Below are 120,139 nucleotides of genomic sequence, written 5' to 3'. Positions count from 1 at the left end.
TGCTGAGTCAGCCCGGGCGGGCTGGGACCCGGAGACTCTCGACTGGCGGAGAAGGTGAGGGAAGGTTCGTGGCAGCGGGGGAGGGAGGTCCCTCGCAACGGGATAAAAAGCCGGTGGAAGCGGAGCTGAGTAGATCCCAACTGGACTGGCTAGAGAGAAACAGAAGGACAGAACTGCCGAGCGACCCTCCACGGCTAAGCAGCACTAACTTCCGCAGCCTTGTGCATCGGACTTTGTATCCAACTTCTCCAAGGAGCTCGAGAAGCCATAGCCATGTCCACTCCAAGAGAAGTGGTAATTGGCATCGATCTGGGCACCACCTACTCGTGCGTGGGTGTGTTCCAGCAAGGCCGGGTGGAGATCCTTGCCAACGACCAGGGCAACCGCACCACTCCCAGCTACGTCGCCTTTACAGACACCGAGCGGCTGGTAGGCGACCCTGCCAAGAGTCAGGCAGCCTTGAACCCGCACAACACGGTGTTCGATGCCAAGCGGCTGATAGGGCGCAAGTTCTCTGACGCTACTGTACAGTCGGACATGAAGCACTGGCCCTTCCAGGTAGTGAATGAGGGCAATAAGCCCAAAGTACGGGTGTCCTACCGCGGGGAAGACAAGTCATTCTACCCCGAGGAGATCTCGTCCATGGTGCTGAGCAAGATGAAGGAGACAGCTGAGACTTACCTGGGACAGCCTGTGAGGCACGCTGTGATCACGGTGCCTGCCTATTTCAATGACTCTCAGCGCCAGGCCACCAAGGACGCAGGTGCCATCGCAGGGCTCAATGTACTCAGGATTATCAACGAGCCCACTGCTGCAGCCATCGCATACGGGCTGGACCGGCGGGGAGCCGGAGAGCGCAATGTGCTCATTTTTGACTTGGGTGGAGGCACCTTCGACGTTTCTGTCCTCACTATCGACGCAGGTGTCTTTGAAGTGAGGGCCACTGCTGGAGACACTCACCTGGGTGGAGAGGACTTCGATAACCGTCTGGTAACCCACTTCGTGGAGGAGTTCCGGCGAAAGCATGGGAAGGATGTGAGCGGGAACAAGCGGTCCCTTCGCCGATTACGCACTGCCTGTGAGCGAGCCAAGCGCACCTTGTCCTCCAGTACCCAAGCCACCCTGGAGATTGACTCCCTGTTCGAGGGTGTGGACTTCTACACATCCATAACTCGTGCCCGCTTTGAGGAATTGTGCTCAGATCTCTTCCGCAGCACCCTGGAGCCGGTGGAGAAGGCCTTGCGGGATGCCAAGCTAGACAAGGCCCAAATCCATGATGTCATCCTGGTGGGTGGTTCCACCCGCATCCCTAAGGTTCAGAAGCTGCTGCAGGATTTCTTCAATGGCAAGGAGCTGAACAAGAGCATCAACCCTGATGAGGCTGTGGCCTATGGGGCTGCTGTGCAGGCAGCAGTGTTGATGGGGGACACGTGTGAGAAAGTGCAGGATCTCCTGCTGCTCGATGTGGCTCCCCTGTCCCTGGGACTGGAGACAGCAGGTGGTGTGATGACTACATTAATACAAAGGAATGCCACTATCCCCACCAAGCAGACCCAGACCTTCACCACCTACTCCGATCACCAGCCTGGAGTCCTCATCCAGGTGTATGAGGGTGAGAGGGCCATGACCAGGGACAACAACCTGTTGGGGCGTTTTGAACTCAGTGGCATCCCTCCTGCACCACGTGGAGTCCCCCAGATTGAAGTGACCTTTGACATTGATGCCAATGGCATCCTAAGTGTGACAGCCACTGACAGGAGCACAGGAAAGGCTAACAAGATCACCATCACCAATGACAAGGGCCGGCTGAGTAAGGAGGAGGTAGATAGGATGATTCGCGAGGCAGAACAGTACAAAGCTGAGGATGATGCTCAGAGGTGCAGAGTGACTGCCAAAAACTCCTTGGAGGCCTATGTTTTCCATGTAAAGGGCACCTTGCAAGAAGAAAGTCTTAGTGACAAGATTCTTGAAGAGGACAAGCACAAAGTTCAAGACAAGTGTCAGGAAGTCCTTGCCTGGTTGGAGCACAACCAGTTGGCAGAGAAGGAGGAATATGAGCATCAGAAGAGGGAACTGGAGCAACTTTGTCACCCCATCTTTTCTAGGCTCTATGGAGGGCCTGGTATCCCTGGGGGCAGTAGTTGTGGGGCTCAAGCTCGACAGGGGAGGCCCAATACCGGCCCCATCATTGAGGAGGTAGATTGAATGACCCTCATGATAAGTCAGCTGTTACTGTAAGGCCAGGGTTTATGGGCCCTCTAAGCTATCTTCTATGATCCTGCCTTGAAACTTCAGTGGGTGAGGGAGTGTCTTCCCCCACAAATGGGGAACTTTCTTCTCAATATGTTTTATAACTGAGGTATTTGTCATTTGACTTTTTAAACTCTGTTTTCTCATTTCAAACAGGCAGAAGTCGTCATTACTAACATTTGTGTGACTCATTAACATTGTTTTCACCTACAGTTTATGTAGTTTATTATCTGCATGTATGGATTTTGTTATGGGAAAAATAGTTGTAGATCTAAATAAACTTTTAAAATTCCTTGGTTTTCTTTCCTACCAATTTTCTACATGATGGAGCTTGGGTTCTGAAGCAGGAGATGTTAGGGCAGGTGCTGAAGGCCAGATGCAAGGAGAATTCACAAGGTTGAGTATGAAACTTCTCTATAAGGGAAAATAGAATAAGGGGAAGAGTGTGAGGCAGAAACATTAAAACAATACTGAAGTTTAAGTGCTGACAGAGAACTGTGTTGTTTAGGAAAAGTAAAGGAGACAGAGTTGAAAAGGCAGAGACTGGATAGAAACTTAAGTACTGGCAAGGTTCTCATATGTGACCCTAAGAATTAAATATAAATTCTATTGGTATAACAGTGGTCCCCTTTATGTTTTGAATATGGCCCTTGCTGCTCTGCCACTGTGACTTGTTTTTAAAATGAACATTTTTCTTTCTCTTCCTCTCTCTCTGTTCCTCCCTAATCTCAGGGGAAACAGGATTACCTTTCTTCCCCATCCTAGGCAGAGTTCTTGAGCATAGACCCACCAAAGAAACAAGTAATTCTGACTTTGGGGATGGCATCAGAAGATTACAGAAATGACTATCTCCCAAATTAACAAGTGTATTAGAATTCCGGACAGAAAACATGTGGAATGTAGCCTTTGAGTCACCTCTTTAAAAGCCCCCTGTTCATGCTGATGGGCAGAATCACAGCCTTTGGGACAGGAGTCCTCTGTGTTTCTCCTTTGCTAGCAAAGCAATACATCTTTTTCCTTTTTCTCAAAATCATATCCGAGTTATTGGCTTGGCATCTAGGATAAGGCCAAGCTTTCAGTAACATTGGGAGCTTAGTTTAGTTTGTCAGTCTATGTAGTAATAGCACTGACAAATAGTTCACATGCTTATTAGACAATTCTAATCATGTCACTTTACCCTTTTTTTTTTTTTTTTTTTTGAAACCCCAAGTCTTGGACTCTGGAGTATATTGTGGAAGGCTGACATAGCATGTGACCAGCATTTGCCTCCCCTTTTGATAGGTGTGGCACTGTCTGTCACCCTGTGATCTGATTGCTTAGGTAACCAAAGATAGTAGCCCCCATCTTTAGGGTTGAGAAAATGCAAATGTGTCTTGTGCATGGGTGTGCCTTTCTACATCCCTATGGGTTGAGCTACACTAACCTGTTCCTTTGTGATATTACCCCTTGCCCTGTTTGGGATACAATGTTCCATGGACATGCCCTTTGTGTGTCCCCTTCCCTTACTCTGCCTTTGGGTGTGGCCTTCCTAGATGTCAGTCAACCTGCTGGCAGCAGACATTATGAAGCTAGACACAGTCCCCTGAAACCTGGCCTCTTGCCTCATTTGAATGGCTTTTCCTCAATAAATGGTGAGCATGAGCAGGCTCACTCTCTTTCTGAGGACCTTTAAGGTCAGAAGAGCCATCACAGCACCCCCAAAGATAAAAGTATTTCTGTCTCTTGTATGGTTATTTTGTGTGGCCCAGTTCCCCTGGAGTGACCCCTGAGTGTTCATTGAATGCAACATGGCAGTATATGTTAGAATAGGTCTGGGGAATGATTGATCTTAGCTATGTGAAAGAAATAAGTATGCTTATTAGACAATTCTAATCAAGTCACTTTACCCATTTTTTTTTTTTTTAAACAAAACCTCAAGTCTTGGACTCTGGAGTATATTGTCGGAGGCCGACAATTAGACAGTTCTAATCACATCACTATCTGGTTTCTACTGATATTAGTGTATTCAAAAGCTCGGTTCTTGTCTCCCATGTCAATCCAATAACGAGGACACAGTTTTGAGTAAAAGGAAAAAGAAGGTTTATTGCTTTGATTGCAAAAGAGAAACACAGGGGACTCCTGTCCCAAAGGCTGTGATTCTGCCCATCAGCATGAACAGGGGGCTTTTAAAGAGGTGACTCAAAGGCTACATTCCACATGTTCTCTGTCTGGAGTTGTAATTCCCTTGTTACTTTGGGTGACAGTCATTTATGAAATCTTCTGTTACCATCCCCAGAGTCTGGATTGCTTCATTCCTATGGTGAGTGTGTACTCAAGGGACAGATAACTCTGCTTAGGATGGGGAAGAAAGGTAATTCTATTTCCCCTGAGATTAGGGAGGAACAGGAAGAGAGGAAGAGAAAGAAACATGTCCATTTAAAAAAATAAGTCACATTGGCAGAGCAGCAAGGACTATTTTCAAAGCATAAAGTGGACTACTGTTACACAATGTGGCATTTAACATCATGTCTCCTAAAGTCCCTATAATCTGTGAGTTTCTCAGTCATCTATTGTTTTTCATGACCTTCCTTAATACTTTTGAAGACTACTAGTTAGGTATTTTGTAGCTTGCCCCTTAATTTGGGTTTGTTTGATATTTTTTCAGATCTGACTGAGGCTTTGGGGGAAGAATATACTACTGAAGTAAAGTGTCCAATCATCACATTGAGACTGCATAGTATCACTGTCACTAGTCACTGGCAATGGTAACCTTGAACACTTGGTTAATGGTAACCTTGAATAGCTTTGTTTAAAAACTGCCTTTTAAAATTTTTGTAAACATGTCTCTTATGCATGCATTATGAGGTTCCTAAAACACACACAGTGCTTAATTTAACTTTGTACCCTCTTTTCAAAGTACAGAGTCTGACACATTGTAAATACTTAAATGACACTAAGTCAAAGATGACCTAGTGAGAAGCAAGGGAAAGGGTATTTCACCTTGAAGATCAACCTGTGGGGGCTGGGGATGTGGCTCAAGTGGTAGCGTGCTCGCCTGGCATGCGTGCACCCGGGATCGATCCTCAGCACCACATACAAACAAAGATGTTGTGTCCGCCGAAAACTAAATAAATAAATATTTTTTTTTAAAAAAGAAACTCTCTTTAAAAAAAAAAAAAAGATCAACCTGTGCAAAGTCATGTAGATTATACCAGTTCTGAAATTTTAATATACATTTGAATCAGCTGAGGGAATCTTACAAAATACAAATTAAGTAGACCTTTTTTTTTTTTTTTCCAAATTAAGTATGTCTGAGGTGAGACCTGAAATCTGCCTTTTTGAAGAGTTCTAGGCTATTTCAATTCTACATCCATTTTACTAGGAAGCAAACTAAGGCTCAGCAGTGTCAAATGCTTTCCCCAAGGTCACAGTCTATTAAAATAACAGTTATGCTTGGCAAACTTCCATTAATCAAGCTAAAGATCCTTATATCTTGGCCCTTATGAACTTCTTACATTCTGCTTCTTTTTCTTAACAGTTCTTTTCTCTTCCTAAAAGGACAGAACTTTTTTTTTTCCATACAGTTTCTCCCAAATCAGAAAGTGGTTTATTTTTGAAATTGTAGAAAAAGGATTTCTTGAAGCAACTAATTCCATGACTTTATTTTTCCTATTACTTCTCCATTTGATCTAGTGATCTCTTTTCCTGGTATGAAATAGGTAACCTATTGAATTAAATTGGTGGGTGTGGGCAAAGTGGAGAAACATAAGAATCTCATGTTCACCAAAGTTTGACACCATTGCCCTAACATTAATAGACTTGAGGTAATTACAATTAATAATTAATTTGCTATAGCAAATGATGGGCTTTTCTTTGTTTAGTCACTTGTTCAGTCAAAAGAGACTGATATAGCTGCCTTCCTCAGGGTGCTTGACATATAGAAAGATCTCAATACATTGTTGTTGGTTGGAGGAAGGGATAAACAGGCACAGGAAAATTGGTGTCTTAAAGTTAAAAAAAAAAAAAAAAGAATATTCTTCCTCATTAGGCAGGTTTAGATCTTAATTGCAACTGCAAATTTAACAGTCTTCTGCATATAATACAGAAAACTAGATTCACCTCTACATTTGCAACAAAGCACAAATAATCTTCATATAGGTAAACATGTAGGATTTTTTTTTTTTTAAGTATATATCAACACTATTTTCTCCAGAAAATAACTGTTAATAATTTGGTAGAGAAAGAAAGTTGCAGAGCCAAAATGCTTTCTTGTCAGAAGTGGGATTCGAACCCACGCCTCCAGGGGAGACTGCGACCTGAACGCAGCGCCTTAGACCGCTCGGCCATCCTGACACACTGCCAAAGTGTTCCTTTATTTCCCTTTAAGTCGATCATTATGGAGCATTATGCAACATCATATTAATGTTTATTTATTGTTTCAAATAAAAATTTGATTCTCCCTGCACCCCTTTCTTTTGCAAAGCAGCAAAAATAAAACTGTTACTAACAGCTCTTTCCGACTTCCTCACCGCCTTAAACCTCGAAGTTCCATTTTCCCTGGCGCTCCTGTCCTCTAGAGAAGCAGAGTCAGGCCAGTCGTGAATCTAGTATCTGTTTCCCCAGCACCCTTCGCCCCAAATGTCTGTTGCCAAATCCGACAGCAGGTGGATCCAGTACCGAGTCTCAGGGAACTGCGAACATCCGGCTGTAAGGCTAACAGGGCTGAGATGAGGCGGGGAAAATAACTGTCGTGGAGCTAAGCCCTGGCTTTCTCATTCAACCTTGGGGTCCGAGGCTCCGGCACTGGGTGGCTTCTGTATTCCCGCCTCAGAGTCAGGGCGCAATTTAAGACCTTTGACAAATTTTAAACCTCTATTTCTCTTATAAACATAATTCCAAAAGCACTTCCGCGAGGCGTTGGTGGTATAGTGGTGAGCATAGCTGCCTTCCAAGCAGTTGACCCGGGTTCGATTCCCGGCCAACGCAAAGTAACTTACTTTTTTGTTTTGGATGCTTGTTGCATTTTATACCTGCTTGACACTAGAAACTGCAGTTCTTGTCTCACTGTCTCTAGTTTTGATACTTCCCAGTACTCAGGAATCTTTGTGATCTTCTGGATTCTGGGATCTCATTCTTGAATCTCACACTCGGAAAGGAATTCCTCTGCAAAGTTCAGACGATAGCCAAAAACACATGAGCAGTGTGAAATTGGCGGGTTCATTTAAGACATCGAATTTTCAAATTTACTTTTAATTTATAAATTAATTGAAAGAATACATTAATAAATGAAGTTCCTAAATAAGTAGAACTTCTTAAACGGATACTCACCACAGCTATTTAAAGTTTAAGTATTTGGCGGGAAACAGGTATATGCCTCTTATTTTTCAATTGTAAATTTTATGGAATGTAAATACCTATAGATTCCCTATGAATGATATATGGTTTTGCCTCTTTTTCTGCACTACATGCATCAGGACGGTGAAAAACTATGCCAGCCACCGGCAACTTTTCGAAGGTTCAGTAATAGTTTAGGACTTTCATAAATAGTGATTTTGAAAGTACAAAAGCAGTAGTCCTCCTCGTTAGTATAGTGGTGAGTATCCCCGCCTGTCACGCGGGAGACCGGGGTTCGATTCCCCGACGGGGAGACTTCAATATGCTTTTTTCATCCCCTGTGTAAGTATCATTCTTAAAATAACTTTAAAATTTAGGTTTCAAAATTATGTTCTCTAGCCAATTCTTGTATTAATCCTAGAAGCGAGTTTCCATACCTGTCATTGGATGAGCCTGTCACTCATTTTTACTGTCTTCCATTCCCAGAACTTTCTGCTGCCCACAGGAAGATCCTCCTGGGGTTCAGGCTGTGCCTTAAGTCTTGGCCTCTGGACTCCCACCTTTCCTCTTGCTATCCCCTGCACCAATAGGAGGAGCTCCTGCGTACGTAGCTCTTGAGCAGTAGCCAGCTCCCCAGTTCTCATATCCGCACTTTTTCCTGTGCCCTACTGCATGAAGGTCTGTAGACTTGTAAAACAACCAAGAAACAAACTACACGTTATAGGGAATAACAAAGATTTCGTGCCCAAATCAAGCAAAGAAAGGAGCAAATCAAGCACGGAAAGACAATAGGGAGACCTGGGTTTTTGTTTTGTTGGTTGCTGCTGTTTTTAATCACTAAGGAAGAGCTTGCATTTGGCAAATAAATCATTTAACTTCTGTGAAATTCTGATTTTTCACCTGTTAAAAGGAGGAGCATTTCAAACTCTACTTTGAGTGCGAGTCTTCCATATCCTTTGTGAAGTACATAGACAATTAGGCCCCAGGGAGGGAACTTCCCTTACAGTTCCCCTACCAGCCGGCCCTCTTGGCCGCCCTCGCGTCCGCCCTAAATTAACCCAGGCACCAAAACTCCTCCTACGACCTAGCCTGGCCAGCTTCAAAAAGCCCGCCAAAAGTTAAGTAACTCCTCCCACGACCTGGCTCTCCAGACCGTCGAGGTGGCCCACCGCCCTTCCCCTGTGCCCCGAAGGTGAAGATGTTCCCCTCTGGTGCTGAATAAAGCATTGCTGGTCCACGAGGTCTCCCTCCATTTTCTTTTTCTTTTTGTATTCTCTTTCATGTGCTTTCACTTTGTAGCTCTTAAGTCCTTTGAAGTAGAACCCTGCAGGAAGAGTGTGATTTTTTAATTGACATATTTTGAATCTCAACTCTCCCACTTAACTAGCCCTTTGACTTCAAGCCAATTGTTCAAACTTTCTGAGCCTGTTTCATCGTTGAATGTATATATTAAAAAGGTATTTATTCTGATAAAGAATAATTAAGAATAATTCTATATTTTATTCCAAATGGTTGTTTTGAGGATGAAAGATAATATGTGTAAAAACATATGGTATATAGTATAGGCTCATTTTTTTAAAAAAAGGTTTCCTGAATAGGTAATACATAGTACTGATACTGCAGGTTATTGGGGGTGGATTCTGCTTCCCCACATGTTGAAGTTTGAACATTAGGGAAGCATATGGAGGCAAGCATATAAAGCAGGGTTTATTTTAAAAGGGGTAACATAGGCTTCTTCCGGGAGGGAGAAGGGGGCCATAGCTGGTGTCCTGGTATCCCAAGAAGCGAGTTGTTCTGCCTTTTTTACTTGTCCTAGGCTTCCTTTGTTCTCCTGCCCTCTTCCCCTTTCTCCTTCCTGAGTACTTGACTGGGCCCTGGACTAGGCCCAGGAATGCTTGGTGGGACAGCCTAAATAAAGGTGGGAAATTGGTGGGCTGAAGGGGGAAGGGCAGGATGGTGCTGCCCAGGTCACATTAATTAACAACTTTATAGCTCCCTGTAGGGAGGGGCAACTCCTGGACCGGTTACCTTAGCAACAGGTTGGAGCAGGGGCAGGTTCTTGATAAGGGAGCAGGAAGGGCTCTGAAGGAATTAACATTTCAGTCCCTCAGGGGACAGTCTCTCCAACTCGCAGAGACTCCCTCAAATTGTCCTGACTTGATCTACCTATCTATACTGCCTGCCTGCCTAATTCTGGCTTCAGTACTTGCAGAAAATATGGGGAATTGGGCGGAGGAGGTAATTCAGTGGTAGAGTGCTTGCCTGACACCATTGAGTCTCTGGGTTCAGCACTCAGCACTGGAAAGAAAAAGAAAAATCACACAGGTATAAAAGAAATGAATTACTAACAAATGAAAGGCACCCACCTCCCAGGGGCACAGCGGCATACACCCATATACAGCTCTGGAGGCTGAGGCAGAAGGATTTCAAAATCAAAGCAAGCTTGAGCAACTTCTCTCAAGTCCTGACTCCAAATAAAAGGGGCTGGGAATGTGGCTCAGTGGTTAGGCACCCTTTGGGTTCAATCCTCTGTACAAAAAAAAAAAAAAAAGATATATATATCTCCATCTATATATCTATCATCAGAAAAACCCCTCTTTATGCTTTGTTTTCATATCTCTTTGATATTTGGGGTCAGGGGTGGTGTGTTTTAAATGCAAAGTTGGAATCATACTATGCATATTGTTTATTTTTTAATAGACTTTATTCTTTCAGAGCAGTTTTAGGTTCATAGTGAACTTTTAAGAATACAGAGATTTCCCAAACACTCCTTATCCTTAATATACATGGTCTCCACCATTATTAATATTCCCCACCAGAGTAGTCATTTGTTACAGTTGATAAATCTACATTGACAGATCATAATTATCCAAAGACCATTGTTTATATTAGGATTCACTTGGTGTCCTATATTTTAGGGATTTGGACAAATGAATAATGGCATGTTTTTGTAACCTGCTTGACTTTTTACATAGAAATGTTGTAACTATTTATTCATTAACTGTTAGTCTAAAACAATCTTTTAATCACTTTATTGTGTTATACTATTGTTATGCCAGATTCGTTGGACCCCCATAGACCTCCAGGAGCCAAATCCTATGCAATCACACAAGAGTCTTTATTGCAAGCTCATGCCTGGCGACGCAGCGGTCCCAGAGAGTGAGTCCCCGTGCTTTGTTCAATGAGATTTTATAGGTTTGGGGAGTACTCTGCGTCACAACATCACACAGCATATCATTCCATACCGCTAGAAAATCAAACAACAACTCTTAACATTGATTAGCACATTCAATGGCGGGAACAAGTTGGGTAGGGGTGATTGGTTAGTACAAGAGGGGGATTCATTTGAACTGATTGGATTAGGCCACAAGTGGTGTACATGGTTTCCCAACATGTTATCAACCACCAAAAACTAGTTGAGGGTCATCTGGCATCCCAGGTATTTTCCCTGTCTCATGCTGATTGGTGGTTGCTAAGGGTTTGCTATGGGTCCTTACCTAGCCTAACTGAGTCAGGGACACCTGCCACTGCAGACCTCTGTTATTTACAGGCAAACAACTCTGCAGGGTGGGTATGTGTTTAGGAGTGCTCTGTGGGTCTTTCCAAGGACAAGGGTCACACCCCCTTCCTTAGGACTGGCCTTGAGGTAGAAGCTGCTGTTATTTATTTATTTTTTAAAATGGAGGCACATCAATTTCTCACTATATGGATACATCACAATTTCCTTAACAAATCTCTTATTTTTGAACATTGATATTTCCAGGTTTTTGGGGGGGATGTTTTTTTTTTTTTCCTCCTCTCGTGGTGCAGCTTCTGAAATCTCTGCTCAGTATTCTTTCAGTCTTCTAGAAATAACTTTCACCTCGACCTTCCTAGAACCTCTGCTCAATGAGTGTCCATTTCAAGTGTGAAACAAGGATTTGACGGAGATTTATTGGCAAATTTGATTTTCTTCCATGTGACTCACTCCTTCCTGGATTTATGCTTTCAACTTCCAGACAATCTAGCAGCTGCTAACTGTATCCTGATGCTCAAGACCAAGACTGTTGTTTTCTGTTTACATCTGAGTCTGGCTGACAGATGAGTACCCACAAGAAGAGGGTCATATTTGTGGTTCCTTCTTCCAAACCTTGAATCCTTTTTATTTTTTGTCTATTTTGGTTGCTCTCCAGTGCCCACAAATAGATTTTTGACAAAATCTTTAGTCCAGAGTTTATAGTTTGTTATATGTGTAGTGATTAGTTTCACTCAAGCTAATCTAACATTACAGAAACTGGAAATGCTTTTTAATTTTATTCACACTCTTTTGGAAATTGGGGAGTTTCTAATTTTTATGTAGTCAAATATTTTTCCTGGTAATTTTTTATACATAGAATAGGTGTTTGTTTTGTTTGTTTGTTTACTTGGTTACTTGGTGCCAGGAGTTGAATCCATGGCCTTGTTTATAAGCACAAGCTCTACATTTGAGCTAGGCCCTCAGCCCACAAATCAATTTTTTAATTTCATGTGTTTTTTTTTGGGGGGGGGGTTGTTTGTTTGTTTTGCTTCTTTGGCAGTATCTTTCTTTTTGAAATTATTTTGAGATATGACATGTGATAAATCTGTAGTGGCACCCACTTCTCCACAGAAAATCTTAACTAAGCTTCTCCAGAAATCCTCACCATAATTGATTTTAAGACTACCAGCAAGAGAGTCTCTACAAAAGAATTCAATGTATGCCGCAGCCCGGCTGCCTGGGCAAAATAACCAGGGGGTGGGGTGGGGGTGGGGTGGGGGGCGTGGAACAACTTGTGCACATTGATACAGCAGGAGTGGGAGCCATTTATTCTAGGACCAGACTGATATTAATACATTCCACACAGCTTATCTTAATTACCATAAACTAGATACATCAGTCAACCAATAAGGAATCTCCACACTTAAAGGCTTGCTGGCCGTTACTTCACAAACCACTCCCTCTGGCACTTTGCCAGGTGCCATCCAGACTTGTTTACAGACTCTAACATTTCTCTGGCAAAATGCCAGGTGCCATCCTGACTTGTTTACAGACTCTAACAAATGTAGGTAAAATTCCTGTTTTCCTGTTGCTCTATTACTTGGCCACTGGCCTGAAAGAAATCAGCACTCCAGGTGCTGAACGCCCCTTTACTGCTTTTTTACAAACATTTATCCAGTATAGTGGTTTGTAGAAGTGTGTTTGCAAACACAAAATGTGATTTAAAAAATTACAGATCCTTTAACAAGGCCTCTGGCCTTGAACTGGGGCTTCACAGAGATGTCTACATTTCCAAGATAAGGGCAGTTACCAATTGGGCTCCTTAGTAACAACTGTCAAGGGGAGGAAGAAAGGGGAGAAATGTTGACCTTGAAGAGTTAACTTGCCTCAAACAGTGAAAGAAATTACTGCTTTAATGTGAACTTCTGCAGACTGTGAACTTCTGAGCCCCTCCCCTTACATGCTGGGTATAAAGTTCTGAAACTCCTTGAATTCTGGGTTCAGGGAATTGATTACAGTGAAAGCTGTACTCTCTGTACCTGGCTGCAGCCAAATAAAACTGTTTCCTGCTATCTTCAGTGCCCTGTCTCATCTGTCCCCTAAAATACCCCTACAGCTGTAGTTTTGGTTTTGACTTAGTTCTCACCAGTAAGATGTACTTGAGTTTGATTTTGATTTGGAACTGAGTTAGGAGAGAGGCAGCGATCCATTTTTTTTGGAGGGGGGGAGGGGAAAGGATCAAATTTCTCCAATTACTTCTCAATAAATTGACAATCATTAAGTGATTTGTAGTCTCAATAAGTAGGATGTTGTAACACGATGCTGGATCTGTTATCTTCTGTTGAACTAAACAGCAACTGAATTCACAAATTTTCAAATCTTCGTTTTTGTTGTGGTTGTTGTAGTTGTTTGCTTTTGTTCTTAGTCTTTAAAATACTGTTTGAAGGTTTTTACACATCTGCTATCTCTAATACATGAAAAACATTTATTGGAATGACATTAATAATTACTTTGAATCCAACCATTCAGGCTGAAAGAGGCAACAGTGTGGGGGTGAAGTGCCAAGGCTCTGTGGTACTTCATATGTTTGAAACTTGGCTCTCTTTGTCTGAGTTCCCTCATATCTGCAAAAGAAAATAATGACAATAATTGCAATTCTCAAAGGGTTACAATATGTTTAGAATGGTGTTTGGTTATGAGAAAGCAGTAATTATCCTTCCTGTTATTAAAATAAAAGCTGTAAATGCCTGTGGTGGTAGGGTATTTGGGATTTAAATAATCTTGCCCCATAGAATGGAGGTGAATTTCAACCCAGATGGGAAGAAGTGGCATCTGCATCTCAGCAATCCATTAGCTCTCTCAGCCCATGTTTCCTTCAGCCTCACAGCTTCCATCTTTTTCACAGGAAGAACATCTGGTTTGTGCCTTCCCTGTGATCTGTTACTATCTGTTGGCTCTTCCTGATAATTCCAGGACTTTTAATATCAAGGTCTCTTGGAGGCTGCCCTTCCCACAGTAGCCACAAACAAGAATGACTACAAGGTAGTACCTACCCATAGTGAATAGTTACAGCCTTAAAGGATCAAATTGACCAGATTGGCAATCATTAATGGAGCAGAGTTCAGGTTGCTCTATCCTGGCACATCGTTTTCCACTCATTTTTTTTTTTTAATTTTAATGTCTTCTAAACAGAACAACTTGATTTTAAAACTCCCCTTTCTCTTTTAATTGGCAAGTTTTGTTTGCTTATTATAGTTACTGATATGTTTATGTCACCATCCCATTTTGCACTTTCTTTTGGCCTCAAGTTTTCTTTTATCTTTTAAAATAAAATGCTGCTTCTTTTTTTTCTCTTGCCTTGGTTTGGATTGCTGTTGTGTGCATGTAAAGTGAAACATAGGAAATAAAACTAGAGAGTAATGCTTCTTATGTCTACTGTCAGTCTAACAAAGGAGGTGAAGTTCCGCATAGTTCCCAATTTGGATTTCACGGATGTGCAAAATTTTCCCCCAAATGTTGGTTACCAGGAGAGGGTTCCCAACTTTTTGTTTTGTCAAGTTAGTACACTAACAAAAACAATCATATCTTCAACAACTCTCCTCTATCCTAATTATAATTTTATAAAAGAAAGGACTTAAAAAAAATTATAGTGTAAAAAATAATCTCGATTTAATGGTCATTTGGCAAATATGTTTATATGTACAATACTTACATATGTATATATTTTGTGAAAAATATATTTATATATGTATTCATCTATAATTTTTGCACATGCACACTATGTGTGTATTTTAATTTCATTGAAATCTTTGAAAACTGAGCCTAAACTGAAACCCATTGATAAGATGATGGCAATGCAGAAAGAGAGGTTATGTGGAGGCTCCTGAGGCCTGGGACTTCGGTAATAAAGAAAATTCTTTATTAGATCAGACCTGATGAAGACCCTAAGTTCATGGTGATAGACTGAGGAGTCTCCACTCTTAGAGGTCTGGATCTCAATATGTCAGTGGGAGAGTACTGAAGTTGCAGGTATTTATAAATTCCGTGTTCTATCTGGGTGCTTAATATACTAGTAAAAATCTTTTTAAGTATATGGGTTGAAGATTAATATTGTTATTCGAAACACCTTTACTATATTTTTTCAGACATACGATGGACACAATCATGATACAATATTTTAAGTTTCACAATCGTAAGTCATTACTTACGCATATATATGCCACGTAAATTGTCTACATCAGAAAAGAAAAAAAAAAAAAAAAAAAAAAGCTTAAAGCTTATTAACATATCTTTCTGAGCAAATTTAACTGAACTCCCAAACCACGGAGAGCATTCTTTGGGATTTCCTAAAGACTTTCTCGCTCGTCTGTCCTCCTTGGCTTCCTCTTCCTCAGCCTCTTGCTCGTAGAAGCTGAGTCCTGTTCCAGATCTAACCAGGTGCTAGCCCGGGAAAAGACGCGCCACTTTGGCGCCTTGGTGTGCTTGCAACCGAGGTGCCTCCAGATTCCTAGGTCTGCCTTAACCATAAATTTTTAGGACATAAAGAACACTAGGAATTTATTCTTCAATGAATTAACTTGGCAGCTCGCTCTCCCAGCGCCTGTCTCTGTGGCGCAATCGGTTAGCGCGTTCGGCTGTTAACCGAAAGGTTGGTGGTTCGAGCCCACCCAGGGACGAAAAGGTGTATTTTGTGAACCGTGAGGGCCTGTGCATGTTGAAACTCCACCACGTGTAACCGCTAGCAGCCCGGAAATGGTTGTTATCATAGTCTTCATCCTTAGCTGTTTCACCCCCTGCGTTTGGTAACTTTGAAAAAGCAATTATTGTTTTCCTTTTAACCACTGAAACTGCACCACGAAATTAAGGTTTTTACAAGAATTTACTAACCAAAGGAAGCAAGCACAGGACTAATAATCTAAAAACGAATTCATTATCTTTTCCACCAAACCTGTTCTTGCCTTGCCTTTGTATTTCCTGCGTCATCAAAAGGGCACCAAGCCCTGAACCTGGATCCGCAATCACGCTGAGTCCTACTGGTTGCCAATTCCTGGAGAGTTCGCTTCCTAAATATTGTTCAACCAGACTTGTTCAGCCTAACAGTCAGTAGGACAGCTTCCTCTTGGATTATTGCAATACCTACCCTAGCCCCCTAGCGAGTTTCCTGCCTTTTATTCTCTCCTGTCCATCTTGCAGGTAAATGCCAGGGAATCTTGCTAAACTACAAATCTGATCTGCTTCAATTACCTCAATGGCTTGCTGGTGTTAGACCAGGACGCAAGAAAAGACCACTGACTCCAATTAAAATCAAATTAAAGCAAGCTTATTATTTCGACCGGCCGGGCTGCCTTTCCCTCCCAAAACAGCGGGAACAAGACAGCAGCGAGGCTTCTTTGTGGCCCAGTTTTATAGCCCAAAAAGTTACACAAAGGGGGGGTTACAGACAACAACACTCTGAGGAGCATAACACAAGTTTACATTTTGCTGGCCCCGGCATCAGAATTTATGGAGATCTTAGAGACTCAGAGAGGGTCATTGTCCGGCCAGGGAAGGCCAGAATTTATGAGGCGTCACTAAGGTTTAGGAAAGGGTTGTTATCTGGTCAGGGGAAACCGGACCTGGGTGAGTTCAGGGCACAGGCAGGCATTCCAAGTAGGTTTACAACATCAACTAATGGCCAGGCCATACAGACATCCTGATATTTTTACAGAAAACAGAAATGAATCCTTCATAACTTGTGACAAGCTGGCTTCTAATCTAATGAGATAACTAGGCTAGGTATATCACTGGGTCCGATACAACCTCCATACTTTGGCAGGCAGTGCCCTTCACAGTGTGCCCAGAACTCTCCCCTTTTCATCACTGGGTGGACTCCAACAGAATCAAACTGTTTTCTTGAACCCATAGACTTCTGCCTGACAAGTCCTTCTTATCCTTCACCACCCAAGGGGATTCTTTGTTCTCTTCCTATTTGCCTATTTTTCTCTTCATAATCAAAATTCCTCCAGAGAATGACCCTGAGGTGTCTAATATCTTCACTACACTCAACCATTGCATGTTGTAGGAACTAAATAAATATGAGTGAAAATACAAGGTTACCAAATGTACTTGTCTCATGTCTAAATCTTATCCAATATTCATACACTCATTTTGAATGACCTTGGTATATAAACTATACAATTATACTTGGTATAAACCACACAATTAGGCTGAACCTCTGCCCAGGCCTCTAACCTCCTTAGTAGCTGTGGCTTTTCCTATCAGCCCCAATGTGCTGAAATGACCTCTAACTCCCATTCATCTTCCTATCACATGTAGCTTATAAAAAATCCCATTTTACTCAATTGTCCAGCAAGATTTAAAAAATAAGCTAATAATTCATAAAAGTTGTGGTAAAATGGTTGCTGAGTAGAATGTGGTTTTGCATAAATCCAAACTAAACCCCCCACAGATTTTTGACAAAAGAAGGGGAAAAACAGATCCGATCATTTGTATTTTATTACCATGGTTTTTTTTTTTTTTTCCATCTTTGAGAGTCGAATGCAAGATCTTGTAAAATGTTTTATTGAAAGCAAAAGTGTTTTGTTAAAAACATCGAGAACAGAAAGAGATAGTTAAAGCTTTCTTCCATAAGCAATGTTTTCCTTCCCTGCCCCCACCCCATTGGAACTGTTATGCTGAGAGATTTCAAAGTTTCACAATTTAACTCAGTCAGTAGAATTCAGGACATTTAGAGTTGGTTATCCAACATTTGTTCAATGAATAATGGGAACAAAGTTATATCTGAATTAGATATTGAAACAGAAAAGCTGTATTTAAAGTCCCTGCTCCTCCTTGTCTCTAATTCGTACTACGTTGGTCAACAAGTGTCTTCACTCCTTGACCATTCCTTCCTGTGAACTTGTGGTTGACTCTTTGTTGCGTGCTTTTCTCAGCTCAGAGAGTGAACTGTCTCTGTTTCACTTAGCATAACACAAGTCTGTCTGATCTAAGCTTTCTTTTTCAACCTCTGCTCTTTACCCCACCCCAAGTCTTCAGCCCCCTTCCTAGGCTTATTGCCTACTCATGCATTAAAAGGGTTCATTATCATATATTCACAAACCATTCCAATTTTGATAGATACTCCTCTGGAAAACTCAATTAGATGTCATGGCTATAATTTCCTGTTGACTCCAACATGCCTCCTGCTTTCGGCAATTTTACCTCTGGGTCCAGATGTGGATACCTCCCCCGGTCTATTCTGGACTTCCCTGCTCTTTCTCAGCCATCCCCTTCATTAGGTCTGTTGAATTGCCTAGGTCCCCAGGAGTTCCCACCCTCTATCTGGAAGGAGTTTGGGGTTCCTCTGAAGGCAACCAGACCACTATCATTCTGGCCCTTCCTCAACTGTTAATAGTTTATCTAATTATTCATTTATTCAGGAACAATTTTTATATGTTTAAAGGTTCATCATGCAGAGTATGTGAGGGAATGGTTAAGCCAGAGAAAGTATATAGCTCCTACACTCAGTTCCTGAGAGAATTCCCCAGCTTCTCACTAGGACATTGCTTTTGGCCTTTCCTTTTCACTAGAGACCTGGAGGAAACAGAGAGTTGGGAGAAGTGCCCTCGGCCCAGGCTCTGAGTTCTATTTTTTTCTGCTGCTCAAAGAAATGCCTGATGGGGATGATGAGGTTGCTGATCCACAGAGAGGTTCATAGAAGCTGTGCCAGTGCCCTTATTACCCCATGGGTCATTTGTCCTGAGGGTCCCGGCTCCATCTAACTTTGTGTTTGGACCAGTCTCCCCCTGAACTTTGAAGGTTTCTTCGCACAGAAAAATATAGCCCTGTGTCCACTGCAAATAAGAGTCCCATCATCAGGCAGAAAGCAATTTGATGCCAAGGTAGAAAAACTGAGGAGGTGGATGGAAATGCTGAACCTAGGAGAAGTAGAGAAATGAGAAAAATGACAGTTATTAGGGCAGAAATTTGGAATAAATAGTGAGGCCACCAGTAGACAGTGTTCCTGACACCTGCCAGGAGACAGGCTCTAGGGAATGAATGAGAGGAGAACCTAAGGGAAGCCTTCGCTCCCTTCCACTGACTCCCAATCTTACTGCTATGCCACTGGGCTCAGCTTGTTCAACACTTTTAGCTGTAGCTTCAGCTTGTTTGTGGGAATGTGACAGGGAGTGTCCAGCAACTTAGGTTGTCAATAGAAGTTGTGTGATAATTATGAAATTGTTGCTGTTGGCACAAATTTGTGGATTTTTGTTTCAATTTTTGAACTTAATTTTGATATAATTTAAAACAGAACAAATCTACCAGAATAATATAAAGAACTCTCATGTATCCTTCACCCAGATTCACTGATTATTTACATTTTTCCCCATTGCTTTACCATTTGCTTTCTTCCTAACCATTTGAGGGTAATATAGGCCCTCCACATCTGTGGGTTCTGCATCTGAGGATCTGACCAACTGAAGATCAAAAATATATTTTTAAAAAAATTGTGATTGTACTAAACAGACTTTTTTCATTATCATTATTCCCTAAGCAATACAGTATAACAGCTATTTGTGTAATATTTACATTAAGTATCTAATACAATCTAAACAAGATTTAAAGTAATAGGAAGACATGCACAGGTTACGTGCAAATAACTACACCATTTTATCTAAGGCCTTGAGTGTCTTCAGATTTTGGCATGCAGGTGGGGGGACTAGAATCAATTCCCCCCACAGATCCCAAGTGATAGCTGTATTTACTTCCTTTTTACTTATTTATTGCAGTACTGATACTGGTGGTTTATGTCTGTAATTCCAGCAACTTGAGAAGCTGAGGCAGGAGGATTATAAATTTAAGGCTAACTTCAGCAACTTAGTGAGACCCTGTCTCAAAATAATAATAATAATTAATAATAATTAATAATAATAATAATAATAATAGACCAGGCATGCCTGTAATCCCAGTGGCTAAAGAGGCTGGGGCAGGAGAATCTCGAGTTCCAAGCCAGCCTCAGCAAAAGCTAGGTGCTAGAGACAGTGAGACCCTGTCTCTAAATACAATCCAAAAAGGGTTAGGGATGTGTCTCAGTGGCTGAGTGCCTCTGAATTCAATCTCTAGTACCAAAAAAAAAAAAAAAAAAAGTGCTGGGGAAGTAATTCAGTGATACAGCTCTTGGGTTCAGTACCCAATACCCCACCACCCTGCCCCCCCCAACCCCCAACAGAAATCTAGCACATTGAAAGATGCCTAATAAATGACAGTTTGCTTTTGTTACAGAGAAGAAATTGAGGTTCAAAGAGACTACATGGTTTGCCTACAGTCACACAGTCAATTAACCACAGAACCCAGATTCAGAGTCCTTTCTATAATTGAGGGGCTCCTGCCAGTCTAACTCTTGATTAATAAAAAAGGCTTGCATGGGAAAGGAGGGCTTTTAAGGATGGGCCAGCATGACAGGGTCACATGATATTGCAGGCATGTTGGGGTAAGGAGAGGTCTATTTATAGGTAAGGAAATGTGGCTCCCGCTCCTGCTTTCACACTGCAGAGTGAATGGCACCTCTTGGCTACCCCTTAGCAACAGGCTAGAACAGAACTGCAAACCTACCCAGCAACCAGGTGTCTATTGGTCACTAGGAAGAACTCCATATAAATAAGTCTGTGGAGGAATTAGGTATCGTTTCCCAACTAATTTTCTTTTTAATTTTTACATTTTAAAAAATTTATTATTAAAAGGATTGGGGATTGAACTCAAGGGCATTCTGTTATTGAACTGAACTGCCAGCCTTTTTTATTTTTTATTTATTTTGAGACAGGGTTTTGCTAAGTTGCTGATGTCTTCACTAAGTTGGTGAGGCTGGCCTTGAATTTACAATCCTTCTGCCTCAACCTCCTGAGTCACTTGGATTACCTGGCCTAACATATTTTCCAGTGTGAAATACCAACTCCAAACAGCTCTGGGTGCTCTAGGGCTGAATAGCTCTCACCTCCAATGATGATGTTCACAGACTCTGAAGATTCGTTGTGACTCCCAATAAGCCCCCTGCAGAAGTAGGAGCCACTGTCCTTGTATGTGGCCTTTGGAATGTACAACTCGGAATTGCGATGAAAATACTTCTTGCCTCTGCCATCTTGTAAATACGTGACCTTATGCACAGGCGTATTCTTCCAGCTGTGGCATCTCAGCCGGAGAGGCTCCCCGGGCTGGAGCACCCGCTTAGGGGTCTGGAGCAACAACCAGCCTGAAGACACAGAGAGACCTTAGGTCAGAAGGCCCAAGCTGTCTATGCAGACAGAGCTCTTTAGAATATGACACTCACTACCCAGATCCTGGGACATAATGAAAAGTCAGACCAGGAGCCATCATACATAACACCCTTTGGGAAAAACCTGACTGGGCCTTTTTATCTAAAAAATGGAGAAGAGGGACATACACATGATCAAACATTAAGTTAGAGCAAAAGGACTAAGAATGAGGCGAGAAGTAGATTCTGCAGGATTCTTAAGTATTAGACCTGGATTAGTTTTGTAAGATAATAAGAAATCACAGTAAATTCTAGACTGAAGGTAAAAACTACATTAGAAAATAATAATTTGTCCCATTAGAAAAAAAAATGGCAGACTTCAAGAAGGAATAGGCAGTTATAGGAGTTTTTTTTGTTGTTTTTTTTTTCTCATTACAACTGGAGGTTGAACCCAGGGACTTGGGTATGTTGGGCAAATATTCTGCTAATGAGCTACATCCTCTCTCTTTTCTGTTTTTTTATTTTGAAGTAGGCTCTCACTAAGTTACCCAGGCTAGCCTTGAACTTGCAATCCTCTTGCCTCAACCTCCTGGTATTACAGGTGTGGGCCACTACACCCAGATCACAGGTCCAATTTCATGAAACTGTTGCAGACCCACTCTTGTTATATTCCCCTTCCCCTCCAGGCCTGTTTCACCCATATATGTTGTGGGGCAGCCATGGAAATAGAGCCAGGCTTTCATGGTAGTACTACAGATATTTGAAGGATACCAGGAAAGACACCCGTCTCCAAAATGTGCACATTGGTACTCTCAGCAACTCAGGAGACTGAGACAGAAGAAGGATTGCAAGTTTGAGACCAGCCTGGGCAACTTAGGGTCACCCTGTCTCAAAATAAAGAAAAAGGGCTGGTGATGTAGCTCACTGGTAGAGCATCCCTGTGTTCAATCTAAAACTAAAAACAAAAACAAAAATGTTCTTGCCTGCTCCTGTTGTTGAGATGCTGCTAACACACAAATACTTTCATTCCAGGATTAATATACAGGCTGAAAACATATCTACCTTTATTATCAGGGGTATCACACTGCCAAATTTACCCTGAAGTGTGAATTCCAGTACAGCATTGATGGGAAAAGAGAGAAGATGGTAGGTAATCTTGGATAGTTTGGGAGGCTTAGGGTATTACAGACCTGAGAATGAGAAGAATATTGAGATTCCAAAAACAATTTTTTGATTTTTAAAATAAATATTATTGAGACTCAGTGTCATGCCCTGACTTTCAGATGATACATTCACATTGTATGCATTTTGTGTGAATGATGATTCTCTGGTTTGTGCAATGAAGCAGTCCTGTATTCCCTATATGACAGGCCTTGATATTTTGTTTAAGGCCTACATACAACTGGAACTACAATTCTGATATCATTCAGTGGGATGACACATCATTTCATAATATATATTTTTAAAATCTCATCTTGATTTTAATCTTCAAGAACATCATCTTCTAGTTCTTCCCAAGTATTTCAGGGCCCATTACTGGTGAGTTCCCTTTTCCCCCCTTACCAGCTTACCAGTGTGGACTTCTAGATGCACAGCGTCACTTTGCATGGAGAGGTTGGTCTGGCACCTGTACTCTCCACTGTCTTTATCTTTGGCTTCTGCAATGTAGTAGCTAGAGGCCTGGCTTGGGATGAGGTTTCCATTATGGAACCACTGTGTGGAAGTGTCTTCAGGGTGTTGGGCCCCCTGACACTTCAGAGTCACACTGTCTTTCTGGAGCACCCAGTCCCATGGAGGATCTAGGAGCACCACAGCCTTTGGGAGATCTTCTGAGAAGTCAAGAGAATATGGAATGAGAACAGTTGGTGAGCGCATCCCACACTGGCATTCCCAGAGAGGTTCAAAGCCAGAGTGAGCCCATTGCAAACCCATAGTAGGTAACTTAGGCTGAATGTATGACTCAACCTTAAAAGCATCTATTTTTGTTTTGCTTTTGGTTTTCAGTGCTGGAGATTGAACTCAGGTTTGCTTTACCAGTGAGCTACATCTTCAGCTCTATTTATTTTTCATTTGGAGGCAGGATCTTGCTAAATTGCCCAGGCTGACCTTGAACTTGCTATTCTCTGCCTCAGCCTCAGGAGTAGATGAGATTACAGGCAGGCAGCACCACACCCAGCTAGTAGTCTTAGAGCATTTTGACCAGGAGGAGCTTGGCCCCATTTTTGGCCTGCTCTGTACCTTGAAGAAAATGGCCCAGAGAGGCACTGGGCCAAGCCCAGTGGTATTGGGGAAGCTGTTCCTATCTACCCCGTATCAACAGTTTCCCACGCAATGGTCATTTCCTAACATCCTGTGACTGTTGTAACCATATGTACCTTACTTGATTAATTCAGGATCATAGCAAACTCACGGACTGGGCATGTAGCTCAGTGGTAGTGCACTTGCTTAGCAAGTGTGAAACCCTGGGTCAATCCCCAGCACTGTGGGGGGGAAAAACATTCCCCAAAAAACGAACAAAAGAAACCAAAAACCAAACTCACCAGCTTGCATGCCAGCTGAAACTACAAGGGGAAAAAAAAAGTATGAATTAGACCCTGAGCAAGAACAGAGACCATGGTGACTACAGTATAAAGTGATCTAAACCTGCCTCCACCCACCCCAACCCTGGGAGCACTGCGTTCCCAAGAATGGAGATATTTATAGTGGATGCCTTTTGGTTTGCCCACTGGTCTTCAGTGTCTGGGCCTCCTACTTCCACTGAACACCCAAATCCCTATTTTTGACACTGTTCCCTTACTCCTTGTTCCCTGTTCAAAGTCACAAATTAAGGGTGAAGATTGAATTTCCCTGAATCAAGCTTTCCCTGAAACAACTTAATCCTAAAATTTCTTGAAGGAGTCAAAATTAAAAGTTGTAGAAGGGATGGATGCTGGTATGTCAGACTGGAAGAGACAGACCTTAGGAATCATCTAGTTCATGCTCTTCAATTTGCACATAGGGAAACAGAGACTTAGAGGGGTGAAGAAACTGACCGCAAAGTCTCCCTTTACCTTCGAGTGATACACAAATCAGAAACAGCATTCTGTGCTGAGCCCCCCAGACAATTTGTCCTAGGAGCTAAATTCAAGGCTATAGATGTGGTGAGGGGTCCTATCCTTTGGTGGGGGTTCCACCCCAGGGCATCTTGAGCTTTTCCCTCAGTCAGGGGGCCCTGACTTACCTAGAAGTAGCAGAGCCGTTGGTGGCAACAGCTGTTCCATGTTGCTGCTGCGCTTAGCGTGAAGGAGTCACCACAGATATCCGGAGCCCTTTAAAGGACGTAGACAACTGGAAGAGAGGAAGTAAAACCGCCTTTCCCCCATCCCCCAGACCATCACTAAACAGGTTCCTTTTCCGGGAATATCATATGGTTCTCAGATCTAAATTCCAACAAGTGAACCCCATGATAGAGCAGGGATGAGAGCAAAAGAGCTGAAGGAAAAGCCAAGGTGTGTTTGTCCCCTTTGTTCAGGGCAGGTCACCACCAAGCACTTGAGGGACACACAGAGGATCTATCAGAGTATATCTTCAGCAATCTCAGGATGCTTCCTCCTATCTCTTGGGGTTGGGTCCACACAGTGTCAAGAATGGTGTGCATAACCCTGAGGATGACCCTCGAGGAGCCCTGGTTCTATGTCAGAATTTCTCCCTCTTTGGCCTGGCCAAGACCCATCTCCACCCAGCTCAGGACCCGTACGCATACAGAAAGTAGTAATTTTGTGTGTGTGTGTGTGTGTGTGTGTGTTTTAATATTTATTTATTTTTTTAGTTTTCGGCGGACACAACATCTTTGTTGGTATGTGGTGCTGAGGATCGAACGTGGGCCGCACGCATGCCAGGCGAGCGCGCTACCGCTTGAGCCACATGCCACATCCCCAGCCCAGAAAGTAGTAATTTAAGTTCTAGCTGTGTGTGGTGGAGTATGCCTGCAGTCTCAGCAAGTGGGGAGGCTGAGACAAGAGGATAGCAAATTCCAGGTCAGCCTGCTCAACTTCGCCTCACCTTTTCTCAAAATAAAAAATAAAAACGACTGGGGATTTAGCTGGGTGGTAGAGTGCTGCTGGGTTCAATTCCCAGTACCCCTCACACAAAGGCACACAAAAAATGCCTTCAGATCTATGAAAATCTCTTGAGGTGAAGGGTGTGTATCCTCACCCTTCCTGATGATTTTCTTCTTTGATATTTTATTTTTTTTCTGACTCTCTGTGGCCTTCAAATAGAGGAAGGAATTGTTAGCCGCAGAGGAGATGTCAGATAAGAAGGAGAGAGCAGGAGAGAAAGTAACAGGGTGGGGAGACTTCAGCAGGTTTCATGCAGTACTTGTTGAGCACTCACCAAATTTGGGGTTTTATAAGAGTTAATTTCTTTCTTTCTTTCCTTGGTGATTGAACCCAGAGGGCTCTCTACCACTGAGCTACATCCAAGCCCTTTTAATTTTTTTTTTTTTTTTGAGACAAGATCTCACTAAGTTGAACAGGCTGTCCTCGAACTTGTGATCCTCCTGCCTCAGCCTCCCAGTTGTAGGTATGCACCATTGTGCCCAGCTACAAGGGTTAATTTATTTATTTTTTGAGAGAGAGAGAGAATTTTTTTAATATTTATTTTTTAGTTATCGGTGGACACAACATCGTTGTTTGTATGTGGTGCTGAGGATCGAACCCGGGCCGCACGCACACCAGACGAGCGTGCTACCTCTTGAGCCACATCCCCAGCCCTACAAGGGTTAATTTAATAGTGCAGAATAAAGTACACAATTTTCAGAGAGGGAGAGATGGTCTTGGCTTTTTTTTAAAAATCATACTAGGGATTGATCTACCACTTAACTACATCCCTAGCACATTTTATTTTTTTAGCTTTAAGACAAAGTCTCATTAAATTGTGGAGGCTGGTCTCAAACTTTTGATCCAGTGCATAGCTTCAATCTCCAGTGGAGTCAATAGTCATGAGATGTCTACTCCATTTGTAAACTCCTGAGGCAGGTGGCCTTAACCCTCTCTGCCTAACACATTTCTATGTCCTTGTTATGGTGGGCCTAACAAACTGACAGACAGCTACAGGACAGGTGTGGTCCTGTAGCTGAATCCTGAATAAATGGCACTTGTTAACTTGTGAGGGAAGGAGATGTTTAGGTCCTAGACATCCCAGCAAAGGAATGGGCTGATCTGCCTCCTGTTTCAATCCAATAAATTCCTTTCCTTACTGAGTATATTCAGATTCTGATACGGTTTGCTCAAAACCAAGGGTCTTGAGTCATACAATAAGAAGAGAGAAGCAGAAGATGGCAGCTAGAGGGAATCAAGGAAAGAGGAAGATTTTGTTTTACTTTAAGTAAAAGACCTGAGTTTGTTTATAGGCCTTTGGAAGAAGCCAGTAGAGGGGAGAGATCAGATGTCTGACAAAGAGGGAATACTTGACAATGCAAATGTGGATCTTGAAGAGATTAGAACAAAACATGGGCAGGGAGTTATTTTTCTACTGGATATGGAACACCTCACCCTCGAAGCTGAAGGCAGGAAGTGAGGTGGTGCATAAGCAAGTCTATTTTCAGAGGATGAATGAGAAAGTTAAAGTCATTTGTATATATTGGTCCTGATTTTCTTGATTAAGGAAGAGTCAGTCACCTCCCAAGAAAGATGGGTAAACATTGTGGTAGGTGGCTTGAGGATACCAGACAATTTTAAAATTGGCCCTTATGGTAAATGAGGGAAGGAGTTGTCTATATGTAAAAGGATCACCAAAGTTTCCAAACACTCAAGAAAGGATTACCACCCAGTGTCCAGGTGATATGGGTGATTATGGATTTGTAGGTGCATCCAAGCAGTTAAAAACCCACTCAGAGGCAAGGGTGGAGGAGAGTTCTCTTCTCTTGATGGAAAGAGTGTCGAAGAATTTTTAGCCATCTTTTATTTTTTAATTTTATTCTCATTTTTGGTCCTGGGGATTGAATCAAGAGATGCTCTATTGAAGTGGCACTCCCTTTCTCCACAGAAAAGTCGTAACTGAGAAATCTTCACCACGGCTGATTTTAGAACTGTCAGCAAAAGAGACTATGCAAAAGAGTTCAATGTAAATAAACTTCCTATTTTCATGTCGCCCTATTTTACTTGGCCACTGGCCGAGAAGATACCAGTACTCCAGGTTTTTCACAAACATAGCCAGTATAGCTGTTTGTAGAAATGTGCAAACAAGGCCTCTGGCCTTGAGCTGGGGCTTCACAGAGATGGTCTACATTTTTAAGATAAGTTACAATTGAGCTCCATGGTAACAGCTGGCAGGGGGAGGAAAGAAAGGGGAGAAGAAGTTCTCCCCTTCTCAGGTGTTGTCCTTGAAGAGTTAACTTGCCCAAAACAGTAAAAGAAAAAACTGCTTTTATGTGAACTTCTGCAGACTGTGAACTTCTGAGTCCCTCCCCTTACATGCTGGGTATAAAACTCTGAAACTCCCTGAACTTGGGGTTCAGGGGATTGATTGATTACAGCAAAGGCTGTACCCTCTGAACCTGGTTGCAGCCAAATAAAACTGTTTTCTGCTATCTTCGGTGCCCTGCCTCGTTTGTCCCTACAACACTATTTCTGAGCTACATCCTCAGCCCTTTTGGGTGGCGAGGAGTGGGAACTGGGATTGAACTCAGGGGCACTCAGCCACTGAGCCACATCCCCAGTCCTATTTTGTATTTTATTTAGAGACAGGGTCTCACTGAGTTGCTTAGCAACTCGATTTCGCTGAGCCGGGCTTTGAATTCACAATTCCTGCCTCAGCCTCCCAAACAGCTGGGATTATAGGCATGTGCGACTGCACCATACAGCAAATATTTTTTTTCATACTGCTACAGTTAGCTACTTTAATAAATTTAAAGACTTTCTGATCCTTTGGTGTTGTGCTAATTAATATGAAATCCTTACAAGTAGAAAAGTCCTGTAGGCATGTTTAGGAGACTGAAAAATAAAAGAAAGGAAAGAACTTTATGCTATCTCAAGAACAGCTACAGGAAGAAAGGAGGTAGTTGATATTAACTAGAAAGAAGAAAGTTAGCTGGACATTACCCATTCAGTACCTTCCAGATCCAGAAATTTGCTTAAGATGTTAACAGCAAGGAAACAGTGTATTTCGTGACACTCTTAGTTCAGAGATACAGAGCAATGCTGATGATAGGGGACAGATGGAAGTGAGTGGTGGGAACATAAGATTAAGGGAATAACTCTATAAAATTGGTCCACTGTATTGATCACTGCAATACTTTTTTTTTTTTTTTCAAGAAGCAACTTACTGACAGCTGGGAAACAAGAAATTTTTGAACCTGAACCCATAATAACTTCTGAGTTTTTCCAAATTAACAATTGCTATGAAAAAAATCAGTTGATTCAACATGTAGAATATGATAGAGTAGCTACCCAATATCCATTTATCTTCTTCCTTTCTAATACAACCTGAGTTTTATTCAGGAGTCTAATTTATACCCATTTGAAGAAGTAGCCACATAGGATGTAGCATTGACCTGCATTTTATTGATTTAATGGGGGAAAGAGAAATACTGACTTCAATAGGTTCAAGCATGTAGAAGGGAATGCCATCACTGTAGTTTGGATATGAGCCTCCCCACCCACTAAAAAAAGCTCCTGTGTTAATGAAGGGATATTCAGAAGTAAAGTGATTAGATTTTGAGAGCTGCAACCTAATCAGTCCATTCTCACAGAGAATGGTAGAGCACGGCTGGAGGAGGTGGGTTAGGGTTCAGTTGATCTTCCCTGGCCCCTTCCACCAGGATGTTCTGTGTCATCTTGGGCCCAGAACAATAGACTCAGCCAGCCATGAACTAAATCTCTCTTTTTTGGGGTGTTGTTGGGGATTGAACTCAGGGCCTTATACTTACAATGCAATCACTCTACCAAGTGAGCTATACCCCCAGCCTACCATGAACTAAATCTCTAGATCCACAAGCCTTCCTTAAGTTGTTCCTGTCAGGTATTTTGGTCACAGCAATGCAAATCTGACTAACAATTCCAATTCCAAGGCATAATTGAAGAAAGAGTATGTCTCTTTCATTGGACATAAACAAGTGCTTATTTTTTTCAAGTTCTGCCGGCAGCTGTTGTTAAGAGTTTGAGGGCAGCCAAAACACCAAGGAGAAAGAAGTGGAGAGATGGAAGGTCACATTTGGTGACATCCCTGAGTTTCTGAAGCAACCAGACCCTGTCTTAAAGTTAGTAAAAAGGTCTGGGGATGGGCGAGGGAAGAGGAACCCTTCAATTTGAAGTATATTTCCTAATTGTTTAAGCAGTTCTAAGTCAAGGTTTGTTATCTTCAGCCAAAGGCATCCCAATAAATATATAGGTATTTCCTGGATGCCTAGTAAAAAGTTGAGAAATTCTCCATCTGGAAGGAATTAATGATTAACGGGGGAAGAACCTTGACATTTAATGAAGAAGAGAGAATAATACTGACCCAGAGGCAAGAAACTCTAGACCTGGCTATTAGGCCCAGGGTCAGACATGGAATCTAACCAGATCTCAGTCTCTGCATTCAGGAAATGAATGTACACTTGCTCAGACCCAACTCTGGGTAAACAATTTTATGTCTCTCTCTCTTTTTTGGGGGGGGGGATTGGTTTATTTTGCTAAGTTCAGGGGCATTCTACCACGTTTGCAGCAGCACCTCTCCACCCCCTCCCCCACCAAATTTCAATTCTTTTTTGAGACAGGGTCTCACTAAGTTGCCTAGGCTGGACTTTATGATCCTCCTGCCTCAGCCTCTAGAGTTGCTGGGATTACAGCATGCACTAGGCACAATGGACTCAATTTTATGAATTTTTGAATGTCAACTAGAGGGGTAAATGACCCTTCTACTTTTTTGGTGTTGTTAAACATTACTTATCAAAAAAATTAACAATTAATTGACAATATTTTCCCCCCAGAGAGTAAAAAATGAATGTAATTGCCTTGTTTTTTGTTTGTTTGTTTGTTTTTTAAATGTCCACTCTCACCCCTTGGAGTCACATAGGCATTTTTTTTTTTTTTTGAAGATGATAAAAGGATCATATTTATTTTCTGAGATCCAATTGATTTTCACTTTTAAATATCCTTTACCCTCTGAATGGCTTATAGATCAGTAAAATAGTCTGTCATTTCCTCCAGCAAGCCTCCTTTTTACTAATGCTCTGATTCAGCTTTACAGTTGAACTGTATAATTACATAGTGGTATATGCACAAAATGTTGTTGGAACATTTAGGTAAATTTTTTTTTTTTTATTGTTGGTCGTTCAAAACATTACATAGTTCCTCATACATCATATTTCACAGTTTGATTCAAATGAGTTATGAACTCCCAATTTTATCCCGTATACAGATTGCTGTATCACATCAGTTACCCTTCCATTGATTGACATATTGCCTTTCTAGTGTCTGATGTATTCTGCTGTCTGTATTATTCTCTACTATCCCCCCTCCCCTCCCCTCCCCTCCCCTTTTCTCTCTCTACCCCTTCTACTGTAAATCACTTCTTCCATTTGAATTATCTTGTCTTACCCCTCCTTTCCTCTTATATGTCATTTTGTATAACCCTGAGGATCGCCTTCCATTTCCATGCGATTCCCCTTCTCGCTTCCTTTCCCTCCCACCTCTCAACCCTGTTAATGAAAATCTTCGTCTCAAGCTCTTCGTCCCTACCCTGTCCTTGTTTCCTCCCCTTATATCAGAGGAGTCATTTGGTATTTGTTTTTTAAAGATTGACTAGCTTCACTTAGCATAATCTGCTCTAATGCCATCCATTTCCCTCCAAATTCTATGATTTTGTCATTTTTAAATGCAGAGTAATACTCCATTGTGTATAAATGCCACATTTTTTTAATCCATTCATCTATTGAAGGGCATCTAGGCTGATTCCACAATCTTGCTATCGTAAATTGTGCTGCTATGAACATCGATGTAGCAGTGTCCCTGTAGCATGCTCTTGTTAGGGCTTTAGGGAATAGACCGAGAAGGGGAATAGCTGGGTCAAATGGTGGTTCCATTCCCAGCTTTCCAAGAAATCTCCATACTGCTTTCCAAATTGGCTGCACCAATTTGCAGTCCCACCAGCAATGAACAAGAGTGCCCTTTTCCCCACATCCTCTCCAGCACTTATTGTTGTTTGACTTCCTAATGGCTGCCAATCTTACTGGAGTGAGATGGTATCTTAGGGTAGTTTTGATTTGCATTTCTCTGACTGCTAGCGATGGTGAGCATTTTTTCATGTACTTATTGATTGATTGTATGTCCTCTTCTGAGAAGTGTCTGTTCAGGTCCTTTGCCCATTTATTGATTGGGTTACTTGTTGTCTTATTGTCTAATTTTTTGAGTTCTTTATATATTCTGGTTATTAGGGCTCTATCTGAAGTGTGTGGAGTAAAGATTTGTTCCCAGGATGTAGGCTCCCTGTTTATCTCTCTTATTGTTTCTTTTGCTGAGAAAAAACTTTTTAGTTTGAGTAAGTCCCATTTGTTGATTCTAGTTGTTAACTCTTGCGCTATGGGTGTCCTATTGAGGAATTTGGAGCCTGCTCCCACAGTATGTAGATCATAACCAACTTTTTCTTCTATCAGATGCCGTGTCTCTGATTTAATATCAAGCTCCTTGATCCATTTTGAGTTAACTTTTGTGCAAGGCGAGAGATAGGGATTCAGATTCATTTTGATGCAAATGGATTTCCAGTTTTCCCAGCACCATTTGTTGAAGATGCTATCCTTCCTCCATTGCATGCTTTTAGCCCCTTTATCAAATATAAGATAGTTGTAGTTTTGTGGATTGGTTACTGTGTCCTCTATTCTGTACCACATAGGCATTTTTTAAACCTTATTTTATTTATGATGTGGTGCTGAGAATTGAACACAGTGCCTCACACATGCTGGGTGAGCGCTCTACCACTGAGCCCCAGCCCCAGCCCTGTAATATAGCCTTTTTTTTTTTTTTTTAAAGAGAGAGTGAGAGAGAGAGAGAGTATTTTAATATTGATTTTTTAGTCTTTGGCGGACACAACATCTTTGTATGTGGTGCTGAGGATCGAACCCGGGCCGCACGCATGCCAGGCGAGCGCACTACCGCTTGAGCCACATCCCCAGCACTGTAACAGCCTTTTAAGGAAGTATTCTACTTGTCCATTTAATTAAAAAAAAATATTATTTAAAAAAATTTTTTTAAATTTGTTTTAATTAGTTATACATGACAGTATAATGCATTTATGCACTTGGATATATCATACATAGATGGGATATAATTTCTCATTTTCTAAGTGTACATGTTGTAGAATCACATTGGTCATGTAGTCACATATACATATACAGTAATAATGTCTGCTTTGTTCTACTATCCTTCCTATTGCACATCCTCTCCCCTCTCCTCCCTTCACTCTCCTCCACCTAATCTAAGGAAACTTTATTCTTCTCAAGTGTCCCCCCCACCCATTGTGAATTAGCATCTACAAATTAGAGAAAACATTAGGTCTTTGGTTTTTTTGGATTGGTTTATTTTGCTAAGTTCAGAAGTCCATTACAATGGATATCAAAATAGCTGGTTGCAGTGACACGTGCCTTAATCCCAGTGACTGGGGAGGCTGTCGCAGCAGAATCACTAGTTAGAGATCAGCCTGGACAATTTAGTGAGACCCTGTCTCAAAGTTAGTAAAAAGGTCTGGGGATGTAGCTCAGAGTCTAGAGAGCCACTGGGTTCAATCTCCAGAACTGAGAAGTGGGGGGAAAAATCATTTAATAATAAAAAAAAATTCACTTTACATGGGGAGTATAGTGAGAAAAAGAAATAGGAAAGGAAACTAGCTGTATAAAAGGAAGGGGAAGCCAGAGTTGGAGAGAGATGTGAAGACTTTAAGTGGGGTAGAAGAAAACCAATGGTGGCAAACTAAGACAAACACTGGATCAGGGAGGGAAAATAATTATTAAGAAAGTCATGTAGGGGTTGGGCTTGTGGCTCAGTGGTAGAACGATAACCTCGCATGTGTTTGGTTCTCAGCACCACATATAAATAAATGAATAAAGTAAAGGTCCATCAACAACTAAAAAAAAAAAAAAAAGAAAGAAAAAGAAAGAAAAGAAAAGTCATGTAGGTTCATAAACTTTGAGGTGGCTTTTTTTTTTTTTTTTGGTACCACAGATTAAACCTTGGGGTGCTTAACCACTGAACCACATCTCCAGTTCTTCTCTATATTTTATTTTGAGACAGAGTCTTGCCAAGTTGCTCAGGGCCTCACTGAATCATAAAAAAAAAGATGGAAACTGCACATAGAAGAAGGCACATACAGAGATATCTGGAAATAGACACGCCCAGAGACACACAAAACCAGTTATTGGAACCAGGAGAGAACAACTCCAAAACACAGGATGAGATAGACAGAAACAGGGCTGGGGATGTGGCTCAAGCGGTGGTGGGCTCGCCTGGCATGTGTGCGGCCCAGGTTCGATCCTCAGCACCACATACCAACAAAGATGTTGTGTCCGCCGAAAACTAAAAAATAAATATTAAAACTCTCTCTCTCTCCCTCACTCTCTCTTTAAAAAAAAAAAAAAAAAAGAGAGAGATAGACAGAAACAAAGGAAGAAAACTAAGAGGAATTGAAATCAATTTTGTGGTGTGCGCTTAAGCCACAGCTTGTTCACTTTGGAAGTGGTTATTCATAGAATACAGCCTATGGATATGTAAGAACTTTCCAGACGGGAATGCTATGCTAGAGTGACTTATAAAAACCCTACCTTATAGTATCCTATATCAGAATGCAATTAGACTCTTCTCGATTACAAAATAATTTTTAAAATTTTATTTTTTAACTGATACATAAAAACAAAAAAATTATATATGTTTGTGGGGGATCACGTGGTATTTCCTTACCCGTGTACATTCCATAGTGTTTAAATGAAATCAAACATATGTATCCTTTATTTCTTTAAAACTGCAAATTTTTAAAGATTCAAAAGAAGTGTGTCAGTGATGTGTTGTGGGAAGACACTGGTCTAAGAGGAAGAAAATCAGGTTTTGGTTTCACTCTGACTGGGGTTTGTCGTCAAACCACATCTCTTCTCTAAATCTGTTTCCTCATCTGTGAAGTGAGGTAATTAGGAGACATTCTATCTAGTTCTTTCCATCTTAAAGATTCTACAGTTCTGAATGTTTGCCTCCAATAGTAACTTCTAGACATTGCTAGTAGTCTTCTGTTTTCTTAAAAATCCTAATGAAGCTCATTAGGCCACTTTTGAGAGCCAAAAGGATTTTTTTTTTTTTTTTAGCAGAGCTAAAATTAAATTTTAGTTTTAGAATTAAATTAAGATTTAATCTTAATTTTCAAGGTTTAAAAATTAGTTATTAAAACTGAACCATTGGAAACATCAGTGGGATCATGAACAGGGCTTAGAACCATTCTGAGAGACTCAATCCTTGTCCCTTTCATCAGGATTTTGTTCTTGTTCTTGTCAACAGTTTTTCACTTGAAAATAAACACACAATCTATAATATATTCTTGCTTTAAATAAGCAAAACACTCCAAAGTAAATACAGTGAAAATGGCATTAATGACTTTTTTCTCCAATTCCACTCCTTTCCTCAGGGACTTCTGACAAGATTGTGGTACAGCATTCCAGAACTTTCCCTATACAATCATATTCATAAACACACATCTACCTATACCTATTTACATTTTGTTCACTTTTGATGTTATTGTTTATGCATTACTAGTTGTTATTATTATTATTATTATTATTAGGTACTGGGGGTTGGGCTCAGGGGCACTTTGCCACTGAGCTATATCCCCAGCCTTTTTCAATTTTTATTTTGAGACAGGACATTGTTAAGTTGCTGAGGCTGGCCTTGAACTTGCAATCCTCCTGCCTCAGCCGCCTGAGTTGCTGGGGTTACAAGTGTGTGCACCACACACCCAACTGATACATATTATTCTGCAACTTACTTTTTTACAACAATTCCACATACACATAGAGATACATTTTTTTTCAATTGGAGAAAGAATGTCAAAAAAAAATATTTTTGAGGAGGTGTGGGAAAGACATAGTAGCATCCTTTGACTTTTATTCTTAAATTACTTAGATCATTTTTAGCAACAGAATAGGGGCTTTCTCCTATTCAGACATTGTCTACTGCATGGCCAATTCTTGTGATTTTGTTCAGGTATATGGTGGCCACAAGCACTAGGGAAGGCTGGACCTTTTCCCAGACTCAGGAAGTGACTTGGTTACTTTAAGACAACAGTTCTCAAAGTTGAGCCACATCAGGGTCATTAGAGGGCTTGTTGAAATCCAGGCTAGCCAGGTGCAGTGGTGCACACCTATAATCCCACGGGCTGGGGCAGCTGAGGCAAGTTCAAAGTCATCCTCAACAATTTATCGATGCCTTAAGCAATTAGCAAGACTGTCTCAAAATAAAAAAATTAAAAGGTCTAGAGATGTGGCCCAGTGCTTAAGCACCTCTGGCTTCAATCCCTGGTACCAAATAAATCAATAAAATAAAATCCAGGTTGGTGGGTCCCTCCTTCTGAAGTTTCTGATTTGGGTGGAGCCTGAGAATTTGTATGTCTAACTAATTTCCAGCTAGTATGAATACTATTTCTTGGAAAGGATCCTGAGAAGTTCCACGGAGAGAGGGAAAACTCAGCTCAAGATCAGCAGGGTCCTTGATATATGTGAAAGAAAAGAATTTCAGCATGTGGCAGTAGAGGCATAGACAGGGATGTGTTTAGGAAAGCAAGGAATACACATTCAAGATAGAATGCAGGCTAGCTAGAGAGTGAGAGGTGTGTTTTGGGGTCCCTGACTCCTCTTTCAAGGAAACTTGGTGAAGGGTGGGTATGAGAAGGAATGTAAGGGTGATATCAGTCTGGTGAGCATAAGATGGTTTTATGGTGATCTGGTTATTCTCAAGATCTGGAGCTAGGAATGTGGGGATACAGAAAATAGAAGATAGAATGAGTTATTGGAATGCAGGAAATGCCCAAGAAACTTTTGAATGCAAAATAAGCAACTCCTGTGCAACTTGGCCCACGTTCTTAGCACAAGTCCTTGGCCCATAACCTTGACTATATCCTTATGTGCAAAAAGTAGAATGACACAAGGACAATGTGCAAGGGCAAGAAAAACTGGTGTGCAATTGTGTAACTGATCTAACTTCTCTAGCCCACTCCCTAGACTTTCTTTCCTTTTTTTTTCCCCAGATAAAAAAAAAAAAAAAAGAGGAAGGAAGGTATTGAGAGATAACCAGCAATCTTTCCTACCACCACCCTTTTCTTTTTCAAACAGAAGCAATCACTCTTGGCAAAAGTACTAACTTGGATTTGGAGACAAAACTCATCAACAGGCTTTTCTGACTTTGCCAGAAACCTTATCCACATGAAGATGAAATCAAAGATTGTACAAATCACCAGACAGAGGAAAAGCCAAGCTTGACAACATGTGTCAGAATGTTCACCCCTAAAATTACATGAATTTTCACCTAGAGATGGTGTTGGTAGGAATAAGTTGAACAATGCCAGGCAAGACTATCAAAATTCCATGTTCAAGTTTCAGTTTGACTAACTACATGAAACATTCACAACACAATATAGAAAAACTTCAGAAAGTTTTCAGGGTTTGTTTTATTTGTTTGTTTATTTGTTGTGTCAACTCCTTATACTTGCTTGGAACGCACTCGACCACTGAGTCACATCTCCAGCCCCAAGTTAGAAAAACTTCAAAGGAAGGGGTCTTCCTCTAAATTCCCCCAAACCCTGGACCTGAAAGCATTTTAATAAAATTAAACAACTTTTTCTGGATTTTCATTGCAGATTTCTTTGGTGCTGACTCTGCATGCAAGCCTTGTTTTCCAGAAGAAATCCAATTACAATTTCATCATCATGCATCTTGGGTGCAGCTAGCTTAGACCATGGTGATCAGATCAGGAATCAAGGTAGGCTTCTCCTGGGATGGAGCTGACGGCCTCCGTAGAAGAGAGAGTAATAGGGAGAAGTTGCAGCTCTCACCAGGGTCAAGATGTGGTTGTAGATTTTGAGAGCCATGAGGAAAATGCAGAGGATCAGCAAATGATGAAAAGTGTTGGGATGTCAGTCCAGGTCCTGGTCAGGCTCTCAGCATGAGGGCATCATTGTCAGCTGGCTGAGCCAGCCCCTAGACTTTCTATAAATAGTAACACCCTAGACAGCCCACATTTTCTCTTGAATGTGGATCTGCTTTCCTAAATAAATCTGTGTCTCTGGTGCATGTTGAGATTCTGAGTCAAGGTTCCCCTCTCTGGGAACTCCTTCATTAACACATTCTCTTGCTAGTCATTTACTTAGGACTGGGCATGTGATAGGGCTCTAAACAGTGAATCCTCAGGCATACTCTGTTGGGGGTGGGGGTGAAAGTTTTGGAACACAAGAAGTAATTAATTCTCCGTCAGTCTTTGGACATGGTGATATTTTGTTTTGTTTTGGGAATTGAACCCAGGAGTTCACTGAGCCACATCCCAAGGGTCTTGCTAAGTTGCTGAGGGCCACCATGCTAAATTGCTGAGGCTGACCTCCAAACTGTGATATCCCTACACCCAGCTTGGACATGGTGAGGTTTAAGATGTGATGCTGGGAGGGGCTGGGGATGTGGCTCAAGTGGTAGCACGCTCTCGCTCGCCTGGCATGCATGCGGCCTGGGTTCGATCCTCAGCACCATATACAAACAAAGATGTTGTGTCTGCTGAAAACTAAGAAATAAACATCAAAACACACACACACACACACACACACTCTCTCTCTCTCTCTCTCTCTCTCTCTCTCTCTTTAAAAAAAAAAAAAAAGAAATCTTAAAAAAAAAAAAAGATGTGATGCTGGGAGCAGCTGCAGTCATCTTGTTTCCATGAGAGAAGTAACTGACATATTGAGCATAGTAAAGCAAAGCAACGGAAGAATCTGTATCACGGGGCTGTCAGTACCTCACCAGAGTAGTTTCCTGCTCAGAAGGTGACAAGCCACCTGAGAAAATGAAGAATCTGTATCACGGGGCTGTCAGTACCTCACCAGAGTAGTTTCCTGCTCAGAAGGTGACAAGCCACCTGAGAAAATGAAAGTCTAAAATAATAGTAAAGAAATAAAAGCCAGAGCCAGAAATGAGATTTAAAAAAAATATTTATTTTTTAGTTGTAGTTTGATACAATATCTTTAAATCAATTTATTTATTTTTATGTGGTGCTAAGGATCGAACCCAGGGCCTCACCCCTGCTAAGGTTGCTCTACCACTGAGCCACAACCCCAGCCCGTCAATTATTTATTTTTATGTGGTGCTGAGGATCAAACCCAGGGCCTTGCACGTGCTGTGCAAGAGCTCTCCCGCTAAGCCACAACCCCAGCCCCAGAAATGAGATTTAAAAGGGAAATGGAGTACCTGATAGGTCCTCCAATCCACATAGGAGCTGAAATCAAATGAATTAGAAAATGGCTCTGGTCCTTTATTTAAGAGAGAGTACATCAAAAGCAGGGATTAGGTTTCAGCAGGTGGAGTTTTGCTTCCTGGTGTCTTGCCCAAACAGGTTGATTGCAATCTTGGCAAGTCACACCCACCTCTGAGAGGCTGTGTGGCTATATGTCTCCAGTAGGTCACCCCATCTCTGGTGCTGTGCAGAACCTGTGGCAGAGTTGGGTAGGATCTCATATGCACTGAGTGATCTCAAACCAGCAGGAGTGCCACTGTGAGTCCCCAGATACCAGACTTTCCTACCCAGTGGCTTCAGTGCCAATTTGGTTCATGCTCAGTTCACGGATGGCTTCCAGCAAACCTGGAAACAAACAATTGATGACATTGATGTAGATGAACTAACCATAGGACTGTGCTGTCTTTAAGAAATTTGATATGTGAGGGTAAAATAGTTCTTATTATTTATGCCATTGAGTGGAATTTTTCTGGTACTTGCTGCACAAAACCACCTAATTGACACATGCACCTCTCTTGCAGTGCTCAAAGAGACTCCCAGTTAAAGTAGTAACAGAGCAATTTTTCGTAGGTAAGATGTTGGACATTTTAGGTTGTTTCTGATTTTCATTACTGTTCAATAGTATAGCAAAGAGCAAAAGTATTTTTTATGTTTTGAAATATTTCCAAAAGCTATTTTCCCTGAAGTGAAATTACAATATCATGGACATTTCTAAGCCTTAGATAACATTTCCAACTTATTTTTTATATATGTTTGTTTTAGTTGTAGGTGTATGAATAACCTTTATTTTATTTTTATGTGGTGCCAAAAACCAAACCCAGAGACTCATGTGTGCTAGGTGAGCGCTTTACCACTGAGCCACGATCCCAGCCCAAATTTCCAACTTATTTTAAACAATTGCTTTCTTTCTCACTCTCACTCATACTTTCAGGCTTATTCTAAAAGGTTAAGGAATAAATTCTGATTCATATAAATACTGAAAAATCAAGTTTTTTTCTTTCTCAAACATCTTGACATCACTTGTTTAAAAATTTTTTTCTTGTATTTATCAGTTTTGCAGAAGAAGGAATTGTCTTACACAGGATTTGTAATTAAGAATAAATCATTTGTTTTTAAAAAAGACAGTTTGCAAAAAATGTTTTTGGTCTTTTATGATTCCCATTAAAAGGCTATCTGACAAGGCCCTGTGGTGCACACCTGTAATCCCAGTGATTTGGGAGGACCGAGACAGGAGGATTGCAAGTTTTAGATCAGCCTCAGCAAATTAGCAAGTACCTAAGCAAGTTAGCAAGACCTTATCTCAAAATAAAGAATGAAAAGCACTGAGGATGTGGCTCAGTGGTAAATCATTGCTGGGTTCAATCCCCAGTAACAGCCTGCTCCCATCCCCCAAAAAAAGATTATGTAGTGAATTAAAAAAAATAAAATAAACTATTGTTTTAATTTTGTGAAATCCAGAAGAAAATAATGCTAAAAAAGCAACTTTTAGAGAGCATTTCAAAATGAATTTGAGGGACTGTTGAAAGACCAGAACTATGCACATATTGGGCTGATGCCTGGGAAAGTGAACTCTCGAACTGGGCAAAAGAACATGACACAGGAAGACAACCTTTAACTGGGACAAGGCTTGCAAAGCTATTAATATTCTTTATTGGGGTGTGGTGGCACATGCCTGTAATCCCAGTGGCTCAAGAGGCTAAAGAAGGAAGATTGTATATTGGAGGCCAACACTCAGCATTTTTTTTTTAAAGAGAGAGTGAAAGAGAAAGAATTTTTTTTTTTAATATTTACTTTTTAGTTTTTCAGCGGACACAACATCTTTGTTGGTATGTGGTGCTGAGTATCGAACTCAGACCGCACGCATGCCAGGGGAGTGGGCTACCACTTGAGCCACATCCCCAGCCCATAAGAAAGGAATCATTTTTTTTTTTTTTTTTTATGGTGCTGGGGGTTAGAACCTAGGGCCTTGTGCATGTGAAGCAAGCACTCTACCAACTGAGCTATATCCCCAGCCCCAGCAATTTTTTAAAAATATTTTTTAAGGCGTAGATGGACATAATATCTTTATTTATTTATTTGTATGTGGTGCTGAGGATCAAACCCAGTGCCTCACGAGTGCAAGGCAAGTGCTCTACCACTGAGCCACACCCCACACTCAGCAATTTTGTAAGACCCTGTCTTACAAAAGGGCTGGGAATGTAGCTCAGTGTTAAAACTCGCCTGATATCAATCCACAGTACCAAAAAAAAAAAAAAAAAGAAAGAAAGAAAAATATTTCATTGGAAGTTATGAAACATAGAACTCCTGAACTTCCTCATGCTGAAAATAAAAACTTCCTCCTGCTAAGGATAGATGTCAAGGGTCAAGGAAATCAAAACTGACATATTCTCTGGCACAACCTAGCTAAATTTACATATGTAAATTGATGCTCAGGCCCCTTCTCCTTCCTTTTACGAACCTGTTTTTGTTTCTATAAATTATAACCATTTCTGTAGAATCATCAGCAGAGAAACTAGCCACTTCTGCCCAGTTTGATCAAACTACATAAAATTAATTTTCTCTTTTTATATCATTTGCCTATTTAATTTTTTTAAAAAATTATTTACTTACTTGATCTAATTATACAGTCAGCAGAATGTATTTCAATTCATAGTGCACAAATGGAGCACAATTTTTTCATGTCTCTGGTTGTACACAAAGTAGTCACACCTTTTGTGTCTTTATACATGTACCTAGGGTGATGATGTCTGTCTCATTCCACCATCTTTCCTACCCCCATTCTCCTCCCTTCCGCTCCCTCGCCTTTGCCCATTCCTCACATTCCCACCCTCGCCTACCCCTTGCTATGGATCAGAATCCACTTGTCAGAGAAAACACTCAGCCTTTGGTTTGGGGGATTGGTTCATCCATTTATCTGCAAATGCCATGATTTTATCTTTTTGAATGCTGAGTAATATTGTATTGTGTGTGTGTGTATTTGTGTGTGTGTGTGTTTGTGTGTGTGTGTGTATCACAGTTTCTTTATCCATTCATCTACTGAAGGGCATCTAGGTTGGTCCCACAGGTTAGCTATTGTGAATTGTGCTGCTGTAAACATTGATGTGGTTGTGTCACTGTAGTATGTTGTTTTTAAGTCCTTTGGGTATAGACCAAGGACAGCGGGGGCAAATGATGTTTCCATTCCAAGTTTTCTAAGGACTCTCCATACTGCTTTTCAGATTAGTTGCACCAATTTGCAGTCCCACCAGCAATGTATGAGTGTGCCTTTTCCCCCACATTCTTGCCAACAATTATTGTTTGTATTCTTGATAGCTGCCATTCTGACTGATGTGAGATAAAATCTTAGAGTAGTTTTGATTTGTATTTCTCTGATTACTAGAGATGTTGAACATTTTTTCATATATTTGTTATTCAATTGTATAGCTTCTGAGAAGTATCTGTTCAGTTCCTTGGCCCATTTATTGATTTTTTTTTTGTGTGTGTGTGTGTGTTAAGTTTTTGGGATTCTCCATATATTCTGTAGATTAGTGCTCTATCTGATGTGCATATGGTAAAAAAATTGTTCCCATTCTGTAGGCTCTCATTTGCCTATTTCTTATGCTGAAGGGTGGTAGAATTTGTCCAGGCAGCGTCCCTGGCTTGGCTGTGGGCAACAGTTGAAAATAAGCAAATGTCACAAATAACCAACAAACTTTACATCTAGCGAGCCCTAGCACTCAGTCATGTGTGGCCTAGTATGTAAAGTTTAGTGTTAGGATAGTTTCTCTGCACTAATCACCTTTCTTTTCATGAATGTGACTTCTGGAATTCCTTTGTTCTCAGCTTCTCCTTCTTTCTGTTTTCCTTTCTTCTTGTTGTTGTGTTATGGATTGACCCCAGGACCTTGCACAAGTACTCTACTACTGAGCTTGATGCTCAGGCCCCTCTCCTTTTTTTTTTTTTTACCAAAAATAATAATAAACAATAAAAAGGACTGGTGGTGTAGCTCAGTAGTAGCGTACCCCTGGGTTCAATCCTCAGTACTCAAATAAAATAAGTAAATAAGCCAGTTTAAAAAAAATATATATATATATATACACACACGCTTATAAGCACATATAAGTATATACATTTATACATATATATAAATAAGTATATTTGTATTTTCTTTCTAAGTTCTGTGAGCTGCTACAAAAAAGAGAGGGTGGTAGAACCATCTATTTATAGCTGGTCACACAGACACAGTAGAACGGGATTTCCACTGGGAGTAGGGGGAGTTGTTAGGGGCTGAGTCCCTATCTGATCTGATGCTATATCTCCTGTGTTATATCTCCTGTGTCAGAGTTGAACTGAGGACACGGCTGGTGTCTGTTATCAAATCAATCATGCTTGCTTGTTGGTGGAGAGAAATCCCCACATCTTTTGGGGGTCACAGAAGTCTATGTTGATTGTGGCATGAGAGCAGAGGAAAAAGATTGTTTTTGTTTTGTTCCTACAGAATACTACATTCAGAAATCTGTGACAATCTATTTAATTACATTCTTTTTCTTAATCATTGGTAACTTGATAGATGAGAATAGTTTCTCATTTAAGTTTGTATTTTCTTGATAACTAGTGTGTGTGATCATATCTCGTGCGTGTCTTTAACAGCACTTAGCAGTATCTTGCTCACTTAGGGGTGTGTGTGTGTGTGTGTGTGTGTGTGTGTTTTGTACTATAATTGTAATTGAATGCAGGGATCTTTACCACTGAGCTACATCTCCAGCCCTTTTTATTTTCTATTTTGAGACAGGTTCCCACTAAGTTGCTGAGACTGGCCTGGAACTTAAGATCCTTTTGCCTCAACTCCTGAATCTTTGGGATTTGCTTGTATTCTGAGAAGTGGTGTCTGCCTAAAATCTTGCCTCCTGGAAGGGGCTTATTGATGCCTCTACGTCCCTGCCTCTTGACCTCTACATTTTGACTTTCCTTAGAGCCCAAAAAAAGAGCTATCAAAGAATACAGAAACATGAAGTGCTTATTCCATTTTTTTTCATGTTATTGACTTCCCCCCTATGTGTCCTCCTCCTCCTCCTCCTTCTTTAATATTTCTAATTGTAGACGGACACAGTACCTTTATTTTGTTTAGTTAGTTTTAAACAGTGCTGGGGATCAAACCCAGGGCCTCACACATGTTAGGCAAGTACTCTACCACTAAGCTACCACTCCAGCCCTGTCTCTCCTTTTTGATGAACACATTTGAGGCAGAAGCACCTTAAAGATAAACATGGTTAAACGTTTTTGAGTGTTTCAACTTTAGGAAGCAAAACAGGCATCTAGAGTAGATAATGTCTACACTGAGACCAAAAAGACTCCTCCAGCATTGAGTGTGTTGCCTCCTGAGTATAAAGAGATTGCAGCAAGATAAAGCTGGGGTGGAACAGTGGATCATTGCACCAATGCCTTGTAGGCCATCAGGAGTTTAGACTTTATCCTGAGTGCTTGGAGAGCCACTAGATTATTTTAAGCAGGAGTGACAAAATCTAATTTGTGCTTTAAGATACTCTGGTTGCAGCCTGCAAATGGGTTGAAGGAGGGAGACTGGAGCAGAAAGACTTTTGCATCAGTCCTGATGGTGGGTGAAGGTGGCCTGATAGTACATTACAGTGGTGGGGATGAGATATTCAACAAGGAGAACTGGCAAAATTGGCTGTGGGTTATGAAAGAGAAGGAGTGCTGAGAGCCATAGCCCAGTCAGAATGACTCATGGCATTTTTGCCAGAACAGAGTGGTTGAGAGGTGACACCAGCAAGCCATTGAGATGATAATGGTTATGTTAAGCTGTGTATTCAATTGTAATATTAGACCCCTGCTGTCCGCCTCAGCCAGCTACTTTGGAGTTCTTGTGGAGATTCCCGGAGAGTTCCCATTGGTTGGGGAAGTGCCAAAGGAGGGATTTCTGGTGGGTGGTTCCTGGAGGAGCCACATGGCGTTCGGGAGAGTTACCGGGAGCGTGTGTGGAGTGTGCTGGTGGAGTTCAGAAATAAAGTTTGTTCCTGCTTCAGTGGCTCGTGATTTGTGCCCATCCAGACTGCGGCAAAGGAGGAAACCAACTGGACTCCAGATTTCTGGTTTATGGTCATTCCTTGAAGTGGGGAAGATGATGGAAAGAAGTTTGAATTGGGATGGAGATGTGGAGAGATGGTGAGTTCAGATTTGGATATCCTGAGCCCAAGGTGCCTGTGTGACACACCAGTGGCATGTTCAGAACTAGCTGGATATCTAGAAGAAGATATCTGGGCTAGAATGAGAGAAACAGGGCGTGGCAGGAATGAGAGAAACAGGGCTAGGGATGTAACTCAGTGGTTCAGTCCCCCAAAGACACACACACACAAAAAAAAAAAAGAAAGAAAGAAAAAAAAGAAAAATGAAACAAAATGTCAATCAGAGCAGACCAAGTCACTTAAAGCTGGGACATCTCCAGGTTCTCCTTGCTCCTGAACCTAATTCTCACTTCCCTAGATCCTTAGCCGGCTTCCTGTGTTAAATCAATGGGACCTTTCTTTAGTTTCCTTGAAACAAAGTTCCCACTTTGTTTCAGCAGAGGGCAGTAGATTGCAAAAAACAGCCTCCGTTTCTAAGCCCAGAAAAAACAAGTCTATCTCCAACATCATGCCCATGTTAAAGTACCCCAAACATAGCATTATCATGGTCTGTATGCTCATGAACGGGAGGGACAGGGTAGACCTCAAAGAGTGGTGAGACCTCAGAGAGTAGCAAGACTTCTTTCCTCTTGCAAATGACTGTTTAGCTATGCATGACTTATATAGACCTTGAAGAGGGAGTTTGATCTTGAAGATAAATATGAGTTGTCAAGATAGCTTTGATTATAGAAAACAGCATAGTGGAAACATGGCAACAGTAAAAAGTTTGGTATAATATTGGGGTGGGGGCAGTAGTAATAAATATGCTGCTATAGGCTCTGTGTCATCCTGAAAGAATGTCAACTTTAAGAGTTGAACATCTTTCTGAAGGCAATGAGAAGTCACTGAAGAAGCTACGCAAGCAGTCTACTACTGAGCCACATCCCCAGCCCAGTTCTAAACTTATTAAATGTCTTTGTGTGGGTTTATTTGGCCTATCCATTTTTTGTTTTGTTTTGTTACTGGGGATTGAACTCAGGTGCTTTACCATTGAGCTACATCCCCAACCCTTTTCATTGTTTTGAGACAGGGTCTCACTATGTTGCTGAGGTTGGCCTTGTGGCTCAGCAGTAGAGCGCATGCCTAGCATATACAAGGCCCTGGTTTCGATCCTCAGCACCACATAAAAATAAATAAATAAAATAAAGGTATTATGCCCAACTACAACTAAAAAAATAAATATTTTTAAAAATATCAAATTATGCCACTACCTCATCTTCTTCCTGCTTCCACGCACTCCCTGAGAGAGTCCTCTACATTTAGAAAATGATTGCTAGAGCAAGAGGTATATTGAGGACAGAAAGCTGAACCAACACCAATATTTGATGAATGTTGAAGATACAGGAATGTTCATAGAGTCCCCAAGGGACAGTAAGAGGGCAACTCTGACAAGTCTTCATGAAATAGAGGATGAATGACCTCAGAGTATTTTGCTCCTGCAAACTGCAATGATTGATCCTAAAAGACTACACACTGCTCCTGGGCTCCAGGGATTAGAGCTGGGCATGAGTGCATACACCCATAATCCCAGTGATTTGAGAGGTTGAAGCAGGAGGATGTCAAGCCTGAGGCCAGCCTTAGCAATTCAGTGAAGCCCTAGGCAATTTAGTAAGACCATCTATAATAAAAAGTAAAAAGGGCCAGGGACGTAGCTCAGTAGTAGAGTACCTCTGGGAAAGAAAGAAAGAAAGAAAGGAAGGAAGGAAGGAAGGAAGGAAGGAAGGAAGGAAGGAAGGAAGGAAGGAAGGAAGGAAGGAAGAAAGAGAGACAGAAATTGCTTGAAGAAGTGAGGGATTCTGAGTTCTTAGGCAATGACTCAAAGGGGCATTTTCTGTGATAAGATCCAGTGCCACATCTAGGACAATTCAGGGAAAAGGAATTTTTGAGATTCAGAAGGAAGAGAGACCTCCTTTTCCAAGGAAGAGATAAGAAAGGAAGATGGCCTAAAGTTTTGATCTTTAAAGGAAAACTAGAAAACAAATTCCAGGTTCCCAACTCTTGGAAACAGAGTATTGCTGTGTGGCATGCTTTAGACACTGGGCTCTACCAGTCTTCTTTTGCTCATCTCCATTCTTTAGGAAAAAAAACATTTTTTTTCCTTATTAAATTCATCAACCAATTGAGTTGACCAAAATAAAAATTTGGGTATATTGGCTATATATATATATATATATATATATATATATATATATATATATATATATTGAAGATTAAACCCAGGAGTGCTTAACCACTGAACCACATCCCCAGCCCTTCTTATTTTTTATTTTGAGACAGAGTCTCCATAAATTGCTTAGGGCCTTGCTAAGTTGCTGAGGCTGGCTGTGAGAACATGATCCTCCTGTGGCAGACTCCTGAGGCCCTGGGATTACAGACGTTCACCACTAGGCTGGGCTATTTTGGCATTTCTGCTAATATAGCCTCTAGTTAGGCCTTTGGTGACTGACTAGCGTGGTGGTTGGCTAACTTTCTATCTCTCTAATTAATATTTTAAAAATAAAGATCTATTGGTATTTTAAGGAATTTTCCTTTACCTTTCGTGTGTCTGTGTGTCTGTATGGTGTTTAGTCTATCTGTGGTCTTCTGAGGTTTTGGATTTGTGGTTTGGTAACTTTCATTATTTTTGAAAAAAAAAAAAAGTTTTACCCCAGTACTAGGGATTGAACCCAGGGGCACTCTACTACTGAGCTACATCCTCAGCACTTTGAATATTTTATTTTATTTTATTTTATTTTATTTTTAAAAGATATTTTTAAAAGAGAGAGTGAGAGAGGAGAGAGAGAGAGAGAGAGAGAGAGAGAGAGAGAGAGAGAGAGAGAGAGAAATTTTTAATATTTATTTTCTAGTTCTCGGCGGACACAACATCTTTGTTGATATGTGGTGCTGAGGATCCAACCTGGACCGCACTCATGCCAGGCAAGCGCGCTACCACTTGAGCCACATCCCCAGCCCTGAATATTTTATTTTGATACAGAGTCTTGCTAAATTGCCCAGGCTGGCCTTATCCTACATGATAAGGGAGGTAGGCACTTCTATATGAGGCTGTCCTTCTAGGTCAGTTTGTAATCTCCTTATTCTAAGTTTTCAACTGTGGACTAACACTGGCATTTCCTTTCCTTGAGGCTGTGTTATTTGTCATGCAAACATGACTTCAATTTTATAGTCCTAACCAATTATGGTACAAGCCTTTCTCTCTTAGCCACAGTGTTCTTTGCTGATTTCTTACATTTATATTTGATAAATATAAACCTTCCTTGCAGTTAACATGCAGATGTGCCTGAAATCAAAACCCGTCTGATTATATACTTTGGATGGACAGTCATTAATGATTTCTTCTAACAGTTACACTTTTCCTCAATTTTGTTTATTTTATTTATTTTTAGAGTGCAGAGATTGAACCCAGGGTCTTGAACAAATGCTTTACCACTGAGCTACATACCCGGCTCTTCTTCAATTTTTAATTCTAGTCAAATTCAAAGCTCCTATCTGCTCTGCTAATTTAGGTGAAGCACAAGATAACCTGGGGTTATTTAATATCTGTCTCTTACATGTGTCCTGTTTTTCTTATTGTAATGAGAATCCCTCAAGAGATAGACTCTTGTCTGTTCTAATTTTTGCATCTCCTCCCACCCTCACCTCATCTCTTTTATCTAGCATAGAATCAACATTGGTTAGAGTATCAGATGTGAATTAAGTAGCTCAGTTTCTAGTCAATCTTTATGAGTTCTTTCTCCCTTGCTTAGATTATGTTACTTAAGGCGGAGGGGGAGGGGACAGTCAGCATCTCATTGGGGGGGTTCTTCTTCCTGCCGAGGAGGGTATAAGTCTAAAATAATTAGTGAAGAATAAAACACAAAGGGTCAGAAATATATTTACAAAAGTGGAGCCCCTGATACATCCAGTCTGCACAATAGCTGGAGCTAGACAAAGGAAAGATGGTTCTGGTGGTTTATTTAAGGGGGTACATCAAAGGCAGGGATGAGGTTTTAAGGGCAGAATCTTGCTTCATGATGTCTTGCAGTCAGCAGGTTGATTGACATCTTGGCAGGTCACACCCATCTCAGGTATTGTGTGGGCCACAACAGAGCAAGATAGAAATTCACACTGTCCCTGGGCAATTGACTAGAGAAAATGTCTACAGGTCATTCCCAGATACCAGATGTTTCTATCTACTAAGCTTCAATGCATGGTGACCCACACACAACCCATGGACAGCTCTTGACAGGTACTGTTGCCACCTTTAGTATTGCTACAGTTTGGACCTGAAGTGTCCCCCAGAGGTCTTTGTATTAAAGTTTTGGTCCTCACCTTCATGCTACTAGAAGGTGGTGGAAAACTCTAAAAGGTGGGGCTTATTGGGAGGTTTTAGGTAATTGGGAGTGTGTCCTCAAAGGGGATTGTGTGGCTCAGTCTTTTCCTCTTTCTGCTTCCAACCATGAGGTGAATAGACTTCCTCCACCACTTGCTCCCATTGTGATATACTGCCTTGCCACAGGCCCAGAAGCAATGGGGCTAACCACACATGGACTGAAACCTCCAAAACTGAGTCAAAAATAAATCTTTACTCTTTGTAGGTTTATTACCTCAGGTATTTTGTCACAGTAATGGTAAGCTGACCAACACATGCATTAGTTTCCTTCAGTGCTTCCAGAGGACATAACTTCATTTCTGCAGCTTTGCCAAGGCCCAAGTTTACTCCAGCATGCCCTCCTGCTCTTTACCTTTCTTCTCCTGGGGCCTCTACTGTGACTGGGGGCCACAGGAAAGAATGGATGCTGAGCAGGGACTCCCACCATAGCCTTGTGCAAGATAACTTTTCCCAGTGTTTAAATTGATAAACTAAGGCCACAAAAAGGGACTTTTCCATAAGATTACTCAGTGGTAGACATATTTTCATATTTGCTACTTCACTCAGGTGTTGTGTGGGTCACAACAGAGCAAGATATGGTCTTGCTACGGTCAGAGAAGGTGTCTGATACCCTTCATTTACTCTCTAGTCCCTTTAAAGCTTTGTCCTTCCCTAGCAATCATCCAATCAATGCAGAAAAAGAAATGGATGAGAACTTAAATGAATGAGTGGGAATATAGTGTTGGAAAAATTTGTACTCAACTGAACTTAGACCCACCACACTCTCTTCTGCCTCTGAATTCTTGCTCTCTAAGAGTTCTTCTGCTCTGGATACCTGATTAATGGGTCTCTCTGGCTCCCAGCCCTTCTGCTTTCTCTCCAGGAGATGGTAGGCTTCTTCCTTTTGGCTCAGCATCTGTTTATGGTGGCACTTATGGCAAGCTATCTCTTTGACTCCATCCTTACATGTGTTGCCCAGAAAGCCACTTTCTCAGGTGTGACCCAAGATCTCAACTGTCTCTCTAATAGGTTGTGAAATACTGAGCACTGATCATCATGGAAGAGAGAGTCTGAAGACAAGCATGGTGTTGCATACCTTATAATTCCAGTGACTCAGGAGGCTGAAGCAGGAAGATCACAAGTTTGAGGGCAGCGCAGGGATGGCAAGATTCTGTCTTAAAATAAAATAAAAAGGGCTGGGGATGTAGCTCAGTGATAGAACACCCCTGGGTTCAAGGCTCAGTGCTGGGAAAAACAAAAAATAAAAATAATAACAACAAAATAGTCTGGAACTGCATTTGGGTAAAATTGGAAACGAGGCATTGCTTTATCTTCATTAGCTCCTTGAAAATCTAGGAACATGTGATTAGAATAAAGAGTCTGTCTTTCTTTTTTACTTCTGAGGATACAACACAAGGCCTTGTACATTTTAGGTAAGCACTTTACCACTGAATTGTACTGCCAGCCTAGGAAGAATTCTTAAATATGTGCAGTTATCAGTGAAAGAATAGATGAAAAGACCACCAGACCAGAATACAGAGCCCAGAAGTCGACCTACATAAGTATTGTCAACTCATCTTTGACAAATAAGGAAATGCAATATAATGTAAAAAGCCTTTTTTTAATAAATGGTGCTGGAACACCACATAGGATTGAGAGAACACAGGTCAGTGCCTAGGAAGGCTTGTTGTTTCTGGTGGTGAGAAAAGAACTTCAAATACCGCAACAATGTGGACTGAGAGAAGGGAAATTGGCCTCTTCCCTTGTTTACAATCTTTATGAGGAGATCAACCTAAAGGAATATACTCATAAAACATCTGAAGAGATGACACTGAGAAGCATGCCTATAATCTCAGTGACTCTAGAGGCTGAGTCAGGAGGTTTGAAAGTTCAAGAGCAGCCTGGGCAATGTACAGAGATCCTGTCTCAAAATTTAGAAAGGGGAGGCTGGGGTTGTAGCTCAGTGGTAGAACATTTGCCTATCATGTGTAAGGCACTGGGTTAGATCCTCAGCACCGCGTAGAAATAAATAAAATAAAGGTATCTTGTCCATCTACTACTAAAAAAAAAAAAATTAGAAAGTGGAGGATAGGCATGCTGGGGATGTACCTCAGTGGTAGAGTGCCCTTGGGTTCAATCTCCAGTTTAAAAAAAAAAATCTGAAGAAGTCCATCTGAACATTTGGCACACACCCTAAACTGCATATATTCATCCTGCCTGTAGGAGTACTGTGGTCTTCCATATTGTTGCCATGCTCAACAAGGAGTATGTGAGTAATAAAATGTTAAAGTCTTTTCCATTGAGTCCTTTCTTTGAGATAGGTATATAGTATGCTGGGGCTGTTGCAACATACTATATTCCTGTCTCATTTATACACTGGGGTTAGACATATACAAAAAAAAAAAAAGAATCTAGACACATATGTCATGTCCTTCACAAAAATTACTCCAAATGGGTCATAGGCAAGATGTGAAATATGTTTATAAAACATTTAGAAGGTAACATAGGAGAATCAGCATGACAATTACATAAAACACCAGGGATACAATTTGGGAAAGAAATAATTGATAAGCTGGGTTTTATTTTATTTTGGTACTGGCGATGTAACCCAGGTGCACTTTACCACTGAGCTACATCCCAGACCTTTTTATTTTTTGAGACAGGGTCTTATTAAGTTGCTCTGGGTCTTGTAAAGTTGCTGAGGTTGGCCTTGTGATCTTCCTATTTCAGCCTCCCAAGTTTCTGGGATTACAGGCATACACCACCATGCCTGTAATTCAGACAGCTTGGAGGCTGAGGCAAGTTCAAAGCCAGCCTCAGTAATTTAGTCCCTAAGCAATTTAGCAAGACTCTGTCTCAAAATAAAAAATAAAAATGGCTGGGCATGTGACTCATTGGTCAAGCATTGCTGGGTTCAAACCCCTGTACCAAAACAAACAAACAAACAAAACCCCTTCAGCTCTAAAAAAAGAAGAAGAACAGACATTGTCAAGAGAATGAGAAGAGGTCTGGGGCTGTAGCTCAGTGGTAGAGGTGCTTGCCTCACAAGTGTGAGGCCTTGGGTTCAATCCTCAGCATCACATAAAAATAAATAAATAAAGATGAAGATATTAAGAGAGAGAGAGAGAGAAAAAAGAAAAACTACATTTGGGGAGAAAATATTTGCAAAAGACACATCTGGTAAAAAGCATCCAGTTTACCTCCCTCACTTACTGAGTTCCAGAGAAACAATGCTATGCTCAAGGTCATACAGTGCTCAAGGTCATACAGTGGCATACAGCTGGGTCATATTGAGTGTCATATCTCCCTTTCTAACTGAGGTCCTTAGAGATAAATGTCCCTTTGTTGTCTAAACCCCTCACTATGTCAAGGGTCTTGGCTTCCCTACATTATTGCCTCTATCCCTCTTGTCACTGGAGGGGGACCTTCAGGTTCTTGACATCCATCACAGAAAGAATTACATAATGAGTCAGTAAGCAAGGCACAGGTAAAGACTTATTTAAGAACAGCCCACTCAGAGGGAGTGTATGGGCACCCCTCATTTCTCAGATATGAGAAGACAAGTGACATGCTCAGGTTTAAGCTCTCTGACTATATATATATATGATTTTGGGAGGTGAGAGGGATCAAGTCTCATGGCCACCATCCTATACTTAGAGGTCAGAGTATTCCTCTTTGGTCAAACAGCCTAGCCATTAATCACTTGTGGGCACATTGTGTAAGTTCCTCAGGTGGGTGATATTTTCATGAATAACATGTCTATTCTTTCATAAGCATACATTAAACTTTCCGGTCAAAAAAAAGCAAGTGCCACATAACGTGTCATGGTTTGGGAGGTCTCTTTGCATGGGCCCGTTTTAGTTCATCTATCTGACTCTCATCAAACCTCCTCACCAAGCTATTTCTCTGAAGTAATTGTGAACAAATCTACATTCTAAAGTTAATGATCCACATAGCCTCGAGTATTTGCATTTCTAAAATGCAATCCTTTAACACAAAGACCTGAGTTCCCCAAAGATGTTTCCAGTCTAGACTGGTGATGCTGCTGCTTGGATCTAGCTGACATCCCTCAAACCACAGCCTCCTTAGCTCAATCATTTCTCTTTTCTGCCTCCCACGCCAGGCTTCCTCCTCCAGAGTCAGCAGCCTGGAGCCTGGGGTCCTTCAGTTCACAGGGAAGTGGCTGTACCAGGAAGCTCTAGAAAACACTGATAAAGCAATCACAGGGATCCACTGAAAGGTTGGCCAGGACAGTAAGAGGAAGAGAAACAAAACCTAACCAGAATGTAGAGAAGAGAGTGCCTTGAAGATCAAGGGGCTGGAATCTGAGTGTCTAAGTTGGAAACAAAATTTGAGTTTATAGCATTTATCTGCTTTTCCCAAAGTGGGTCTATTAACACCAGTCCCTAGTGGAGGCAGTGAACTACACTTTTCTAGTCTTTAATGATAATAACGATAAAGATGAAGTTTATATGCCAGGTTCTGAGTGAAATTATTCTCTCATTTTCTTATTTAATCTTCACCACATTATAAAGTAAGGACTGAGGTAATGTCCATTTTATAGATGAGGCAACATTGCTTAGAAAGGATGAATAATATAACTGGGATCACACAGCTGAGAAGGAATGAGGATTTTGATCTGGGTCTATCTCATCTTTCATGACTTTTGAGTCTCTCACACCTATTCCATTGCCAAAAACACACATTTTATATCAAGCTCTCCTTTTTTGAAGAACTCTTTTCTGATTGGCATATTTCAGTTTTAAATAGCATGCCTTATATTTGTAAGCATTTTCTTTTAGAAATATCTATCTATCTATCTATCTATCTATCTATCTATCTATCTATCTATCTATATTGTGCTTTCCCAGTTGTGATGAAAAAGAGACTCCTATTTCAGTTTCAGCATGTCTGAAAATGCCCCTCCCAGCTCTGTGATGACCTCCTTTAATAAGCTGTCTAAAAGAGGTCTAGTTTTTTAATCTCAGTGAAATGGTGAGTAGTGACATCTAGGGCCTGAGACAATTCGGGAAATTAACATGTACAGCGTGCAGAGCTTTCTGACCATTTTCACATCGTGGCACTCAGAGAAAATCACACGTGTAATGATGTAAACAAATGAGGTTGCTCACACAGGGCACCTGGCCCACCCAGCTATTCCCAAGCCTGGGGGCCACTCAATGGTTCAGTGCACTTGTGACTCATATAAGGCATGTAGGTAGTAGTTTCATTATAGAAAACATGAAGTCTTCAAAGGATGTGATTCTACTTTATGAACAACCAGAGATTTGAAAAATGTGTTCTAGATGTGTAATATGAATTATAATGCATTCTGTTGTCATATATAACAAATTAAAATTAAAAAAAAAAAGAAAACATGAAGTCTTTAACATTGGACAGACCTGGTTTTATATTCTGATTCTACCACTTACTAATCATCTAGCCATGGACAAATCATTTGAACTTCTCCGAAGCTAAGTTTCTTTAGGTGTAAATGACAATGGTAATATTTATCTTCTGGGATGATTGTAAAAATTAGAGATAATATAAGCTTAATGTCTCCTCAAAAATAAGTGTACATATGCTTCATATAAGTATTGTATTTGTTTCTTAGGGTGTGTTAACTATATCAAGTTGTTAGCTATATGTAACTTCCATTTCTAATTTGTGTGTGTGTGTGTGTGTGTGTGTGTGTGGTAATAGGGAACCCAGGGTCTCACACTTGCTAGGCAAGTGTTCTACCAATGAGCTATGTCTCCATCCCTTTAATGATATTTGTCAAGTATTGATATCAGCCCACTGACCTCTCTCTCTTCACTGGTAAAAATATTATTTTTACCTAAAAATTGGTTAAGGATTGTTTAGTACCAGAGCTGAAAAAGCTCCAGCAGATTTAGTTATCCCAAAGAAAGAACTTAGAGGACTCAGTGGAGAAGTTTGGACATTTTTTTTTTTTTACTTGTGAACTCCTCAGTGGTAGCAGACGTGACAATATGGAGGGCCACACCTCACCTACAAGAAGAGGGAATGTATACAGAATAGGTTGTGTGTCTACCGCACAGACAGATTTCTTCAGATATTTTATGAGTACATTCCTTTAGAACAAAGGACACTCTGCTTTGATCCCCACCTAAAGACTGGAGACAAGGGAAGTGACCAGTTTCCATTCTCCTTTTGCATATTACCACATTCTTGGAAGTCCTTCTTATCTTACCATCAGGAACAACAGGGCTTCCTAGGCACTGACTGGTGTTTATCCCAACAAGAGCTGAAGGGGGTTAGTGAATAAGATGGTGCCAGTCGTAAAAGCATGTGGCAGAGAGGGTGGGGCTGCTGAAAGTTTCTGAAGACCACAGAGCGTGAGAAGGTTTTACAATGTCACTTCCTTGAGTATTACAGCTGGCTTCCTGAAAGAGCATTTGGGAGAGAGGCCGTAGGAGAGGACCCCCAAGACAGATCCCACAATTATCTCATGTTCTGAGGATGTTAAGGGTAAACAAATGAGGATGATGACAGAAAACAAGAAAAAATAAGTTATATTCATTAGACACCCATGATATAACAAGCACATTCATATTCTTTCTTCCTCCCCCTCTCTCTCTTCTCTCTCTCTCTCTGTACTGGTACTGGAGATCAAACCCAGAGCCTTACACATGCTAGGAAAGTACTCTACCATTGAGCTGCATCCCAGCTGACTCATATTCTTTTATTTTCTAAAAATCTTGAGTTCACTGATTCTCAACCAGGGGTAATTCCTCCCACACACAAACCCCCAGGAAACATTTGCCAACATCTTGAGTCATTTTTCTTTCTTAACAAGTGGGGGAAACCAGTGGCGTCTAATGAGTAGAGACCAGAGATGCTGCTGAACATCCTACATATACAGGGCAGGTCATCACAACAAGAATTATTTGGTGCAAAGTGTCATTAACACTGAGGTTAAAAAACTCTGCTTGAATTGATAAGTATGATGATCTTCATTTTTTTTTTTTTTTTAACAGATCCAGGACCTGAAGCTCTGAGGAGCTATCTGGCATTCTAACTTGGACTTACCATCAGCATGCTACAGTGGTGAGAACAGTGATGAGAGAAATGACCAGGATAAAGAACCAGGGCCCAACTTGGTGTTCAGTAGATATTTATTGGGATGTTCATTAAATTAATAAATGAACAAATACAGGAGGAAAATAATGAGGATGAGTGTGATCATCCTACCCCTACTCTCTTTCCACAATCCAAAAGTGACTCAGGAATTCTAACAGAGAAATATCAAATGATGGTTGGTGATCTCAAGACCCTATGGTCAGTTTGGGGAAGAGTCCAGATTTTAGTATCTGGTGCCTCTTCCATTTGGAGATCTTTTCTGAGGAGGTTGGGGACTGAGGTTAAGAAGTTCTAAGCTGAGTTAGGGAGGCCATTTCCCTCTTTCTCTCAAAGGCCCCGGCCAGCTATTGCCCCAGAAAAAGGAAGTTGCTTCCCATTTTCTAAAATTTCTGTGACTTGAACTGATCCAAACTCCTTCTGGGAAAGCCTGAATCTTCTGGGAGGGAACAGTTGAAAAGAAAGAGGGTGGAAGGGGAGGAGCCTAGGACTAAATAGACCGTTTCTTTTCACTTCCTCTTTTGAACTTCAGAATTGGTTTGTCCTCTGTTGGAATTTGCCAAACCTGGAGAGAAGCCTGTGTTGTTGGAACCAACTTATTCTAGGGGGTGATGGGAGTCCCCTTGTTCCTACCTCTTCTTGCCACTGGGAGTGACTGGGCTGACTCCAAGCCCTCACAGACTCGGGGCCCTATGCTACTGTGGACAGCTGTGCTATTTCTGGGTGAGTCCGGGCTCACAGAAGGGAGACAAGAACAGGAATACCTGGGTTGGGACTGAGCTTGGATAGGGGGTGACAGTGACACGGGAAGCGTGTTGGGAAAATCAGGTGCATGGAGGCAAGTAGATCAAACTCTAACAACCCTTAGAAAATCAAAGTTGGCAAGGCTCTTTTTTTTTTTTTTTTTTTTCTGGTTGGTCTTTTTTTTTTTTTTTTTTTCTTAACTATCTTTTAGTCAATTTCACTGGGTCCCTGGGCTCCCAATGCTCTGCCATCCTCAACATCAGAATCTGCCCAAGGAAATACAGTGACCTATACCTACCTGAGTGGAAAATGGATGGCCATAGTATTTCCCTTTAAATTTGTGTTTTACATGGGACTAAATCTTAAGCTAATGCTACCTTAGATGGGTGTGAAGGAAGCTCTAAGAGGCATTTTGTGGGGTGACAATGGCCACTCTCCTCACCTCTAAATGTGGCAAAAGCCCATTTTCTTAACACAAAAGGAGACCCCCTGGGCAGAAGCATAGGTGGATCTGGGTTATCCAGGGAACCGAGGCTCAGAGAATCCACAAAACTGGGCAATTCTGGAATCAGCAATTGTGGAATCAGAAACGACGCATGCCTCCTTTCACTGCATAGACCATGGTGCTGCATAGACCATGGTGTGGGTCCTAGCTCTGATCAGTGAGAAAGCCAGTGTGCTAAGCCAGGTGAGAAGACCATTTTCTGATCATGTTCTCAGGTGTGGACCAGGGGACAGGAAGTGATGGTGCTAAGTGGTTGTAAGAGCCTAGGGGAAGCCCTAGGGACCCCTAATGGCAGAACTGTTTCCTCTAGCCCAATTCCTAGGGCTTCAACCCTAAACATATAAGGGCAGCTCCTCCAAGTTACTGCTAGGACTGATAATGAAATCCAGTCAGCTCTAGGAGAGCTCAGCTCTCAATGCTGGAGGATATAGGGCTGCAGGAGGCAGAGGTAAAGAGAAAGAATTTCCCCTTGAGTGGATTACAGTAGAATAGATGTAAGGTGAGCTCTGAATCCCCTCATTTATTATGTGGGAAGGCTGACCTAGAGAGGTGATGTGCCTCTGTTTTGTGCTAATAGTGCCAGTAACCTGGGCAGGACTCTTGGGAAAGATTTTTCTTCCATTTGCCTTTTGTTAAATCACTGAGTATCTACGCTTATCTTTTCCATTCTTTTCTGGTAATCCATGTTTAGGTCATCATCTCATCATTACTTGATGACATTTTTTTTTTTTTTTTTGTGGTGCTGGGGATTGAACCCAGGGCCTTGTGCATGTGAGGCAAGCACTCTGCCAACTGAGCTACATCTCCAGCACCACTTGATGACAATTTTATATCAACTTTTGTTGTGTCTTGATTGCTCCTGACTCCCCTCTCGTCCTTTCATGTTTCATGATGAAGTCACAGCATCTTCAAGTACAGCTATGGCCGACTCACTGCACTCATACATGCCTTCAGTGATGGTCCATTGCCTACTGGAAAAGCTCCGATTCTACCCTTCTTAACCATGTTCCTCATTGTGCCTCCAATAGATTCTCCTCTACAGCCAGGCAATGTGTGAATGTACTTCATTTATAACACCTTTGCTTCTGCTAATTCTCAGACTGCCTTGTTTAAACCTCATGTTAATTCTACGTGGCACGCACTATTCTAGGACTTGGGGACTTATCAGTGAACATGATAAGACAGTTTTGCTGACCTAAAGTATAAGATCTTTCTCTTTCCTTTCCTATTTCTCTTGTTTACTTTTATATATACACATAGACAATTTATATAATTATATAATTTATATAATTTCAAACTCTGTTAATTGGACATCTCTGAATGAGAACTCAGAAACAAAATATATTAAAAGTCCAACTTGCCATCTTCCTCTTATAAATATTTGTATCCTTCTAATATTTATATGTGCATGAGCACAACCACCTTTTCCCTGGTCATCTACTTATGCCATCCACTTATATCATCTTATTAGGTGCTAACTTCTCTGTTCTTTCTCTGAGATCTGTACCCTCTTCTTTACTTCCTACTGTCAAACCAACTGAACAAATAAATATATGGAAAATACATGTGCATTTGATTGAGACAGAAAAGGGCAAGGGATTTGAGGGGATTTGCAATGAGATTATTATAATGATGAATCATCAAATATAAGCTAGATGGGGGAGATACAGGCAAGTGTGGGCTTAGGAATAGAGTGGTAGAGTAAATGCTTTGGGATCTTTGATGAGGTCAAGATGATTATGGGAGCTGTACTTGAGCAGATGAAGTGGAAGGAGAGGAGGTCGTGATTGAAGCATGGGATATACGGTTTTGTGATTTTTGAAATCAGTATGGCTTCTGGTGATGATGGTTTCTGGGTATAACGTGGGCAAGTGTGCTAAGTTGTATAATCATTCACTGGGGATGAGTAGGTCATGGAATAATGAAGCCGGATATTGGACAGGTCACCCATGTGTATTTGGGATCACAATAATTGTCTTTTTCTTAACTAATCTCTTTCTACTTCCCCTGTTCCAATTCATCTGACACAGCACTTTGGGCTCCAATTTGAACATTCTGAGTGACTTTCCACTGTTCGCTGAACTAAAGAGCAAACATAAAAGTTAATTTATATTTATTTTAAACTTATTGTATGTCAAGTCTTATCTGGATTATCCTCTTATTTAATCCTTATAATAACCCTACGAAGTAGGTGCCACTGTCATTATCTCCTTTACAAGCAAGGAAACTGAAAGTCATTTTGTTCAAGGTCACTTGGCAGTGGCAAAGTCAACATTTAAACTCTTTCTGTGCTTTTACCCATTGCCACATCTTTTGGCATTAGGAGCCTCCAAAGTATGTTCCTACCTAGATTTTTAGCTTTTTTCCTCATTATCAGAAGTGCTTTGGCAGAGATAAGAAATGAAGTAGAAATTAGCTTGGAATGTTCTAGAAATTTTGCCAATTACCTTCCAGTCCTTCCCATAGAATAATGTCTCCTCTCTCTACATGTCAAAATCCTATCAATCCTTGAATGTACATGATGATTATGAGCGCCTCTGTGGGATTCTCCTTCTTACCTACTCCAAATTCTGCCAAGTCTTAGGATCTTTTTCTCCTCTGAACCTCCATAGTATTTTATCTACACTCCTCCAATGTCATGAAACAATATCTTTTACATTAAATTATACATATGCTTATCTCCACCATTAGACTGTTGGTTTCAGTGGGGGACAGGGACTTCAGATCTTTCAGGTGAACTTTAGGTGAACTCAGGATGAATTGTGGGACAGGAGGAATTCAATGCAGTTTTGTTGATTAGCTTTGGATTGCAAAGGAATAGCACAGTGGGTCTAAGTGTACATATTAGAGATGTAGTAACATCAGGACCAGCACCTGGTTCTCCAAACTCCCAGGCCAACTCTCCACAGTGCCCATTTCTGGTTCCTTGCTTCTGCTTCACTTACATTCCATGTGTTTGTCCCTGAAAGTACACACATATTTTGAAAGCCTCTTGACTTTCTCTCAGTCCAAATACAAGAGGAAACCCCCCTGAAACAGATGGACACATAAACATGCCCTACACAGGCATAGGCATTGGGCTCTAATTCATCTAAAGACCCTGCTTTGCTGCTTCACTCAATGATGGTGCCCACAAATCCACTTCCATTCAGTTTTCCTGGCCCTTTGTGGCCCCTACTTTGCCTCCAATTGGGAAGTTCTTTCCCTAACCCAGTGTCATTCCACATGCCTGCACATGAAAACACAGATCTGGTGTCCTTTTGCACACTCTTCCTCCTTTCAGATTTGCCTATTGGCAAGAATCTGAAAGGTTTAATTATCAAGCAGCAGAAATGCAAAATAAAAATAGTAGGACAGAATGCAATTGTTAAAAATGACAACATAGACTTAGCATGGTGGTGCATGTCTATAATTTCAGCTTCAGGGGAGGTTGAGGCAGGAGGATCACAAGTTTTAGGCCAGCCTGGGCAACTTAATGAGACTCTGCCTCAAAATAAAATAAAAAGGACTGGGAGTGCAGTTCAATAGCACCAGTGGTAAAGCACTTGCCTACTTGCCTACCATCTACCATGTTCAATCTCTAGTACTACCAAAAAAAAAAAAAAAGAAGAAGAAGAAGAAATCACTATGAAGACAGATTTTATAAATTTAGTGGATTTTATATTGCTCAGTGAAAAATTAGGTAAGAGAATACTTTTTAAATAATTTATTTTCTCATTTGCTATTTATGTATGTCTGTACATAAACATGTGTATGTTTTCATGGGGAAAATTCCACAGGGTATATTGCCAAGGTAATAATATTTTTATCATGCCTATTTTCCATTTTTCTACAATGATCATGGACAATATGTAATCTCTATACACTCCTTGCAAAAGAACAGATAGACTGGCAAAATCATTTACACAGAAGCATAAATCAGATGTAAAGTCCAACAGGGAACTTTCCAGAGGCATTTTTACTTTGTTTTATTTTTAAAATTTATTTATTTATATTTTGCACGATTGAGGATTGAACACAGTGAAGGCTGCACTACTGAGCTACACTCCCACTCCTTTTTCTTCTTTATTTTAAGAAAGGATCTTGCTAAGTTGATGAGGGTGGCTTCCAACTTGTGATCTTCCTGCCTGGGATTACTGTTGTATTTTTATTTTAATCAGCCAAGTGTTAAGCCAAACAATGATGTAAAAATAAATAAATAAATAAGACAGTGATTTGTATCTCCTTCCCTCCTTCCTTCCTTCCTTCCTTCCTTCCTTCCTTCCTTCCTTCCTTCCTTCCTTCCTTCTTTCCTTCCTTCCTTCTTTTCTTTCTGTTATTGGGGAGGGAGCTCTCAGTACTTTTGAAAATGCATCTAGGGATGTGTGGGCTGAGGGTTGGACTAAGGGTGAAAGAACTCTGGGCAGGCTGTTCATTGTGGGGCTTCAGGTCCTGGTTGATCTTTGCTTTCTTTCTTACAGCTCCTGTTGCTGGGATACCTGGTAAGTACTCTACCTACATTCTCTCCCTGCCCCAATGTTCTATCTGGAGGCACTCTGAATAGACCAACAACCAACTTCCGTACCAGGTCAGATCCAGGAAAGGGTCATCGCTCCCAGAGATGCCCTGTCCCTGCTTCTTCTCTCCAAGGAGGAAGGGGGTGGGTGCTTCAACCCTTCTGGTTCTATTACTGTGAGATGTTACAGACACATTGTCACAGAAGATATAAATTTTATCCTCTCTCAACTAAAAAACAAAAGAAAACAAAAAAATCAAGAATTTCTTAAAAGTTGATCTTGAAGAAGTAGAGCAGAATTGTAGTTACTTCCCAGAACCTGGGAAGGATAAGGGAGGGGGTAGAATGGAGAGAGGATATTTAATGGGTACTGAGATACAGTTAGAAAGTATGGTTAGATAGGAGAAATAATCTCTAGGGTTTCATAATACAGAAAGGAAACTATGGTTAGCGATGATTAGTTGTGTATTTCAAAATAGCTAGTTGAAAGGATTTTGAATGTTTCCAACACAAAGAAATGATGAATGTTTGAAGTGATGGATATGTCAATTACTCTGATCTGATCATTATCCATTGTATATATGTATTAAAGTATCACATGTACTCCATAAATATGTGTAGTTATTATGCATTATATCAAAATATAACTTTTCTTTTGAAAACCTCATTAGAAAACAAGTTTCCTCTCTCTCCAAATAAAATTCAAGGACATACAGAATAATATGATATGCATAGATTGTCCCATGTTGTTAAATTCTTTACTTTGAGTAGATCTGAGGGCTTCAAGGCCTGTTCTCTTGACAGAGAGAGCTTTGTTGGAGTGACCTCTGCCAGGTAATTCTTCATCTGTACATTCAGCCACCTCCCACCCTCAGGCCTGACCCTCTAGCTTTTCTTCCTCTCTTTATTCTTCTGAGATCACAGAAACTCCTGTGTGCTTGAGTATGGGACCTGGCCATTCTGACCTCCTATTTAAGGATAAGGAATGACATCAGATTGCAACAGAAACCTGATCTCTAACTCTTATGTCTGACATCTCCACTTGCCAGATGTCCCCTCTTGTCTAGACGAAGCTTTGGAAAAAATTTATCACTAGCGTCCAAATGTGCCTCAGTTTATAGGAGAGCAAAGTGAATATCCAGAGAGATAAAGATAGATAGTTAGACAGAGAGACAGAACAATTCTTGGCATGTTATTTATTTTTAGGGTATTTACCTTGCCTGCTTCTCTCCTTTTCCATGCCCCCCCTTTTTGTTTTTTGGTATAGGGATTATACTCGGGGGTGCTCTACCTCTAAGCTACATCCCCAACCCTTTTAATATTTTACTTTATTTTGAGACAAGGTCTTGCTAAGTTGCCCAGGCTGGCCTCAAGTTTATGATCCTCCTGCTTTAGCTTCCTAAGTAGGTGGGATTACAGACATGTTCCACCACAACTGGCTTCCCTTTTTCCTCTTGCCCTCTCCTTCTGAAAATCAGTTGAGTGCCCTGAGAGTTCCCTGGGCCCCTGGTGGTGGGTTGTATGAGTAATAAGAATTGCCTTCAGTTGCCAAAGCCTCCTGGGCCTGATTCTACTCTTGGTGCCCCCAATAGGAATAAAGATACTTCTTTGGGATTCAAAGTCTGCTTAGGCTTTTGGGGTTCCCTTTGCTCAAACTGTCTCCTCTCTCTGCCCCTCCATAGATCTCCCGAAGGCTGTGGTGAAACTTGAGCCCCCATGGATCCAGGTGCTGCAGGAAGACAATGTGACACTGAAATGTCAAGGGACCCGCAATCCTGAGAACCACTCTACTCAGTGGTTCCACAATGGGAGCCCCATCCCAGGCCAGACTCAGCCCAGCTACAACTTTAAGGCCAAGAACAATAACAATGGGGAGTACCGGTGTCAAATGGACCAGACAAGCCTCAGCGACCCCGTGCATCTGGATGTATTCTCTGGTCAGTAGAGGAAGTTCAGGGAGGGGCCTTGGAGAGATTGAATCTGCTTACACTGCAGAGGTTTGTGGAAAAGGGAGGTGGTCTGTTTACTGGGAAACATCGACATGAGGTGCTTGTTTGCCCAGTCATTTCCCTTTTCACCCACCTTTTTACTTCGTATGTCGGGTGGAGGTCCAAATTCCTAAGAAATTTCTCAGCGTATATGAATGATTAATTTTTGCAATAGTCCTGATTGAGCAAGAGGGTGCCAAAAGCCACAGACACACAGCTGAGTGTGAGAGAAGCAGAAGGAAGTCCCTTCATCACAAAAACCCTTCCATTTTTTATGGTAGAGCAAAAATAAATTAGAAAGCAAGCAAGCAACAACAACAACAACAACAATAACACAGACTATGACTGAATCCTGACCCTGGAAACTACTAGCCATATAAATCTGATGAATTCATCTAATGCTTAAGTTTCAGTTTCCTCATCTGAACAATGCGTATACTAATGCCTCACCTGTCATATTCTGGAGAGAATTATCATTTCCCTGATCTCAGTACCTGGGAAATGATATGCTGGGTGCCCTGCGTCTCCTTCCATCTGTGTATTTCCAGGACCTAAGATAGGGCAGGGCTTAATAAATGTTTGCTGAACAGATCAATGACAAAATCGTAGGCTCTCTATAAAGAGCCACTCTTTGATCACTCTGTGATCACAACATCTATTGCTAGCCAGGCATGGTGGCACTTGCCTGTAATCCTAGCAACTCTGGAGGCTGAGGCAAGAGGTTCACAAGTTTGAGGCCAGCCTGGGAAACTTAGTAAGACTCTGTCTCAAAATAAAATATAAAAAGGGCTGGGTGTAGCACTCCTGGGTTTAATCTCCAGTACCACAAAAGCAAACAAACAATGACTATTGTTACTGTTACTCTTCTTCATTAGGCACCTCCCATTACCTTATTCCCAAATATCCTCAAAAAATGTACAGCAAGGTCACAATTCACCTGTGACACTGCTGCCTTCAGAGATTCTATTGAACTGAGGCTGTACATTTATTAATATTTATCAAGTAAACTGACATTCGTTGGAGGTTTAAGAATTTCTGCTATTTCTGAAACATGGATCTGCTGCATTGTCCTCAAATGTCGTTTTCTCAGTCAGACTGAGTTCCTCCCTTCCTCCCCTAGGGAAGGGACTATATATCCAAGTCTCTTGTGTCCTTGACAGGAGAGCACTGCAGCTGCCTTCTCCCAGGAAAGAACAGAGAAGATGAGTGTGTTCGGAATACTGGCTGTGTTCGAGAAACTGTTAGATGCATAGTGTTATAATGCCTGTTTGCACAGATGAGAAACGGAGGCCCAGAAGAGTTAAAAATTTCCCAAGAATCCAGAGCTCATAAATGAATGAATCCAAAATTAGAGATTAAACTGCCTGATTCCAAACTTAAGCCCTTCCCTCTGCACATCATATTCCACCAGTAGTGATGGTCTGAGTCTCAGAGTTGAGCCATGACATCCTGGGTCCTGTTGTCCTTTTGTGTTTTTCAGACTGGCTGCTGCTCCAGACCTCTCAACTGGTGTTCCAGGAGGGGGACACCATTGTTTTGAGGTGCCACAGCTGGAAGAACAACCCTCTGAACAAGATCACATTCTACCAGAATGGAAATTCCAAGCAGTTTTCCCATTTCAATGTCAACTTCTCCATCCCGTCAGCAAACCGAAGTCACAGTGGTGATTACTACTGCAGAGGAAGTGTAGGGAGGACGTCCTACTCATCAAAATCTGTGACCATCACTGTCCAAAGTATGGGAACTCTGTTAAAAATGTAGGGAAGGGTTGCACAGGGGTTAGGTTAAAGTCATATAGACCACATGGAGACCTGAGAAATGCTATGGTAGCAAAGTTGGGTGCTGAGACAAAGGAGAGAGTTGTAGAGGCCTTGTTGAAACCGGTGGGAAGGAGTAGGAGCCAGAGCTAAGAGCCCCCAGTTCCTGGGTGATAAGTGACAAGGCTGTCGTCCCACTTTGAAACATAGGTACCATACTGAGAATAGTAGTGAAATAGAGCTCTCTCTCAGTGGTACAGAGGTTCCTTAAACTCCTGGAAATTGCTAAGAGCTGAAGTTCACCTCGATTTTTCTCATGTCCCATGTTTTGACCATTTCCTCTTGAAGGCCTGGCATGTTCTGGACAGTAGGAGGCTTCATGCCCACCATCCCCCACTGCCCCTGAGCACTGTCCCTCTCCTCTTAGATACTCACTAATATACCTTTATTAGTTTAGTGGAGAAACTTGAATAAAAACTCTGGGCGGATGAGGTTGTGGGGTGAAGTACTACACCTGTGGATGACTTAGTCAAAGAGGAGCTTCAGGTGACGGGCACTGGACCATCCTGCTGGAGGAGGGTGAGAGGGTGGTAGTGAGAACAGGGAGCAAGTTCTCAGATCTGTTTTTCCTAGGGCTCAAGTCGACCCACCCTTTACTGGAAATGATCATTGTGCCTGTGGTTATCGGGATTGTTGTAGTAGCCATTGTGGCTATTGTAGTAGTCACAATCTACCTCAAGCGAAAGCGGACTTCAGGTTTGTGGTTTTCCTTGACTTTTGTTATTAGTTCCTGCCTAGAAGAGGCCCTAACCCTAGATATTGCTGGAACCCCTATATTTGAACTAGCAAGTCCTTAACATTCAGATACAGCTCTATTTTGTTCATTCATTCATTTATTAATTTTTCCATTCAGCAAGGCTCAAATGAACTTGTTTTTGTGTCAAGCACTGTGTTAGACACTGTAGATGATGCCAAGATAAAGAAGTCTAGTTCCTGACTTCAGGAGTACTCAGCAGTGTGGGGAAGACAGAAGTACAAATACATAATTGTAAGATGGAGTAAGAACAATGACAGAGAAATGAAAAGGCTCTATAGTGATATAAATGGGGGCACCATAACCCAGTGTATTAGTCAGCTTTATCACTATCATGACATACCTGAGATAATCAGTTTGTAAAGGTAAGAGGTTCATTTTGGCTCACAGTTTTGGAGGTTTCAGTCTATGATCAGTTGGCTCTATTGCTTTGGGCCAGTGACAAGGCAGCACATCACAGTAGGAACATCTCGTGGTCAGAAAGCAAGAAGCAAGGAAGAGACTGGGAATATGTGTCTATAGCAAATCAAAGGCACACACCCAATAAACTGTAGACCTCCCACTAGGCCCACCTCTGAAAGGTTCCACCACCTCCCAGTACCACTGTTCTAGGGACCAAAGGTTTAACACAAGGGTCTTTGGGAGACACTCAAGATTCAAACTATAGCAGCCAGCTCATTCTGGAGCAGTTAGAGAAGTTCTCATGGAGAGACACTATATTGTAGTGATTGAGGTACAGACTGGGACCAGACTACATGGATTCAAATTTTAGCTCACAGCTAGCTCAGCAGCAATATGACCTTGGGTAAATTGCTCAACTTTTCTGTTCCTCAGTTTCCTTATCTGGAAAATGGGGATACTAATAGAACCCACCTCATGGGATTATTTGACAATGAATAAGGATTAAGCTCTCATAACAATGCCTAATAGATAGTAGAAGGCACATATATATGAGCAATTACCACAGTGGAGGAGGTGATGTTTGGGGTAGAAGAACGTTCCTGGCACAGAGGCCAAGATATAGAAATGGGGAATTTTGAGGCTAGGACAGTGGTCAAGGAAAGAGAAAAGGGTGCTATAGGCCACCGAGAAAGAGAAAATAATACTACTAATATCTCACGAAACACTTTGCAATTCATTCATAGCAGGACCCCAGTTACTGATAATAAATAAATATGGAGGTACTGAGATACCGAGAAAAAGAGGCATGCTTTTAAAAGGCAGAGTAAGCCAAAGGAAGATACTCCTAGGAATCCCCATGGGATTGTTGGCCTAAAAGGCTCCCTGACTAGCCTTTACCAGCCAGAGTGGTTCCTGGGCAGGGCAGCTGGGAGTAGGTAGGAGAGGAGGCATGTGAGGGATGGGTCATGTTGGTTCTAACCCAATCCTCCCCTGGTCCTTGGTCCTGAGCACTAAAGCCCCACCTCATAACCCTACTAACCTCCTCTGTGCCCCTCCTAGCTCTCTCAGGAAACCCTGAGCACAGGGAAATGGGAGACACCCTCCCTGAGGAACTAGGTGAGTACAGCATTCCCTCTGGGGGCTCAGTGATGTTCCACCCAGGGCTGCCAGATGGATCGGAGCCAGCAACAAGTGGCTTATGTAAGTTCAGCCTAAGCACAGGAGAGACGAGCGGGCAGGGGGAGGATGGCAGGGGCTCAAATCACTTGGCCAGTTCTGAGTCTAACTCCTGGGCCCAAAGAGAGGGGTTCACTGGAGAAGAGAAAAGGAACATCTGTCTTAGATAGAGAAGGGAGGGCTGCATTCAAATTTCTGGAACTAGGAATCTGGGAAAATGTGCAGAGCAGGAAGTCAGAGATATTTGGATCTTCCTGTGATCTGGCAAAGTTGACAAAGAATAGGGGTAAGAAGGTGTAAGATGAAGACCCATAGGATTAAGGAGGTAGGGGTCTAAGAGGAAAGGAGGGGGAAGATTTGAGGAAAAAGCTTAGATTTGTTGAGAAATATGTAGGTATGATAAAACTCAGCTCTTAGTGGAATGTTAAGAGGAGATTTGGGCTTCAGAAAATTCTGGGGGAACCAGAGCCATTAGTGGGTTTTATTTTGTGGGCAATGGTTGATTCTGATGTCCACTTGCATCAGTTTATTAAATATTGGCCTGGTTCTATCATCATCATACAATACAATATTGAGCACGTCACTCCCCCTGATGGAGTTCAGTCACCTCACTGAGAAAGGAAGTGGGTTGGTCTGGGTGACTTCTGGGCCCTTATAGGTCTGACATTTTGAGAGCCAGTAATCATCCAACTTCTGGCCCAGGTGGAGGTATGTAAAATGAGTAATATTCCAGGAGACTTCCTGAATGTGGTTAAAATCAGAGCACAAAGGAGGCTGGAGCTTTCACTGCAGCTTCTGTGACAGCAGAAACAGGCAGGAAGAAAAGGCCCTTGAAGATTTCACCTCAGATGGCTGGAGTATGACTCAGAGCAGAGCCAACAGATTTGAGAGCTTGAGCAATCTGTTACTCATTTAGCTGCACTTTGAGTAGGGTCTGTGTGTCTCTTGGCCAGGCCACGTGGGATGTGGGCCTGAGTCCATATCTGGGGGCCAAACCAGATGTAGAAAAAAAGTCCAAACACAGCTGGATTCACCACTTTATTGTTTGGTTTTTGTCTACTCTGGCATAAATATTTCACGAGGCATCTATGCAGCCAAGCGCTGGAACTGATGGTTTCCAGAAAGGTATAGTAAGTTGCTGGGATTGTTGAGGAATGTAATAGAAGGAGAATTCCGAAAGTGGTTTGTTCCAGAATTTGGAACATAGCAAATAAGGGCTCTTTGTGTCCAGGGGGTGCGTGAAGAGACTAGAGACATTGTCTCAGGCTCCTCCCCAACTTCCAGGGAAATGATGATTTATAGATTACTGAGGCTGCTTTTTGAAAGGAAAGTGACCACAACACTCGCAGCGACCAAGAGATCTTTATTGAGGCGGTGTCTGATAAACAGAGAAGGAAGAAGAGAAAGAGGGAGAGAGAGAGAGAGAGAGAGAGAGAGAGAGAGAGAGCGCAGGAGCTCGAGGAGCGGAGAAAGCGAGAAGAGAGAGAGAGAGTGAGAGTGAGAGTGTGTGTGGGGGTGCCCAGCAGGAGAGAGTTTTTATAGTCAAAATCTAGGGGGGGGGTCTCTGGGTCAGCACGCTGCCTTGTTGGTGTACAGTGATTGGATCTCACAGTAATTGCTAGGGTGTCATCTTCTGCCCTTAAGCAGACCAGGCAGGGGCCAGATGTGGGTTTCCGTTCCACCAGAAGGGTGGGGGTTGAGCGTTCAGCCTTGAGGCAAACAAGTGATAAGGAAACAGATGAGTGAGGGTCCAGTGTTCAGCCCACCCTGCAGCTAAAATTTATTTATTAAATATCCAAATTCCCACATGTTTTTGCTCTAATTTCACTTTTCCAGTGTGAAAAGTGTTAGGTAGGAATTTGGATATTTATCAAAGTTCTGTCCCTGCCCCTTGCTTGCCTTTTTTTCATGACTTTTTGTGGTACTGGGGATTGGACATAGGGGTGCTCTACCACTGAACCTCATCCCCAGTCTTTTTTATGTTTTGAGACAAGGTCTCACTAAGTTGCCCAGGCTGGCCTTGAACTTGCAATACTCCTGCCTCAAAGTCCCCAGCTGCTGGGACCACAGGAGTGTGCCGCATGCCTATTGCTTGCTTTTCCTTCCTTCCTTTCCCCCTTTCTCAATTCTTGCCTTCCTATCTTCTTTCTCCATTTCCCTTCCTCCATCCTTTTTTTCTGTCTTTTGAGTCTTTTTTCTGTCTTCTTTCCTTTCTTCTCTGACTTCTTTCCTTTTTTTCTCCCCTCCTCTTTCTTCCTCACTTTTTCTTTTCTTTTTGAAGCCATGGTGTACCTGATTCTTCAAAGTCCCCAAAGAAGAGGTACTGCATTTGGCCAATGTAGAAATGGCTTTGTTGTTCCCTCTTTGAAGCCTGTGGCCCTCAAAAATCTGGACTTCATTTTACCCTGAGACTGAACACCCCTATCCTCTTCCCCAATATCTCAGATCCCCAAATCTGCCTGATTTGCTTCTAGGAAAGTTCTGCAATTCTCTAAAAAAGAATGTGGTGCAAAGACTGCTTTCCTTTGCCAGCGTGGACAGTGGGGACCGCTGAGACTGGGATACTCCAGGGTGGGTGAATGAAGCTTGGTGTACAGGCCTGAGTTGGGGTCAGCAGTCCTTGACTCAGGTCTGGTTTGGGCTTTGCTTTTGTAGCCTTGGCAGCTGCACAAATAAGCCCTCTTCTCCAGCAGTGCGTGGGCTAATTTGTCTTCTTTTTGCCCACAGCCAATGTCATTGACTCTGAGGATGCTGCCAAAACCGGAGTGAGTAACCCCTGCCACCTCCTTTTCCTTCTGTCCCTTCCCTCTCCCCTGCTGTCTCTTCTGTTGTTGTTTGTCCCATGACCTCTTCTCGGTGTGGATCTCCACTGCGTGTTTCTGCTTTTCCTAGGCTGAGAACACAATCACTTATTCACTTCTCATGCACCCGGAAGCTCCAGAGGAAGAGCCAGATTATCAGAACCGCATTTAGTCTCCATTGCCTTACCCCTGGTATTTCTGGAAGAGATTCAAAAGAAGCACGGATCTGGTGACTACTGGCCTAAATCCCCCTTGGAGAGGTGGAGGGAATACTGCAGGAGGACTATTCCAGAGTTACCTCTGGGAGTCCTCAAGTCTTTTATCCTAAAACCAACAGAAAATATGGTCCCCAATGGTTGACTCTCCTGAATTCATCTGTGCCTCAGCACTTCCCAACATGAAGACTCTTGGGTTGTACGTCCACACAGCCACAATATCACTAATAAAATTACTGTCACTGATAGTAGCAACATGGAAAACGCTTATGTTACAGGTTACATGAGAATGCTTAAATAAGTATGTATGACATCAGAAATGATAAGAGAGACCAACATATACCAAGATATTAAAAGGGATTATTTTAGGGTGATGGAATTATCAGTGATTTTAATTTTCATTCTTATTTCTCTGTTGAGATCACGTATTACTTTTATAGAGAAATATTATGAAAACGACGTTGCTTACTTTTTCAAGGCTACATTGGTGGGAGTGTAGACTGAGCTCCCTGGGGTCCATTTCTCTTCAATGATAAGAATCTGGGGAAGATAGAAATGGGTAGGATGTGGGAGACAATGTGGATTCGGAATGTTAAAACTGACCTTTTATCTGCTCAACTTCTGTTGCTTTTTTTTTTTTGTCTTTTGTACTGGGGATTTAACCCATGAGTGCTTAACCACTGGGGTACATCTCAAGCTCTTTTTACTTTTCATTTTGAGACAGGCTCTCACTAAGTTGCTTAGGGCCTCACTAAGTTGCTGAGGCTGGCTTTGAACTTGAGATCCTCCTGCCTCAGCCTTCCCAGCCACTGGGATTAAAGACCTGTGCTACTGTGCCTGGCTCAGTTTCTATTCTTATTCCATGTCCTCTTCCCTTTTATCCTATGTAGAACAAAAGTATCACTGTGTTTTGTAATTAATAGTTTTCAGAAAGTCAAACTTCAGGTGAGTCCTCTGTGAGGAATGGGCACTCCCTGCTGGGCTATTGACCTCAGAGGACCATTCCTCCTAAGTTAGAATTGTGACTGCCAGATTTCTTGGGGGTTTAGTGAGTGCCCTTTGAAGAGGCTTCCTTTTTGATGGAATATAATAGCATCATTGTGAAAAGTTCTTGCATTCAGTATTTTGAACTTTGTTGAGATTGGCCATAGATTTCTGTGATACTCATTTTTTATGGTCACATAATCAGATTTCTTATGCATATATTGTAATAATTAGAATCATTAATTACAATTAATGAGTTATTGAAGGTTTACTTTATGACAAATTATATTCTTTAAAATTTAGAGAGTTTAAGATTATTAACCATTTATATTTCTTCTTTTGTGATTTTCCTATTCATTTATTTTCTTTGCCCAATTTTGTAGATACATGGTCTGTTTCTCTATAAATTACAGAGTAGTAACTTCTTTCCTTTTATTTATATGTAAATTCTTTCACCATACTAATAATATATTCTTTTATATAAATTAAAATACAGATCAGCAACAAAATTTTACATCCTGTATAAATCCACAAACCAGAAATGATTAATATATCAAACCACATTTCTGTCTGCCATAATAAGTTTATGTATTTTTAAAGTTGCTTCACATTATATATGTTTACATGTTCATAAAAAACAATGAGGCAAAAACTCATGCTCATTGTAGCACAAGTTCAAATAATACAGAAATACAAAGAATAAAAGTGAACGTTTCTTTTTGTGCTTACTCCCCTTAATCTTGTTCCCCTTTGTATAAGTGACCATTGTTGAAGTTTTGGTTTACATTATGAATTTATATGTATTAAACTTGTAATATAATACATATGTGTAGTTTTTAAAAGACCGCACATGGGATCATACTTTTCATACAATTATGCAGTTGGCTTATTTTGTTTAATAAGATATTGTGGAATTCTTTCTTAGGAAATATTTTCTTTTTTTCAATTTTTGTTTTAGTTGTTGATGGACCTTCATTTTATTCCATATTCAGTGCTGAGAATTGAACCCAGTGCCTCACACACACTAGTTGAGTGCTCTACCACTGAGCCACAACCCCAGCCCCAAGGGAGTATTTTCTTTTTAAGGATTATATAATATTCCATAGTACAAATACCATACCATATTTTATTTAACCAATATTTTAAATGTTTCAAAAATTTCTTGGTTATACGCAATGCTTTAATAAATAACAATCTTAGATGATATATTTGATTGCTTATATATTTCTGCAGGTTAGATTCCTAGAAGTACAATGGCTGGCTTAAAGAATATTATCACATTGTCTTTTATGTGCATGTCTTTCTAAAATATATTAGGGTTCCCTTTTTTGACCCTCTTGAAATGTTGAGCATTCTTAAATATTGCTTATCTTAGTATAATTTAAGTGTATTATTGAGATAGAGATATAGAATAAGGAGAGAGAAATATGGAATCTTGTGGGGAAACACCCCAAAGCCATTGAAAGGCAAAATCAATCCACTGAGATGGAGAAAACACAGTTGTAAACCTTGGCCCATGTCCTGGCCCACAACCTTGGCCCAGTGGCCAGTGCTCTTGTAAAATAAGGGAAACATGCAAGTGCAGGAAATTGTGCAGCTCCACCCTGGATCTGCCTCCTGTCCAGCCCCAGTACAGCCCTTCTATAAATATTGGACTCTCACCCCAAGTGAGGGCTGCTTCTCACTCTTGAGACATCACGCATTCTCTCTTGAATGTGTATCTACCTTCCTAAATAAACCTCTGTCTATGCCTTTGTCTGGCTCCCTTTCCCGGCTTAAAAAGGTTTTCCTAGTCCCAGAGCTTTCAGATATGGAAACTTTGAACCAGTAAGTTTCTTCGATTTTCCTTCACAGCTCTCTTTGAGTAAACCCATTTTCTACCACTTTGACTTCAAATGTTACTGGAGCCTAGCCTCTTCCTACTCTGGTCAGGATGTTGTGCCTCCCAGTAACAAAAGGAAGAAAATAAAAGCAGGGTGGTGGTGTTGGGGTGGGGTGAGGAGGGAGATAACAACAGGGAAGATAAGACTCCTAGAAGTGCAAGTACTCCGAGGTCCTTGTTGTCACCTGACCTTTATTTGCACTTTGTTGTCTGGATACAACCATCTTGGTTATGGGAGAGCTCAAAGCAGAAGTTCCTAGAGGAGTTTTCAATATCGCTCTGGTCATGCAATCAAGCCCAGCTACTAACTGTTTCGGCTCATTGAAAACCTGTCATTATACAAAAAAGAAAGAAAACCATGAGTAAAGAAACTGACCCTAGGGATCATCAGTCAAGTTTCAGTTTAAATCACACATAAATCCCACTGTCAAGAGTGGGATTTGTTTAGTTTATCTTGGCTAAGGGTAAAGCCCCTAGCCACCCAGGAGTCCCTCAGAGATAGACACAGAACTTTTCTAGCCACATGTTATCTTTTAAACTGAGGATAAGAAAATTTATCTCAGAGGGCTTTCTTTAGAATTTAGAATTCCAAAAAAGAGGATGTTGGGGAGGAGGAATAGACTGGAGAAACAGCCTCCTGAGTGCTGGTAATACAGACATGTGCCCCCACGCTTAGATCTCTTATTGTACCTTTAAATAAAAGCCTTACTGGAGTATGTTCTGTGGAATCTGGTTACCTCTCTCAAATGTCCTCTTCAGCAAGTCCTCCCCTCCCCACCCTCCCCACTAATTTTACTGTTTTTATTTTTTTCATGGTATCTATTATTATATTATCTATTATTATATATCTATTTGCCGCAGTCCGGCTGCAGCAAAATAACTGGGGGGTGACGAGCATTGATACAGCAGGAGTGGGAGCCGTTTATTGTAGGACAGGAGCTGTATATATACATTCCACACAGCTTATCTTAATTAACATAAACTCAATACAGCAGTCAACCAATAAGGAATCTCCACACTTCATGGCTAGTTACTTCACAAACCACTCCCTCTGGCAAAATGCCAGGTGTCATCCAGACTTGTTTACAGCCTCTAACATCTATTAATGCATTTTTTGGGCTCAGATATTCATATATATATAGTAAAATGTAAGCTCAATGTGAGGCAAGGTTTTTGCATTATTTAATGGTATATCCCAAGGACTAGAACAAAAAGCCTTTGTTGTACGTTAATAAATAAAACTATAGTTTCTGGGACATGTGGTATACTTAATGCTATGGTTTGAATGTGTCCCCCCCAAAACGTGTTGGAAACAAAATCACTGATGCAGCAGCATTTGAAAATGGGTTCTAATGAGAGGGTATTAAGCCACAAGAGTTGTCCTCAAATTGATTAATGCTGCTATTCTGGGAATGGTTTGTTACTGCAGCAATGGGTTCCTTATAAAAGGATGTGTTGGACTCCTTTTTGCTCTTTCACCCTCTCTTTGCCCTCTGCCACTGGATGAGGTGATACAGTGTGAAGGCCCTCTCCAGACACTGGCTCCTCCATCTTGGATTTCCTAGCCTCCAGATCTGGGGCCTATTAAATTCATGTTAATTGTAAAAAAACCTGTCCTGTAATATTTTATAACAGCAGTACAAAGGAAACTTTCTTCATCTTAAGAATTCAAAAAGGTAATACATTTATTATCTTTCCTTGAAATCTTATTAGGTTTACTTGGAAATTATGTTTGGATTTGGAATAAGGTAAGGCTCATTTTCCATTTATCAGTTATTCTAATATAATTAAATAAGTAGTTCACTAATTTGAAATCTAACCTATGTCATTCTAAATTGCCATATATAGATCTTATTTGATTTGTCTATTTCTGCATCAGTAACACATTTTTACTTATTACAACTTTATAGTGTATATTGGTATACAGAAGGTCAAGCTTTCTCTAGTTCTTCTGCTTTAAGATTTTCTTTGCTGTTATTGTGCTGCTTCTCTTCAAGATGGACTTTCATAATATTATTAAGACATTTGTAGAATTACATTGTATTTATAGATCATTTGGGTAACGTTTGACATCTATATTACATTGAGGCTTCCCAAGTTATAGCTCTTTATTCATGTAGGTGATAGAATCCCCCTATCATATCATATGGACGCAGTACTGTTAGGTAGAACTTGACATAGGCAACACCATTTTGAAACATATCCTCCATCTTAGAACAAGAGTCACCTGAAGGTCACTCTGACTCAGCCTGACCTAAGCCCCAGACTATACTCCATCATCAGGCAAAAAAACCCAAATTGTATTCCATCACCATGCAAAGAAAGGAAATTGTTATCCAAGACTAGAATCCCCAAAACACCTGGTTTGACATGGAACAGTGACCACCTCAAAGAAGGGAGGTGATGTCCACAAGGCCCCTTCCCTGATAACCCCCTAGCAATGGCCTAACTGCAAAATTCCCCCACTCCCTCACTCCCCTATATATATTCCAGGCTATTAAGGGTAGATGGATCTCATTCTCTCCTGGGCCCCCCTCCACAGGTTGGTTTGTCTTGAAGTTGAGCCATCTCTCTTCTCTATTTTCTTCATTCAGTTCTTTCCTTACAGGTATCTTTTTTGCACTAATATTTGAGAAATGTTTTTCCTGCCATTATTGGTAGGAAAGAATTTCTTTTTTCTTTCTTTCTTTTTTTTTTGGTGGTGCTAGGAATGCATGTGTTAAAAATACAGGGGTGCCATAATGAATCAAACACATGCTCCAAAGTAACTCAGCAAGGCAAACTTTACTTCTGCAGGAGGGCATCCTATCCAACCTGCCAAGCAAACACATTTGGGCACATTGGGTGGGCAGTCCACCTGTTTTTATCCCTAATGCAGCACGGCCCCTTGCTCCCATAGGAGGAGCTTGGGGTTTCAATCTACCTGATTGGCTAATTTTAAAATTGTAGCAGGGAAAGGAAAGGGTCATAGTTAAAATGGCTACAATTGGATCTTACATCCCAATTAACACTAAATACTATATTCCAAAAATGGACTACCAACTCTCTATTTCTCACACATGCATCAGCTTCATGCATACTAAGAAAACAATCAATCTCTAAGCCACAGTCACAGCCCCCTGGTTTATCTTTACTTTCCTAGGAAATCACATTTTATTAGTATGTGGCACTACACTGCATTTTCTTCTATTTTTGGGTAATTTATGTGTTTATACTTACATCTCCCCTCTCATTACTAGCTTTTGGGCTTTCTTTGAGGAAGTCCATGACCCAGAAAATCAGGTGCCTTCCATTTTGGTAATCATCTTCAGAATTTGGCTCCCTCGTTTTTTGTTTTTGGTACTAGGGATTAAACTCAGGGGCGTTTTACCACTGAGCTACATCCTCAGTACTTTTTATTTTTTATTTTGGGACTGAGTCTTTCTAAGTTGCTGAGGATCTCGCAAAGTTGCTGAGGCTGGCCTTGAACTTGGGATCCTACTGCCTCAGCCTCTGAGTCAATGGGATTACAAGCATGTGCTGCTGCACCTGGCTGGGTTTTCTTTCTTTTATCAGGATGGCTTCAGTTGAAAATAACAGGAAATCATGATTCAAACTGGCCTAAACAATAAAGAAATGTGTTATCTCATATTAAAAAAAAGTCCAGAGACAGAGTGTCTCTTTATATCAGGATTCTGGGCCTGTTTTTCTTCAATTCTCTGGGTGCTGCCCTTGGATTACCAGCTAGATGAGTACAGTGGTTCTAAGCATCATACCCAGATAGAAGGGCACTAACTATGACTTTTATGTGTTCCTTAGAAAAAGAAAAACTTTCCGAGAAACCCTGCAGCAATTTCTCCATGATACTACTGTATTAGAACTGCTCATTCCTAAGTCATTCATTAAAGATTGGGAGACTGACATTGCCAAAATAGATCTAGCTTTATCATTTAAAGGTACCACCCTCCTGCTTCATTTCCTTTCTTGAAGAATCTTTTTCTTTCCTCCAGAGATAATAAATGTTGCATTTTTGTCATTTGTTTTGTTTCCTGAATCTTATGTCTTCCTAATTCTTGGTTTCCTTCCTTGCCAGGTTTAAGCATGCTTGTCAGAGGCATCCTAAGATAGGGTGCATGGGTGATACAGCAGATCCCATTGTACTGCAGTTTATAGTCACTCAGTTCACCTGAGCTGACCTGCAGCTGCTGGCTGGTTCAATTTCTCCTGAGGATTAGACTGTGGTAGGGGAAATGTAGTTACTGAAAAGTCTTTAAGTGTTTAACTTCTCCTTATACAGACTTTTCAACTATCTTTTAATATATATATCTGTACATGATCCCTCCAGTTCCCAAACATTTTTCAAGATCTTCCAGGTAGGTAAATTAGCTTGTTAATCGTTAACAATTCTCTCTTCAGGGAAATAAACTAGATTCCCTACAACTCAATTTTCTGTAACAACATTCAGACAGGGTCAGAGACAGGGCCAAAGATAGGTAGTCTTGGATCAGCTTGGAAAGATGAGGGCTAATTGTCAAAGAAAAGGAAATGGGGTCATAACATCTCCAGAGCACTTCTCCCTCACAATAGGTTGCTAACATCTCTGGGGTATCCCTCCTCCCGACCCAAGGAGTTGCTAATGATTACCCCACTGAGCTGCTGCTTTTCTGCCTTTGAGCATTTAGACAAGATAGAAAGAGAAGGAGGAAATGGGGAGAGGAAATCTGAGATCTATAAAAGAGACAAGACCACCCCCTCCCACGGATACCCAGCTCTGGGCCCCCCTTCTTTCTGGCGAAGTCTATCTCTGTCTCTTTCTTAAATAAAACTTGCTTTCTACTCTTGCCTCCATGTTTCTCAGGTGTGTAATCTTCAACAACGCTAACGAGGACCAGGTCCTGATTTCCAGCATGACTATGATTTAAGGTCATCCCAACATCACTTCTTAGATAATAAAATATCATTGAATGGTTGAATAAGAGGAAGACATCTTTTTATCTGTTTCAATTAGGTGTGTCAAAAGTCTAGATTATTGTTCTTGTCATAAATTAACTTCAGATATATTTTTTTTTAATTGTCCTCCCTTTGCTTTCTTACTCATATGTTGTAATCGCCTTGATTTTTAAAAAATAAATTTTTGAGCTGGGGATGTGGCTCAAGCGGTAATGCACTCACCTGGCATGTGCAGGGCTCTGGGTTTGATCCTCAGCACCACATAAAAATAAAATAAAGATGTTGTGTCCACCAAAAACTAAAAAATAAATATTAAAAATTCTCTCTCTCTAAAAAAAAATAAATAAATTTTAGTCTCAGATAATATTACCTTTTTTATTTCTAATATTCCCCACCACCACCGCATACTAAGGATTAAGCCTAGCAATGCTTTACCACTGAACTACATCCCTATCCCTTTTTATTTTTAATTTTGAAACAAAGTCTCGTTAAATTTCCCAGGTTGGCTTCGAACTCGAGCTTTTCATGCCTCAGCCTCCCAATTACATGGATTAAGGGCATGGGCCACAGCCACCCAGTACCTGGTTTAATACTTTGTTGTTGTTTTTTTAAGAGAGGATTTGAGATGAAATTTTAGAGTAGTTTTGATTCGTATTTCTCTAATTACTAGAGATACTGAACATTTTTTCATTTACTTGTTGATCGCTTGTATATCTTCTGAGAAGCATCTGTTCAGTTCCTTAGCTCATTTATTTATTGGGTTGTTTGTGTTTTTTTGGTGTTAAATTTTTTTAGTTCTTTATATGTTATGGAGATTAGTGCTCTATCTGATGTGTATGTGGTAAAAATTTGTTCCCATTTCATAAGGCTCTCTCTTCACCTCATTGACTGTATCTTTTGCTGAGAAGAAGCTTTTTAATTTGAGTCCATCCTATTAATTCTTGATTTTATTTCTTGCTCTTTAGAAGTCTTGTTTAGGGGGGGAGGGAAAGGGAGAGAGAAGGGAAATTGCATGGAAAGGGAAGGTGATCCTCAGGGTTATACCAAATTACATACAAGAGGAAGTGAGGGGTAAAGGAAGAATAATACAAGTGGAAGAAATGTTTTACAGTAGAGGGGGTTGAGAGAGAAGAGGGGAGGGGTGGGGAGGGGAGGGGGGATAGTAGAGGTTAGGATAGAGAGCAGAATTCATCAGACACTAGAATGGCAATATGTAAATCAATGGAAATGTAATTGATATAACTGATGTGATTCAGCAATCTGTATACGGGGTAAAAATGGGAGTTCATAACCCTTTTGAATCAAACTGTGAAATATGAAAAAAAATGTGTTTCATTATTCACATAGGTGGTAATAAAGTTGTAGCTTAAAAAAAAAAAGAAGTCTTGTTTAGGAAGTCTTGTTAATCCAACATGATGGAGATTTGGGCCTACTTTTTCTTTTATTAGGCATAGAGTCTCTAGTCTAATTCCTAGGTCCTTGATCCACTTAGAGTTGAGTTTTGCATGTGGTGAGAGATAGGTTTTTTTAAATTTTCTAAAAAAAATTTTATTTGTTATATGACAACAGATGCATTACAATTCATATTACACATAGAAAACACAATTTTTCATATCTCTGGTTGTACACAAAGTAGAGTCACATCCTTTGTGTCTTTGTATATGTACTTAGGGTGAGATAGGGGTTTAATTTCATTTTGTTACAAATGGATTTCCAGTTTTCCCAGCACCATTTGTTGAAGAGGCTATCTTTTCGCCAATGTATGTTTTTGGCACCTTTGTCTAGTATGAGATAATTGTATTTATGCGGGTTTGTCACTGTGTCTTTATTTGGTGTCATTGATGTACATGTCTATTTTGGTGCCAATACCATGCTATTACTATAGCTTTGTAGTATAGTTTAAGGTCTATTATATTGTAGTACAGTTTAAGGTCTATTATTGTAGAAATACATTGATTTTTGTGTGTTCATTTTATTATACATTACAACCTTGATGGATACTCACTTATTCTAGGTGGTTTTTTTTTTTAATGGAGTCTTGAGATTTTTTTTTGTTTACTTTTTAAATTTATTTAGTTGTTTTTTTTTTTTTATTTTACGTGATGCTGAGAATTGAACCCAGTGTCTCACACATGCCAGGCAAGTGCACTACCGCTGAGCCACAGCCCCAGCTCAGATTCTTGAGATTTTTCTATGTAGACAATCATGTTGTGTACAAGAAGGGGCTTATAATTTATTTTTAATCTGTGTGCCTTTTCTTTTCTTACCTCACTGGGCTAACTAGAACTTTTAGCTGTTTTTGATGAGAATAGTGAGACCCAGTCTCAAAATAAAAAATAAAAAAGGGCCAAGGATTTGGCTCAGTGGTTAAGCATCCCTGGGTTCAATCCATGGTACAAAAAAAAAAAAAAAAATTCCCTGGGTAATGATGTTATAACTAATAATCTAATATTTCTGCATTACCACACAAAACAGATACTTATAGGAATTTTCTGTCAGATTAGAAGCAGGCCATTGACACTAATTTTCTCAGTTACACACGTTGGGGAAAGAAGTCAGTGGTTCTGCTAGATATCCTACTTCAAAAAGGAAATTGAGGGCTGGGGCTCTAGCTCAGTGGCAGAGCACTGATTCAATGCTAGCACCACATCAAAAATAAATTAATAAGCAAAGATATTGAATGTCCCTCTACAACTAAAATACTATTTTAAAAAAAGGAAATTGAGAGACTTATTTCAACTAATTAACAACTTACATCAACCAATCTGTGGGGAGCTGAGAGCTGGAGGTGGTGCCCTGTGATGGCAGTCTCAAATAAAGCTGCAAAGAAAAGGAAGATAAACCTTCATCTGGGGCTCCAGCAAGAACCTGCCTGCCAAGAGTGGTGCAGTGGCACACGCCTATCGTCCCAACTACTTGGAAGGCTGAGGCAGGGGAGTAACTGCAAGTTCAAGGCCAGCCCCAGCTCACTTAGTGAGACCCTGTCCCAAAATAAAATAAAAAAGGGTGTGTGTGGTGGGTGGGGATGTGTCTTAGTGATAGAGTGCTCCTGGATTCAATTCCCAGAACTGAAACAAACAAACCACTCTGCCTACCTCTGTGACATGCCAGTTTAGAATCACTCTGTTAAACTGTTTTGTTAAACAAGCCTGCAAAACATCACAAACAGAATTTTAAAAATGCACCTTTAACAAAAATTGTCTATGACCCAAGAACTTCAAGCAGTTTTGATTTTCAAAGGAAAGAGCCCAGGACACTATCTTCCATAAAGCTTCTTAATTCCCTTTTTTACTGCCAGCAGTCAAGTTGAAAGAACAGTTCAGGAAACTGTCTTATAGGAATATGTAAGTTTTCTATATGAAAATGAGACCTACATGGCAGTGAGATGAGATTCCCATACTTCTAGAGACTGAGGGTAAAAGTTGGCCTTATATCACTACAGATTCCAATACTATGCACTAAGCCATGACAGTATTCAATAGCCACAGGGCTGCTATAGATAATAAAGGAATGTGTGTGTTTTGTGTGTATGTGCGCGCACCGCACGCGCACGTGCATTTTGTACTGGGGATTGAACCAAGAGACACTGTACCATTGAGCTATATCCCCAGACCTTTTTATTTTTTTATTTTGAGACAGGGTCTCACTAAGTTGCTGAGGCTGGCCTCAATCTTGTGATTCAAGTCACTGGGATAAGAGGTATGCTCCACCATGCCAATCTTCAAGGAATATTATTTATAAACACTTTATGTCACATGGCATGGTGGCTCACACCTATGATCCTTCAAGAGGTTGAGGCCAGTTCAAGACCAACTTAGGCAATTTAGCAAGACCCATTCTCAAAATATAATAGAATGGATTGGGGATATAGCTCAGTGGCAGAGCACCCTTAGGTTCAATCTTAGGACCCCAAATAAACAAAGATAAAAAAAAAAAAAACTTTGTGTTAAGAAATCTGACAAATGGGATAGTCACAAACTATCCAACCTCATTTATGAAGTGTGAAAGTAAAAGTATTAACCTAAAATTTTTAGGATTGAGGAGTTTCTGAAATAAAAGGATTTATTGAGCCATTGTAAATGTTAGCCAAAACAAAACAAATAAACAAACAAACAAAAAACCCTGCCTGGGTCCTAGAAGAAATTCCCATAATTACCAGCATCAGTGCAAGGTAGCAGTAGGAAAATGTCTGCCAGACCAGAAATAAGAGAATTTATTTTTCTATGAAAATTTGGGGAAGGAAGACTTAGGTTGTTTACATTAAACCTACATTGGCTATAGGTTAGAGCGTATGTTAAACAACTTTTTGTTACTATGACCTAAGTACCTGACATAAACCATTTAAAGGTGGAAATATTTATTTTGGTATATGGTTTCAGAATGAAGTTTCAATCCATGTTGGTGTAGCTCCATTGCTCTGGGCAGAAACATCATGGCAGAAGGCATGATGAAGAAAAGTGTTCAGCTCATAGCATGTAGGTAGCAGAGAAGAAAAAAAGAGACAGAGAAAAAGAGAGAGAAAAAAAGCACAGGACAAGATATAGTCCCAAGGGCACTGGCCCCTAGGACCCACTCACTTTTACTAAGTCCCACCTCCTAAAAGTCCAAATTATAAATTCCTCAATGAATTAATCCACATATGAGGTCAGAGCCCTCATGATGCGTTCATTTCTCTGAACACTGCTATTTTGGGGAACCAAGTCTTCAACACATGAGCCTTTGGAAGACAATCCAGATTTAAATCATAATAGTGGGTGAGACTGTGAAGTGGAGGTAGTGAAGCTTTGGGATAGGATCATCCATAAGAGAAAGCTGTTGCTTTTTTTTTTTTTTAAACCTAGTAAATTACACCTCTTCTAAACAGTTCATTTGTCAGAATTTGATGAAGAAAAATTTCTCAGTGGTTTAGTGGGGATTATAAAGATTTTCAAGCAAGATCTTCAGAGACCTTCTTGCTTTCTACATTGAGAGTGGGATCCTATAAGAACTGATGCAGATGGTATAGGGTACCTAGATGATGCCTCTATCTAGGGATGACATTATGGGTAGGGCAGTTAAGGAGAAGGGGTAGCCTGGGAAGGGAAAGATTTTTGTGATTTTAAAGAAGCACCTTATGTAACCCTGAGGTTCTCTGTGCTATGGGACTGTTAAGGGTGAAGGTCCATCTAAACACATTTCATTTATTGAATTTTTATTAGGACTGGTTAGATTTTTCTTCCTCTTTGAGGCTGCTGGGTCTTTCATAACACATCAGCTGCAGGGCGTACTGCCTCACTGCCTTCCCCCCACCCCACACCCATATTCAACCACCTCTGAACTCCCTGAGGCCACCTGCATAAAAACATGCTTCTCAGATAATGGAAAATTTATTCTAAATGCTTATTTTAGATTGAGAAAGACCCACTTTCTCATACCCACTTTGCTTTTTTGTCTGCTTTGATCTGTGGCTTTTGCACAACTGATTGGTCATGCTGTTCCTCCTTTTGACTTTAAGTGAGACTGCCTTTCCCCATTGCTTGTGGCTTATCTCATTTCTGAATAAGCTATGGGGACCCTGGTGCGTGTTATGAGTGGAGAATGGGGAAGAGTGTGGTCACTGTAAGAAGAGGAGTGGGCCTGCCATTGAGAAGGTCTCAGTCAAACAGGAAACTATTGTAGGCAGGAACAATGATTCTCATTTAAGGCCACCTAGAGCCAAAGAGGGATGCTGTAGCCTCTGTATTGCCCTTATTCTGAGGTCTCCTCAAGTTTCTAAAGCTATCAGATGCCTCCTGTCTCTAATTTCCTCAGGATCAGTGGCTTGAGCTTTGGCTATGAGCCTGAGCCTTGGGCTTGCTTCTGGGGCCTCTGGAAGTTGATTTCTTTTTTCCTTTGCTCTTTCTCAGGAGATTCTTCCTTGCCTTACTCAGACTTCCAATGAGACTGAACAGTCTACGTTGTCCTGCAGGATCAGAGAACTGAGTTATGAATCTAGAGAAATTTGAGTACAAATTTGTTTTGGTTTTGGACGGTCAGAGCCTACTAAGAATTAATCTGGTAACTGCCTTGGTGCCATTGCCAATAATTTCCCCTCTGTCTTGCTACTTCTAGTCACTAGAAACATGGAGGCTTGGAGCAGGTTGAAACAGGGCACTTGAATTCATATCATTGATTTCTCCATGATTTTCTTCAAGCAATTTTCCACCTTCTGTTCCCAGATGTTTCACCAGTGATATTGACTTTTCCCAGAGTGCACATGAAGGCCAATTGATTATCAGATAATCACATGTTTTTGAAAGGTCTCTGTGCTCTTCAAAGGAATATTGAAGAGCTGAGGGTGCTATCATTTCATCCACAATCTTAAGGATACAAATGGCACCAGAAATAACCTGAACAAATCTGAATGATGAAAGCCAATTACAAACTTGACAACAGGTGCATAGAGATGAGACAGTTAGATTTACTTCCTTTTTTCTAATTCGAGAGGTTTCATGTTGAAGAAAATCAGTGTGTTTGGGTTGCAGAAGACCTAGACGCATTTACCATGAAGCTGAGCTGTGTTCCCATGGCCTGGGCCCTCTATATTCCCTCTGCCGTACTCTGGGCAGCTCATTTTTTGGTGGGTAAGTAAAATGTTTGAATGTTGGTATGAGAATAGAGATATGCCTGACTTTGGGAAAAGACTCAGAGCAAAGAAACATGGACTAACTTTGGCCCTCCAAAGAATTGGTTAGGTAGGATAAGAAGCCTAGATATAAGAGAGTTTGATGCAGACTGGGGGTATAACTCAGGGGGTAGAGCATTTGGAGAGAGAGAGAGAGAGAGAGAGAGAGAGAGAGAGAGAGAGAGAGAGAGTGAGTTTGGTGTGCAGGACTGAATGGCTCTTTCTGAATATAAAAATCTTGAGGCCTTTTCCATCTGACTACAATGTCGTCTTCTCTAGACACAATTTCAACTCTTACTTTTCTGATACAATTTTCCTTAAAGAGTGGTCTGTACTTGGCTATCTCTGCTTCCTCACTTCTCACGTTTCAATGATTGTAGTCTGGTTTCCACTAGAAAAGTTTTGCATAGGGCACAATGATCTCCATTCAGATAGAATAGATCATTGTACACTTTCCCATTCTTCTCCTGATGAACATCTCTGCTCACTGGGCACTGCTGATCACGTCCTCTTTTGGGGAAGGAGGTACCGGGGATTGACTCAGGGCACTCAATAACGGAGCTACATTCCCAGCCCTCTTTTGTATTTTTTTTAGAGACAACATCTCACTGAGTTGCCTAATGCCTTGCTTTTGCTGAGGCTGGCTCTGAACTCGCCATCCTCTTGCCTCAGCCTCCCAAGCTGCTGGGATTATAGACATCTGCCACCACATCCAGCGATCACTTACTCCTTCTTGCATGCCTTACATCCCTGACTTCCAATTCACCATTTTTTCTTTGTACTTCATGTACTTCTTTTTTTTTAAAGAGAGAGAGATGATTTTTTTTTAATATTTACTTTTTAGTTTTCGGCGGACACAGCATCTTTGTATGTGGTGCTGAGGATCAAACCTGGGCCGCACGCATGAGCCACATCCCCAGCCCAAAGTATCTTTTTTTTTTTTTTTCTTTTAGAGAGAGCGAGAGAGAGAATTATTTTTCAATATTTATTTTTTAGTTTTCCGCAGACACAACATCTTTGTTTGTATGTGGTGCTGAGGATCGAACCCGGGCCGCACGCATGCCAGGCGAGCGGGCCACCGATGAGTCACATCCCCAGCCCCATGTACTTCTTTTGGGCCCTTGGGAACTTCTCTTTTCTTCCCCTTATACCTGAATGTTCCCTTAGTTAATATCCTTGTCTCTCCACTCTTCTTTCTTTATGAAATCTCCTTTATGAGTTTATTGTCTGCATAACTTTTGCCATAATAACTGTATGTTTAAGAGTTCCAGATCAGATCTTCAACCCTAATCATGCTTTTGACCTTCACATTCAAATATCAGTCTTCATACAGGACATATTTATCTATGTGTCCGAGAGGTATTTGGAGACGAACACCCCTGTCCTGGCTCCCACTTCTTCTCACTCATTCTTTCACTATTTCCGACTTCAGCTAATAGCATCAGCATCCACTGTGATCTCCAAGTCAGAAATCCAAGAGACAACCTGACTCTTCCTTCTCTGTCTTCTCTATAACTGAGCAATCAATCAAATTTGGCAAATTTTGTCTCCTAAATTGTTCTTCCCTGAAACATTACTAACGCTCTAGGACAAGCCCTCATCCTATGTGTCTGGGGCTAGTACCATAATTTCCTAACTAATCTTGTATCAGCCTTGTATCCTTCAATTCTGCACCCTGCAGCTACAGTGACCTCTAAAATCTGTCAGCCTAAGCTTCTTGTGATGGCACACAAACTCTACCCAAAACCGGCACCTGTTTAGACTCTTTAGCCTCTATAGCCAACCTCTAAGTCTCACAACTTATACTTTGATAAATCTCTATTGGCTTATATTTATACATGCACACCTGGACTCTACTCTCTCCAAGGCTTTGCTTAGCAGATACTGCTATCTTTGCCTAAAATGAGCTCTCTTGCTGGCCTCCTGGTCCTCTCCACCTTTATAAACTTCTAGATATCAAGAAGGGCAGTCTTGGTGGCATCTTCTCTGAAAAGCCTTCCTTGAACCCTCAGTTCTGTTCTGATGGCTGCCTGGAAAACCTCTTTCTTATTACTTTCTTCATGCTGAAATAATCTCTTCATATACTTGTGTTTCCCACTAAACTGATAGCTGTTTGTGGCCAGGGACAATGTTCTTTTGTTTTATTTATTTGTTCTAATCAGTTATACATGATAGCAAAATGCTCTTTGATTCATTGTACACAAATAGAGCACAGTTTTTCACTTCTGTGGTTCTACATACAATAGTGTCACACCATTTGTGCAATCATACATGTACCTAGGGTAATGATGTTCGTCTCATTCTACCATCTTTCCTATCCCCATGCCCCCTGCCTTCTCCTTCCTCCCTTTTGGCTAATCCAAAGTTCCTCCACTCATCCCCTGCTCCCCGCCCCCCATATGGATCAGCATCCATTTATCAGAGAAAACATTTGGCCTTTGGTTTTTTGGGATTGGTTTACTTCACTTAACATGATATTCTCTGACTCCATCCCTTTACTTGCAAATGCCATATTTTATTCTCTTTTATTGCTGAGTAATATTCTATTGTGTATATATACCACAGTTTCTTTATCTGACAATATTCTTTTTTTTTTCCTTGTGACAAGAATTGCAGACTTGGGATCAAGCCCTTCTTCTAGTTAGTAGCTTTACATCACTTTGAAAAAGTCACTTTTTATATTTCTGAATTCAGTTTTCTAATTTGTAAAGTGATAATACTTCCACATAAGATTTATTGAGTGAAAATGCCTGGAAGCCCAACAAGATTTTTTGTCCTTAAAATGGATTAAAGCAGAGGAGGCGGAGGCCAACGGAGTGACAGAGGAGGAACTGAAAAGAGGTTGCAGAGTAGTAAAGGGGGCAGACGGAGGTGGTAAGGAAAGCACCTGGTACTGGGAAATAGAAAGAAGGCTTGATAAGGGGAGTTACAAAGTCAAAGAAGAGCCTGGGGTCATTGGGAGTGGAAAAGAGCAAAGACAAATGGGACAGGAAAGGATGGAATGAAGAAGTGAGCATGCATGAATGGCCCCATGACAGGGAGCAGGGAGAGAGACTAACAAGGACAAGAAATAGTCTCAGAAATGGAAGAAATGGCATTTACCTTGCCTGGATCAATCATGAAAGTAAGAGGTAGGAAAAAGATGTGGTGATAAATCTTTAACCCTAAAGACTAACAACCTGGAGACAAAGAATTGTTCCACAGTTACCAGTTCAGTCTGGGAATGGGGCATCAGGGTAGAGGGGAGGAGAAAGAAAGGGCTCTGCCATTGCTAGGGAAAGTTTAAGAGGCAGAGATCATTAAAGTAAAGATGACTGAACAAATGAAGATCTGAAAGGGGAGCAAGGAGGGAGGAGAGACCCAGCTAGGGACTGAAAGCTCTTTCATAGGTAGCATATCTAGGCTGACGAGTATTTTGTATTTTGGGAAAATGAGAATATGGATGAAAGTCCCCAAGGCAAGTCTGAGCACTGAATTAGACCATGTCTGCACGGTGAAGTAAAAAGAACACTAAGTTTGAGCTCAAGCACACCTGACTTTTTTGCTTCATTCTTTATTTTCTTTTTAAACTCTGGGTGTATTAATTTGCTTTCCTAAAGCTCGTTTCTTGAAAAAAATTATAAAATGGAGATGAAGTCACCTACCTGGAAAGCTTGTGAAGAGTAAATGAAATAATGCACAAAATTGCTAGCGGTGAGTGGCAAACAGCAAATACTCAGTGAGTGTCAGAATTTGATGTTTGCCTTTCTCTCTTGTCCTATGCCTGTGTGCTCTGGGGTCATGGTTGTCTTTGGTTCCTCATTTCCTGGATGCCAGGCTGCTGGATTCACCTCCTTTTATTCTTTTATTTTCCACTTCCCAATGCCACAGTGAGAGCACATGGATATCAGTGAACCAAGGTCAAAACCATTCCTCCCAGAGACAACCCCCATCCCCACCCAAGACTTTCTTGGAAAAAAAAAGATTTTGATGTCTTCCTATTCTCATTCTGAAAAGGATGGTTGCCCCAGGAGAAAGGGGGAACTCTTGTGGAGGGCGAATTCCTGTCCCCTTTTTCTAAGTTACAGCATCATTTTCTGGTTCTCCTTGGGACATACCCTCTTCAGCTGCCAGTTTTGAGACTCTGCAGTGTGAAGGACCTGTCAGCACTGAGAAGAGTGACTGCCACATGGATGACGACTTGAAGGACCCAAGGGAAACTGACTATCAGGTCAAGGGCTACACTTTCAGTGAACCCTTCCATCTGATCGTGTCTTATGGTAAGGTCCTCGGAAGACCTAACTGGTGTCCCAAACTCCTTCTTTTAGCTCCACAGCCCACTCAGGAAAATGACCCACTCAGGAAACTGGCCATAGGTTGAGGACTCATCTTCAGCCCCCAGCAGCCAGGAGATCCTTAGTTCTAGGCCCTGGAGAAATTGTCCCACACTAGGTCTAGAGATGGGTCAAGGTGATGTGGTGAGAAATCCAGTTTTAAACTGGAGGCAAAAAATTGTTCCACAGTCACCAGCACAGACCGTGAGTAGGGGGTCTGGGGGAGAAAGGAGGACAGAGAAACGGGTTTCCCATTGCTAAGGCGAGTTGACAGAAGCATTTCAGTAAGGTATTAAGGGGTGAGAATTTACATGAATAGACCCTTAAGGAAAGTTTAGAGAGCCTCTTCTGGGCATCCCTGGGGGTTTTCTCAAGTGAGACAGTGGGTAACACTCAGTTCTTCCTCTGGGCTAGACTGGCTGATCCTCCAAGGCCCAGCTACACCCATATTTGAAGGAGATCCACTGGTTCTGCGCTGCCGGGCCTGGCAAGACTGGCCACTGACTCAGGTCACCTTCTACCGAGATGGTTCAGCCCTGGGTCCCCCTGGACCAAACAAGGAATTCTCCATCGCTGTGGTGCAAGAGGCAGACAGTGGGCATTACCACTGCAGTGCCATCTTTAGAAGCCCCGGTCCAGGGAGCCCAGAAACAACATCTACAGTGGCTATCACAGTCCAAGGTAAGAGCTAGAGTCAGCATTGCTGTGGTAAAATCAAGTAAGAAGGGACAGGGAGCCCAAAATTGTTTTTCTTTGGTGTGAGGGGTAGAAAGATCATTAAATCCTTGAGGAACAGATTGCTAGCAAATGCCCAATTGGAGTTTCAGGAGTGTCAAAATCGCAGCATTGCCTTTTAAAATCATCAACCCCACCCAGAGTTCAGTGTTTCCTACCACCCAGATCTATGCTTTCTGTCAATTGTAGATTGGGTATCTGGACTGCTATCTTATTGCCCATCTCTGGATCTTTACTGGTTCTGTCTAGTTGAGGAGAGAGGGAGAAGAGAGAGAGAGAGAGAGAGAGAGAGAGAGAGAGAGAGAGAGAGAGGTGTCAAATGGGGCTGAGTGAAGTGACACACACCTGTAATCCCAGCTACTCAAGAGGCTGGCAGGAGGATCACAAGTTTGAGGCCAGCAAGGGCAACTTAGTGAGACCCTGACTCAAAATAAAAATTTTAAAAGGACTGGGATGTAGCTCAATGGTAGAGCACTTGCCTAGTCATAGGCTCTGGTTTTAATCAGCAGTTCTGTGAAAACAAAACAAAAGTTCAAGAGGAATCTTTCTTTAAAAAAAAAAAATTCTGGTGGAAAAGGAGGAAAGGACCTCTGACCTGGCTGCTTGGCCCCTCACGGTCCTACTTGAATACAGAATGGCTGAGCTCTTCTTTCTTGCTTACCTTTCCCTCAGAACTGTTTGCAGCCCCAGTGCTCAGAGCCTCGCCGTCTGCTGAACCCAAAGAAGGAAGCCCAGTGACTCTGAGCTGTCAGACAAAGCTGTCCCTGCAGAGGTCAGCCGCCCGCCTCCTCTTCTCCTTCTACAAGGATGGAAGAACAGTGCGCAGCAAGGGCCTCTCCTCAGAATTTCAGGTCCCCACAGCCTCCGTGGAGCACTCTGGGTCCTACTGGTGTGAGGCAGCCACTGAAGATGGGCAAGTTTGGAAACGGAGCTCCCAGCTAGAAATCAGGGTGCAGGGTAAGTATGTATGTGTCTCTTTGGTTTGTGTGTGACAACAAGGAGATGGGTACAGGATGACTGGATCCATGGGCTGGGTTCAGCGTAGGAAGGTGAAGTGGGGACATAGAAAGCCAGGCACAGTGGTATATACCTATAATCCCAAAGGCTCAGGAGGCTGAGGCAGGATCATGGGTTCAAAGCCAACTTCAGCAAAGGCGAGGTACTAAGCAACCCAGTGAAACTGTCTCTAAATAAAAATGCAAAAAAAGGCTAGGGATGTGACTCAGTGGTTGTACAACCTTGAGTTCAATCCCTGGTATCACCCCACCAAAAAAAAAAGAAAGAAAGAAAGGACATAGAAAAGAGCCCAAATAGAGAACTTCTCCCTCAAACCATGGTGCCAATGCTATTGAACCAAGACCTACGTGCACTGCCTCATAGAACTTAGATTCCTTATATCATTTCTGGGCATTTACAGGAATATAATCTCTAGAATGAGGGATAAAATCCATGTGAAAATCTGGGAGCTACCATCCAGAACTTGACCTGAAATACATTCAGAGGAGTTGTCTAGTGTGATGAGGAAGCCTGAAGCCAAGTGAGATGAAAAATAATAGAAGGAACTGGTGATGCCCATCCTAAAGAGGAGGTGGTTTAGGGGACCAACACTGATGTCCTCAAAAAGCTAACAACAGGGCCACGAATGAAGAATTAGACTAATGTCTTATACAATAAAGAGGTTGCTTAGGACGGTATAATATATCCATGCTTCAGTGAATTAGATTTTGTCTTGAAAGAGGAAACATTGGTTAATAGTCCATCTAATGATAAGGTCTTCTTGCTAGGATGTTCAAGAAAAGATAGCCAATCTTCAGATTAAAATTTGGATTAGGAGGGACACTAGAGTCCTCAAGTCCCTTTTGCCACTGGAACCCAAAGCCATTTCAGAGAATGAAAAAGACTGCTATGACAATAGGCCCAGATTTAATTCTTGTATGTGCCTTTTGCCATATAATCCAGGTCGCTCCAGCTCTGCTGAATCGCCCACCTTGAATCCAGCTCCTCAGAAACTGGCTGCTCCAGAAACGACTTCTAAGGAGCCCCCTGGCCCTCTGCCTCCACTAGCTACCCCTTCTTCTGAGCACCGAGGCTTCTCCTCTCCAGATCCCCACCTGCATCACCAGATGAGCATTCTTCTCAAACTCATGCAGGATGTAAGAGCTCTTCTTGGTCACCTGGTCATAGAGCTGAGGGACTTATCTGGCCACCTGAAGCCTGAAACCACAAAGGCTCCTGTCAAGTGAAAGTACACTATTCAACCATGATCTGGCTCACCCATCCCCAATAAGTCCAATATTTTCTACTTTTGTCTTTCTATTCTGCACACATGCATAGTTTTACAAGTTGTCCTCAGTGTCTTATAAGAACAATGGAATTAGGGGGCATATAAATAAATTTGTATGAAACAATAATTGGAGTTTAACTATAATTGTTTATTCTTATAGCATGACAACATCATTGTGTTCTCTCCAGATCAGGAATTTCTGTTCCCCAAGCCAGAACCTGGTGACTTAAAGAGAAAAAAAAATGGAGATGGATTTCATATAGCAATATCAAGTGGGGGCAATTTTGTTCCCTGGACATTTTTGTCCTCACACAAGGCAAAAGGGATGTGTGTGCCACTGGCATCTAGTCAGGAGAAGCCAAGAATGCTGCTAACTATCCTATAATGCACAGGACATCCTCTTTCTCTTAACAAAAGATAATCTATCCCAAAATGCCAACAGCGCCAAAGTTGAGAAACCCCAGCCTAAGGATAGCCAAGTATTAGACTCTGGAGTGAGACTTTCCCTCTACTAATTACCCTCTCCTTCCAACCTCCTAAAGCAAATATTAATTACATGCTACTATTTAGTCAGTGCTATGGTCTGAATGCTTATTTCTCCAAAAATTTATATACTGAAACCTTAATCCCTAAGGTGATAGTATTGATAGAAGGGACCTTTGGGACTAGATCAGGTAATGAGAGCAGAACCCTAATAATTGGGATTAGGGCCTTTATAAAGAAGACCCTACAGAACTAGCCTGCCCTTTTGCCATGTGAGAACACATCAAAAAGATGCTCTTTAGGAATCAGAAAGTGAGCCCTCTGGGCTAGAGTTGTGGCTCAGTGGTAGAGTGTTTGCCTGGCATGTGTGAAGCCCTGGGCTGGATCCTCAGTGCCACATATAAATAAATGAAACAAAGATCCATTGATAACTAAATATATATATATATATATATATATATGTGTGTGTGTGTGTGTGTGTGTGTGTGTGTGTGTGTGTGTATTGAGCCCTTGCCAGTTGCTGAATCCGTTTGCTTGCTTTAAGCTTGGACTTCCCAGCCTCCAGAATTGTGAGAATAAATTTCTGTTGTTTATAAGCTACTCTGTTTATTGTATTTTATTTTAACATCTCAATCAAACTAAAACCTTGGCCTCTGCTCTATGCCTGAATTTATACTATGTCAAGAATACTCAGATAGGGGGGCTGGGGTTGTGGCTCAGTGGTAGAGCGCTCACCAAGTACGTGTGAGGCTCTGGGTTCAATCCTCAGCACCACATGAAAAGAAATAAAATAAAGGCAACTAAAAAACAAACAAACAAACAAAAACTCAGATGGAGCACAGTGACCCATACTTGTAATCCTAGCAACTTGAGGAGCTGAAGCAGGAGGATCCCAAGTTCAAAGCCAGCCTCAGCAATTTAGCAAGGCCCTAAGCAATTTAGCAAGCCCCTCTCAACATAAAAACAAAGGCCTGGGGATGTGACACAGCATCCCTGGGTTCAATCCCCAGTACCAAAAAAAGAAGAAGAAGAAGAAGAAGAATCAAGGCAGTGTTTCTGTCTACAGAGGAATTAGACTTTGGAATGGAGGGGCAGTAATACTGATAGTCATAATTAGAATAGGGTATATTGAATTTTCCCACAGAATCTTTGGAGCTCAGAAATATATGATCAAGCATAACATTATATTACATTGCCAGATTATCAATTGTTTTAATTTGGTACTGGGGATTGGACCTAAGGGCACTTTACCACTAAGCCACATCTCCCATCCTATTTACTTATTTTGAGATAGGGCTTCACTAAGTTGCTAAGGCTGACCTTAAATTTGTGATCCTCCGGTTTCAGCCTCCCAAATGACTGGGATTACAGGCATGTGCCATAGTGCTCAGCTGTCTCTGAAATACTTTTTAAAAGTATGTATGAATCTTTGGTACCATCATAATATGTTTTTCTATTCTTGGACTACTATTTACATTCTCAACCAATGAGAGCTAGCCTGGCAGACTCTACAGTAACATTTGGTCAATGGATTAGCATACCATGTTATAATGGCCTCTGCCCATGGATGTTCTATCTGAATTAAGTGGTATGAAGTTTTCACTGTAGCCTTCCTTTGTGCCGTTTATTCTGAACAGTTTTAACCTACAACAATTTACAAAATATGTGCACATGATCCTTCTAGATATGCCACAGAAAAATGAAGGAATAGAATTATTCTAATTCTAACATAGATTTATGGTGGTTCTTAGCATTTTCAAGGGGAAGGATCAAAAGGCAATGGGGAATTGGTGGAAGTCCATAATACCACTACAGTCTGAGAGGGCTGATTAACAATTGTGTGAGTAAGAGTTCCAAGAAATGACCAGAGACATATCATGACTTTGGCAGATGTAAAAAAGAAATGGGAGCTAGGCAAAGGTTGTGACACAGTAGTTACTGTGTCACACACAGTCATTGTAATCCTAGTGACTTGGAAGTTTGAGGCAGGAGGATCACAAGTTCAAAGCCAGACTCAGCAATTTAGCAAAGTACTTAGCAGCTCAGAGAGACCCTATCTCTAAATAAAATACAAAAAAAGGGCTAGGGAAGTGGCACAGTGGTTAAGTGCCCCTGGGTTCAATCTCTGGTACCAGGAAAAAAAAAAAAAAAGGAAATTCGACTGCCAATACTGTGCTGGGTATATTTCCAAAAATATACTATGTCATGATCATTCTACAAGGAGTTGTTTTCAGTTAATGATCCCATTTTTATGAATGCATTCTGTAAGCTCATGTTAAACAGAGAATTCACTTACAGATAATAAAAACTATCAGTTCAGTGGGGCGGGGGAGGAATGCATTTAGCTGGCTGAGATGAGTTTCACTTCTGTGTTCCTCATCCAACTGTGCATGTTAACTTAACAACCAGTGGAAGCTATTTAGGGAAACACGTGAGGGAAGGTGCATGCAGAGTTTCTTCACCTTCTCTGGGTGCACCACACTCCCAGCATCTCTTTGTCTTCACTAGTGATTAGATCAATCTCCAGTTCCTCTTTTCCTGGAGGTCAGGGGGTAGGGCTGAAAATTCTCAGCCTCTAATAACAGGGTTGGTTTCTTTGGCAACCACCCCCATCTTCCCAGGAGTTGCCTCATATGCGTAAATTCCACAACAGTTTTTTTCTTATAAATAAGAAAAGATGTTCCTCTCACCTGTAACACTTAGGACTTTCTCTGGGTTTTAGGAATTGTCAGGACCCAGGTACAGAGGTCAAACATATTTCAGACTGTGTCACATACATCTGATATCCAGTAAAGTTGAATATTTGCATAGCCTATCACCTGGCATTCCATGCCTAGGTGTAAATCCCCAAGAGAAATTTTAGCATATATGTATCAGAAGTCAGGTATCATAATGTTCGAAGTAGTACTATTTGGAAAAGCAAAATTTTGGAGTCAACTCAGATGTCCACCAATAGTAAAATGAACAAGTTGTGCTATTTTCACAGAATGGAATGCTATCTAGCAGTAAAAATGAAAAAACCATACCTATAATGCAGCAACATAAAAGAATCTCAAGAATATAAACACCAGGGGCTGGGGATGTGGCTCAATCGGTAATGCGCTCACCCGGCACACTTGGGGCACTAGGTTCAATCCTCAGCACCACATAAAATAAAATAAAGAAGTTGTGTCTGCCGAAAACTGAAAAATAAATATTAAAAAATTCTCTCTCTCTCTCTTCTCTCTCTTAAAAAAAAAGAATATAAACACCAGGTGATAAAAACAAACATGCAGTAAAAGATCCTTTATACAATGTTTAAAAACAGGTAAAACAAAGGAACATATTGTTTAAGTATTCACATACATACATACATATGATAAAACTTTTGAAAAACAAAAACAAAAAGGCACACAAGAAATTAAAACACCAAAGTCAGAATAGTAGTTATCTCTGAGGACTGCACATAAGCAGATATAGATTATTAATTTTTTTCCTCTTCTCTGATAGGCATTGAGGGCTCCTTAAAAGGAGAAATAAATATATATATGATATATTTATGTATAAGTATATGTTTATATACAAATATATAAACAAAAAGTATATAAAAAACATCTGTTATATATAAATAATATATGTGAATATACAAATATACATTTAAATATAAATATAAACATAAATATTAAATATATTTTAATATAAATATATGTCAAAATTTTATATATGTGGATATATATGCATACATATATGTTATATATTATTCAATTCACTTTATGTTTCTACCTTGGCTTTCTCTTAGAGGGAATAGAAAGCCAAGTTTATTACTTACAATGTGGAGTAGTTCTTTCCTTCATTTCCTTCATTCTTTCAGAAAGCTCCTTCTGCCCCACCCAGCAGCCCAGCATAGAAAACTTAGATTCAGTTACAACTTAGATGAGGACTAGGAAGGAACAAAATGACCTGCTAGACTCACAAGGGGAATTTAAACAGTGTGTGAGTTGGGATAGGGCTTATCCTTGCTTTGCCTCCTTAAAATTTTTCTTCCTTTTTGGTGCAAACTCTTCCCTTTTAGAGTAAACAAGTGGGAATTCTTAGGAATATGGAAGTATAGAATGCTGTCTTCCTGAAAGAACTCTTTCTGGCAAACACTGCTAGTTTTCACTCACCATGTGTGAATTTTTCATAAAGGTAAAGGTTTTCAATTTAAAGAAATGTTCTGCTCTCTAGTCTAAAATAGGCCTTTATATTTCATTGGTATTTGAAATGCCTTTCTCTTATTCAAAAGCTTATATTTAAGAATAACAATTTTTAAAACACCTCTATTTGGAAAAATAAAAACTTGTTTGGCAAAGTTACAAAGTTAGGAAATACCAGATGTTGCCTGGCACAAGGAACACATGCTTATAATTTCCCCTACATAGGAGGTTGAGGCAGGATTATGACAAGTTCAAGGCCAGCCTGGGCAACTTAGTCAGACCCTGTCACAAAATTTTAGAAAAGTCGGGAGGGAGCTGGGGATATAGCTCAATGGTAGAGTGTCCCTGGGTTCAATCCAGCACTGCAAAAATACATATAAACATACATACAACATACATATATACCAAATGTTGATGACAAGAAGGAGTAGGAATGTTGGGAGCCATTAACATGAGTATGCACTAATGCAAACATTTTGAGAATAATATCACAGTATTCAGTCTTTCTTTCTTTGGCCCACAAACACTTACTCAGTGCATGCTATGTGCTGTCACTATTCTAAGTGATTGTTATGGTTTGGATGTGCAGTATCCCCCCAAAAGCTCATGTGTGAGACAATGCAAGAAGGCTTAGAGGAGAAATGATTGGGTTATGAGAACCTTAACCTAATCACTGAATTAATCCCTTAATGGGATTAACTGAGTGGTAACCTAAAGTCGATAGGGTATGGCTGAAGGAGGTGGATCACTGGGGGCTTGCCTTTGGGGCATGGTGAGCGGAGTCTCTTTGCTGCCTGGTCATCATGTGAGCTGCTCCCCTCCACCACATGCTTCCACTATGATGTTCTGCCTAGAGCCCCCAGGAATGGAGTCTGCTATGAAGTGATACCTCTGAAACCGTGAGCCCCTAAATAAACTTCCTTCTCTAAAATTGTTTTTGGCAGGTATTTTAGTTACAGCAGTGAAGAGGCTGATTGAAACAGTGATATAGCAAGGAACAAGAAAAAGAAATTCCTGCCTTCATGGGGTTTACCTTCCAATGGAGGAAAATCTACCACAAAAAGATACAAAGGTAGGGATAATAGATGCTATGAAAAGAAATAAAACAATATGCAGAGCCAGAGAACAATGATGAGGGGACACTATTTTAGATTATGTGATTAGTGACTATCTCTCTGAGGAGGTAGTATTTGAGTGAAGTGAGGAAGTGAAACTTGCAGTGATCTGGGAGAATAAGAATCTTTCAGGCAGAAAGAACAGCAAGTGAAGCACCAGAGCAAGACTAGGTGTGGAATTTTCTATGAACCATTATAAACAACACTGTGTGACTTGACCAGAGTGAGGCAGAAAGTCAGAGGAAATAATGTCAAGGGTCAAGTAAAGGCCCAGTCTGTAAGGCCTTATAGACCATGAGTAAATATTTGGGCTTTATTGTCAGTGCACCTTTGAGGGACAGTAACACAATATGGTTTACATTTTTAAAGTATCTCTCTGGATACTTGGTGAAAAAATAACCACAAGGAAAGATATGTAGAAGATAGAGTCATCAGGATTTGCCAGTACATTAGATCTGCTTTTGGAGTGTGCATGAAATTCATGATCATAACACTACAGTCTCACTCCCAGTTATGCATCCCATGAAAACATATCAGCTGTTCTGCAGGGAGCATCAATCATAGCCTCATCAGCACTAATTTAGAGGTGGCCTTCTAGGTGCTGCCCTGTTCTAATCCGGTTATGTGAACTGGTTCATTCAGTCCTCACAATATGAACCAAGAGGTTCAATGTGGCATTGTTTATGGTAGCTCAGGGTTGATTAGCAATCAGGGCTTTAGGGTAACGGACAGGTCCAATGTAATGGAAACATTGTGGAATACTGGGGCAGTCAGAAGCAATAAACAAGATGCAAATAGAGAAAAATGTCTGAATCTTAAACACATAGAACTGATTTTTAAAAGTAAAAGATAAAATGGTATATTTAGAATACAATACTATTGTTATGGTTTGGATCTTGAATACCCTTGAAAGCTCACCTGTTGAAGCAGAGGTGGTACTTTTGGGAAGGGATTGGACCATGAGGACTCTGGCCTCATCCATGGATTAATCCATTTGATGGAGTGCATTAATACATTTGAATATTCCATCTGATAGCTGGGCAGAAATGTTGGGCAGGAACCTGGTGTGTGGTGCATGCCTGTAAAACCAGCAACTCCAGAAACTGAGGCAGGAGGATAGAGACAAGAGGAATGCAAATTCAAGGCCAACCTCTACAACTTAGCAAGACTCTGACTCAAAATAATAATAATAATAATAATAATAATAATAATAATAATAATAGACTGGGGATGTGCTCAGTGGTAAAACACCCTTAAATTCAATCCCCCATGTCAAAAAAAAGGAAAAAATAAATAAATGTTGGGCAGGATAGTTTTCTTTTCTTTCTTTCTTTCTTTCTTTTTTTTTTAAAGAAATTTATCATCACACAAAGCAGAGAAACAAGAGGCAGACTTTTCTCAGGTTGGTCAGATAAAGGCCACGAAACTCCATCACTGGTCATGAAAGACAAACAATATTCCTGGAAAATGTAGTCCATCTTTTAATTCTTTTAATTCACAAGCAGGACTCAGACCAGGTCTTTGAGGCCAAACCTGAGTCAGACCCAGACCTTAACACGTTGGGAGTGAATGCTGTCATCTCACAAATCCTTCTCTGGGATGGGAAAGCAAAGACTAACCACTTCCCTATGCAAAAGGAGTACCAACACACACTGTGGGTGCCTGGCAGGTGATGGAGGCCACAGGGCTCCAGTTACAGTATTGAAGGTGACTAAAGCTTGGGCAAAGGCCCTGGACAGGTTTAGAAGTACAGCACAAAGCTTCAAGCTTCCCCGACACCTGGAATTAATGTGGACGTGTGAATGAATCAGGTTAAGTTCAGGCAAATGGCGCCTATCTAAGGGATCTCCTCCAGTGTCATTGCACTAAACAAAAAAGCACCCCACTTCCAGGATATTAGGGTGTCTTCCCCATGTGAACTTCGTGGTACCTGAGGAAAGGCATTTGGCTGGTAGCTTTCTCATATTCAACACATTTATAAGGCCCTACTCCAGTGTGAAATCTGGTGTTGAATGAGGCCAGAGCTTTTGCTAAGATTTTCCACACTAAAGACCCTCTCAGGCCTTTCTCCAGTATGAACTCTCCTATGGTCACTGAAGTTGGAGTGCACATTTGCTGCACTCATAGGGCCTTTCTTCAGTAGGAACTGTGTGGTGTTTAAGGAATGCAGACCTTTGGCTAAAGGATTTCCCACTTTCACTGCACCCATAAGACCTTTCTCCAGTGTGAACTCTCAGGTGTAGAATAAGGCTGCAGTACTACTAAAGGATTTCCTACGTTCACTGCACTGATAAGGCCTTCATCCAGTGTGTATGTTCTGGTGGTTTAGAACACTGGAGTTGTAGGTAAAGAATTTCCCACACTCATAAGGCCTTTCTCCAGTGTGGATACTATGCGGTTGCAGGAGTGCAGAGCTCTGGCTAAAGAATTTCCCACATTCACTACACTTGAAAAGCCTTTGTCCAGTGTGAATTCTGTGATGTTAGATCAGGATGGATCTTTGGATAAAGATTTCCCACATTCCCCACACTCAAAAGGCCTCTCTCCAGGGTGAACTTTCCAATGGTTATTGAGGCTGTAGGTCTGGGTAAAGGATTTACTGCATTCACAGCATTTATAAGGCCTTTCTCCAGGGTGAACTCTCCAATATTGAAAGAGGTGGCTAAAGGACTTGCCACACTCTGAGCACTTATAAGGTCTTTCTCCAGTGTGTACTCTGGTGTTTAATGAGACTGGAGCTGTGGGTAAAGGATTCCCTATACTCTCTGCACATGTAACATCCTTCTCTGGTGAGGGCTCTCTAATGCTGAACAAGTGTGTGTTTGGGGATGAACACTTCATCACATTCTTCCCAGTTACAATGAGCTTTCCCCTGTGAGAGGCAGCTCATTTAAAAAAATTTTTTTTTAATTTGTTCTAATTATTTATACATGACGATAGAATGTATTGCTATTTGACTTTTCCACAGGAAGAAGAAGACTGTTGATGGAGAAATTCCAAGCTTGTCCGGAAATCATTTCCAACCTCTCTGCATATAAAGGCCTTTCTGGTTCATGGAATTTATAGCTCTTCACAAATGAGGTTCTGCCCATATCACTTCTGAATGGCTTCTCTCCAATATGCTGATTCTTGTGCTGATAATTTGTACTGAAATAGAATTGTTTCTCACATGCTCAACACATGCACATTTTCTGCTTGTGGTGTGCTTCCTTATGCTCAGCCAAGTGAAGGGTGACTTTTAAGATAAGGCCACACATCTCACAGAGGTTGGTGTCTTGGAGAGATAGAACTGACTTGGGAGTCTTAATCTGTGACACTCCCTCTCACAGAAACACTCTGCTCAGAAGTTGCCTCCTCATCCTCTATTCCACACTACCAACCTGTTCAGGAAGCCTAACAGCATTCCTCAAGCAAGAAACCCAGTCCACGTCCCCTCACCCTGTCCTGCACCAACATGGGATCCTGTGGGAAGAGGTGGGCCTTGGAAGAACGCATCTCCCAAGCGGCTCCCCAAGCCCCAGCGGACTATTTGCCTAGGTGCTTTTGTCACTGTGCCTACCGCCTGCGGGTGGGACTCAGGGAAAGGATGCCGCCTCAGGGTGCCTTTGTTCTAATTAGTTATACATGATGATAGAATGTGCTTTGACACATCATACATAAATGTAGTATAATTTCTATTCTTTTGGTTGTACATGATATAGAATCACAGCAGCCGTGTAGTCATAGGGTAATAATGTCCTATTAATTTATTTTTTAAACTTCTCTTTAGTTACATACAACATCAGGATACACTCTGATATTATCACAAATGTATGGAACTCAACCTGCTGCAATTCAATCCCCAGCCCTTCTCCCCCACCATCCCACTTCCCCTCCTTTCACTCCACCTCTTTCTCTTCAAACCCTTTACAGTTTACTGGGGTTTTGTTGTTGTTGTTGTTGTTGTTAATTAATTTGTGTCCTGTGGATACATCTGATGCTGAGACCCACTGTGCCATATCTATGCATGCTCATATGAAAGTTCAGATGAGCAGGCTATTTTTTTTTTAGTCAAATTTTGAGTCCTGTATGATGTGAATTCTACAGTTGATTTCTGAGTTTTCCAGGAAAGTCTACATAGCACATAAATCTTGGATGTAGACAGGTTTCTTCTGGAATTCAGGAAAAGGACTAAGACCTGTGCTCTAGGTGATGAGGAGCCAAATTAGAGTCCACTGTACAAACCAAGAGGATAACTGACAGGTGCTTTACATTTTAAAAATTTTTATTATTTTTTTTTAAATTAATTGAACCCAGTTACATTCCTAACTCTTTAAAAAAATTTTTCTTTTGTTTTATTTGAGACTTGGTCTTGCTAACTTCACTGGCCTTGAACTTGTGATCCTTCTGCCTCAGTCTCCGGAGTTGCTGGGATCATAGGCATGTGCTACTGCACCGTGGCCAGCTGCAATACATTCTTATCATGCAGGGAATGGCCTGTTGGCAGAAGCCAGACCTCTGTATAGGCAGTGTGGATGATGTGAGGAGCCCCCATACTGGTCCCAAGATGAAGAGCCAGGCAGGGTGCAGGGAAGCACAGAAGCATTGCCCACCCCAGGCACTCATAGTAGACCGTTGATCATCTCTGCTCCTAGTGTCTATTTTTATCTCCCTGCCCTATTCCTGAGAACCTTATCCAATACTTCTCTACTTTTCAGACATACATGACTATCTTTTTTTTTTTATCAAAACTTGCTCTCAAAACAGGATATGAAGTGGCCAGCATAATTTAAATGACCACACCCTAAGATGTATTTGCATTTTTAACAAGGAATGGTACATTGAGCAAAAATTTTGAGGGAATTTTCAGAGTGGAATTTTGGGCATTAACAAAAGAGGAGGATGAGTTATGTTCATGTACCATTATGTAACAACAAGTCCCACCACTATATAATTATAATATACCAATATAAATATAGAGAAAAAAGAAGGAGGATGCTATCTTAATAAGTTGACAGTGTCTGATAACTGATCTCCTTCCTGCCAGAGTTCCAAGAGAAGGAGGTGCCTTTCTTTTAAACAGCCATCGATGAGGGCAAGAGAGATTCTAAGCAGATATACTATCAGGTTGGAAACTTCATTAAGTATTTACATGAAAATTCAGGTTCCCCATTGCTCAGATATGGTCACATGGCTCAGAGAGCACAAGAAGTAGAGCCAGGAGGTTGGATCTGAGAAACTTCCGAAGGTCTGGTGCAGTGACTTCTCTACTGCAGGTCAGGAGTCCTGGGACTGAGATGTGGTTGGGGAGGGGTTGCAGGACCCAGTGGAAGGAAGGGAGGAAGGAAGAAAGGAAGGAAGGAAGGAAGGAAGGAAGGAAGGAAGGAAGGAAGGAAGGAAGGAAGGAAGGAAGGAAGGAAAGAAGGAAGGGAGGGAGGGAGGGAGGGAGGAAGAAGAGGAGTTGCCACAAGGTGAGGTCATTAGGGTGAGTAGGAAAGAAGAGTTTTCTAATTTCTGAGGGTTTAAATTTTCAGGAAGAGCGAGAGAGAAAACACATTATACTCCTGTCTCTGGAGAATTAGATGGCAGGGGCATGGGAGGGTGGTCAATGAATCTACTCATTTGTGGGAGAATGTCAATTCTGGTGCAGGAGACCCAACATTGACCTCTCTAGACCTGTACCAATGTCTGACATCTGGGAGGGAGCAGAAAAAGCCCTAGGTGGACCTTGTGGACAAGAGGATGTGTCTTCCTCAACTGAGGATTATAGGGTTGGCTGGTGGAGAGGGAGTGGAACATAGTGGAATGTTGATTGGAGCCTGAAGATGTCAGGGTTACCTGCAGGAGCCTGGCGTTCTATGAGACTCTCTTGTGCTATAGAAGGCCTAAGTTCTGCATGCCCTCTCTACAGAAGTCAGGGTTGGCCTGAGCTGGGAAGGCTAGGTATCAAGGTAGTGGATGGGACAGACAACACTTGATGTTTGGGATACTTGAGGGTAGAAGGTAACATATTCATATTCTGTCTCCTGCTCTTTTTAGTCTACCATCTTCGGGATCTAGGAATGGGCGGGAAAAACAGCAGTGTCTCCTAGTACTCAGAGGTCAGCCACTGCCACCTTTTCTCTTTCTACCCATAAACCATGCCAGCACATTTCCATCCTTCTGCAGCTGCTGCAAGCAGACACACCATGTGGGCACTAACAGCCCTCTTTCTCCTAGGTAAGTTTTCAAATGAGCACCAGAAGGGCTTTGGGTGGTAGAGAATAGTTTGGGGCAGGATGTGTGGGAAAGGGGAAGTGGTCATTCAATCCTCAGATTTCAAGTGTTCATTATCTATTTTTGAAGAAGAGAGCAGGGAGCTTTTGCAATGCTGGGGTAACTGGGGACAGAAGAAAAACCTGCTTTGAGATCTTTGATCTTTCCTTTGGTCAAGAATCTTTCCTTCCTCTCATCTCCAACACTTCCCTCTTTCCTTCTTTTTTGTTTTGCAGTTCAAAGCAGTGGGCAAGCTGGTGAGTCTGAATGCATCCCTCAACCCAATTTTCTAAAACCTCCACTCCAATCTCCCTAGGTAATCTGCTTGGGTAAACTCCCCACTTTTTGGCTGTTCTGAAATAGTATCTCTTTTCACTCTTCTTCAATCCTTGACCAAGTTTGCTTGTAGAAATGGGTGCTGATTGATGAACTGTTGGTTTGTAGCCCAATGAGTGTGGTCTCCCTTCCTGTGGGGTGGGTTAGTATGTGAGCTGGGCCCTGGAAACTAGGGTTTTCTAAAATTTCCCAACCTCAGGACACATCTTTGATGTACCTCATCTTGTTTCTCTTTCCTATGGTGCCCCTTCCCACACATCCCCAGCTACACTGGAGAAGCCCATATTGTCTCTACACCCACCTTGGACCACCATCTTCAAGGGGGAGCGGGTAACCTTGCGATGTGATGGATACCACCCTGTGTTCCTGGAGCTCCGGCCTATCAACACTCTCTGGTATTTGGGCCACCTACTTCTGCCCTCCCATAAGAAGAGCATCGAGGTACAGACACCAGGAATATATCGGTGCCAGACGCGGGGAGCACCTGTCAGTGACCCCATTCATCTCTCTGTATCTAATGGTGAGTGGTCTGAGCAGAGGGGAGAGAGCACAGGGACCTCCTCTGGTGATATTGGCCTTCCTATGGGGGAGCGCACTTGTCCATTCCCAAGAGGCAGGAAAAGAGGGTCACACTGAGGACTACTTGAGTCTCTGGAGTAGGCAGGAGTCTGTGCAGTGCTGAGGGAGAGATGAAGTAAGGTTTGCCTGGCTCAAAGTTCCCCCTTAACCTTTTGCCACAGTGTGAAACCAACATTTCTGTTTGTTTCTCAGATCAGATCAGAAGAGCAAGAGTTTTGAGGGCATAGGATACTGGATGAAGAACTCGGGGGGCTGGGCAGGAAAAAAGTAGATCAAAGCAGGAAAAGTAAGTTTCCCTGGCCAGTCTGAGCACAGCAAGAGGAATTAGTCTCAGCTGGAGTGCAATACTTCTCTGTATATCAGTATTCATATCAGTAATGTAGGGACGATAATATGTCTGTCTCTTTGACTGTTGTGATCATTAAAAATGAATTATGAAATATTATTAAAGAAAAAACAGCAACTGAACAGTGCACTTAATCAAAATTTAATTAGAGGCATGTATACACATGCACAAAGGAGTCAACTGAGAAATTGGAAATATTTGAAGGGTTTCAAAATATGATAAGAAAAGGAATAATAATTTGTTCACTAAGATACAGGATTGGCCACTTCATAGGGAGTATCATATAAATCTTAGCGTGGTGGGTCACAATTTATATTTAAAATTTAAGGGTGTCACCTAATGTTCAAATTAGCAACTTATACTTGAAAACAAGCATATACTGACTACAACACACAATGGTTTGAAGTTCACAGACTGAGAGTGGCATGTGGATTGTGGCTATTACTCGCAGAATTCTAAAATGGCATGTAGTATATGTTAGGGCTATTAAGGGCTATTATATGTTAGCTATGATGCTGATGGTGATTGGATAAATATGTGGTGCTTTGGGAGATACCTAAGGCTGTCCTAGGGTGTTACCACAGTGCTCTTCAGGATATAGGTCTAAATCTAGACACACAGGACAAATAAGACTCAACTGAAATCTGTGAAGAAGGGGCTTACTGGCTGAGGAAATAGCAGATGCAAAGGCCCTGGGTTCAGAGCACAGCCAGTTTTCTCAGCAGTTCAGTATGGTTGGAACTTAACCTGTGTTGAGCGAAACGTGGGGAGGGTAAATAAGAAATGCCACAGAGAAGAACACTGAAGTAGGTGCTGAGGAAGGAACCAGGGGACCAGGTTGGGAAGGCCTGAAGTCATTTTAAAGAGTTTAAGCTTAATTCTGATGGGCTAGACCCAAAGAAAGCACATCTTTGCCTCCCTAGTACTTAAGGAGAAACTGTTTTTTTCTCCTTCCTCCCGACTCTAACTAAGCCTTCTGCTCTATGAGACTGTCACCTGCCAGTTACCCAGCAAGACCAACTGGTTCAGGAAAGGGGGAAGGAGGTGGTGGGGAGGAAAAGGAAAGCAGCTGAGAAGAGGAGACCAGCAGGGCTGGATTTACTGTGAGGCAAACCTTATCTGCTGGTCCGTTGTAGACTGGCTGATTCTGCAAGTGCCCTATGCTGCGGTGTTCGAGGGCGAACCGCTAGTTATGCGCTGCCGCGGCTGGTACGACAAGGTGGTCTACAAGCTTCACTACTACCACGAGGACCAGGCTGTACGCTATTTCCACTCTAGCACCAACTACACAGTGTTGCAGGCGCGTGCGAGCGACAGTGGGCGTTACCAGTGTTCTGGCACCATGCGCATCCCGGTAGAGAGCGCGCCCATGTTCTCCTCCAAGGTGGCTGTGACCGTGCAAGGTAGGGGAGACTTGGGGTCCGGAAACGCTGGGAAATTCTGGAACAGGAACAGTGAGGGGAAAGGTGGAGGCGGGGTTAGAGCAGCTGCTACTGGTGGGTTTCTCAGACCACAGACGATTGAATGCATGAGAGACCTTGTAGGCTGGTGTCATTCTCCATTCCCCGCTTCCCAGCTTCTTCTGTTCGGGGACCCCACAGTCCCAACAAGTAGGCCAGCGGCAGTGGTACAGGGCGCTAAGCTACTAGGACGAGGGCTCAGCTTCCGAGCACCCCGCGTGGCAGGTGCAGCGCTCCCACTTCTAGGCTGGAGAATACAAGCTGAGTGGCAGTTGGGTGGTGGCCTGAAGCATCTGGTCTGGTCCTGATTCCCTTTAACCTTTTAAGACTCTTCGTAGACTCGGATCCTCTGCCCCACTTTTCAAAAATCTTTCCTCCCTCACTCCACGTGTACACACAGGCTACACTTGGGTCTCTGGGTCCGCTAGGTCCAGTGGGAGGGGAGGGGAGGGGACCCCCGGAAAGGACAGGTTGACCTTGGTTTCTCCCTTGCCGGGCTCCATTCCTGTCGAAACCCAAAATGCACTTTCCGCCTCTGGGCTGCCCTCTCTGCAGAGCTGTTCCAGACACCAGTGCTGAGGGTTATGCGCCCTCAGGAGATCCGCGGCGCAGCGCACCGCGGGGTGGTCCTGCGCTGCGAGACGCGCCTGCACCCACAGAAGCGCGACACGCCACTGCAGTTCGCCTTCTACAAGTACAGTCGCGCTGTTCGCCGCTTCGACTGGGGCTCTGAGTACACGGTCCCAGAGCCCGAGGTCGAAGAGCTTGAAGCGTACTGGTGCGAGGCGGCTACCGCCACTCGCAGCGTCCGGAAACGGAGCCCTTGGCTGCAACTCCCAGGGCCGGGTGAGTAATCGCCCTCCTTACTGGCACGCCCACCCACCGCCGCAGCCCGGCCTCCTCCTCTGCGCACTCACGGGTCGCCTTTTCTCCGTCCCCTGTCCGCCCCTTGTCTTCCAATCTCCACATCCTGGTCCTGTTTTTCTCACCTCAGCGCCACCTCTCTTCCTTGCTGCTATTCAGGTCCTCGTCGTTCCCCTTCGCCAGTCCCAAGTTTCTCCCCCGACCCCTGCGCCCAGGGCTGACGATTTCAGCCGTACATCAATCACTTGGTGTGTGTCGTGTTCACAGGCTTCCCTCTGGATCAGGCGTCCACCACCGCTCCAGCTCCACAAGCTGCAGCCTTCGCTCCAGGTAACAAGCCGTTCTCCTTCAGAAAGCCCCCAGTGTCCAGATCGGTCCAGTCCGTCACCTCCATCCCAAACGCCACCTTAGCTGGGCTGCAGTTCCCAGGAGGCAGCGCCCCCACTGTTGAGTCACCCGCCTGCGCTCCGCCGACGCTCTTGGAACAATCCGCTGGAGCTCTGAAACCCAATGTAGACCTTTTGCTCCAAGAAATGCAGCTACTCAAAGGCCTTTTGAGCCGGGTGGTTCTGGAATTGAAGGAGCCACAAGTCCTCCCAGAGTTCAAGGGAACACCCGAAACCCCCACTTCCCACTTTGCTTTGAGTCGGGGAACCCTGGAGACGACTCCTGTGGAGAGCTGAATTACGGATACCTTCTTCTCTCCAGGTTCATTTTCTCAGATCTCTCCTACTTCCCCTAGCGCGCAGACCTTTCTGAGCTATCTCTGCGTCCCTTTGTTTTGCTGTGGTTTTAAAAGAAGTCCGTATAAAGTGTGGTGGTTGATGATTTCGACCTCACACAGCAGCTGGTAACCACAAGCATTGTCTTTGATGTGTTCCTGCTCACAGAATTCCGTTTGAGAAGTAGAAGATGTTATTTTACTTCATTGTAGTTTCCTTTTGGAGTGAACTTAGTCATCCTTAGCTAATATTAAGTCTAACGTACGTATTTCTGCATAAGTCATTTTTTTGGTAATTAAATTCATTGAGGTCACTAAAAAACACTAGAACATTTTGGGGTTAAGATGGAATTATTCATAATTATTTTACTTCTCTGTTAATATTAAAGACTTTCAGCCCTATTACTGGTGTGTTTATATCTTCAAAGTTATGGGTTCTAATTACTTTCAGAGTGGGAAAGTTATTTGTGTGGGCTTTCCATTCCTAAGTTATGAAGGTCGGCGTTCACCTAGATGCACCCCCTGTCCTCACGCACACCCATTGCCCCCATGCAGCCACTGATGGGCTCTGAGAGCACCAGGCAGGTGGGCCATACTAATCTTAATGAAAAATTAAACAAGTGGCATCTTTTGCATTGAGACATCTCTTTGAAGAAAGTTTTAAAACAAATCCTCAAAATTGCTGAATCCACATTTTTAGTAGCATTTTTCTTCTTTAAAAACCATTTTAACATTAACACACAGCTATATAAATGTGTTTAGATCTAGATCCCACCCTATGTGGAGACTTCATGAAGGAAGAAAAAGGGGAGGTCATTTCAATTACAATTTTAGGAGTTTTCTCACTGAAAGTCTAATTTCCACAGCTCCTCTGTCTACTGTAGCCATGGATTCTCTGCAGAGCTGGTATGACTTGATCTAAAGAGTTCTTACTCTCTTTAGATCCACACTCTTCTTCAATTAAGTTTACCTGTGAAAGCTGAGAACTAATAACAATTGTATTCCACCATTCTTGTGTTTTAAAGATTTTCAGTCCTATTCCATTTTCCATTTCTTTCTGAATGATTAAAATAACATTCACACTTTCACCATATTATTCTTAAAATTACTCTTCACCATATTGTTATTACAAAGTCACTGTAATTATCCAGGGAGGCAAGCAGGTGCACACAAATTATAATGCAATGTGATGAATGCCCTATGAAAAAAACCATAGGAATTCAGAAAAGGAAACTGGACCTTGGAAGAAGAGCAAGAATTCACCAAGAGGAGATGTGAGACAGATTGAGGGGTAGGGCAAATAGGCTGAGAATCCAAAGGCACAGGGACATGAAAGACTGTTGTGTGTTTGTGGACCTACAAATAGCTGGGAGAGGTTAGAGAATTCTGTGTGTTTATTTTAGGGGGGAGGTGGCAGAGACAAATATAGAAAAGTAGGATGGGATCAGAACATGAGTGTCTTGTTTAAAAGTACTTTAGCTTGTTTGATATGTTGGATGGATATTTGGAAGCATTCCTGGTTTGAGAGCCTCAGTAAGTCTTACTGGAGGAGATGCTGATGTAAAATTAGCTAAGAAGAATCAAATCAACTGATCTCAGTGAATACTTGCTTAATTCTGAGAATGTCCTGGTCTCTAGCTTAGGAATCTAGTCTTTGTATGTCTCAGATTTCCAGACTTCTTTCCTTCCTTTTCCTTTTCTTCTTTTCTTGTGATGTTTGGGATCAAACCCAGGGCCTCATGCGTGGTAGATGAGCATCTACCACTGAGCAACATCTCCAGCCCTGACTTCCAGCTCTCTAATCTTAACTTGCCACAACTTTCCTCCAAGGTATCCTTCACTAGCTAACTACCCTCTATTCCAGTACCCAGGCTTTTTTGCTTTTCTGATTTTTGGTTTCCCTGATGTTTCTGCCATTCCTGGTCTAGAATAGGAAGTGACTAGCGTTAGGGCCAAGAAGGTTAGTTAGTAATCATAGTATCTCAGTTCATGTGTGCATACACACACACACACACACACACACACACACACACACACACATCAGTTCATCATTTTTAAAGGGAAATAGCCATTTGAAAGAGCTGTTGTGGCAGTTCTCTTGCATTGTACCTGATTAGCAACCACAGCATTCTTGTTCCTGTATTGCAACCCACTGTTACTTAGAACTAGGGATGTGGAAATTGGGGGATATCAAGTATTTTTGGTGAGAGAATGAAAATAATTCATGACCCAACTGTCTCGTATGGGGGAGGGAAAATTGACATGCTCTATTGACTCCACTGTCTTTGAGAAGGATCAAGACCATTCCCTATGATATCTGTTAATGATATCCCAGAAAGACCTGCACTAAGGAAACAGTAGCTTTATCCTCCCTCAGCTTCTGTTTGAGGTCCCAACATAAGTTTAGGGAAACTGAAAGCTGGCTAGCCCAGGCTGTCCAAAGGAAATCTTAGACTCCATTCCTAAGTGGCAGGGATGACAGCAAAATGCTGGAAATGCCTGGGGAGGAAGCTGATTCTTTCTGGTCCTCCAATCAGTTCTGTATCTCAAACTCAGGCCTCAAACTCCAAATTTGCTGCTGTCCATATCAGATACCAGACATGGAAACCACATGTCCTCTATCAAAGAGCAAAAAGGATCCAGTCAAGATCCATTTGAATCTCAGCTTTACTCTTTTTCTGTCCTTCCTAAATCTCAGTTTCTCATCTTGACTCTATGGAAAAGCGTAAACTCTTTTACACTTACAACTTTTTTCCTAAGAGATTTTAAGTGTAGGTTAAAGTCAATTCCCTCTCCTAACATCATACTACACCTAGCCACATTGATCCCTTGCTCTTTTTCCCAACACACCACCATCCCACCATCTTTTGTGCCTCTATGACTTTGAATATACTCTTTTTTTTTTCTTTTTGGGTACTGGAGGTTGAACCTAGGGGCACTGCACCACCGAGTTACATCCCCACCCTCCCACCCCCATCTTTTAAATTTTTAAGATAGGGTCTTGTTAATTTGTTGAGACGGGCCTCAGATTTGTGATCCTCCTGTCTATGCCTCCCCAATATCTGGGATTACAGGCATGCACCACCATACCAGGCTGAATATACTTTTGTCCAATGGGAGGGCTGGGAGGCCTTTAGAGTCTAAGCTTTCTCTTCTGCAAAATGAGGTAGATAATAGTAATCTCACAGAGGGAGGCAGGCAAATAAACAGATCCTTTTATTACTAGAGTTTTTAGGATTGGGGATGCTTAGGTGCTTATAAGCACAGGGGTGAGGGCACTAAAACTGAAGAGAGGGGTGTATACAGAAATCATTTCCTGGGGAGATGACACCTGCCAGTTAAGATTAGTGGAATAAAATAACTTTTGTTATTTTAAATTATGTTGCAATGAACATTTCATGTCTTTATGCACATATCTGAATTGTTGTAGGATAAATTCCTAAAATAGAGTTGCTTTATTAAAGTATATGCATCTTTAATTAAATAAAATTAAATTTTATTTAATTTTATTTAATTAAATTTTAATTATCATATATCAACAGGATAAACTATGTATAAACTGCTAAAATAAATTTTAGCAGATATCACCAGGTTATCTCTTAAAGCAACTGTACCAATTTGCACTTCCACTAATTTTGCATGTGAGAGCTAATTTCCCCTACCGTGGTCAAGATAGTGCATAATCATACTTTCATTTCTTAATTAAACCCATAAAGCCCTCTTGATTCCTTATCTACTGTTTAGTACTTCTAGTTGGGTCCAGATGTCATTACTAGCTTTGGGTCATGCAGCACTCTGGTTGAACCATCCCCTCAGACTCAATGTTCCTGCTGGTAATGCTAACCTATGCATCTTCTAATTCTTTGCTAGCTGGTCTGCATAGTCAGGAGACGTTCACTCCTGACTATGCTTCCTTATTAAACATCTGTATTCTGCTTATTAGAGCCCCTTATACCAAGCAAGATCATCCTAGTTCTTCACCGAATTTCCAACATGCACTACAATTAGTCCATACTGGCTTTATTTGTTCTCAACTACACCTGCAAATTTTGGTTTTAAACCTTGACGTTCTATTTATAATAAGAGACCTCACATGCAAGTACTTTCCTGATATGTCTGAGGCTAAAGAATTGGTATAATACACTTCAGTCTTTTTCAGTTCAAAGGAAGCAGTCTCACTTCAATGACATGAGAGATGACCATTCTCTCTTCTCCTAACAGTACATATAGTCCTAGTATATCATGTTAAGTAACGAGAGTCAAGCTAATTAACTTTGGCTAATTAGATGTGATAGAGTACAGAGGTTAAGCATCTTAGCTTAAGAGTCAATAGAGTTGGGTTCAAATATTGTTTTTACTACTTAGCAGCAGGCAAGATACATTGTCTCTGAAGTTTTGTTTCCTCATCTTTAAAACATAATAATAATATCAGGCCTTACAAAATTGCTAGAAGAATTAAATGAGATTAAACAAGTAACATACCTGATACATAAAAGCAGCAAATTGTTATTACAATTAAACTTCATTAAATCTCAAATGATATTAATTGTAGGCTATACCATTAAAGAAACTGAGAAAGGAAAAATGTGGCCAAGTTAATACACAATGTCTTTTAGACTTAATTAGAAATAGACTTTTTAAAATCACAAATCATTCTTATGTAGGTCTTATGTAGGCTTAAGCAGGGAAATATAATTATACTGTTAGGAGAAGAGGGAATGTCATATATATATATATATATATATATATATATATATATATATATATATATATAAAATTGAGATAATTTGGGTAAACGTCCTATCAAAAACTTTTCTACATTCAGATTCTGGCTTTTCTGAATCACTTTTCAACTCAGACTTATCAGTGTCCATCTATGTTCCCTTACTTCTATATCACCACTTTCTGTCATGTTCCACAACTAAACACTCAGCGTCACTCCAGGTGAACTGGGCTTCACGAAATAATCACACAAAAGACACACAGGTCCTGTGATGGCTCCTCTGACCTTAGGGATCAGAGAGAGAGAGAGAGAGAGAGAGAGAGAGAGAGAGAGAGAGAGAGAAGCAAGTGCTGAACCCTTTTATTGAGGAGAAGCCATTCAAATGAGGCAAGGGGTCAGGTTTCAGGGGGCTGAGTCTAGCTTCATGATGTCCACTGTCAGCAGGTTGACTGACATGTAGGAAGGCCACACCCAAAGGCAGAGCAAGAGAAGGGGACACACAAAGGGCCTTCCCATGGAACATTCTATCCCAAACAGGGCAAAGGGGTAGGATTACAAAAGAATAGGTGAGTGTATTACCTATATCACCTATAGGTGAGGATTACAAAAGAATGGGTGACATGCTTACACCTGAAGACACGCCTTCTACTTCCCCAGGCTGGGAGGACGCCAGCCATGAAATGTAGTGATCAGTCAAAGCCTCTTGCTTCAGGACTGGAAAGTGTGGGTCATTCAGAGTGGCTTCCCACAACTCTTTATCCTTTGAAGAGCAATGGAAATATAACTATTTATTTGTTTGTTTGCTTGTTTATACATACCAGGGATTAAACCCAGGGGCACTTAACCACTAAGCCATATCCCCAGCCCTTTTTATTTCTTGTTTTGAGATAGGATCTCAATAAATTGCTGAGGCTGGCCTTTTGCCTCAGCCTCCCAAGTCACTGGGATTACAGGTGTGGGCTACTGTACCCAGTTAAGCACTTCCTTTAAAAAGCCATAAAAACAAAAGTCATTGTTGATAGGTGTTTATGCTTTACATTTATCTGGAACCTGCTTATATTTGACTTCTGCTTCAGGACTGTCTCTAAATTTGTCTTATTCCCTACTAACCCCACCTGTCTCACAACCAACAACTGCTTCACTAGACATTTCTTCCAAGCTGCTCACAGTCATTCTGTAAATGTTGATGCTGACACTTTAATGTTCATGAATATGTAAACAGTGAAAACCATGTCAAAATAGCATTTATAAGATGTATCATGATTTCAGAGATGTTAGAACATAGTTGAAAATATGACTCCTAGGAAAGCAAATTTCAAATTGTCTAGAAAGAAAAAGTTATGCATGTTCTTTAGAACATGTTTACACGTTCTTTAGAAAGGGGCTAGAGGTAGCCATCTTTCAAGATGAATTGGAAGCTAGGTATAGTACATACTTGTAATCCCAGCAATTCAGGAGGCTGAGGCAGGAAGATCATGAGTTTAAAGCCAGCCTCAGCAGTTTAGTGAGGCCCTATAAAATATAAAAAAGGGCTGGGAATGTGGCTCAGTGGTAGAGTGCCCCCTGAGTTCAAGCCTCAGCACTGCAAAAACAAACAAAAAACAATACAAACAAACAAAACCCATATGAATCGGAGGTCCTCAAAAAAACTGAAGGGAATTCACAGACTTTTTAGTTCAACAAAGAAATCATTTCTTGATATGCTTCTAAACTTCTATCATGTGGCCACGTAGCTGTGCTTGATTTTTTTTTCTTTCTTTCTTTCTTTCTTTTTTTTTTTTTTGGTGAGGATGTGGCTGTCCTTATCTCCCAAGGAAAGTTCTATCTTTGGACAGCTCTGGAAATTCAAAAGTTCTTTCCTCTACATAATGAACAACATGATTTTGTTAGGACTTCTACTCAAGTACAGCCTAGGGTTACACAGGAGAAATCTAGTTCTTGGTTCTCTTGACAGTCCATCAGATAATTAAAGATACTGCTTAGCTCATGCTTAGGTGTTCTTAGAGATATACCTTTTTCCCCCCAACTTTTGTTTTCAGGGTTTTCAACTCTTTCTTACTTGAACCTTCTCCATCCTCACTTTTCTGAATGTATCTCCAATTGCTTTATATTTGGCTTAAAATGTAAGACCCACAGCTGACTGCAGTTCCTCAGATGGGTGTATCTGGGGAGAATAAGCAGGAAGGCAGGATTTTATTTTTAACTTTTTAGAATTAAGCAATTGTACTTGTGACAGGATGTCAAAAGTAATATTTTAAGATAGAAAAACATGTAATTCTGGAGGATCATCATATGTAGAATTTACAAAGGAAATGTTTGAGGATCTGTTCCTTGACTTTTGGACTTTGAAATCACATTTAAGAAGATTAAAAAAAAAAAGTGGGAGGGCCCATTGGGATGTGAAGAGAGAGGACTTGTGGGGAGATTTTTTGGCCATGATTCTCCCTACAGTGGAGAAGTTTACTATTTACTTCTCAAGTCTAACAAGGGAAATACTCATGGAGTCATCCAGGAAGTTTTGAAATATGTTCCTTGCAGTTAGAAAAGCTACAGGAACCTGGCATGTGAAAGCTAAAATAAGCTGTGGTTGTGAGATAGATAGAGCGTTTGGGGTCAGCTTGTACAAAGAATAACCTGAAACCACATGTGTATGTATTTCAGTGGTTATGAAAAATAGAGAGCTGGCACTGGGTTGCCTTGGGGTTTTTTTTTAATAATTATTTTTTTTCCAATTGTAGTTGGACACACTACCTTTATTTATTTATTCTTATGTGGTGCCAAGGATAGAACCCAGGGCCTCTCAAGTGCTAGGCAAGTGCTTTACCACTGAGCCACAACCTCAGCTCCTGTGTTGGTTCTGATAAGACCACCAGGAGAAGCAGACAAAGCCACCAAAAAGCTGATTTTGCATCTGGATTCCTAGTGGTTGAGGGAAGAGATGCAAATAAACATCTGGAAGAGAAATGCATCTACCTTGAGTGCCATATGACAGAAAAAGCAGTTACAGAAACAAACATCTCACAAAAGTCTGCAAAGGTGACCATAGGGGAAGAGTTGACATTAGCCACCTGCCAAGTTTAGAGAGCAAGAAGATGCCCAGCCAAATTAGAACTTACTGCTTTTTTACCTCTCCTCCCCCTCTCCTCCCTCTTGTCTTCTACTTGGGCTTAAGTGAAAAGCAAAGGAAATAGATATTAATGAGTGGAGGAGGGAAAAGAGAGAGGGTGAGAATGGGGGGGGGAGAGAGAGAGAGAGAGAGAGAGAGCGCGCATGAACGCACTTTATCTGGATAAGCCAATAGGAAGACCAAGACTTTCCTTTGAATAAAGATTGGAGGTCTAATGAACATCTAGGACTGGTATTTTAATTTATAAATTGAAACTATCCTTGTAGCCTAAAGTCATCACAGAACTCTCCATAACTGATTGAAGCAGAAAATTCATGGATCTTTGCAAATTAATTACACATAAATCACCCAGGGCTCTTCTACAAATGGACGTTATGACTCAGTGGGTCCTGGGTGGGGCCTGAGATTCTGCATTTCTGACAAGGTCTCAATTGATGCCAGTGTTGCTACACTGTCTTGGGCCACACTTATGAATTCAAACATCTTGAGTGGAATAAGCCAAATAAATTTTAAGGGGATTATGAAAGACAAAAAGGTGCATTTTGATCATGTTGTGGATTGTGCTTTCAACACACAAGTCATCCACTTTATTTGATTGATTAAACATCATCAATGAATATAGTCTTTATTTAAAAAATGTCATTCTGTACAGAAAAATATGTTCAATTCTACTTTCAGTTGCTACCCTTCCACCTTCTCATCAGTAGCTATAGAGGTAACCAATGTTTTAACAATTTTGTTTATACATTTCCAGGCCTTTTGTTAAAGAAGAAGAAGAAGAAGAAGAAGAAGAAGAAGAAGAAGAAGAAGAAGCAGCAGCAGCAGCTTTCTAAGTATATGATTATATTGATGAAGATTCAGTTTCAAAAAATTCACTCTAGATGGATTAAGTAGGAAAGGATTTATCATTAGCTTTAAAGCTATTATTTATTATTCAAACAGACTCTAGTTTAAGTTTTCAGCAGTCTTCCAATATCAGTCTACCAAGGGAGTTTGAATTCTGGATTCTCCTAAAATCAGAATCAGTCTGTAATTATGCAGCCATTGTCATGATCAGGAAACAGGCGCAGTAAGAAAAATGCTGCTGTTGCTGGGGCACCAGGACCATACCTTCTCTGCTATGCCCCAAGAAACACATGCTCAGGGCCCTGACTCTAGTCAGAAAGTTTGAACCTGGACTTTAGGTTTCAGCTATTGCTGCTCCAGAAAAACCAAAAGCATCTTAACCAGCTTTCCAAAAGTAACACAAGCTGCTAAGTAAAGACTCCACTTTCACCTTCCATTTACTGTGCAAGGGCTTCACAGGGGGCAGATGTTTATACCCAACACCTGGCTGCAAGGAATTCTCAGGCAGAACTGAGGATTGAACCCATTGGCGCTTAACCACTGAGTCACCCTGCCGGGTTTCGCTTCGAGACTAAAAGGCTCAGGATCACTCCGGTTGAACTGGGCTGACTGGGCTGCACAAAACAACCACACAAGAGACTCAAGTACCTTTTTCTTTGGTTTGGCTGTGATGGCACCTCTGATCTTAAGGGTCCGCAGGAAGAGAGAGCACACGCTGACCTCTTTTATTGAGGAGAAGCTATTCAAATGAGGCAAGGGGTCAGGTTTCAGGGGGCTGAGTCTATCTTCAGGATGTCCACTGTCAGCAGGTTGACTGACCCCTGGGTAGGCCACACCCAAGGGCACAGTAAGAGAAGGGGACACATACAAGGCACTTCCATGGAAGATTCTATCCTAAACAGGACAAGGGGTTATATTACAAAGGAACAGGGGAGCATAGCTTCACCCATGGGGCTGTAACAAGACACACCCATGCAGGAGACACTGACCCTCGCACCCAAGAAGGGTGGGGAAAGCTCTGCCATATTTCTGTGATTGAGCACCTCAGCACCCAGCCGGGGAATGTGACCCAGTCACGTGCAAGGTTGGTCTCCCATATCACCCCCAACTCTTTTTCTGTCTTTTTTTGAGACAGGATCTTGCTAAAATACCGAGGCCTTCAACTTGTGATCCTTCTACCTCAGCATCCTAAATCTCTGGATTACAGGCATATGCCACCACACCTGGCTACCTTTTATTTTGTCAGGCTCTGACACTAAGAAAGGCACTTAAAATGGCTATGAGTGGATGTTGACACCATTTCTATGTAGATGAAGAAGTGAGTTCTAGAATTTTACGATGAAGAAGTGAGTTCTAGAATTTTACTATTAAAAAGGACCTAGAGATATAGTCCAACTTGTTATTTTTAGAGAGAAGGAAATTGAGGCCCAGAGAGGTTAAATGACTTGTTAGTGATGGAGTAGAAACAGAATTCAAGTCTTTTACATGGAGTTTCATGTGCATAAGGAGATCTGTTTTTCAGGAGTCAGGTGATATTGACCAGCCTCATTAGGTTTATGTCTTCATCTAAGGCACACTTCTTTCCTCCCCAACCTGTGCTTGTGGAAATCATTCTGACGACCAAAATGCAGAACCTCATATTTATCTATTTTGAATTCTGTCTTTGATTAAACAATATTGGTAAGACAATATTATTCAATATTGATAAGACAATATTGGATCCCAATGTGGTCTCTCTGAGTTGTAACATATGCAAATTAAGTAAGTATATATTTATGTCCAAATTCAAATTACTCAAAACAGAAAGGTGTTAAGTAAAACAGATAAAAAAAAAAGAAATTTAGATGGGGCTCTATCGAACTAAAAATTTATTTCTTGATTGCCATTGCTCCAACCACTTCATTGTTTGAATATCCAGCATATAATTATCTCCCTTGCCCATAAAAGAATCTGCCCCAAAGCCTAGGAGTACACAGTAGGAGCTTTTCCCTACTCTGCCTGTCTAGTTACTCTGTCAAAAAAAGAATTTGCTCTGGGCTGGGATTGTGGCTCAGCAGTAGAGTGCTCGCCTAGCACGGGCGGGACCTGG

At 41.4% G+C, this 120,139-nt stretch overlaps 5 protein-coding genes and 4 non-coding genes across 17 annotated transcripts in view; 7 read left to right on the top strand and 2 right to left on the bottom strand.

Moving 5' to 3' along the window:
- Hspa6 (heat shock protein family A (Hsp70) member 6) overlaps positions 1 to 2,402 on the top strand; it is a 2,466-nt gene extending 64 nt beyond the window's left edge. Inside the window, exon 1 of the mRNA XM_026381449.2 lies at positions 1 to 2,402. This exon is cut by the window's left edge and continues 64 nt beyond it. Within this exon, the coding sequence (XP_026237234.2) occupies positions 274 to 2,205 (1,932 nt within the window). The 5' untranslated portion in view covers positions 1 to 273 and the 3' untranslated portion in view covers positions 2,206 to 2,402.
- Positions 2,403 to 6,499: 4,097 nt separating this feature from the next.
- Positions 6,500 to 6,582, bottom strand: Trnal-cag (transfer RNA leucine (anticodon CAG)). Its single transcript has one exon. It is a non-coding gene; the product is annotated as a tRNA-Leu (tRNA).
- Positions 6,583 to 7,143: 561 nt separating this feature from the next.
- On the top strand, positions 7,144 to 7,215 carry Trnag-ucc (transfer RNA glycine (anticodon UCC)). Its single transcript has one exon. It is a non-coding gene; the product is annotated as a tRNA-Gly (tRNA).
- Positions 7,216 to 7,805: 590 nt separating this feature from the next.
- Positions 7,806 to 7,877, top strand: Trnad-guc (transfer RNA aspartic acid (anticodon GUC)). The gene has a single exon. It is a non-coding gene; the product is annotated as a tRNA-Asp (tRNA).
- Positions 7,878 to 15,661: 7,784 nt separating this feature from the next.
- Positions 15,662 to 15,735, top strand: Trnan-guu (transfer RNA asparagine (anticodon GUU)). The gene has a single exon. It is a non-coding gene; the product is annotated as a tRNA-Asn (tRNA).
- A 1,839-nt stretch (positions 15,736 to 17,574) lies between these two features.
- On the bottom strand, positions 17,575 to 24,591 carry LOC113176900 (low affinity immunoglobulin gamma Fc region receptor III-A-like). Its single transcript, XM_026381462.2, has 5 exons — positions 24,508 to 24,591; positions 23,828 to 23,848; positions 22,859 to 23,116; positions 21,030 to 21,284; positions 17,575 to 18,975 (listed from the first exon to the last, which is right to left on the bottom strand). Exons 1-5 carry the CDS (start codon positions 24,545 to 24,547, stop codon positions 18,788 to 18,790), a joined length of 762 nt encoding a protein of 253 aa, XP_026237247.1. The 5' UTR covers positions 24,548 to 24,591; the 3' UTR covers positions 17,575 to 18,787.
- Positions 24,592 to 56,940: 32,349 nt separating this feature from the next.
- LOC113176898 (low affinity immunoglobulin gamma Fc region receptor II-b) lies at positions 56,941 to 73,008 on the top strand. The gene is made up of 7 exons (XM_026381457.2): positions 56,941 to 57,097; positions 62,084 to 62,104; positions 63,801 to 64,055; positions 65,587 to 65,841; positions 66,497 to 66,619; positions 70,983 to 71,020; positions 71,148 to 73,008. The coding sequence occupies exons 1-7, from the start codon at positions 56,986 to 56,988 to the stop codon at positions 71,226 to 71,228; spliced, it is 885 nt and encodes a 294-aa protein (XP_026237242.1). The 5' UTR covers positions 56,941 to 56,985; the 3' UTR covers positions 71,229 to 73,008.
- Positions 73,009 to 85,568: 12,560 nt separating this feature from the next.
- Fcrla (Fc receptor like A) lies at positions 85,569 to 93,000 on the top strand. Of its 7 annotated transcripts, none has more exons than XM_026381452.2 (5): positions 85,569 to 85,668; positions 89,816 to 89,968; positions 90,437 to 90,703; positions 91,430 to 91,714; positions 92,717 to 93,000. In XM_026381452.2, exons 1-5 carry the CDS (start codon positions 85,590 to 85,592, stop codon positions 92,998 to 93,000), a joined length of 1,068 nt encoding a protein of 355 aa, XP_026237237.2. In that variant the 5' UTR covers positions 85,569 to 85,589. The 7 variants fall into 7 exon arrangements, with proteins under 7 accessions (XP_026237237.2, XP_026237236.2, XP_026237238.2 ...); XM_026381451.2 differs by having other exon boundaries at positions 85,590 to 85,668; positions 92,756 to 93,000; XM_026381453.2 differs by lacking the exon at positions 90,437 to 90,703 and having other exon boundaries at positions 85,590 to 85,668.
- An 11,981-nt stretch (positions 93,001 to 104,981) lies between these two features.
- On the top strand, positions 104,982 to 109,510 carry Fcrlb (Fc receptor like B). 3 transcript variants are annotated; one of them, XM_026381466.2, is made up of 6 exons: positions 104,982 to 105,012; positions 105,285 to 105,305; positions 105,650 to 105,904; positions 107,446 to 107,712; positions 108,325 to 108,615; positions 108,901 to 109,510. In XM_026381466.2, the coding sequence occupies exons 1-6, from the start codon at positions 104,982 to 104,984 to the stop codon at positions 109,314 to 109,316; spliced, it is 1,281 nt and encodes a 426-aa protein (XP_026237251.2). In that variant the 3' UTR covers positions 109,317 to 109,510. The 3 variants fall into 3 exon arrangements, with proteins under 3 accessions (XP_026237251.2, XP_026237252.2, XP_026237253.2); XM_026381467.2 differs by having other exon boundaries at positions 108,470 to 108,615; positions 108,901 to 109,044; XM_026381468.2 differs by lacking the exon at positions 105,285 to 105,305 and having other exon boundaries at positions 108,470 to 108,615; positions 108,901 to 109,044.
- Positions 109,511 to 120,139: the final 10,629 nt, after the last annotated feature.

The sequence above is a fragment of the Urocitellus parryii genome, chromosome 11, assembly GCF_045843805.1.
Source record: "Urocitellus parryii isolate mUroPar1 chromosome 11, mUroPar1.hap1, whole genome shotgun sequence".
NCBI lineage: Eukaryota > Metazoa > Chordata > Mammalia > Rodentia > Sciuridae > Urocitellus > Urocitellus parryii.
This window is presented reverse-complemented; position numbering and strand designations above follow the sequence as displayed.

What these genes read in the sequence shown, in the direction of transcription:
- Fcrla (XM_026381452.2), top strand. Translation starts at nt 85,590, where the DNA reads ATGAAGCTGAGCTGTGTTCCCATGGCCTGGGCCCTCTATATTCCCTCT. An exon ending in GGCAGCTCATTTTTTGGTGG is followed by an intron (nt 85,669 to 89,815) that starts GTAAGTAAAATG and finishes TACCCTCTTCAG; the next exon opens with CTGCCAGTTTTGAGACTCTG. An exon ending in CCATCTGATCGTGTCTTATG is followed by an intron (nt 89,969 to 90,436) that starts GTAAGGTCCTCG and finishes CCTCTGGGCTAG; the next exon opens with ACTGGCTGATCCTCCAAGGC.
- Fcrlb (XM_026381466.2), top strand. Translation starts at nt 104,982, where the DNA reads ATGTGGGCACTAACAGCCCTCTTTCTCCTAG. An exon ending in TCAAAGCAGTGGGCAAGCTG is followed by an intron (nt 105,306 to 105,649) that starts GTGAGTCTGAAT and finishes ACACATCCCCAG; the next exon opens with CTACACTGGAGAAGCCCATA. An exon ending in GGTGGCTGTGACCGTGCAAG is followed by an intron (nt 107,713 to 108,324) that starts GTAGGGGAGACT and finishes CCCTCTCTGCAG; the next exon opens with AGCTGTTCCAGACACCAGTG.
- LOC113176898 (XM_026381457.2), top strand. Translation starts at nt 56,986, where the DNA reads ATGGGAGTCCCCTTGTTCCTACCTCTTCTTGCCACTGGGAGTGACTGG. An exon ending in TCCTGTTGCTGGGATACCTG is followed by an intron (nt 62,105 to 63,800) that starts GTAAGTACTCTA and finishes GCCCCTCCATAG; the next exon opens with ATCTCCCGAAGGCTGTGGTG. An exon ending in AGGATGCTGCCAAAACCGGA is followed by an intron (nt 71,021 to 71,147) that starts GTGAGTAACCCC and finishes TGCTTTTCCTAG; the next exon opens with GCTGAGAACACAATCACTTA.
- LOC113176900 (XM_026381462.2), bottom strand. Translation starts at nt 24,547, where the DNA reads ATGGAACAGCTGTTGCCACCAACGGCTCTGCTACTTCTAG. An exon ending in AACGGCTCTGCTACTTCTAG is followed by an intron (nt 23,849 to 24,507) that starts GTAAGTCAGGGC and finishes TTCCCCTTGTAG; the next exon opens with TTTCAGCTGGCATGCAAGCT. An exon ending in TGTGAACATCATCATTGGAG is followed by an intron (nt 18,976 to 21,029) that starts GTGAGAGCTATT and finishes TACTTCTCCTAG; the next exon opens with GTTCAGCATTTCCATCCACC.